Source organism: Ictidomys tridecemlineatus, chromosome 7 (assembly GCF_052094955.1).
Source record: "Ictidomys tridecemlineatus isolate mIctTri1 chromosome 7, mIctTri1.hap1, whole genome shotgun sequence".
Lineage (NCBI taxonomy): Eukaryota > Metazoa > Chordata > Mammalia > Rodentia > Sciuridae > Ictidomys > Ictidomys tridecemlineatus.
In genome coordinates, this window is record NC_135483.1 from 22093651 (window position 1) to 22237829 (window position 144179).

The following is a 144179-nucleotide window of genomic DNA, read 5'->3' on the forward strand; positions in this document are numbered from 1 at the left end:
TATATCACATGCATACACATGCACGTCCATACATGAAGATACTCTTATGCAAATATGGAATCATATTTCATAACTTCTATACATTTTGCCTTTCTCACTTCACAGTCCTTGTAGAAATGCTCATACACACCTCCCCAAGGTCCATTGGCAGAGCTCTCATTCTCTATTTTTAATGATTACATGACAATATAATAAACATGATACAGAATGTGAAGTTTTACTGTCTCCTCTTATCTTCTCTTCCTCATCCTTTTCTTCCTTCTATTCCTCTTCCGCTTTCCCTTTTCCTCTTACTCTTCCTTCTTCTAATTTTTTAAAAATTTAGTACTGGGAATTGAATCCATTATAACATCAGATTACATCTGCAATCCTTTTTCTTTCATTTTGAGACAGGGCCTTACTCAGTTGCCTCACCTGAGGTGGAATTTGCAATCCTCCTGCCTCAGTCTCCTGAGTAACTGGAATAATAAGCATGCACTGCTTTGCCCAGCTCCTGTCTTCCTTGCAGCAATAGGATCCTGATTTTTATTTCGGACAGTGATGCCTAGATAAAAGGATTCATTCTCCAGCTCTCTCTGCAGTTAAGTATGATAATGTGCTAGCCAAAGATATGTAAGCATTGCAAGGACTTTTAGGAAGCCTACTAAAGGAAGTTGACTTAGGTTGGCGATGGGCACTTTTGTTCTTTCCTCTTCTTCCCTCCTAATCCCTGGAATTGGGATGTGATGAATGAACTCCGGCAGCCTATGGGTCCATGAGCAAATACTGGCAAAGCCGTTAAGACAGGGAGGCTAGATAGCTGCAACATCTTTCTAAACCTAGACTTCCTTCCCTTGGATATGGTTTACATGAATAAATAAATAGACTTCCACTTTGGTTTTAAATATGTTATTTATTTTAGATGCAGCCAAATCCAATTCTAATGATAAATTTCAAGTTTGCTCTATAAAGATATAGGAGAGTTATACTGACAGATATGTTTGATGAAAACTCAATGTTAACTTGTATTTACCAATACAATTGCCCTTCCTTTAAACAGGTTCAAAAATCTAGTTTCTAAGATGGCTCTAAAAGGTAGACTATTTTTCAAAGCAAAATAAACCAAATCCTTTACACATCCTATAGAAGCATCTTGACATTCATTTCTTTCAAAAGTATAAGCAATTTGATTTGAATTTATGTCAGGAGGATACGTCTCTAGTAGGGTAAATTTAGCTAAATAAGAACCCCAGATGTCTGGGCAAGGGACAGCAAGGAAATATTAATGTTACCCTGTAATAGTTAATTTGAAATGTCAACTTGATTGGATTAAGAGACACCAATGATTAATAGGTTTCTGGGTGTGTCAATGAGGGTGTGTCTGGGAATGATTGGCATGTGGGATAGCAAACTGAAGTGGAGACCCTCCCTAAGCTTGGACAGCACCGTCTAACAGGATGGTGACTTGGATGGAATAAAAGTTGGAAGAACAAGGAAGCAAGAGCAGATGCAAGCTTGATTCTTCTTGGAAGGGTTCTTAATTGCTACTGTGACCTCCTAAGGATATCAGACTCTTGCTTTTTGACTTTTTTCAAAGCAGACTCTGCCAGTGATTCTCCAGGGAGTTTTCAGAAGCTTTTGGTCTATGACTAGGGTAGCACTGTTGATCCCTCTTGTTCTGGGACCTCAGCCTCTTGGACTGCAGGGCTACTGGTTCCTCCAGTTCTCCAGCCTGCAGACGGCCACTATGGACCATCCAGCTTCTGACTGTGTAAGCCAATCTAATAAATCTCCTTTCTATAATCATACTTTTTGTTGATTCTGTTCCTCTAGGAACTCTAATAGACACCTTTTGTCAATTGAAGAAACCAAGCAGGATTTCTGTGTATCAGCCCTGCCACTAAGAGCCCTGCTCTTCCTTCAAGTCAAATAACAAAGGGGAAAACATGACTCTTAGAAAGTTTTCAAGGAAATTTCTGTTTGTCAAGGCTCTCCCTATTCTCCCACCCCATAATGGAGATTGAATCCATGGGCACTTTACCACTGAGTTACATCCCCAGTTTTAAAAATTTTATTTATTTATTTTTTATTTTGAGGCACTAAGTTGCTTAGGACCTCACTGAGCAACCTCTGAGGCTGGTCTCCAACTTGGGAGACATTGGGATTACAGGTGGGCACCACTGCACCTGGCTGTCAAGGACATTTCTAAACCAGACAGTAACCAGGAACTGCCCACCACTACATATCATCAAATAACTCTTGTCTGATGACAATATAAAATTAGACTAGCAAGTTTGCTATAATAGTTTATTTAGATGAAACCATACTTACATAGAATACTGCCAAGTTGGGTAAATCTAAAGGAATTCAGTGTTTCACTACAAGGGATTTGAATAGTTGGCATTTTACTATACAATGTTTAATAGTATTCAAGTGGTGAAAACAAACATTAGCAGAGCAGATCAAAAAGTTAAGAAGTATTAGCAGTGAGAAAAATGTCTTTGATGCAACAAACATGGCCATTTGAAATTTATTTAAATTGTAACTGAAACTGGTAGAGAAGTTCAAGCTGTAAGGGACCATTCATTTTAACCTATCAAAGAAGATTAATGAATACCTATGAAATTACTCTAGGTAAGCAAATATTATTACTGTTACTTAAAGGAGTTTAAATATTGAAAATTATGTCAGATTATACCTTTAAGCAGATTTTCTGAAAACACCATTTGTTTATATTTAACAAAATGTTGAAGACGTCTCTTTCACTCATAGTTTCGTATATATTTTTAAGCAGCAGGAAGACTACAGCGCAGAAACTGAACTCCTGATGGCAAGAAATTAAACATGCTTTCAATAATCCAGTAGACTATTATTTCAAAGTCTAGTATTTGTAATTGAATTACACCAATACAAGGTATTAATTACATAATTATACAAAATAAAAGTCACTCAAAATCTTCTCAAACTTTTTCAATGCAAGATTACTTTGTTGTAATACAAGTTGGTAAGTCATAAATCAAAATACTGGCATAAAAGGTCAAATGTCTTTTTAAAAAATTATTATTGTAGCAAACATGTAGATAATGCCCACATGCTGAGTTTTATGTTTAAAGAACTTTTTTTTTTTTATTGGCTCTGACTTTACCCTTTCTGTTGTTCCTTTCATCAAGCTGAACAAATTGCTTAGCTCCTCCAAGTATAACCTCCCACAGTCTCATTCCACATGTGGACACAAAAGGAGGCCCGGGACCCAAACTGATCTCAGAGTAAAGATGAAGATTTTTCTATGATTGGGGGAGAGTTTTTGTCTCAATAAACAAACAAAAAATGTTTTGTGTCAACTGCTACTGGCAGCTATTTTGAGATTACAGTGGTAGCCAGTCTATGGACAGAACCAAGACATTGCAAAGGACAGAGTGGAGAGAATCATAAAAGTATGGAACTGGTGTCTTTGTGTTGCTTCATTTCCAGTCTGCCCTGTTCCCTAAGAGCTCTGATAGGCTATAGAGTACAGTGACTTTTTGTTTAATTCAAAATGTTTTATTCTTCGGTTTTGGTTACTTAAGTCCAAAGCATTCTTGATGGAATCTTTGTCAAATCAAGGCAAAATCCTTCTAAGTCTTCGATGTTGATTATATAGTTATTTCATGAACACCTTGATTTTAAGATATTTAACACATACATCATTTTTTTTTAATCGCTGACAACACAGTGAAGAGATTGAGACACCGAAGGAATGGTTGTTATTAGCTTTTTTCAATTATTTCCCAGAGGCATTTTTTCTTCTTTTTTTAGTTGTTGACAGACCTTTACTTATTTATTTATTTGCATGTGGTGCTGAGAATCAAACCCCACACCTCACACTGAGCCACAATTCCAGCCATAGAGGCATTTTTTCAACTTGACTAAAACATTGAGTGTTTAGGGTCTTAAGTCAAATGATTTTTTTTTTTTGCCAAAATGAAAAGTGTATTGATTTGATCTTGAACTTCAGGTTCACCCTATTTATATGTTTGATATGGTTTCAATAAGTGTCTCCCAAAGACTAAAATGTTAAAGAATTGGTCAGCAACATGTGGCAGTATTGGAAGGTGGTGGAACTTTGAGGTATTGGGTCCTAGTGAATGAAGTTAGGTCAACAGAAGGTGTGCTCTTGAAGGGATGACTGGGACCCCAGCCTTTCTTCCCCCTCCTCTCCTCTCCTTTCATTCTTTGTCATCATGAGTTGAGCAGGCTCCTGTGCCTCATGTTCCTACCATGGCTCAAAGCAACAGGGTCTAATAAGCATGGACTAAAACCTCTAACACTGTGGGCCAAAAAAGACCCGTGTGTGTGTGTGTGTGTGTGTGTGTGTGTGTGTGTGTGAGAGAGAGAGAGAGAGAGAGAGAGAGAGAGAGAGAGAAGAGAGAGTAGATAGATATTGGGGATCGACCAAGGACCTCATGAGTGCTCTACCGAGACAAGATCTCATTGAGTTGTGCAGAACTTGTGATCCTACTGTGTCAGCCTCCTGAGTAGTTGGGATTATAGGTGTTGCCACCACACTTGGCCTAACCCTTCCTCTTTTTAAGTTTATTTTCTTAATTTATCTCAGGTTATTATGTAAGAGTGAATGAAAGCTACCATGTTTAATTTTCTTTCTTTTTTGCTCCTCCTTCTCTTTCTTCTTTTTGGCACTGGAATTGAACCCAGTGGTGCTTAACCACTGAGCCACATCCCCAATCCTTTTTATTTTTTATTTTGAGACAGGGTCTTGCTAAAGTTGCTTAGGGCCATGCTAAATTGCCTCAAAGTTGCAATACTCCTGACTCAGTCTCCCAAGTTGCTGGGATTACAAGCATGTGCCACCACACTCAGCTCATATGTTTAATTTTCATATCTAGACCGAGTTCATCAATTATAATGGCAAGAGATGGGAAGTTATTGATTTTTTTTCACCCATTTTAATAGACTGAGAGTTTTTGATCCTTTCACATGAGTACTGTTGGAAGGTAGAGTTCCTAATTATTCCTATACCTGGTTACTCGTGATTCCCTAAAAAAGAAGTGGCTAATTTTATGTTTTGGGAAATGCCATAACAATCATATAAGATTGATTTTTTAAGAGAACAGATGAAGATAATAAACTATTAGTCTGATTTTTTAGCTCAAAGAAACATAGAAGAATAAGGGGGAGGAGCAGAAGAGGGGAAGGCTGAGGAGGAAAAGGAAGAGGGGAAAGAGAAGAAGAAAAAGAATGAGAAGGAGAAAGAAGGAAGAAAATATCTTTGTGCTTCTTTACCAGAAGATAATCTGCACAGAAGAGATTAAAATATAGAGCCATTATACAATCTCTCTCTCTCTCTCTCTCTCTCTCTCTCTCTCTGTGTGTGTGTGTGTGTGTGTGTCTGCCCATTATACAATGTTTTGTTACAATGTATTCATTTGATAATGGTGCTTTGTTATGTAATGCCAGATTCCTGGGACCCCAATAGATCTCCAGGAGCTGAATCCGATGCAATCTCACAAGAGTCTTTATTGCAAGCTCAAGCCTGGACTCATAACTGTTCCTGACGCAGCGGTCCTTTGTCCAGTGAGATTTTATAGGTTTGGGGGGAATACTCTATGTGTCACAACATCATGCAGCAAATCTTTCCATACCACGGGAAAATCAAACAACAACTCTTAACATTGATTAGCACATTCACTCGTGGGAACAAGTTGGGTAGGGGTGATTGGTTAGTACAAGAGGGGGATTCCTTTTAATTGATTGATTTAGGCCACGAAGGGTGTACGTGCTAAACTACGTGGTTTCCCAACAGTTATCAACCACCATAAGCTGGGGGGGGGTGTCATCCCAGGCATATTCCCTGACTCATGCTGATTAGTGGTTGCTAGGGGGTTGCTATGGGTCCTTACCTAGCCTAACTGAGTCAGGGACACCTGGCACTGCAGATCTCTCCTGTTATTTCCAGACAAATAACTCAGCAGGGTGGGTATGTGCCTAGGAGTGCTCTGTGGGTTTTTCCAAGAACAAGGGTCACGCCCCCTTCCTTGGACAGGCTTTGCTCTGAGGTAGAGGCTGTTTTCTCAAAAATGGAGTCACATCAGTTTCTCAGTTGCTTCCTTTTGTTTCTGATATGTACTGGAGAGTACCCTCCACTTTATTCTATGCCATGAATGTACAATTTCCTCCAGGAAGTATAGAAAATAGACAGGTCATATTACTTTCTATCAAGTTTCTTCAGACTAAGGCAGGAACAGATGCTAAGTTGGTCTAATGCTAGGTTGGCTGGGAGCCCTGAGCAGAAATGCTCCATGTCTTTTTGCTCCATTGCTGAACGCATTGCTCAGTTCAGGCCAAGACTGCCAGATGGTCAAAGAAACCACGCCTTCCACAGAGGTCTGAAAGCAGGTAATACCTGAGTAGAAGTGTATTGAAATAAAAACAAAAATCCTCTGACTCATCTGAGTACTGTATAGGAATAAAGTGACATTTAAAAAATTGTTTGGCTCATATTTGGTGTCTTGATTGATTTTATTTCATTGGCTTGAATGGGGTTTAAGATATTGCTTAATGAGGGAAAGCAGCAGTTGTAACATTGGCTGGTTCTAAAGAGGAGACAGGTCACAGCCTGGCATTCACTGGGCCATGTTTTCTTAGTGGGTGGAGTGATACCACAAAACAGAACTGGGTAGACAGTTTATTTGTTCACTTTTTTCCCACACAGGTATGGCAGGCCATCCTCTCCTCCTTTTTCCATGTGGTTATCACATATGGGCAGGGTGTGTGGGGCTCTTTTTGGAAGGATCTCAGCATCTTTTCATTTTTTTTGCTTTTAACTAAATTTGAAACATTTCCAACAACATAGAACGACACTAAAATCTTTAAATCCTGTGACATATTATGAAGAACATATTGTTGGGAATACATTGTGAATTTATTTTATCCAGGAAATGAATATCCACAATGAAATTAATGCCTACAGTATTAAACTCTTCCTGAGGGAAGCAGAAATGTAATTTAATGGTTGTGAACAACCATGTTAGGTGATCAAATATATTCAGAATATTCAGTATCCTGATTTAATTTCTTATTTCCTTTCTTCTGCAAATCTTAGATTTATTCTGCTCTTTCTCTCCTTGGATTCTAAGGGAACTTAGATTATTGACTTGAAATATTTCTTGATTTTCTTTTATCTTAATTTTGCTATATCTGATATGAATATGGCCACTTATGCTTTCTTTTGATTAATGGTTGCTTGCTGCATACACATTTAGCTATTTACCTCTCAATACTATTGTGATTATGTCCCACAAATTTTGATATTTTATATTTCCATATTCATCTAGTTTAGTGTATATGTGTGTGTGTGTGTGTGTGTGTGTGTGTGTGTGTGTGGGGCGGGGTGGGAGAGATGGAGAGAGAGGGAGAGAGATGTGTGTTTGTATTTTAATTTCCCTTGGGGCCTCCTCTTTGATCTGTGAATTATTGATAATGCACTGTTTAGTTTTAAAGTATTTGGAAATTTTCCTGTTATCTTAATACTTTGATTTCTTGTTTGAATCTACTTGGTTGTGGCTAGAGAACATACTCTGAATGATTTCAATTCAGATATCACTTTATTGAGTTTTAAACTTGTTAAAGTTTGTTATAGTTCTGGATGTGATGTATATGTTCCGTGGAAACTTGAAGAGAATGTGCATTCTGTATTTTAAGTATTCTGCAACTGTCAATTAGATCTTGATGGATGGTATTGGTTGAGCTTCTTATAGTCTGATTTTCTCTCTAGTTGTTCTATTAATTGTTGGGAGAAGAGAGTTAACATCTCTAACTGCTATTGCAGATTTGTCTGTTTATCCTTTCAGTGCTGCTTTGTTTTTTGTGTTTTTTTCTTCACATAAATTCTCAGTTGTTGTTGGGGTGTACACATTCAGAACTGCTGTGTGTTCTTGGAGATTCGCCATTTTATCATTATTGTCTTCTTCTGCCTCTGGTGATTTTCTTATGTCTGAATTTTGTTGTATCCACTTTCTTGTGGTTGCTTGCTATATTTTCTCATCATCTTATTTTCAATGTGCTTAAAGCATCAGATTTGAAGAGAGCTTATTGTAGACAGTTAATGATTAAGTCATGTTCTACCAATTGTAGTCTTTTAATTGGTACATTAGGAACATTTATACTAATGTAATTTGATATGTTTGGGCTTAGGTCTGCCATTTTATTCATTTTTCTATTAATTCCTTTTGTTTTTGTATTTTTTCTTGCATTCCTGGGAATTAAGATGTTTTAATAGTTTATATTAATCTATCCATGGTATTTTTAGTGTATCTCTTTGTAAAGCTTTTTAGTGACTTCTCTAGGTAGTATAACTGTTACAGTTTGGTGTCATGTCATTTTACTAGTTTGACTCAACTGTGGAAATTTTACTTTCATATATGTTCCTTAGCTGTCCTTGTATGTCTACCTTAAATATTTCTTCTAATATGCACTTAAAACTATAATAGGCAATTTTATAATTTTTTTGATTTGACCTTCAAAAATAATTTAGAAAACTCAAACAGGAGGAAAAAAGATTATTATAATTACCCAGAAAAAAAAGACTATCATAAATTTCCCCCAGAAGGTCAAGAATGGGAATTTATTCCTTATTTACATATTTTTCTGGGTGCGTGGGGTTGAACCCAGGGCCTGGAGCATGCTAAGCAACTGCTTTACCACTGAGCCACATTCCCAGCATAAATAACAGATTGTAATCATTTTTACATAAGAGATGCTACAGAAATGCAAACAATAATTTTACTATGGCCTTCTGCCTAATTAAGACCTACTCAACATTTAAAAAGGTGTAGCAGGGCAAGGTGGCACAAGCCTGTAATTCCAGCAACTCCAGAGGCTGAGGCTGAAGGATCACAAGGTCAAGTCCAACCTTGACAATTTGGGGAGACCCAGTCTCAAAATTAAAAAAAAAAAAAATAAGAGCTGGGGAAGTAGTTGAGCGGTAGAATGCTTGCGCTGCAAGTGCGAGGCTCTGGATTCAATCGGCAGTACCGCAAAACCAAAACAAACCAAACAAAACCAAACACAGAACGCCCTACTTTCCTCATTGAGAAAAAGACGAGAGGAAGATCGGCAGTGCGCATGCGCACAAGAGTCCTCCGCGAACGGAGGTCTGGACGCCAAAGAGAGGGAAGGCGTGGCTCCATCCTGGCCTCTCACTGGTTCCGCCCCTCAACTGCAAATTGCAAATAACGTCACGAAAGGTCTGTACTTCCGTTTCCGGCAACTCACGTTTCTCTTTCTTCCTGTCTGGCTGGAAAGATGGCGTCCCGTAAGGAAGGCGCCGGCTCTACCGCCACCTCTTCCAGCTCCACCACCGGCGTGGTAGGGAAGGGCAAAGGCAAAGGCGGCCCTGGAGATTCGGCCGTGAAGCAAGTACAGATAGATGGCTTGGTAAGTGGACTTCTGTCACCACAGGCCCACGTGCGGAGCACAGTTCCCAGCCTGATTCCGCTCGCCCTGTCCTCGCTGGCTTCCCTTTGGGTTTCATGAGGCCGGTCCCAGATTTTCCCCTAGTTCCCTGCTCTTTCCTTTCCACTTTTTGCTCGGGAGACAGTACAGCCATCTCTGGCTTCTGATGGGGCAGTTGGGGACAGATAAGAAGTGTGAGGGTGTATGTGTGTGACACATACTTGGTCTTGTTTTGAGATGTCTGGGAGAGAAGATTTGGAAAAAAAGGCTTCTGGGTGCCAGCAGTTGACGGAAGGTGTGGAGAAAGATTTAAGACCCTAGTTTAGGGCTTTGAAAAGGGGAGAGTGAGGGAAACAACATTGTTTCCTTGCCTGGGCTTCTGACACCTGTAGCTTCTCAAGAGATTTACCTTGTAGTCACTCTAGTGTAGTTCAGCACTTACCTGAAACCGAATAATCAGAATGAAGTCTTTAGTGGTGTTAATTATGAACTATATAAAATGCCTCAGAATAGCCTAAAATGTATTTTAGTCGTTAGGATTTATGAACTAGGACATTTATGGAAATCTTGGCTAAGGGATTGGACAGATCTAGAATCATGAAATTTTATTTCTATTGTTTCAGCAAAAGTGCATTTGTAGGACTTTTTAGCTTTAAAAACATTCTTCCTGATTTTCTTAAAAAGAAACTTCCTCTCTTGGATCCCTCTGTATTAGGTAACTTTCATGTTTTTAAAGGTTTGTTATTTTCTATTAGTGAGGACCTTAGACATTTATAATAAGGAAGGGTTTTTAAATTCATGTGCAAGATGTAATTTCAGGGGCTATGTTTGAGGAAATTACTGATAATTTCGATCCAGCATACAGCTGAAATTTTGAACTGACATAAGTAAACTGGTTTAAAAAAGGTGACCTGGTTTTGAGAGTTCATTCAGTCTTCTCATTTCTGTCATCCACTAGCTCTGGGACCTTGGCAAGGTTAACTTTCCTAGGCCTCACTTTCTTCATTTGTCAAGTGGGGATGAGAACTATCTATGACAGGGTTCTTGTTTGGATTAAGTGAAAAACAGTGATCTTCACTAATCACTTAAACTAGTTAGTTGTGGTTATCATTGAGTTCAGTGTCTTTGGAGGGCAGAGTTTGAAAGATGCAGGCAAAAGGATTACTTTGGAATGTTTCTTCATTTCCATAATATTTTGAATAATATATTTTCTACTTACTGATATCTTGGGCTTTCACTGCTTATTGGAGGAGAGATGCATGTTCTGGAATAAATGACATTTAAAAAAATTTTTTTAGATGTTGATGAACCTTTATTTTATTCATTTATTTATATGCGGTGCTGAGAATCAAACCCAGCGCCTTCACATGCTAGGCAAGTGCTCTGCCACTGAGCTACAACCCCAGCCCCTAAATGACATGTCTTTAGAGACTGCAAATTATTGGGTGGACTTGAATTATACCTGCAAAAGTAAATACCACTTATTCACTAGGGAAATGTTTAAGTCATTTCTTAGGAACTTATTTCTTAATAAATTTGCTTATGCTTCAAAATAATCCTTTGAATTATTTAGTTTCCTGAGTTGAAAAAGGCAACAAGTATGTGGCATGAATCTATTTATTGGAGGTAATTTATTCAGCAAATATTTTAGAACATTCTTCTAAGTGCTAAGCACTTCTATTGAAGTCAAAGAGCCATCTGTATTTGTAATGTTTTATTCTTTTCATTTCATTGTTAGTAGAATCTGCCATCACCAGTTCCCTGAATTAATTTAAAAAAAAGATCAATGATAACGTTAGCAAAAGAGCTGTCAATGACATAAAAATATCAGATAGGCAAAATAGTGTTTATATTATGTAATTTAAATACTTACAAATAAACATTGCTAACTAATTTTCAACTTGGAAAATATAACATTGAGAGTATCTTTGAATCCCTTTTTGTCCCCTTTTCATCTCTTCCTCTCCTTTCTCTTCACTTTATGTGAATCACCATTGTGAGCTTTCTTTGATTTCTTTACAACTTCACCAGATTATTTCTAAACAAATTAAGTTTTGACTATTAATATAAATAAATGAATAAAATATGAATTGAGTTGTATAGTTTCTCTTTCTCATGTTTTGAGTCTTGAGATATGTCTATTTCATATCATGATTGTTAAGTTTTAGGATGTTTCTTGTTAGCTTTACTTTACTTGGTAGTGTCATATTATTTTCCTAAGCAGTTGTACCACTTCACATTTGTCCCCAGTAGTATATGAGGAGACCCAGTGTTCTACACCTCTTTTACCTTTGGTGGCTAGACTTCTGTTCTTTCTACTATAATAAATTAGAATAGTATCACTCACAGTTTTTCATTCCAGTAGACTTGTTGTGTCTCTTATTGTCTCCTGAAAGGGTCTCGTGTTTGGTATAGTGTTGTGGAATAGAAGAGTGGATTTTTATTTTAGTTAAGTGTCCTCTCTTTGTAGACAAGATCAAGCTCCTTCCTGTTGAACTTTCCATGTAAAACCCACTTACTTTCTCAAAACAATTTGAATCTTACCCTTTTTCAGTTCATTAGCTCCTCTCTACTCCTAAGTGTGGTCCATGCACCAGTAAGATGCAGAACAGCATTGGCCTGACCTGAGAGGTTGTTAGAAATGCAGACAAAAAATATCATAAATTCTCAACCTCCTCTCTCGACCTGAATCAGATTATATGTGGAGTATTGTTTGAGAAACACTTGGTCTGGTCCATATTGACTTCCTTTCATTGAACTTTTTATAATTGATAGCAGCATGTATTCATCTTTTTATGTGATCAGACATGTCAGTTACTTTTTCAGTTGAATGATAATAACTCTTTTGTAGGCTGAGGTGTAAAACATTTGTATCCTCTATCTTTCCAGTGCTAAAAACCCATTGCCATTAAAAATTGTTACCTTTTAAAATGATAGGTTTGATGATGGAATATTTCTGGAAAACAGATTGAATAGTCCTGCTGTCAAGCACAAAGAGATTGTTGGAGTTCTTTTGTTGCGATTGTTCATTCTCTCATTTATCATGTGGTACCCAGTAACAGATTTTATTGTTTGTAAACACTTTTTATTTTGCAAGTAAAAAAAAGTCTGTCATGAATAAAAAAAATTATCACCTTTTAAGTTTTATTTTCCTTTTTAGTATATTGTTAGCTTATTGTTAGTTTCTCTTCCTGTGGTTTTGTAAATAAGGTCAAGTATATTAATTAATGGGAAAGCCTGAGTTACATATATCTCTGTTGTCATTTAGTTATCAACTCATGTCCTCTCATTTGAGCCCTTGTTATTTTCTGAACCTCTCATTTACTTGTTGCTTGTTTGTTTCCTCATAGTAGAATATCAGCTTATTGAGAGCAGAATCTGTTTCAGGTGTGTTCAGTGCAGTACTTCCAAGTGTCTAGAACAGTGCCTGACATATAGGAGGCATCCAAACACTGAATGAATTAATATAATTCTGTTGTGGTAGTTTTATTGAAAATTAATCATGAGAGCAAATTGAGTAAGTCCTTTGTAGGATAATAAGGTTAATAGAATATTGGTTAGAAAGGAGCACACAATTGAGAATATTCAGAAACTAGTTAGTTTTATGAGCTTTGTTCATATTTCATCTTTTTATTCGTTGGACTTTCATCTTCAAGAAAATCACTCATGTTAATTGAGCACCCAGTATTTATAAGACCCTGCACAAGAATGTTTAACAGTATTTTTAATCTGGCTTTAGTGGAGAATAAATAGGTTATTTCACATATGAATTTTTCAGTCAGATAACTTGAAAGTCTTTCAAACACTAAAGCTTTTACATTTTAACCATTTTAATTATAAATCCTTCTGATGTATATTATGTAATTTTCTACCATTATAGGTGGAGAATATTGAACATAATCTCACTTATTTGTGACTTAGTATAATCATTAAGAATGTAAATTATCAACCCATATTGGACAGTATTTCTCAAAAATAGGGTGGACCAAAGGGGAGGCAGGAGGGGCCGGAGGGAAGGAGAGAAACTGGGTAGTAAAGTTGACCAAATTATACTAGGAGCAGGTATGATGTATTAAAGTGAATTCCAGTTTTATAGATAATTGTAATGCATTGATTAAAAAATAATGAAATAGAAGGAAGACCAGTAGAGGTGGTGATCAGGGGTCGGGAGGAAGAGAAGGAAGAAGGTCATCTTGGTAATTAACATGGAGAAAACTATATCATATGCCTTTATGAATATGTCAAAATGAACCTCAATATTATGTGTAACTATAATGCAATAAAAATTAAAAAAGAAGAAAAAATTCCAGAGGGTAGTTCTAGTCTTTGTATTTATATAATGAATGTCCTATGTCATTGAGTTTAGGTTGGGTGCTTTTTGTTTTTTAAATTTATCTCTTATGCCCTTGACTTCTAGCTTTTTATTTACTATAGATGAAAAACCAGTTAAGCATTCTTGTTAGGATTATTTCTAACCTTAGAGTAAGTACACTCTTGAATGAGGATTAAATTAAGTACACAGCCTGACGTCTTGACTGCTTAGTTTTATTATTTGCTCAGACAAGGAAGATGTTATTACTTGTAAATAATAACTATTTTATAAAGGAAAAAGGCATTTGACATATATTATTGTATCTTGGTATACCTCCATTAACTGATAGGACTAGTATTATTTGGATTACACATATGATTCATCCTCTTACAGAAGCTGAGTGCTTTTCAAAGACATAATACAGCCTATCCTAGAGCTTGAATTCAGATCACGTCTTGTTATCCTTGATTCATTTTTCTTCTATTATTTCACCTGTTTGATACATTTTAAGGACTTGATGTTTATTTTTATGTAACAGATACTTTATAAAATGCTTCTTTTTTTTTTTTTTTTTTTAAAGAGAGAGTGAGAGAGAGAGGGGGACAGAGAGAGAGAATTTTAACATTTATTTATTTTTTCTTAGTTCTCGGCGGACACAACATCTTTGTTGGTATGTGGTGCTGCTGAGGATCGAACCCGGGCTGCACGCAAGCTAGGCGAGCGCGCTACCGCTTGAGCCACATCCCCAGCCCCTATAAAATGCTTCTTGACTTACAAGGGTATTATCTCCTGGTAAACCCATTGTAAGTTGAAAATATGTTAAACCAAAATTTCATTTAGTTAACACCCATTCTACTGAACATTTGGATTAGCAACATAGCATACTGTAGCCTATTTGTTTATGCTCTCATGGCTGGCTTCCTGGCTGACTGGCAGTAGGGCTCACTGCTGCTACCCAGCATCGTGAGAAAGTGTCTCACCACATATCTCTAACTTGTGAAAAGATAAAAATTAGAAGTTTGAAACCAAACTGCTATCACTTTTTTTTACACCATTGTACAATCAAATATTTATAAGTAGAACCATCATAAATCAAGACATAGCATTGATGTCATAAGAGCTCTGATGTAAAGAACCATTGAGGAAACTCTGATAAACAGATTTATGCGACTTGATTAATGTCAAAATGAGAGAAATGGAAGCTAAGTTGAACACAAATAATCCAGTGTTCCTTGTTTGGTCAGAACATATATTTTCTAAATTTAGGTTTCTTAAATCTGGTCATATTTCTCACTTTTTATTGTGTCTGCCAAGCTTTCTTGGATGAAAGCTTCTGATTTTAGCATTTACATGAAAATTTGGGTGCATTTGCTTTCAATTCAAAATTAACTCATAATTTTGTTTTGGTAAAATATTTAATCTATCATACTTGCGTATTATTTTATTAGGAAAGGTATGAGATACAGTTTCAAGGGAAGATAGCTTTAGTTTTTTTTCCTGTAAATTACTTTTAGAAGATCATTCTATAAAGTGTTATACTCGGTGCAGATTGAGTCCCAGAGTACAGTGTAACATACATACCCATCTATTTGATGGTAAACCATACTGTTTAATCAAAACTGAAAAGGCTGAAATGGATACCTGAATATATTGGAGTAGTGTGCTGTATTTTTGTTAATATTGGTATCAAGCCCAAGCATACAAGAAAAAAAATGTGATTCAGAAAAGTAGTGGTAACTTAGTATTAACTTAGTGAAAATAATGAATTATTTTTTTTACTCTTGAGACTGAACATCACCTGTTTTTTTTTTTCATCACCTTTATTTTTGATAAACTTTAAAAAATCTTGTTTTATCCCAAAATAAAAAATAAACTAGTCCCTAAATGGCACAGGTATACAGGTATCTTGATGATTATATAAAAATTTTCTACCCTATACTTTGTATAATTCTATCCCTGTCCACAACTAGTTTCATTTGATGTAAATGCAAATGTTTGCCTTTGACACAATACATATATGCTAAATAAATTTTTAGAAAGAAAAATGTACATCTGTATTGCAAGAAAACTTAGGGAAACCACAAAAATCCATAAGGAAGAAAGTTTTAAAGCTTTTAACATGAAATTGGGTAGCACCATTATGATTTGGTGGTTTATCTTTCTGGTGTTTTTCCTGTGCTTAACAAATACATAGACTAGAAAGTCTTCATTTTAAAATTAAGTGTGCATGTTTGTATGCTTATTGTAGTGATTTAATTCAGTAAATATTTCCTTTTTCTTAGTGTTACCCCTATCTGGAAAAGTCTCAAGCTTCTGGCTTCATCTTTGATTGTTCCTTGAGGTTTTACTTAGATTCTCCTAAGATCACTTTTTTTTGTTCTTATCATTGTATTGTCTGTGCTATTCTTTTCTAGCTCTCCTTAACTATTGCAAAAGCCTTATGTAACTGGCCTTATAGGCTTGATTTTGTACTTAACCATCACACACAATACTACTGAATAAATTATCCAATAGGAATAGCTGTAGCCCTAAATCTCAAAAACTCTTTGGAAAATCAGCATTCTACACAAAATAAAACCAAGTGTTATTGCCTGATATTCTAGGTGTTTTCAGCCATCAATTTAGGAATTATAGGCACTATTTTTAAAAAAAATATTGTTTTAGTTGTTGATAGACCTTTATTTATTTACATATGATGCTGAGAATTGAATCCAGTGCCTCACACATGCCAGGCAAGAGTGCTACTGCTGAGCCCCAGCCTCAACCCCTGTAGCCATTATTTTTAAGTCTGGTTTACTGGTAGCCTTTCAAACAATTAAACTCAAGGAAAATATCATATTTTCCTTTTGGAGGACCCCCGCCATTTTATATTTTATACAGAAATGTATAACCTTAAGTATACATTCTGAAGGATTTTTTTGACCAGAAAGATGAATAGACCTTATGGACTTACTATATAGTGTCCTTTGTTTTTGTTTTTGAACCCAGAGGCGCTTAACCACTGAGACACATCCCTTTTTAAGTATTTTATTTAGAGCTAGGATGTTGCTGAGTTCCTTAGGGCTTCACTAAGTTGCTGAGGCTGGCAGGGTTTACAGGCATGCACCACCATGCCTGGCTATAAACAGTTTTAATACTGGAAAGTAGAAGCCCTTTTAATCTATTAAGTCTGTCTTTAATTATAAAGACAATACACTGGGCAATAATGGGCACATACTACACAAATCAAAATACAAAAGACAAGAAACTCTTACGGTCATCCCTGTTTTCCAGCTACCTCTTCTCAGTCACAGTTTGTTTATGCATGTTAAGTATGAATTTATTTATTTATTTATTGTGGAACTGGGGATTGAATTCAGGACCCTTTATCACTGAGCTGTACTCTCACCCTTTTAAATTTTTTTTTTGTATTTAGGATCTTGCTAAATTGCCAAGGCTGGCCTCAAACTTGGGATTCTCCTACTTCAGCCTCCCGAGCAACTTGGAAATTACAGGTGTACACTACAACGGCCCATAGTTATTCTTTTTTAGCCCCCCCCCAATCTATTTTAGCAAATTCTGCCTGCTTAAAAGGCCTCCAAATCACCTAAAGGTTTTCTGTTTAAGCAGTTGTCAGTGCTCCTGGATATGATAAAATCAAATGTGTTAGGAAATACATAATTTATAGCAGTTACGATTTTTTTTTTGGAGAGAAAAATTTGTAGGTTGGTTTTCTTTTGTGTGTGTATGTGTGTGTGTGTGTGTGTGTGTGTGTAGATAATAAACATGGAAACTTAAACATCTTTAGCAGTTAACTTTAAATTGTGATTGTGTATTTGTACATTTAATTGCATCATTATATTTTTCCTAAGTTGAATTTTTATGAGACAAGTAGTGTTCTTTTGAATTTCTTTTTTTTTTAAAGAGAGAGAGAATTTTTTTTTTTAATATTTATTTTTTAGTTTTTGGCGAGCACAACATCTTTGTTTGTATGTGGTGCTGAGGATCGAACCTGGGCCACACGCATGCCAGGCGAGCGTGCTACCACTTGAAACACATCCCCAGCCCATTTTTGAATTTCTTGAAACTATGTTTCCCTTCTCCCTCTTTTCCCAACAATTATTAGTTGATTAAACTTTAAAAATGAGAAGCATCAGTGATCATTAGGTTCAAGAAAATAATAATGAAATGTGTTCTTTCCAAATGAAATAATATAGAAGTGATATTGATTAAGCATACTGGAGCATTGTACCTAGTCCCATGTCTTTTTTTTTTCTCCTATTAAAGTTACTTTAATTTCTTTCACATCAAAACTTAGCAGCAGTGATTTAAATCCAATTTATTATTTGACTCAGCCAGTTATGAAATGGAACCCCTATCCCACTTGAGCCATAAAATGTGTTAATTTAAGACTAATGCAGTTTTCTGCTTTTTGAATTTACATTTTGGCAAAAACTACCTTCTTTGTTCAGTATTAGAAAAAATGATCTAGGCTTAACCAAATAAGAAAACTGCCAAGTTCACAAATCAGTCAAAAAAAGAAGCCAGAATTAAATGAAAGTCTAGATATTGGCTTTACAGAATATGCTAAGGGGAGATTTTGTGGTATTACATTTTCTTTGAGAATAAAATTTTTCTATAGTAATAGCTATTCTCTGACGATGATTGATGTGAGAAATTCATGCTATGGGCCTTACCTCCCAGAAGCTATAAAACTGGAGTAAAACCAACTATGAATTGTGTATCCTGTCTGACCCCTTCTTCATCTAGCCAGCAACTGGTGCAGTTTGGGCTTTAATTTTTATTTCAAAAAGAAATAAAAAGAGGATCTTGGAATGGACCTTGCCCTTTCTTTCGAGATAATGATCTTTTAAAGGGAAATTATATACACATCCATATAGAATATTTTGAGTAAATCAGTTTAGTTGGTATTCTTTATCATTTTTTAATTTAATTATTTTGCTTATTTTTATGTGGTGCTAAGGATCAAACCACTGCCTCATCACACATGCTAGGCAAGTGCTCTGCCACTGAGCTATATATAGCCCATCCCAGTTTAATTCTATTCTTGACTTTTTTTTTTAATGCAGATTTAAAAAATCTTGTTCTGACACTTTCTGGCATTAGTCTTTATAAGATTGTTATGAGAGATAACTCTAGGATAATTTTGTGTTAGGTGATTGACTTTTTTTTCCCTTTTTTCGAGGAGCGGGAGGGCATTGTACCAGGGTTTGAACTCGGGCACTATACCACTGAGCCACATCTCCAGTCCTATTTTGTGTTTAGAGACAGGGTCTCACTGAGTTGCTTAGTGCTTGGCTTTGCTGAGGCTGGCTTTAAACTCGCAATCTTCCTGCTTCAGCCTTCCAAGTTGCTGGGATTACAGGGGTGCACCACCATTCCAGGATAGGTGATTGCTTTTTAAAAATTTTTTTTTAAAAAATATTTTTAAATTTTGATTTGGTGCCGAGGATTGAACCACGTGCCAGGTGAGCACTCTACCACAGAGCCACAACCCCAGTCCAAGGTGATTGATTTTCAGTGTTGTAATTTACATTTTAGTAGGCTGAAAATCTCTGAGGAATGGATAGTAAATGTTCCAGTTAGTACCCCACATATCAGTATCCTGAAAGTACTTGGCATATTTTAGTCACTTTTAAAATATTTATTGGATGGGCAAATGAATAGATAGTGAATGAGAATAGGTGCACTGTTTGTTGTAATAATAGCAGTTATTATGGTGGCAGTTAATATTTACTGAAGACTTAGGCATTGTATGCAAGATACTTTGGGTTTATTAGGTTTTAATCTGTGCAACAGTGCTAAGAGATAGATATTGTCTGCTTTATTCTATAGGAAGGAGGTGAGGCTAGGATAGATAAGGTATTCTTAAGCCACAGAGCTGTCACTCAGGCTTTATTTTGTATTCTGGTATCCAGTTTCTTAACTTTGCTACTAGTTTTTACTGTATTTATGGACCAGGGGGCACAGTTGTATAGATAGTCAGAAGATTTTATTTTTAAAGCTTTTAGCTAAAGATTTTTCTTGTACTCAAACATTATTTTCACAAATAAATAAGAATTTCTAGAATTACTGTGTTCTAGACAACAAAGGGAGGATAGTGCTTAGAGACTTGAATGCTAGGCTTTCAGCTGGGCTACTTCCTGGATGAATATTTTACTCTTTGTCTTAGCTGGTAATTCAAAGGGATGCTCTACTGCAGAAATAAAATTGTTTTTACTCCTTATAAATTAAAAATTTAAAATAGTATTAGAGCTAGGCTAGGGTTGTGGTTTAGTGGTAGCGCACTTGCCTAGTCTGTGTGAGGCACTGGGTTTGATTCTCAGTACCACATAAAAATAAATTAATAAATAAAGTGAAGGACCATCACCAATTTAAAAATTATTTAAAAAATAGTATTAGAGCTAAGGAAATAATGGTCTTACCCTGTGGAGAGGAGTATGCCTGTCATCTCATAGAAATGCAGAAATATTAATTTCAGTTCTTCAGGAGGCTGTGGCAGGAGGATCTCAAGTTCTGGGCCAGCCTGGGCACAACTTAATGAGACTGTCTAAAAAAAATATGAAAGGGCTGTGGGTATAGCTCAGTGTAGAGCATCCCTGGGTTCAGTAATCAGTTACCCTCCCGCACCCTCCCCCCAAATAAAGGTCAGAGAGAAAAACATGAGCTTGGTAGTAAAAACAATTTGATGTTCCCGTCTATTGATAATGGTGTATTTGAGAAATTTCATATTTGTGACATAAATTAAGATAAGAAAGAATTATTTACTTACTAATGTTGCAGGTTTTGTGGTATTCAGTGTGTGGGTTATGGTTTGTGAATGCTGGTCTGCAAGGTAAGCATAGGATTGAAATTGAGTCATTAGAAGCTTTCATAGCAGTTTCATACTGCTGTAATAGCCTAGTGTGACCGTTGCACACTGTTTCTTTAAAAATTTTTACTTTTCTAATAAATGATTTAAAACAAAATTAACTGAAGTATTGGTCTGTGATGGACTGGGGGAAAATAGCTTATTTACTGAAAGCTTGGAAGCATTATTATAAATGATTTTTATACACTGTTTTAGTAATAGCTTCTTCCTGTAACTAGTGTAATAATATTTATAGAACCATATAAAAATAAGTAGTATCATGAGCCAGGTGTGGTACTTGCCTGCAATCTCAACAGTTTGGGATGTTAAGGCAGGAGGATCCTAAATTCAAGGTGAGTCTTGGTAAACTTGGCCAGATCCTGTTACTAAATAAAAAAAGAAAAGGGCAGTGTTAGAATGCTTCTGTGTTTGGTCTCCGGTACTACTGCCAAAAATAAAGCAAAACAAAACACACAAAACTGACTAAAGTAGTAGTGTGGTCACTAAATACCACTAGATTTACTTAATTTTAGTTTTAGCATCTTAATTTGAGCCTTTTAAAAAAATATGTGAACTATCTAAAAAGATAAACAAGTAGTTCAGTGCTTTGTTTGCTATAGCTATGCCACACAGGTTGCATCCCTCAACATTCACAATGAATTCAGTTTTATAAAAGCAGATTAAAAATAACAGTATAGCTTTGACAGTTTTAACTCAAGTCTAATTATTTTAGTTGGTTTTTCAACAGATCTTTTTTATGTCTATTACAGAGACAATAGCAAACCTGCTGCTTTTCCTAATGGAGGTTTAATATAAATAATTTCATACAAAGTTGAATTGCTGTGTTGTTTAGAATTGGCACATTATATGCTTCTTCTGAACAGTTCTCTTGGCTTGTTGAAAACTGACTGCTACTAAGAGTTATCTCTTTTGCATTGGTGGTATGTACAGTTACAGATTATATGATAATTTGGAGATATATGTTCATTAACATCTGCAGTGGAATTGAAGAGCAACCACAGCAATAAGAGATTTGAATTCAGAGTTAACAGGTGTTGAAGAAGATGTTTGTTCACATGAACAAACAACAGATTTTTATTGCTGGTTTTTAAATTTTGTAACTTTTTAGTGTTAAGGATCTCTGGACATTTGAGGAATGCCAGGGAACTTTGTTTCTGTCCTCAGAAAAATGCCTTTAAATACATAGACACAAAATAATGCTGATGATTTTAAGAAATTCATAGATATCTTTAAGCTCACCCATGACCTTTAAGTGTGAATTTCTTTTTAGGGCTTTGACTCTTTGAGAAATAAACTTTTTGATGTAGAGTTAATGGGTATTTTGAACTTATTTTAAAGCATTTGTTTTGGTGGGAGAAGGTAAATACTTGAATATCCAATTTCTTTGATAAACCAGTTTTACATCAGCAGCAGGTTTTTCTAGAAGCTGATTATTAGTTTCATTAAGCATTAAAATACTGATTTTAGGTATTCTAATATAATTTAATATATTCTTGATTACCTAGTCTTATAAACTTGAGTGTGTATACATATGTATATGTGTGTATGTATGTATTATACATAATGTAGGGATATAGTAGTGATTCTTAACTTATATTCTTGGACCTTATAGCATTTTTGGGATCTTTGAACTCTGAGAGTAAAATTGGGAGTGAGTGTATATTTGAATTATTTCAGACTTTTTAAAGTCTTCATTTTTAAGTTAAAGTAATACATACAAATGTACAGTTTGATGAACGTAGGTGATTGTAAATAGCTGTGTAACTGCCACTACAGTATCCTCCTTCATTCAGTATCTTTCTTCTCATCTTAGCCCCAGGCTGCTGCAGTCTGGCTGGGCACAATTCAGGAGCCACTTGTCAAAAGAAACGAACTTTATTTTCAGAACCAAACAAAACAGCTCCTCAGGAAAAACCCTCAGAGCCCAACTGCCACCTCCGGCTTCCCACAAGCCTCTCCTTCAACCATTAGCCTCACTACCTCCCACAATCCTCCTGCTCTTGAGGCCAATTGGCTGGGTCGCGTGGGCGGAGCCAAAAAAAGTCCCTCAGTGAGCAGCTCCGTGGTCTGAAAGGGCAAGGAAACAGCCCAATGAGCATCACCAAGGAGGAGCCAATCATTAGCTGGCAGTCTGAAAGGGTGGGGAAACAGCTCAATGAACATCTCCAACGAGCATCACCACAGAGGAGCCAATCAGCTAGATGTTGGTGGGGCCGCTGTGAGTCAATCATCAGCCGGCAGCTGGAAGTTTGCTGGGGCCCCTTCGGCTGTGGCTTTCAACATCTCCCCCTCTCTGTTTAAACAACAAGCATGTGGCTTAGGGACCGTGCCTGCCTTAGGTTGTCCAATAGTACATATGGTACTTACCCGTTATCGCATGAGCTGACCTCAAGGCGTCAGCCTCCTGTCTTAGGTTGGTACCATTGCAGTTGAATCTTACCCGTCACTGACTACAGCCACACCTGTGGAGAGGTTTTTGTACCAGCGGGAGGGTGAGGTTCTTTGCCTCACCTCTGTTGGCCCCCAAATTTTAGCTGAACGATCATGACAAGCAGAAGGGAGGAAGATACACCAAGCCAGGCTCCTTTTGGAAAAATTGTACCACCGATGACATCATCAGCAAAAATACCCCAACAGTACCACAAGTCACTGCACCAACAGATAGTTCACAATGCATACAGGTGATACATAGTCCAGGCAAGTTCTGCAAGCAGTTCAGTGATTGGTTTTATCTTTGTCTTCACCAGCACTGGGATGAAGATAGAAATTCTGGCAATAATGGCTAAAGAAAAAATCATGTAACATTCCAGAAGGCACTAAAAGAAAACAGTTTTCTTAACAATTTACATTATCTTGAAGAGAATTATTAAATATAATGAAAAGGAAAGGTGAAAGTAAACAGATCTGTTAACCTCCTTTTTTGTTCACATATTAAAACAATCCTCAACAGCTGTTTACCCAATTTAAATTAAACCATTTAAATCACATGAATAAAAAAGATATTTGGATCCATTTTTTTTTTTTTAAAGAGAGAGGAGAGAGAATTTTTATTATTATTTATTTATTTTTTTTTTAGTTTTTGGTGGACACAACATCTTTGTTTATATGTGGTGCTGAGGATCGAACCCGGGCTGCATGCATGCTAGGTGAGCGCACTACCGCTTGAGCCACATCCCCAGCCCTGGATCCATTTTCTCATGAGCACTCATATATGATATATGGACATACGTACATTCAAACATATAACACAAAACACAAGTGTACACATATAATACATACAACACATAATAGTAAAGGCCTTATAACTTTTTACAGGTGAAATCTCCATTGCAATGTTTAAAAACTCTATAGTCAAAAAATAGAACTGATCAGCAAAACATTAACCTAGGTCTGTATGAGCTCAAAAAACAAAATAGAACTTCATGATGTGGGAAAGGGCAATAATAAAATAGATATTGAAAAAAGCATCCTGGTTCAGCCAGATGTAAGGATAGCCAAACTGGAGTTTTGGATATCAGTTATGGATTTGAGCCAAAATCATCTTCTTTTTGGTCTGTAGAAATCGCTTTAGTTAATCTTTCTGGAATCCAAATCGGCTGCTGTTCTCCCTGTGGAAACACATAAACAGACCCCCCACTCCAGACAATCACTGGGTCAGGGACCTTAGTTAATCTCTCTGGAATCCAAATCAGCTGCTGTTCTCCCTGTGGAAACACACAAACAGACCCCCAACTCCAGACAATTACATTATGTACATTTTTTGGACACATATGCCTTGCTGCAGCACTAAGCCCTGATGAATCCAAATTTAAAAAGTTCAGAGTAAAAAGGGTTATTTTAAGTTTATCTTTGGGGAATATATATCCCTTCCCAATTCCTTCTTTTTGCTTTAATAAGTACATTTTAATAGTTTGATGAGCTCTTTCAACTATGCCTTGTCCCTGTGGATTGTATGGGATTCCTGTTATATGAGTAATGCCAAATGTTGAGCAAAATTGTTTAAAAGAGGTAGAAGTATAACCAGGGGCATTATCTGTTTTTAACTGTTTTGGAACACCCACAGTGGCAAAATTTTGTAAGCAATGAGCTATAACATCTTTAGATTTTTCTCCAGCATGAAGGGAGCCCATCAAAAATCCAGAAGAAGTATCAACTGTAACATGCAAATATTTTAATTTTCCAAATTCTGGCAAGTGTGTGACGTCCATCTGCCAAATATGGTTAGGTATCAATCCTTTAGGATTGACTCCAAAATTAACTTGTGGTAAAAAGGTCACACAATTTTGACATTGTTTTATTATTTGTCTAGCTTGTTCCTTAGTTATTTTAAAATGCTTTTGTAAAGTATTAGCATTGACATGGAACCTTTTATGAAAATTTATAGCTTCTTCTAGTGTAGAGAAAATATGTATGTCATGTGTAGTTTTATCTGCTAAATCATTGCCCAAACTAAGGGCTCCAGGCAATCCTGTATGTACCCTGATATGTCCTATAAAGAATGGATCTTTTCTGTCCCAGATTAGACTTTGTATAGTGAAAAGCAAAGAGAAAACAGTGGAGGAAGGGGAAATCCTACCAGCATCTTCAAGGGATACTATAGCATTAACTATATACTGACTATCGGAAAGTAAATTAAATACAGAATCTTTAAACATCACAAAAGCCTGTAATATTGCATTAAGCTCTTCCTTTTGAGCTGATTGTTTGGGTACTAAAAATGTAAAAGTTTGATCAGGTGTAACTATTGCTGCTGTACCATTATTTGACCCATCAGTGAATATATTTGGAGCATTCATGATAGGTGTTTTTCTTGCCATTTTTGGAAAAATTACAGGTTGCAATGACCAAAAAGACAATAAAGGATTAGATGGTAAGTGGTTATCAAATGAAACATTAGATTTGCACATGATTATTGCCCAAGTATTTAACTCATTAGCTAACTCATCAATTTGATTCATAGTATATGGAGTAATAATTTTATTGGGAGAAATTCCAAACACTCCTTTGCTGTGTTTTGTTTTATTCCTTTGAGTATTAATTGCCCTACAGCCTTAGGATACCTAGTAAGAATAGTGTTAGGAGAATAAGATAAATGTATCCACAATAATGGACCTTCTTGCCAAAATACTCCTGTAGGAATATTTTTTGTTTGTAGTACAATAAATAATAAAGGCAAACTTATATCAATTCTATCCAAATGCATATTTTCCATATATGTTTCAATGATTTTTAATGCCTTCCTTGCTTCAGATGTTAACATGCGGGGTGAATTTGGATCTGATGGACCTTTTAGGATATCAAATAAAGGTCCCAATTCTCCTGTTGGTATGCCTAGATAAGGCCTTATCCAATGTATGTCTCCTAATAACTTTTGAAAGTCGTTAAGTTTTTTGAGTTGATCTACTCGTATTTGAATTTTTGGTGGACGGACCATGATTGAGGATAATAGAACTCCTAAATTATTAATTGGAAAATTTAATTGTACTTTATCTATTGCTATCTCTAGATTATAATTTTTTAATAAGTTTGTAAGTGTGGCATAATATTCTAGCAATGTGTTTTTAGCTTTGTGTGCTAATAATACATCATCCATATAGTGAAATATTTGTAGTTCAGGATTTTGATTTCTAAGTGGCTGGATTACTTTGTTAACATATATTTGACACATAGTTGGGCTGTTAGCCATCCCTTGAGGGAGTACTTTCCATTCATATCTCTGATCGGGACCTTCATGATTCAGTGCAGGGATAGTAAATGCAAAACGTGGACTATCCTCAGGATGAATTGGAATTTAAAAAAAACAATCTTTAATATCTATAACTAAAACATACCAAGTTTTTGGCAAAGCAGACAATTGAGGAATCCCCGATTGAGCAGATCCCATAATAACCATTTCATTATTAATGGCTCTTAAATCTTGCAATAATCTCCATTTACCAGATTTCTTTTTGATGACAAAAATGGGAGTATTATGAGGAGATACAGAAGGTTGTATATGTCCTTCCGCTAATTGTTGTTTGACCAGGTCATGGGCTGCTTTTATGTTTCCTTTAGTCAGGGGCCACTGAGGAACCCATACTGGTCTTTCTGATTTCCAAGTAATTTTTATTGTCTCAGTGGCCCTTTCTGAAAATCCAACCCATGTCTGTCTGTTCCTTGATCTATTTGTATTGGTGCTGTTATACCTTGTTCTTGTTTTTCTAATCTTTTTCCTTTCCTAAAACCTTTTCTAGTTATAATAGTGGGTGCATTTTGATTGATGTTATTTGTTAATGTCAAACCTAATTGATCTAGGACATCTCGTCCCCATAAATTTACGGGAAGATGATCCAATACATATGGCTGTATAGTTCCCTCACATCCTTCAGGATCCTTCCAATCTAATACCATTGCACTTCTATGGGGATTAGTCGCCACTCCTAGGCCTCAAAGCATTTGAGTGGCTTGTTGTAATGGCCAACATTTTGGCCATTCTTAACGAGAGATGATGCTAAGGTCTGCACCTGTATCCAGTAGCCCATTAAATTCATGTCCTTGAATATTTAGTTTTAGCATGGGGCGAGAATCTAAATTTAAAGAAAGCATAGCCCAATCTACAACTGTGGAGCCTAATCCCTTGGAATCTCTTTCTACAGTATGACTGGAAAATTTATCATGTAGGCTGGGTATTATTAGTAACTGTGCTATTCTATCTCCTGGTGAAATTACTGATATACCCTTTGGAGAACTGGCTATAATTTTTATTTCACCTTCATAATCGGGATCAATTACCCCAGGACTTATCATAAGTCCTTTTAGAGTAGAAGGGCTGCGTCCCAATAATAAGCCTACTGTTCCTTTGGGAAGAGGTCCCTGTGGGAATGATTTGAACTCCGTCTCTGGAGTTAGTACTGCTCTGGCGGAGGTGCAGATGTCCAACCCTGTGCTCCCTCTGGTTTGTCTGATGAGGTATCTGATGGACAATGTGTCCTGGGCACTACCCTGATGGGGTTGCTGGGTTCCTCCAGTGCTCCGTATATTTGTGGTTTTGGGCCCTGGAGCATTGGGCCCCCTTGTCCATTTTTTGGCAACGGAGCCTGATGCCTTTCTCCGCAATATCGTGGATAAACACCTGGTCCTTGTTCATTTTTTGATAATGGAGTACCCTCTATGGTGGTCTGAGAACGGCATTCATTAGCCCAATGTCTTCCTCTATGGCATCGTGGGCAAATACCCGGTATTCTACTCCTTTGATACCTAGTTTTGTTAAACCCTCCTCCTATGGGGCAATTCCTTTTAAAATGTCCTGTTTGTTCACAATTGTAGCATGTTCTTGCCCTGGCATCTAAAGCATGTTTTACTGCAGCTGCCACAATTTGTCCTTGTTCATTAATGTCTCTGGCATCTAAAGCCTGTTTTCCTGCAGCTGCCACGACTTGCTCTTGTTCATTAATGTCTCTACATAATTTAATATATGTGTTTAAATCTTCATGTTTCCATGGTCTAATGATATCTCTGCACCGATTCGCTTGCTCATAAGCCAGTTGTTTTAGTAATGGCATTGCTTGTTCTGTATTCCCCAAAACTCTGGTAGTTGTTTGAATAATCCTATCTACAAATTCAGCATAAGGTTCATTAGCTCCTTGTATTACCTTAGATAATTGACCTTGTAAACCTCCATGTCCTTGTAAAGTGTTCCATGCCTTAATTGCATCTACAGCAATTTGTGTGTATACACCAGGATCATATGCAATTTGTTGCTGCTGATCCTCATAAGGTCCCTTTCCTAACAACATATCTAGATTTCTCTGAGGATAACCAGCTGCTGCATTTCGCCTAGCTGTCTCCTTGTAAAATTCTTCATTGGCAACCTTCCATAACAGGTATTGACCTCCATTTAGCACAGCTTTCCCATATTAGCCCAATCTGCTGGCGTCATGTTCAAGTTGTTAATGGATTCGACCATGCTTACTGTGAAGGGTGCGTGAGGACCATAGGTTGTTACAGCCTCTTTTAGCTACTTCACTGTTTTGAAATTTAAACCATGGTGAATTTGCTGCCCTTCCTCAAATACAGGGCATGTTAATACTTGAGATCCTGTCTCAGGATCCCAACTATCAACTGTGGGGGTTGGGGGCCTCCCAGCATATGGAGGTGGCCTTGTTAGTTGCAATTTACGTTCTCTGGTGATAGAAAGGTGTTAGTAGCAGTCTCCTGTAGAGGTGGTGCTGTTGGTTGGACACTTACGCCCTCTGGTGATAGAAAGTTGTTAGTAGTAGTCTCCTTTTGTAACTTTTCCCCTGATGGCTTTTTCTGCTCTAAACTTCCTTCCTCTGTCTGAGTAGCTCAAAAGACCTTCTCTTTTACTTGAATCTTTTCCTCTTTCTGACTAACTTGAGAGACCTTCTCTTTTACTTGAATCAATATGTCTTCTCCTTCCTCTCCCATTGTCTGAACTGAAGGCTTTGGACTAAGCAAACAAGATACCAATGTCCACAATGGCAATGTGCCAACTGGCAGAATCCCTGGGCTTTTCTTTTCTATTCTTTTTAAATCTTCACCATGATGGTTCCATTGTGTTTTATTTAACAACTCCTCCTTAAAAAGCCATGGGCTACATTTTTGTATTGTATCAACGTATGCCCTGACTGTTCTTGATTTTACTGAGATGCCTCCTTCCTCTAACAATTTACTTAACACTCTTTCAGTTTGTTTTCTACTAATTTCTGATCCCATATTTCTACTATAATACTACCCAACAAGATAACGCCTAACAAAACTGAAACAGTGAAACAAAATTGGAACAACACAAAATCATTATAATAGCCTCCTGAAATGTTCCTCTGTCCTTTCTCCCTATCTGTTCCTCAGATGTGAGAGGTTTTTCTTCCGTCTCACTCATCTCCAGGGATAGGCAACTTAAAACAAAAGTGAAGCAAAACAAAAGAATAATCTTAAAATGGCTACCCATCCTCTCGCCCTGCCCTCGGGCGAGCAGTTTACCTTATCACTTACCCTCAGTGTTCCCCATCCGGGCCACCAAATGCCTCAGTCTGGCTGGGTACAATTCAGGAGCCACTTGTCAAAAGAAAGGAACTTTATTTTTAGAACCACACACCCAAACAAAACAGCTCCTCAGGAAAAACCCTCAGAGCCCAACTGCCACCTCCGGCTTCTCACAAGCCTCTCCCTCAACCACTAGCCTCACCACCTCCCACAATCCTCCTGCTCTTGAGGCCGATTGGCTGAGTTGCATGGGCGGAGCCAAAATAGTCCCCCAATGAGCAGCTCCGTGGTCTAAAAGGGCAGGGAAACAGCCCAATGAGCATCTCCAATGAGCATCACCACAGAGGAGCCAATCAGCTAGATGTTGCTGGGGCCGCTGTGAGCCAATCATCAGCCGGCAGCTGGAAGTTTGCTGGGGCCCCTTCGGCTGTGGCTCTCAACACCAGGCAACCACTTATATCCACTTTCTGTCACTGTTGTTTTGCCTTTTCTTTTTTTAAAATAGTTTTTAGTTGTACATGGACACAATATCTTTATTTTTCTTATTTATTTTTATGTGGTGCTGAGTATTTGAACCCAGTGCCTCACATGTGAGAGGCAAGCTCTCTGCCACTGAGCCACAACCCCAGCCCTGTTTTGCCTTTTCTAGAATTCCTTATAATGAGATCATATAGTATATAACATTTTGTTTGACCCCTTTTTTTGCTAAGTAGTGTTCTCTAGAATGGATAAGCCCAAATTTGTTTATAGTTCTGCATTTGGTGAACTTTTGGGTTGCTTCTGGTTTTAGGCTACTGTGAGTAATGCTGTTAGGAACATTTGTAAACATGGCTTTATGTGGGTATATATTTTTATTTCTCTTGGGCAGATTCTTAGGAGGAGGTGTTTGTCTCATGTGATAAGTTTATATTTAACTATAAGATACTGTACAATTGCTGTTTTCTACCTTCTTACCAACAGTTTTTATAGAGTTCAAGCTTTTGAGAAAGGTGTTAGTTCTGGAACCTTTTTGAAAAGATTTTAGTTTCCCCTTACTCAAGACGAATTCAAGACTAATTGGGCCCAGGCGCAGAGATTGGGGTACAACTCATTCCTTGGCTCTTGTGGATTGTATGTGGACTTGCCTTTGGGCATTGCTGCATTTAACTTGCAGGGTTTACATGTTCTGATTGTATTTCCTTTTCTAGCTTGACTATGTATTTAAACTTTTAAAACACAGTTTATCCAACATTTCTACATGTATGTAGGGGTAGAGTAGGTTTGAGGTACTTCACACTGGCATATTACTAGGCCTGAAATTCTCAGATTCATTTTAAAATAGTTTCCTTTTTACTTCTGAACCTTACCAGAGTTATTATCTTTTAGAAGAATGTTAGATGTTATCTTCATAGGTGTGTTTAGCAGGGAAAGATTAACCTTGACACCAGTCTTAGAAATATTGCTAATTAAAAGCCATACTAAATTTTTCTTGAAAGGATTTCATGAATATATTGTTTCATAACTCACTAATAAAATTATATGAAATTGATAATTATGAATTTATAATGTTATCTTAAGATATGACTACTTCTGCCAACAGATTAGGTTTATTATTATCTACTGGTGCTTTTAGAAAAACATGAAAGAGTGCCATCCTTGTCCCAGTCCTTATCCATCTCTAGGTCTTTTTGTTTCCAGAAAATAACAACTTGTGTACTTTATGGAAAGTAAATATTAAATTCTATTTAAACAATTTAAAGTTCATAGTTGTTAAGTAATCTCTGCATCCAGCTCTTCACAGTGCTGACTGCTTGTTCTCTTTTGGGGTTTCATGACTAAGATGTCTTTTCCTGGATCCCTAATTAAGGCTACTTCTCTGTCCCTCCTCATTACATTCTCTCCTTTCTTTTCTTCCTAGTACTTTTCACAACTGTAATCACATCAGTTTTCTTTATTGTCATTTTAGAAGTTCTTTTTTTTTTTTCAAATTTGAATAATGTAGTTTATTTAACCCTCTATAACCAAAATAGTATCATGTCAACATGTAACCAAATAAAAGTATTAAGGTGATACTTTGCAATTTTTAAAAAATTTAATATATTTTTCGGGGCTGGGGATGTGGCTCAAGCAGTAACGCGCTCGCCTGGCATGCATGCGGCCTGGGTTCGATCCTCAGCATCACATACAAACAAAGATGTTGTGTCCGCCAAGAACTAAAAAATAAATATTAAAAAATTCTCTCTCTCATCCTTTAAAAAAAATTTAATCTATTTTTTATTCTAATTAGTTATACATGACAGTAGAATGCATTTTGACCCATCATTTGTAAAGGGAGTATAACTTCTCATTCGTCTGGTTGTATATGATGTGGAGTTACACAGGTCATATAATCATATATGCAAATAGTATAATAATGTCTGATTCATTCTACTATCATTCCTATCCCAGTGCCGCCTCCTCTTACTCCCCTTTCCTCTGTCTAGTCCAAGAATAGAAGTTCTTAAAGTGTGGGCATTTTGGATATTATCTTAAAGAATTTCCAATGTTCAGAATATTTTAATAATAATATATAAGCATTTTTTTGCCAATTTTACTTTCATTCTTTTTCCAGTGTTTAATGGAGGTTTGTGACATCAAAAAGATGAAATGCAAAAACAGATGATACCTGTTTTCTATTAAGCCATACATTAAAAAGATATACAAAACGGTAAAACATTGGGATTCTTATGATTAATTTTTTAAATTTAATTTTTATGAAACTTTGAACTCAGTTTTGAATCCTGATTATTTTTGTTTTGAAAAATAGTTATTTTCATTAAAATGTAGTGTATTAATATGTAATATGTTTACTTTTATTTTTAAGAACTATTTTGAACATTTTTCAGTTTGAGTTTCTTTTGGGGGGGGGCGGTATTGCACTGAACCTAGGGGTACTTAACTATTGAGCCATCTCCCGTCCCCTTTTTATTTTATAATTTGAGACAAGGTCTCACTAAGTAAGTAGCTTAGGTCCTCAATAAGTTGCTGAGGCTGGCTTTGAACTTGTGATGCACCTGCCTCAGCCTCCTGAGTTGCTAGGGCTACAATTCCGTTTGAATTTAATTATTGATATAAAAGTTCCTTGGGATCCACAATGATTTTTAATTTTTAGGGACTGTGGTATAATATTTGTTGGTACCTGTCACAGAGCTAAAGTCTTTAGAATTTCTTGAGTGATAAGGAGTGTCTTTTGAGCCCCCTCAGTCTATTTTACTGGGGTGACTTAGAATACACCTGGCACCAGAAAGACCAAGTGATTAGAGGATTAGAATTTTTGAGTCTCACTGACCTCTGGGAGGGTAGGTAGGCTAGAGATTAAATCCATTAAGGTCTGTAAAAATTCTTGAATCATGTTTGATGAGCCTTTGGTTTCCGAATACTTGGAGGAGCCAGATCCAGAGACTGGATTCATATACCTTGTCCTATGCATTTCTTCATCTTACTGTTCATGTTCATCTATATCCTTTATAAAGCCCTTTATAATAAACCAAGAAATGTTAAGCAGCTTGTTTACCTGAGTTTGGTGAGCTGTTGGAGCAAATTGTAAAATCCAGCCAGATGGTTGTGGGAACCCCTGATTTATAGTGGTTGGAAGGAAGTTGAACAGAAGCCTTGTGATTCTGTGCCAAAGTTTCGAACTCTTTCTGTAGTTAATGTTTATTAGTGACATCATATTTGATAGAAGTTTTTATAGTTATCAAACAGCAAAATCTGCATTTTGGTGACAGTTCAATTGTTTATTATGATTGTGAAAGGTTTTGATTTCTATAGGGAGGTCTTAGAGATTTTGCTAAATCTTCCATTTAGGAAGGATAAAAGATTTTACTTACCCTTCTTAATTCTTCAAATTTTAGTTTTATTTGAGTTCTTGTGTAATTAATTTATTTGAATATTTTAGATTGACACTTATATTTTATCCTGGATTATTGAGAACATTTCTTAGAATTTAAGTCTTTGGCCTGGGAATATAGCTCAGTTGGTAGAGTACTTGCCTCTCCATGCATGAGGCCCTGGGTTTTATCCCCAGCACCACACACACACACACACACACACACACACAAAAAAAAAAAAAAAAAAAAAAAAAGAAAGAAATCCTTTGTTGCTTTTAGACTTTGAAACAGTTTTCTTTCTTTCATATTTTAAACAGTGGTATTGTGTTCATTAGAGATTACTAATGGTCTTCTTTGCTTTTTCAAATAGTCTATACTGAATAATAAACAATAGTACAAAAAAGTTCCCTTTAGGGCAGTTTCAGCCAACAAGACATCTGTTTACTATCTTGCAGGTTGAGATTCTTGGCCCAATTTGAGATTATGCAAACCTCACAAATCTTTGAGATAGTTCTAGAGACAACTGACTATTCAGAAATCCATACTTACTATGCAGGGCAAATCAAGTAGTTTTAAGTATTCAGATCCAGAATGTGACAAAGTTTCAGAAAATGTAGGATTTAGTACTTAAGGTTTCTACTGGCCAGTTTACTTCTGTCTCTTGAAGCATAATTTATTGAAGAATCCTCATTTGCCCATTGATTTATAGGGTAAAGAAACCTCATCAATGCTAGTTCATGAGTCTTAACTGTTGGATCAGGCCATAAAACCTTACTGTGGTATAAGAAGACTTGGTATGCTTCTAATATGGATTGCTGGTTATTACCTTCCTTCTCATTTCTGTACTGTAGAGAATGTTCCAGTTAGGGCTGAATTTCCTTATTATGGTTGATATTTATTGCTTTTAAAAATGTTCACTCTTGTTCTGTATTTCTCAATGTTCTCACTTTTATCAATGAAGACTTAAAACAGAGGAATGAAAACTTGTAGTTTAATCAGTAGTGTGCCTTGAGATCCCCTGAGGTGTTACAATAAAACAAAATAAAAACCAAGGAAGGCTGCGCCATACTAGTTCACTAAAGTTAGAATGATGTAGGAAGTTAGAATTACTTGGAGAATCTAAAAACAAAACAGAAATAAATAAAATCCCCAAAACACAATATAAGAACCCAACTCAGATTTAATTATAAAGGTCCCCAGATGTCTCTAATATGTATACAGAATGAGGCTCTCTTTTTATTTATCTAAAAAAGCTTTTCAGGTTATTTTGTTAAGCGGAGAACCAAGTGATGACGAGCTCCTGAGTGTGTAGGATCATTTGTGATACTATAAACAAAATATATCATGGGAGTATGTTTTTGTTTTGGAGAACTATTCCTCTTTCCCTGTATCCACTTTTAAAAGTAAGAGCAGGGAGCATGACATCAATAAATAAGATGAATTTTAAAAATGCATCAACACTGTTTATGAACAGAGGCATATGGTTCGTTGGAGGGAGAGGAAATGAGATGGGTGAGCCTGAGAACAGGATTTTTGTGGGAGAACATTGCTATCTTGTGGCTTGTGAGGATAGCATTTGTTGCTAAAGATTAAAAACTGCATTTTATTTTGGAAATACTGGCAGTCTGTTTTTGATGCTATTTTACTTTCAGTGACCAGAGCACAGCAGTATGACCATGAGCACCATTCCCTCTTGGCCACTAGTCCTACACTGAGCTTTTCCTATTCCATGCATGAATCCCTTCTGCAGCCCTGGTTACAAGGACTTTACAGAGCTGTTGACACTGCATCTTATGTGTTTCAACTTTGTTATAAACATGTTTGAAGCAGTTGAAGTTAATAGCAATTGTGAAGGTAACTAAAAATTCCTGGGGTCAGAAGTTAAATCTCACTTCTTGGATTTAATAATTGTGTGTCAAATTATCTCTTTTCCTTATACAAAATGGGAAAATAACTGACTTCATAGGATGGTTGTGAGGATTAAATGAGACATTCATTGCATGTAAGACACTTAGTGGAGTGCTTGACATATCATAAATGATCAATAAATTTTTATCATTTATTCCTTGAGTAAAATATATTTTGAATTTTTTTCCTGCGTCAGTACCTATTTTAGGTTTGAAGATACGATGTTAAGTAAAACATCCTTCATTTTTATGAAAACATTTTTAAAAGTGGAGACAATGAGCAGAACATGGATTCTGTTTCACTTATAGATACCACTAATGTATGTTATTTAAAAATATATACATTTTCCAGACATGGTGGTGCTTATCTGTAATCCCAGTGACTTAGAAGGCTGAGACAGGAGCATCACAAGTTTGAGGCCAGGCTTAACAAAGCAACTTAGTGAGATCCTATCTCAAAATAAAAGGTAAAAAGGCTGGAAGATGTGATTTTGAGGTTAAATCTCAGCACTAAAAACAGTCAAAAACACATTTAAATACACATATGGCAAATTCCTGGCTATCTCTGTAGACTAACAAAAATATACATATATATGTTAATTAATTACTTCTAAGTAGGAATTTCTTTTGTACTTCACATCTAAATGACACTAGTCCCAACATTTTTACTACCTTATTTTTTGAAATAAAGATTCCAGAGCTTAATATGTATATAGGAAAGTAGGAAGACTACAAAATGTCAACATGAATGAGCAAGCTTAGTTTTGATAAACATGTTTTTTTTCCCTGATTGTTTTATTTCATCAGATTATAAAATGGCAAGATCATGAATATTAGAGTTGCGTCAGTTCTTTTTGGTAATTGCCTCTTTCCTGAAGACTTTATTTTGGACAGTCTTGAATGCTGAGAAAATTTATTCTTAAATTTGAAATATTTTTTTGAAACTAACACAGTGGTCTTTAGGTTTGTTTTTCAAAGGGAGAATAAACCTAGTATCTTGATAACCCACCACTGTTTGGAAGGTGGTTTGTGAGTGTCTTTTGCTTAGAGAGATTTGAACGTCGTCCTCATCACAGGGCTTTAAGCTTTCTCTCTTACCATTATCCCTTTCTGGGTTCTCTTACTCACATTGTTATATTTAGATAATCAAACCTGTGCTTTTTTCCCATCTCAGCTGGGTACTGTTATTGGTAATTTTTTTCTTTGGTCATTGTAAAGAACTGATAACAGTTTACTGATGTTGGAAAGAGTGAAATAATGATGTCTTTTTATGAATTGCAATAACTTGTTTTAATATATATTAATTTTCAACTTTATATTCTTTATAAAAGAAAATAAGGTTATGTTGCTCTGGCTTCTTTGTGAAACCATGCTGGATTCTAGTCATTACAAGTCCCTTCTGTATATGTAGAAACCAGCTCTTTAGGAATCAGTTCTGGAATTTGTCTGAAGATCTACATTAAGCCCATGTGTTCTATCATCTCTGTTTACTTTGATTTTAACAGGCTTAGTGACCTCATTAATATAATTAAGTATCTAGGAACTTTATATGAGCTTTATTACTTATGTAAGGTTAAAGAAATGCTAAGACATTTGTTTAGTCCTGTTATGTATGTAGTTTTGTGGCTTTGCAAACACAGTAGAATAATTTTAGATTTTTTTAAGAGGGGAAAAAAAGAAATGTAAACTAGGGATGATTTTTAAATCCCCTTCTGTATTTTCTTTTAGGTAGTATTAAAGATAATAAAACATTATCAAGAAGAAGGACAAGGAACTGAGGTTGTTCAAGGAGTGCTTTTGGGCCTAGTTGTAGAAGATCGGCTTGAAATTACCAACTGCTTTCCTTTCCCCCAGCACACAGAGGATGATGCTGAGTTTGATGAAGGTAAAAATGTTCATTTCAAGTTTGTGTCTTTGCAGTTTGTACAAATGCTTGTTAATACAATTCTCAGTGTAAACTTTGATTATCCATTGTTGAGAAAGTCAAGTGAACCTAAATCACTTGATTTGAATTTCTTGGAAAAATTATACAAATTCTGGGAAATGAAATTTAAATAAAAATATTGATTACTTTTGCCTTTCTTAATTGGAGTTTGTGATTCTCATTTGTAATATAGTAATTTCCATCTCATTTTTAAAGGATGTATATTCCAAGACTCCCAGTGGATGTCTGAAATTGCAGATAGTATACATACATACATGCAAATGACAAAGTTTGATTTATAAATTAGGCACGTAAGAGATTAACAATAATAACTAAAAATAAAATAGAAGAGGTATAGCAGTTTTTTTTTCTTTTGTCCTGCTAGGAACCCATCTCAGGGCCTCATGCATATGTGGCAAGCACTCTACCTCTGAGCTACACTTCTCAGCACTATAGTAATATATTATAAAATATCATGAATTGAATAAAACTCATGTTACTACTTATTTCTGAAAATTTCCACTTACTATGTATTTTCAGTCCACGGTTGAACTGGGGTGAGATAGAAAGCAAAATCATGGATAAGGGGACACTACTGTAACTAGGATAGAAGCTGTGCTTATGTTGACTTTCTCATTATGAAATCAGCTTGGCAAATAACTAACATTGTGAAGGACATGGATCATCATTGTGTGTCCAGCATCTATTCTATTCTGTTTGGACAGTGTTTAAGGAAAGATGAGTCCAGCTCTCTGCTTCAGAGGAAGATTTTGTAACATTTCAGAAGCATTTTATTTTTGGACTCCAGATGTAATTGCTTTGTTATCAAAGGCCTATAGTAGTTGAAAGTTTGCTAGAGGTCAAGGTGAACATCCTAAAAGATGAAAAAAAAAATCTAGTTGAAAATAATTTCTTACTTGTTTGAACTTGGCTCATTTTCTGTACAATTTTCTGGTTTTTTAAGAAATTGTGGCATAAAAATTCATAAAATTTACCATCTTAACAATTTTAAAGTATGTACCACATGAGTGTTAACCCAGTGCATGCTGTTAGTCAGATCTGTAGAACTGTTTCACATCATGCAACCGAAACTCTTTAACTCCCCTTTTCTACTTTCCTCAGCCCTTAACAAACAGTGTTCTTTGAGTTTGACCACTTTAAATATCTCATATAAGAGGAATCATTTAGTATTTATCTTTTTATGACTTGCTTATTTCATGTAGTATAATATCTGCAAAGTTCATTCGTGGTATAGCATATGACAGGATTTCCTCCTCCTCCTCCTCCTCCTCCTCCTCCTCTTCCTCCTCCTCCTCCTACTCCTCCTCCTCCTCCTCCTCCCCTTCCTCCTCCTCTTCCTCTTCTTCCTCTTCTTCCCCCCCGAGGCTGTTTTATTCTGTTGTATTTATATCCACATTTACTTTATCCATTCATCTGTTGATGGACATTTAGATTGCTCACTTCTTGGCTATTGTGACTAATGCTGCAGTGAACATGGGTGTTCAGCAGATATCTCTGAGATTCTGTTTTCTTTTTTTTCCTGTTTTCACTTCTGTTGGACATATACCCAGAAGGTTATTGCTGAATCATATGGTAATTTTATTTTTATTTATTTGTTTTTTTCTGGTGTTGAGGATTAAACCTGGGACCATGCATATGCTTAGGCAAGTACTCTGCCATTGAGCTGTCTGCAGTCCTTTCTTTTTAATTTTTTGAGTAACTTCTATACTGTTTTGTTTGCACTGTTTCCATTCCTACCCATTATTCATGTGGATTCCAAAACATTCGTTATCTTCTGTTTTTGATAGTGGTCATTTTAATGAGTAAGAGGCAATTTTGTGATTTTGATTTATATTTTGCTGGTGAATACTGATATTGAACATCTTTTCATATACGGTTCCTGGTTATTCATGGGTGATTGGTTCCAGGACCTTTCTTGAATATCACAATTCATGGATGTTCAAGTTGTTTATGTAAAATTAGTAGCATTTATATATAACTAGTACACATCGTCCTATATGTTTTAAATCATCTCTAGGTGACTCTAATATAATGTAAGTGGTAATAGTGTATTATTTTGATAGTAAAGAAAAAGTCTGTATATGTTCAGTACAGAAACAAATTTTCTTCCCAAGTATTTTTAATCTGAGGTTGGTTGAATCCCCAGACGGGGATCCCGTGAGTATGGAGGGCCTGCTTGTACTTGTTGTTGACTCTTGTATAATTTTTGGAGAAATGTCTGTTCAAGACCTTTGCCCATTTTAAAATTGAATTTGTGCTTGATTTGGAGTTCTTTTAAAATTTTGAGTTTTAATCTCTTATGAGGTAATGGTTTGCAATATCTATTTTTTCCTATTTTGCAGGTTGCCTTTCATTCTGTTGATTGTTTCCTTGATGTGTAGTTTTAAAGTTTGGCTTAGTTGCATTTGTCTGTTTTTGTTTTTGTTGCTGTGCTTTTGGTGTCATATTAAAGAAACCATTGACAAATCTAGTATTAGGAAGTTTTCCCCATATTTTCTTCTATGAATTTAATTTTCAAATCTTTAAGTTTAGGTGTTTCCATTTTGAATAATTTTTTCCATTTTTTAATTGGTGTATTATAGTTGAACATAATGATGGGTTTTGCTATTGAAAAATTTGTGTATAGTGCAAGGGAGTGTCCAACTTCATTTTTTTGCATATGTATCCCAGTTTTTATGTCACCATTTGTTGAAGAGACTGTCCTTTTCAGTTTAGAGGCCTTGGTACCCTGGGTGAAGATCAACCCTATGCCAGGGGTTATTTTTGGAATGTCTGTTGGGTTGCATTGGTTAATATTCTGTCTTTATTCCAGCATGACACTTTCTGGATTTCTGCAACTTAGTAATGAAACTTTATTTTTTATTTTTAGTTGTAGTTGGACACAATACCTTTATTTATTTGTTTTTATGTGGTGCTGAGGAACCCAGCGCCTCGCATGTGCTAGGCGAGCACACTACCGCTGAGCCACAATCCCAGCCCCTGAAACTTTTTTTTAAAATTTTTTTTAGTTGTAGATGAACACACTAATTTTATTTATTTATTTTATGTGGTGCCAAGGATCAAACCGAGTACCTCACATGTGCGAGGCAAGCACTTTACCATGGAGCCACAACTTTAGCCCTCTAATGAAACTTTTTTGAAATCAGAAAGTATGAGGGCTTTAGTTTTGTTCTTATTGGAAATTGTTTGGGCTGTTCAAGGTTCTTTGAGATGCCATATGAATTTTAGGATGTCTTTTTTTTATTCCTATGAAAAATATCATTAGGATTTTGATAGGGATTGCATTGGATATGTAGGTTGCTTTGACTAGTATTGGCAAGTCTTTGCTGTTTTGGTTAAGTGTATTTGTAAATATTGTGTTTATGATGCTACTATAAATTGGCTTGTTTTCTTAATTTCCTCTTCATTTTTTTAAATAACTTAATTGATAAAATGTTATTTATTTCATTTGACTTAACATCTTCATAATGCCTCAGTTATATTTTTGCTAAGGTTATAGTACCCTTGGTATTGTAATTTGTGTGCAAATCAGTTTTCATTTGAATAATACCTCTAAAAACTAAGATTATTTTTGTTTTTGAGTACTAGTACTTGATTTTTAATATGGTTGTGTAGAATACATCTTTTATGTTTTTTCCCCCCCGAAATGGCCATACTTAGATCTCAATTACTGTATGTTTATACCTCCCATGCAATTAAGGTTGAGATTTCTGTGCAGTCCATTCTGGTGGTATTAGGATATCTCTTCATATACCACCACATATGTATGGTGGCATACACCTGTAATTCCATTGACTCATCTGAGGCAGGAGAATCACAAGTTAAAAGCCAGCTTGAGCAATTTAACAAGGCCCTAAAAAAATAAAAAGGGTTGGAGATGTGGCCAGTGGTTAAGTGCTCCTGGGTTCAATCCCCTAGTAACAAAAAACAAAACAAATCACCTCATTAAAATTTTTTTCAATAGCCCTGAGATAAGGAGAGAACATTAGATAATAACTATGTAGTGTATTGTGTACAATCGGTATATTTCCTGTAATAAGATGTTACTCTGCACATTTTTTTTCAATCCCATTTTGTGGATTAGGAAACCAATATTTAGTGATATAAATAACTTGTCCAAAATCATTGTAAGAATCAGTAGAGTATGGATTGAAACCCTGTGACTGCCTGGTCTAAATCCTATGATTTTTCCACGATAGTATGTTGCTCTTAGAATTTAGAGAAATATTGAATGTAGGGCAGCATGAGTCTGTATCTGAAATCCACTTTTTGTACAAAACAAGTAAATTTGCTTTTCATGATTTTACCTTTAGGAACTGGGATTTTCCATCTGTCCTGTACATGTGAAAAATGTAGTATAGTTCCCTGTATTTCTTCATAACCTTTGGCAGAAGGCTTAGATTTTAGGTTCTCTCACCTAAGCCATTTATTCTCTTAATGTGCATTAGAATGCAATGACTGGATTTTAAAAAAATCAAATCTAGATGAAACAAACATTTTATTATAAAAATGTATCTTAGAATAGGCCTACAGTTTGATTATTTTATATCCTGAAAAAGGCCTACTATTTTGCCCTTTGCTTTTCCATTATTTTATACCCTTTAAAACAGTATTTATTTAGGGGAATGTTTTAGAATTTTAGTAATTGTATAGTTGCTTAGTCTCCCCCCCACACCACGGGGGTATGAGATTTTATTTTTTCCCCCTTTTGTTTTGGTGCTTTATTGTAAAGAGGAGATTTTAAATCTGTGATGCAAATGAAATATTAGCAAATATTTTAAATTGGGTCGACAAACTGATCTGTGGGCCTGCTTTTGTAAATAAAGTTTTATTGGAACAGTGCACATTGTTTTATTTTCTGTGCCTGTATTTCTCCTGCAGTGGCATGTGGAACAGTTGAGTAGTTTTGACAGTGATCCTTTGGATCCCAAGCCTAAATTACTTTGTGGTTCTTGAAGTTTGACCACCTATGATTAATACATACCTTTATATTCTCCCTCTTGTCTGTTAAAGGATAAGGCAGTTCTTTCTTTCCATTATAAATTAGATGCTTTTTTGTGTATTTTTATTTCTTCTACATATTGCTTGAGTATATATATATATATATATATATATATATATATATATATATATATATATATATATGTAATATACACACACACTGAATCTAGACTATATTGTGAGCACTGAAAGGAAAATACTGTGTTATTAGGTGTTTGCTTCACTGGCAAACATGGGAAGTATCAGAATAGTTGGTTTTTGCTTTAATTTTAGTATAATTTTCTTTTAAAGCTACATTATTTTAATTTTAATATTTAGGGGAACCATCTATAGATAATAGGGAAGAAGGCATTAAATTCATAGTTAGAAAATTGTGACTAGGTGTTATGGAAAGGTACTGGTATGAGCACAATATTTGAGTGAGGATCTCCTCACTTCCTTCAGTAATCGTGGTACTGAATAACTTCTGAACTGCTGTGGTCTAACTTTGTAATTCATTTAGCATATTGCTCACTTACTGAGTACCAAAAACAGAAAGATAATTTCCTTATAGGGTTACCTGTATAGTGCTGACTGATTATGTTGTATAAATTGATTCAAAACCTAGAAAAATGTTGGGGTATGAAGTTTTTTGTTTTTCTCTTTATTAATTCACAACTTGTGATTTGTAAAATGTAGTAATTCTTAAATTTGAGTGGTTTAAATCCTGGTAAACTTTTATGCTACATAATTTCCTTTCTAGTTGAAATTGAGATAATTTACTCATGTTAGAGAATATATGCTTTTAAAAAATGAGCAGAAAAACTCATATTAAAATTCCCATTAGGGGGCACTATTATCAAGCTTAGGAGAACTGGATACTAATTTGTTTTCTCAGACATGCAACCCGAAGCTTGCTAAAAGGGAAAAATATTTTCATCTGATAAGATTCAGATACTGTTTTATACAACTGAATTCTTTAAATATGTTATAAAGTGCACTGAATTAAACACAGATTCAATAACTCACTGTCTTGTTTGTTAGCAGATTGAATCAATTTAATATGGCAGGTGATATAAGCAGCTTTTTGTTTTTCTCCATAAGAGTAAAATCTTATGCAATATATTTGGAGTGAACAATTTTCTCTTTTTAATTTTGGATGCTTTAAGTTAGTCCTATAGGATGATCCTTGGCCCTCAAAGTAGACCTTCAAGAAGAAGCATGAATGCTGTTATGCTACTGAAATGCAGCTGGGGGAATGAAATGATGCCTAACTTAGTATTGATGTTTGCAGCATGTTTAATTGATAACACATTGAAGTGATACATACACACATAATTTTTATTTTGGGGGGTAAATTTTCAGTAGGAGAAATTGTTTTATTTTTTATTAAGTTTGGTGTTAGAGTAAGAAATACTAGTGTAAACTGTTCTGCACATTATATTGTTATCATTAAGCTTTCAAAAGGAAAGCAGCACTATAGAATCTTAAAACAGGTCTCAACGGCTAAAATATGATTTGGCAAATATGAATTGAAATAAGATGTATTCAGAGTTGTTTTCCATACATAAATATTATTTTTTAATATTTATTTTTTAGTTGTAGTTGGACACAATGCCTTTATTTTATTTATTTATTTTTATGTGGTGCTGAGGATAGGACCCAGGGCCTCATACATGTTAGGCGAGCATCTACTGTTGAGCCACAACCCCAGCCCCAACATAAATATTATTTTTGTATAACTGAGTTTGGAGAGTAAGTTTGTGTAGTTTTATTATTTGCTGTATTCTACATAAGTAAGCCATATTTATGTTGGGGAGAAAAATCTATGCTTAATTACCTGCTACTTCAGGTATCTCTTTCCTTTCTTTTTGTTCTTAGTTTGCACAAAGTCCACATACAGGATAAAATTGCTTGAAACTTAGCTGATGAATAGTATTTTGACTTTATATTACTTTTGAATTCAGGGAAGAGTTGAGTCAGGACAGAGAAAGCTTTCCATACTTTTTGGACAGATGGGGACATTTTGTAGAAAGATGTAATGTTAACTTTCTTATTCCCATTTGTATGATTAGCCAGTGATCATTGCAATCTGTTAAAAACAAACAAACAAAAAAAGACCCTGTCTGTATTGTTGCACTTTTTAAAAAGAGCTCTTCTTGGTAGAAATATTAGAAATTATATATAGACAGTTTCAGGGTGTTTCTTTGAACTTACTGAAGAGTAGGAACATTTTTACTTAGTGACCTCAGGCATTCAGTGAAGGGAGGATAAAATGTTTCAAATATCTCAGAAAAAAATTTAAGCCTACCATAATTCAGTTTTGGGTTTATCCAGCAAATTATATTGAGTGGATAGTGGAAAAGTTACAAAGATTCCAAATTCTGGTTACTGCCTTGAAAGATTTTAAGTGAGAGAGACAAGTGTGTAAATAAAAATTTGTGAGGCAGAATTAAGATAGGAAAAAAATGATGGAAACACACATCAGCTATGAACTCCTTTTTTGTTATACCTTCACAGGAGAAGTAAAATTTGGTTTTTGTAAATGGATGTCAGTTGCAATTTTAAGTTATGTCTTGCAAGTTTATTCTAATTATTCACTTTTCTGGACTTTTGTAAGTAGCACAAGCATCCCTAGAAATAAAGAACAAACTAATATGTACATTTGATTTATCATCTTTATTGTTCAGACATAATTATATTCTTTGATAATATTTTTTAAATATTGCTGCTACTCTAGCATCTAGGTAGAGAGAGTTGTATAGTGCTCTTTTGATAAATGAAAGGACTCCTGAATAATGTTAGTGTCTTTATTGAAACTTGGGATCCATAATGTAGTAAGCTTTATTTAAAATATTTAATAAAATGGCTAATACATTTTAGATATTTAGTAAATACTTCACTTTAGAAACCACATAGGCAGATATTAGAGAGAATCTACTGAGTTGTACTCCCCTGGTACTGATCTTTTTGTTGTTACTTATGGTGGTATTTTGAAAATATTAAACCATTCACATTTAATGATTTAGTGGTTCATCAGGGCAGTAAACTTTAGGTTACTATTTGGTTAAATTATTTTGATCATGCCGAAATCCTTCAGTTTGTGAGTTGAAATTTTAACTTAATCTAGTTTTGTGTTCATAAAAGTGATTGGAATATGAGAAGCAAAATCCATATATGAAGCATTAGTTCTAATATATTTATGTCTTTTTTTATTTATTTAGTTTAGATATTTCAAGATTTTAAATAAAAGAATAGGAGTAAAGTCTAAATTCGTTTTAAAAGTCTCAAAAATGTTTTTGCATTTATTTCATGTTTTAAAATTTAGTTGTTCTTTTTATTGTTTTGTTTTAATGAGTTAAGAAATTCCTGTGAATGGAAGGATACACTATTGAAAATGTGGTCAAGGTAAAAGGTTTTTCTGCTTAAAGAAATTAAAGTGCTTTACACTATTCTCTCCCTTGGTCCCCAAAGTGTAAGTGCTATGGTTTGGAAAGAAGCCAAGTAAAACCTGTTCAAATTTTGTGCAGACTTAAAGTAATACTGTAAGATTTGAAAATTACAGGTGGATACAGTACTTAAATAGTATTTAAAATTCCTAAGTTTCCCAAGTCTAAAAATGTAATCCTTAAATTACTGTTCCCAGTGGTTTAAATTTTAATTGAATAAAAACTGTCTTACTTTTGACCTACAATAACTTTAGGTAAAGATATTTGAGTTTACTATTAAACTTAAAGGTAATGTAATGACTATTAAAAATGAATTATTTAACACTAATTAAATATTAGAAAACCACAATTATAGTATGTAACCAAAAATCCTTGTCATTTCTATTTTTCCCCCAAATTTTCCTAATGAACAAGTTCAGGCTCGCTTCCTATTTGCCCAGAAGTGCTGCCAAATTTCACTTCTTCAACTAAATATACTACCTAATCTGTAAGTTTTAAAAACTTATGGATTCATAATTAGATTAGATGTTTTTAATGTGAATGCTACATTTCCAAAGTGATATCTTAGTCATGCCAGTGAAGTGTTCTGTTTGATTTATATTTGTTTTTCTCTAATTGAAGTTTTCATAGCTTTAGAAACAATATAACAGTGTAAATTTATAATGCAACTTCATATCTCCCCCTTCTTATGTACATTTTTCTTCCTCTCTAATATCTATCCTGCAGACCTCATGTTTTAGTATATAGACAAACCTTCTTCCCTACTTGATTGATGAGAGGAACATAAAAGTATTTCAGTCATCTTTGCAGAAATAATTTTATCTTGCTTCTGTTTTATAGAATTAGATAGGTGATGACCTTGCAGAGACATTTGTGTGCCAGTATCCATGGCAGTTGGATTCTGGCAGCACAACTCTAAGTGGAACTCTTTGGACTTTTGGCCTGATAGTCTCAGCAATGTAGCAGCAGTAAACTTATGTCAATTTTCCTCAGCCTTTGTAGTTTCCAGGCTCCTCTGCTCTGACTCTAACTTCTCTTTTGTGCGCCCCCCACCCCCAGCCCCTGTCTTTCAGTTTTGGAGATTGAACCCAGGGTGTTCTACCAACTGAGCTCCATCTTTCAGACTTTCTTTAAGATTGGAGTCTTGTCATGTTTCCCAGGCTGGCCTTAAAACTTGCAGTCTTCTGCTTCAGTGTCTTGAGTAGTTGGGAATGTAGGCTTGCCTCACTACTGTGCTAGGCTTTTTCTTTATTGTTTATTCATTAAACCCATATTTGAGGTGAAATTAAGTACCAAGCTCTTTCACTGGCTGTTGCTTACCTGTATCTCTTATTATGGCTATTCTTAAAAATGCTTGTTATTTAAATAACTTCAGGTGTTTTAAGTAGTGTACTTGATTTGAAACATGGGCGAATTGATGGTGCACTATATTAGTGAATCAAATAACAAATGAAAATTATGTTGTTATGCAAATGAAGGTGTCTAAAATATATTTATGTAGTTAGAGAATGAGTTAAGGTTGTAAATGCATACCTCCAGGTCTGTATGTCTTCAAGATCATAATTCGAATTATTCTTGGTATATTTGTTTTGTAGTTCTGGTTTTGAAAATTTATAAATTTGTTTGTTTTTTGTTTTCATATGAAAACTATATTTTTTATTCATTTTTACTTGGTAGCAGCATCCAATGCTTTAAGTATATTCAGACAGTGTAAAAATCTATGGCTAAGACCCTGGTTAGATAAATTATTTCTCCTTACAATTTTTAATTTTAACTTCTCCTTCACCACCACCATCACCACCACCCTACCTCCATGCTGAAAACACAGGTGACATAAGACATTAAAAAGATTCAGTTTTAGGGACTAGGGATGTAGCTCAGTGGTAGAGCACATGCCTTGCATGTGTGAAACTCTGGGTTTAGTTTCTAGCACACACCCCCCCAAAAAAAAAAGTCAGTATTAGAAGAAGTTGAGGGGCTGTATGAATAATAGTGGTATTATTCCTTAATGGTTAGTTGTCCTTTTTTCCGGTGATAAAAATGAGGAATAGGACAGTACAGACACTGCATGAACTGTTAAGATCATTGTTAGGCATATTTGGGTTTCTTCTCTGGTGCTTTAGGAAATATTTGATGTGACTAATAGTGAGACTGTTCTGCTGATGTTTTATCAGAATCTATATTTTTAAATAAAAATTTTCTTTTTATTTTTGGAAGATTGTCTCCTCTTATAGGAAGCCTAAAGAAAAAAAAAAAAACACTAGTAACCAATTATGGAAACAATGTATATTTGTGTATAACATTGTAGCTCTTGGTTGAGAAAATTTTAAAAATCTGGCAAATTTTCCTAAAAGGCATAAAAGGAAAGAAATCTAGGCTGAGTTCTGACTAAAGTTCTGATTTACCACCAGTTGTAATCTTAGTTCTCTTCAGCCTCAGTTTTCACATTTGCAACATGGATCACAATAAGAATTTCTGTAATTCTTGTAGCAAATAGAAAACTGAGGTCAAGAGAAGCCTAAAGTTAAATTAGTGGCTCATTCAGAGCCAGAGGCCCTATAGCATGGCTATCTAAAATGTAATACACAGTTTTAGGAAGGTTGCATAATTATATTTTTGTCAGAACATTGTGGTATAGATGCCTATAGTTGTGATTTTGTAGGCATAATGTATTTATTTAAAATATTATTTCTTGGTATTATCATTTGCTATCAGCACAGTAGAATCAAATGATTATTGAATTAAACACTGGATTTCAGAAAATTTCCTCTGTGTGTGTACACACACACACACACACACACACACACACACACACACACATACACACACGATATTCAGTAAACATAAGGGCAGTTCTAAATTTTAGGTCATCAGAAAATTATTGATAGTTGAATATATACAGCCGGATCAAGCATTCTAAACCCATTTAAGTTGCTGAGAATCAGTATAGCCTCTAGTATTTGGTACATGATATGGAGAGATTAATTGAAAGTATAGACTAGGCTGAGTAAGGGAGGGAAGGGAAAATATGTTCTTATTAAATGCCATTGAATGCAATTACAAATAATAGTTTGAATGGATGGTTTACTTTGCTTGAGGAAATCAGTGCCTGACTGATGATACAGGAAGACTTTCTAGAATACATTGCTTTGCAGATGATTTCAACAGAAAATACTGATAAAGCCTGTCATGTGAATTTCCTTCTTTACTGCGTACACAGTATGGTTAAGTGGTGTGTTGTGCAATGCTCCCAATCTGCTATTTCTGCCATCTGGGCAAACAGAATGACTCTGAGAGAAGAGCAAGGAAAGGAAATGGATCCGTTAGTTGTAAGGAATCTATGTGAACACTGGGTGCCACTCATGGAACATTGAGCAGTTAGTTACTTTCCTTTGTAACCAGTACAACTAGCTATCTGTAAAATGGAAGTGTACACTATGAATAGCTCTCACAATTTACTTTTTGTATGTCATGGTATCGTGATTGAGACAGGTAAATCTAGCAGGAAAAACTAATCAAGCTTCCCTTTGTTATTTTTTTCTTGATTTTTTTTCAATATAATCTTTTTGCTGTTCCAGTTTTTGACAAATGTAATAGATTTAATAATTACAGCATTTTTACTTTGCTTAAATAAAATCTTTTGGGAACGTATTATGCTATAAAACATTTGCTGAGAACATTCGACTACTTTAAAAAAAGATGGGATCTATCAATGGGAAAATTACTTCAAAATTTGAAAGTTATAACCAACAAGGGACATGTCAGTGATGAAGTTTTATATGAGTAAGAGGCATTAACTGGCAGAATCTAACCTGTGTACTTTTGTTGGCAGATGTGTCTCTTACTTGAATTGTAAAAATTTGTAAAACAGTTCTTATTGTGTGTACATGGTTGCTTTTTTGATAAAACATGTAAACCCTTACAAAAATGTGTTAACCATGAATCATCTGGTACCTCCTTAGAAATTAATGTAACTCTATGTATAGATGGTTAATAGTACAAAGCCACTGTGGGGTTTGTTGTTTTAGCAAGGATAGCTTTAGTTCTAAAACATTTAAAATGAGTCCCACTCCTTTTTAACTTTTTTTTTAAACAAAGATTTGTCTTATCAGCAAACATGGTAACTTAAGCAGATCTATAACTGGGGGAATTAATAACAGAAAGTTTTTTTGACACCAGGAAGTAGATTAAATAGTGCAATTGTGGTAATGAGTACCATATATGATAAGCCTGAGCCACCTGGATTTTATTAGGCTGCTTGATACTTTGATCACAATATTATTTCAAGGCTTGTCTATTTAAATTGCTAAGGTTTCTTGTCATCTTTGCGATTCAGACCATACTTTTTTTCTTTGCGAAGAGATCTTTTAAAAGAAAGACTCTGGTCAAGCCAAAATTGGAGGAAGTGCAAGTTCAACAGCTAGGAGAACCTTAGAAAAAGAAAACCTGTTAAACATAAAATTAAAAGTTGAAAGCGTAGCAGTGGAGTATCAGGTTCATCTGACATTGCTCCTTTTTAGTTTTTGCTTGGATCATAATTACACTTCATATGGTAGAGGAGTACTGTAAGGATGATTGGTATAATTCAATTAATTTTGTTTGATATAAATATGTGCATTTAAAATATATATTTCATGTTTTGAGAATGTACTACTGCTATCAGTTTCTCTTCAGCTGGTATTAAGTGGTTTTGATGAACATCTTCGAAAATTCATGAAAAGATTTTTTAACTACTTCACCCATAATGAATGAATTATACTAATCACAGAATTTAATTTGCTTGATAAATTGCCTCACTTTGCCTTTGAACTTGAAATCTTTAAACTTAAGTTAGCCTAATATAGATGAATGAAATTTTTAGTCATCAAAATCAATAGAATTTCCTTTCAGTAATTTTCTTACCATAGAAATTGTCTTTCACAGGTATTTAATAGTATCTCTGTTATGTATTTAGTGAATGTTTTGGCTTAGAAAAATAAATATTTATTTTAACTAGTAAAGGGAAGACAGGGAAGATTTAATATTTTAAGGTACAGTTGTCATTAGCATAATAGGGATAATCATTTAGTGTAATTCTGAAAATTTATATGTAAAATGTGTTGTACTTTTATTTATGTTCCCATTAATTTTCACCATTTTGATATTTGAGTACCCTATTATAAACGGTTAGGATTTTAGCTTAAAGCTTCCATATCCTGTTGTACCTGGTTAAAGGCACTTAAAAATGTAATAGTCTTTTTTTTGTTGTTGTCATTGTTGTTGTTTTGGTATTGGAGATTGAACCCAGCAACACTTCACCCCTGAGCTACATTCCCCAGCCCTTTTTATTTTTTATTTTGAGACAGGATCTGGCTAGTTTGGGTCCTTCTGCCTCAGCTTCCCAAGTTGCTGGGATTGTAGGCATGCACCACAGTGCCTGGCAATGATTTTGTTTTGATTTGCTGTTGGTAGTAAAAGGAATATATGGGAGTGATAGTCAATTGCCTCTTTATTTTCCCCAATGAGACAAAGCAGAAAAGTTATCAGAAATAGGGAAAGATTTGAGTATCACAAAGTTTGCTTACTGAGAGCTTGGAACTTATTTTTGGAAAGTAGGGGTTGTATTTTAAGTTGTAGAGTTGTAGTTGATTCAGGAAATAAATTCATATAAAGAATAGATTTAGGAACAAAATTAATAAATGCACAGAATTTGTCAATTGGTACAGAGACTTGGTTTGGAGAAGGGGCTGAAATAATAGGGTCAGGTTCTAGAAGACTGAATTTTTTTTCTTTTTTGTAGTGGGAATGGAACCCAAGGATGCTTTAACCACTGAGCTATATCCTCAGCCTTTTCTGTTTTTTATTTTGATACAGGTTCTCACTAAGTTGCTCAGGGCCATGTTAAGTTGCTGGGGCAGCCCTCCAACTTGAGATTCTCCTACTTCAGATTCCTCATTCACTGGGATTACAGGTGTGTGCCACTGTACCTAGCAGAATTTTTATCACTTGAAACTGAAATTTAGACTCAAGGTAGTTGAGTCATTCTTGATCCTCCAGCAGAGATGTTATCATATAAAATCAATGTTTTGTGAATTGAGGACAGAACAATAGAAGGATAATTAGGAACAAGAATGAGAAGATAAAACTAGAGATAGGTTGGGGAGAAATGACAAAAGATTTAGTTGAAGTGTTCCCTCATGTTTTAAGAGTTTATCAAATAGCTTTAATATCTGACATTCTAGAAGAATTAAATTTGTCATCCCCTCTCTTTTGAATACTTTGTAAAAAGCATCTGTTCAGTAATAATGGTATGTATATATTATAGAGCAGATGGATACAATAAATGTAAGCTATTGATAACCAGCAGGGGTTTTCCTACATTAAACAACAGTATCAGCTTTACTAAAATGTGAAATATTTAAGGTTTTTAAATTTAGAAGTTTGGGTGATTTTAGGAGTATATAAATTGTGGAATGATCAATATAAAGCAGATATAAACTGATATTTTTAGGGCTGTTTAAAGAATGGATTAATCTTTTTTTTTTTTTAGCCCCAAAGAACAAAGCTAAATATACCAAATAGAAGTAGAAGTGGAAAAGATTTATCCCACTCTTCAAACACAATGGTCTATTCCTGAGATGGGACTCCTTAGACAGTTGTACCCTGTCTCAAGGATAGTTTTTACAAGTTATTGAATTCATTCATTCGTTTAACTGATATTTAAAAGTGCCAACTGAGGTACTCTGCCAGTATATCGAGGGGCAACCTTATGAACAGGTGAGGAGAGAGACATTAAACTGATCAAAGTAATTAGAAGCTGTTCTAAGTACTGTTGAAGAGATAAACAGAGTAGTGTGGTGCTCTTACCTTAAACAGGGTGCTGAAAGAGTCCCTGGATAGGAAGGAGGTACAGTCAGCTGACACCTGAAGAAAAAGAAAGAGTAAGCTGTGTTAAGAAGAGGAAGACCAAGTACAAAGCTAAGGCATAGAAGTGAGCTTGACATGGTTTGGGAACTTTCAGAGGCTCCAGCCTATCTGAATAAATAATGGGAAACAAGGGACTATACCATTCAGAGCCTCAGAGGAATTTAGGTTTAATTCGTTAAGTTGCATTTGGCTAGTAAAGGATTTCAAGCTATTTGCAATCTAGCTAAATCCATGACTGTCATGTTCTTTATGATTCTGTGACTTCATCTAGGACTTTTCTGCCTAGAAAAAGTTGTTGCATTTGATATTTGAAATATTTTTGGAAACCCAGCTTGGTTATTGTCTTATTGGTTATAGTGTTAATGCCAAGAAAATTTATCCATGACTGCTAGATAACCGTCACAAGTGTGTCTGGAGCCATCAGTTTAGTAAAGGGTTTTTTTTTTGTTTTTTTTTTTTTAAATAAACTATTTTGGAATTATGTTGGACATAGTGAATTATCTTCTTATATAACTGTAGTATATTAAACTCCAGATTTATATTCAGATTTCATCAGTTTTTCTATTAATGTCCTTTGCTTTTCCAGGATCCAGCCTAGGATATTACATTGCATCTAGTTGTCATGTCTCTTTAGCCCCCTTCTGATCTGCCACAATTTTTCATTATCTGGGCAATTTTGAGAACTATTTGTTGGATATTTTTTCATGATTAGACTGTAGTTACAGATTTTTGGAGAAAAAAAATCACATTATGGAGTGTCTCATTATATTCTATCAGGCAGGGAACATGATACCTATATAACATCACTGGTGATGCTAACCTTGGTCACTTGGTTAAAGTCTCTACTGTCTGACTTCTCACATTATCTTGGGAATCTTTATGACCTAAGGAATCATTGAGGCATGAATGCCTTAGTTGAAAAATGAGAAAGTCATCTCTTTTGGATGAAACAATTTGAATAATTTTTATAGTATTTATTACTATATTTTAATATCTGAATAACATGGATAGTGTACTAATGTATATTCTTTGTTTTAATAGGTAACTTTTCCACACAGATGAAATTGTTTTATTTATATACTATAGCATCTTGGAAATAATACTGAATATTTAAATATTTAAATAATACTGAATATTTAAATGGATGGGTTAGGATATACTAACAGTTCTGTGAGAATAGACATTGTAGCTAATCACTTCAACATCAGGAATATTTGAAACAGCAGTGTTTCCCATGGACAGTGCCATAAAAGGTTATCTGTGTAATTGAGTTCTACTGCAAAGTACCTTTTATTACAAAGGAGTTGTCTGGACTTATATTTGGAATATACATACCATTTTGGCCACTGACTTAGAATAAACTAGTGTGAGAGCTGTACATGGCATAAAATCTATGAGGTTACTTAAATTAAGAAAAAAATGCCTGATATAATTTTCTCTAAAGGAGGCTTAAATAGTTTGCTTTTCTCTTGCATAATTGAAATGTTTCAGTCTAGTATCTTTAAATTAAAAATTAGGAAAGGAAGTATTGAAATGTTAGGGTCATTCCTTTGATTTTTTTTTTTCTGCAGTAGTTGTTCTGTTTATTTGATTATTGACTCTGAAGAGCTTTTCTTCATATTTGTTTACTAACTTTACTATTTTTTTTTAAGGAACAAAATAGCTGCCATTTCATTAATAGTAGCATCAAAATTTTACTATCTATTAAGGTATTTCTTATTAGCTACTAAGAAGGGCATAGCAGTAGGAAATTTTCTCTATATCTTTTAAGTTGGGAAATATCTTTGAAAAGTAAATAAAAAAAGACCTAGAAATTAGCAATGGAGGAGGCACTAATCTTTTTTTTCATCTTTCACAAGTATGTATTGTTAATGATAGCATTCCAACCACACTTGTAATTGCTGACATTTTTTGATCACTTGTCATGTGCCAAACATTGTGTTGAACACTTAACTTGGCATGCATTTATTTAATCCCAGTCACTCGTTTATGAGAACCATTATTATTCCCATTTCACTGAGGCTTATATGAGAGCCACTTGTACTATGTGTGGAATCAAGATTCTAGATCCTGTACTTTTTTTTGTACTGGAGATTGAACCCAAGGTGCTTAACCACTGGACCACATCACTAGCTCAGTTGCTGAGGCTTACCTCAAACTTGTGATCCTCCTGCCTTAGCCTCCAGAGTTGGTGGATTACAGGTATGTGCCCTTGTGGCCAGGCAGATCCTGTACTCTTAAACACCTTGTAGAATACCTTTTTGTTGATTGTTAATTGTCTGGTGGTGGAAGAGATCAGAGCATCAGAATGTTAGAAGGAAATGCTGTTAGGCAGAACCATTTGTGTCTTTTTGGTTCTTAATTCCCCTAAAGTGACTTCCAAAGTTTTTAAATAAAAAAATTTTGTTATTGATTCTTGAATTTGAAAATGTTTGTACCATTTTTCCCTACCCTTTCCATGATTCACCTTACTTAAATCAGATTTCTTATTAATACCATATTCTAATGAGTAGTTTATATTATACATCTATTATCCATTGAATCCTCACTATTTCAGACATTGTTCAAGGCATGATGTAAGGTAGAAACTGGTAAGATAAGTTTCAGGGTTATGTGAAACTCGGTTCCTCCTTTTTTCCCCCTCTCTTTCTCCCTCCCTTCACCAGGGATTGAACCCAGGGGCACTTAGCTACTGAGCCATATCCCCAGCACATTTGTATATTTTATTTAGCCATGGGGTCTCACTGAGTTTCTTAGGGCTTTGCTAAGTTGCTGAGGCTGGCTTTGAATTTGTGATACTCCTGCCTTGCCTCCTATGCAGCTGGGATTACAGGTGTATGTCACTACACCTGGCTGGTTCCTCCTATTTCAATCTATTTTTGGAGGTAAAATTTAAGTAGAGAAAATTAAATAATGTGACAAACTTACCATAAGTCAGTACAGGTTAAATATTCCTTATCTGAAATGCTTGGGACCAGAAATGTTTTAGACTTTGAATATTTTTGTATTTTTTGAATATGTGCATCAAAAAATAGGTTAAGTATCCCTACCCTGAAATTCCAAAATCTGAAATGCTCCAAAATTGAAATGTTTTTGAACATTGACAAGACACTCGGGGAAAAAAAAAGTTTCAAGTTTCAGGGCTAAGGATGTAATTTTTTAAAAAATATTTTTTTAGTTTTGTTGATGGACCTTTATTTTATTTGCTTTATATGTGGTGCTAGGAATTGAACCCAGTGCCTCACAATATGAGGCAAGTACTCAGGGGCTGAGCTACAACTCCAGCCCCTGAGGATGTAATTTATTAGAGTTCTTGTCTAATGTGCATGAGGTCCCAAGTTGATCCTCAACATCCCCCCCCCCCATTTTCGTCTATCAGAGCTTTTCTAGTGTAGTACTTTTGGATTAGGGGTACTCAGTGGTAAACAATTATGGCCAAATGACTAGTGTAGGAAATGATTTTAGGGGAGGACATCACTTTAGTGCAAGGTTGATCTAATCTACATGGGATTTGAGCTGGGTCCTAAAGATGTATGGTTATATTTTCTTTCTGATCTTCTCTTGCTTGACAATATTCTCTTTTCCTCTACCTGTTCAGCCAGCTGTTCTGAACCATTGGTTCAAAATCTATCTTCTCTGTAGTGATTATCTGTTCTATCTTCTGCACCCCAGTTAATTAATTTCTCCTTGCCATAGTTGAGGACTTTAAATGTTATATACAGACTCCACACACATGTCCCTGATGCATGCCCTGGCTGCATGCTTTTATAGATTATCCCACGCTAGTACATATCAGAAAGAAATGTATATACACATACACTTAAAGCTTTTATTTAGAAGTAATTTAGATTTGCAGAAGTTGAAAAAAAAGTATAGAGTTCTGGCATACCCTTCCTTCAGTCAGCTTCTCTTAATACATCTTAATGTAACCATGGTATATTTGTCAGTTTTGTCATTCGTGATCTTTTTCTGTTCCAGTATCCAATCTAGAATACCATATTGCATTGACTTGTCATATCTTTTAGTCTCTTCTATTCAGTGTCTTTTCCTAAACTTGACATTTTTTGTCAGCTATTTTATACATTGTCAATTTTGGTTTGTCTAATATTTTTTTACGATTACATTGAAGTTATTGATTTTGGGGAAGAATACAAGCTAAGTGCCCATTCTCATTATATCATATTTGGGGTTTATCATTTTGCAATGTCTTAGTGATGATGTTAACCTTGGTCACTTGGGTTAGGCAGTTATTAATAGGTTTCTCCACTGAAAAGTTACTCTTTTTCTCTTTCTATCCCCTGTTATTTAGAAGTGAGTCACTAAATTCAGCCTTCACTAAGAAGGGGATTTAAATTCCATCTCTTGGTGAGAGGAACATCAGAGAATTTCTAGAGATATATGAAAAATACCCAAGTAATTAATATTATGAATTATGAGAATGATGAGACTGTGTCTTTTCACTCATTATTCACTTCTTATCGAGCTCAGGGACTGAGACTTATTTATTGTTTCCTCTGTATGTCAAACAGTGGAATATGCTAAATGTGCAGTAAAATATTTATCAAATAGATTGAATTGAAAAGGGGGAGATTGTGAATTACTTACAAACATAAAATAGTTAATCATATAGGTAGGTAGTGGGGCAGTATTAACAGTGTTTGAATTAAGTGATGCAAAAATGTAATTTGTTTTAATTTTTTTTGAAATTCAGGAATATATTCTTACCTAACTTTAGCAAAAAAAAGTATTTTTCTTCCTAGTTTTGAAGAATAACTGATCAGAAAAACACTTTAACAATGTAAATTTAGAGCAGAAGTCTGTTTTGTGATTAAAGATAGCTGGTTGAATGTCTTAGGCATACACTATATTTAGAAGGGTGGACTTACTTGGGAAAGCATGTAATTTGTAAGTAAATTAGCAGTGATAGAAAAATTCCCTCCCAGTTCTCAAAAAAGGTGCTTTAAAGTACCAATGTTATGTTTAACCTAGCTTTCACATTATAAATGGACTCTCTGAACCCCAACCACACTAAATTTACCTTCCTAGTAGATGCCAGTTTTTCTTATGGATGCCTCCTGGCTCCATCTCTAACTGTGAATCTTGCTTTTCTTTAAGAGAGTGCTGGTTGACCCACTAACAGCAGGAACAATAAGCCTTATTTATATTTGACTTTTTTTTTTTTTAACTAAGTAGTAGCTAGAAATTAAAGAGGATTTTTCTTTAAGAGGAAAGTGAAGACTATGGATAAGTTGTCTTGATATTTTTCTTTCAGCTGCATTGTCACCATCCTGTGATGGATGAAGGGTTGTTTTTTTTAAACCTGCTTTTCTGCACTGGCAGTTAATTTAAGCATCTTTTATTACAGGGCCAGACTTATCAGTGGCCACTGAAGACTGCTAAAATATTCTATCTTCTATTTTATTATTTTCATTTAAAAAAAATCTACATGGTCATTTACTACTGATCTTAAAGACCCTACCCTTAGAAGAGAATAATCATACCACCTGTGTGTTCATTTAAATTAGTTGGTTTAAAGAGATTTAAGATAAAAAGTTTGTTGAGCATAGAGGAGTCAAATTCCTGGTGTTTTATTCACCACAGAAGTTGCTGGAAAATTGAAACATAGTTCACCTAAGTGAAAGTGTGTGTGTGTGTGTGTGTGTGTGTGTTTGTAAGAATTTATATGTACCCATTTTAATAGCCCTACCTCTCTCTCTCACTTGCCCTGATGTGCCCACTGTGTCTTTTGCACCTCTCACTAGAATAGAATCTTTTTTTTTTTTTTAATAGAATCTTAAACAGTGAAATCTTGGGGTTTGGCAGCATGAAGGAAGAAGTACTTGACCTAGTAGTTTAGGATTTCTTTGAGTGGAGAAGCAGGTTGTGGTAGACAAAGGCTTGGAAATAGGAGCTATTGCATAAGGAAAGGTAGGCACAGATGCAGGGCATACTCAAAGTCTTTTAGCTTTTACTTACAACATGGTGTATATAAGTTGTGATCATTTTAGTTAAGGAGTTTGGCTTTTATACCATTGATAGTGGGCAACTATGAAGTCCTTTTGTGAGTATCATGATAATGCTCATATCTATTTTAAAAATTATTATTTGAATTTAGAATGAATGTCTAGTGAGTAAAGGGATAATTTGCATTTGTGACAGGCAGTTAACGTGATTTGTGGGGCAGGTTTATGAGGATTGGAAAATTTCAACTTATACCCATTTTGAATATGTGTGTGTGTGTGTGTGTGTATGCATATATATGTATCATTTAATATATATAATAATCTTGGTTATTGAATAATTAATCATCAGATTTAAAAAAAAATGATCTATTTATTAAAATCATGGTAAAATAAATACTGTAATAATTATTTTTAAGTAATAGCTACCTAACAGTGATGATAGTGGTCCTGTGGTGTAGTGATGGAGCCATAGGCTCTGGATTTAAACACACAAGGTACGTTTTAATCTGATCTGATTTGGAGCATGATAGTACTCTCCATCCTTTAGGATTGTTCTGAGTATTAATAAAGAATTCACATAAAACATTAAGGCAGTGTTTCCTTTTAGTAAGCACTTAATGAATGGTAAGATGTTAAGAACTGGGCTGGGGATGTTGCTCAAGCGGTAGTGCGCTTTCCTGGCGTGCGTGCGGATCGGGTTCAGTCCTCAGCACTACATACAAACAAAGATGTTGTGTCCCCCAAGAACTAAGAATAAATAAATAAATATTAAAACTAACTCTCTCTCTCCCCCCTCCCCCTCTCTCTTACTCTCTCTTTAAAAAAAAAAAAAGATGTTAAGAACTGGGTACAGCTATTACTTCCTTGTATGCCTGGAGGTTTTTAAAATATATAGGGTCTGTCTTCCCCTAGAGCATAATTTAAATTAATCAATGAAGATTCTGCTTACCAAATTTTAAGATCAAGATTTATTGAATATACTAATTTGCATTGTATAATTAAAAGTAATCAGGGCAAGTTGAAATTTGGAATCTTTAATTTAAACAGGATAATATTTAACAGGAGGAAATAAAAAGTTTAGGCCCTGAAAAAGAAACAAACCAACCATCTGTAATCCCATCTTTTGGAGAGAGTGAGGCAGGAGAATCACAACCTCAGTGTCATTCTGGACAACTTAGACTGTCTCAAAATAAAAATGGGCCGGGGATGTAGCCTAGTTTTAGAATGCCTCTGGGTTCAATCCCCAATACCCTGCCCCACAAAAGAGAAAGAGAGACAGGCTGTGCCAGAAGTTTCCAGGTAAAGGGAGTAAAAATAAGTATGAGACAGGCTGTGCCACATGGGTCTCACATCTTAAAGTGGCTTTGAGGAATAGGAGCAGCAGCAGCAGCAGCTTGGATGTAGGCTAGGGTGTAGTCATCCCAACAATTCCAATTTAATTCAGAAGGTAACTGGTGAAAGAAATGAATTCCCTTTTGTTTCTTTTCCTTAGGAACGTTTAAGTAGTAGAACAGAGAAGGAGAGCCAGCAAATTTGCCAGCCCTGACTGGTTTTGACAAGCATTTGGGTTGGTTAACTATTTTTTCACTTAGATTTTATGACTTTTGCTTTTATTTCAAAATTATCTGTGATCAAATAATTAATTTTTGCATTGGCCCGTTCAGATGTTAATACCTTCATGGTGTTTCCTTGGTAAATTAATGCTTAGTGTTTGTCTTTAGTGTAAATGACTTCACGTTTGTTGGTTGAACTTCATTATTTTGAGTCTTTTTCTTGGGATCAGGGCTTCAAAAGATAAAAATTTATGTGAAGCATATGTGTAAATTTCCATTTAAACTGTGCTACAATGGACTCTTGACAGTAAGACTTATTTTTGCTTCCAACTCAAGGTTGAAATCTTAGTGAATTAGTCTGTCAGGCTGTCCAGCTCCGCATTCAGCATCCACTTATCAGTGCAGCCTTGTGATTCTCTATTATCATGTGGATGGTGCCATTTGAAAAGTGATTAAAACTTTTTTTTCCTAGAAAAAAATAGCCTTGAAAAATAGCACTCCTCACTTTGAGAAAGACTGTTCTAGTAAGTCATCGCTTATAGTCAAGAACAAGAAGTAAATGAAATTTTCTAATGTCAGAACGAGGCTTAGTTTTAAGATTAAAAATGTAGTTTCCCATAAGTTGAACATTGACTCTTATTTTTGGTTCTACTTCAGCCCTATTTGGTTACATAACACAACTAAATTTAGCATTTTGACTTTTTTTTTTTTTTTAGTGAGAGAGGAGCGAGAGAGAGAATTTTTAATATTTATTTTTTAGTTCTTGGCGGACACAACATCTTTATTGGTATGTGGTGCTGAGGATCGAACCCGGGCCGCATGCATGCCAGGCGAGCGTGCTACCGCTTGAGCCACATCCCCAGCCCACATTTTGACTTCTTTATATGTTGCTGCATTATTGTCAAAGAATGCCAGAAGCTTAGTTAATGTTCTCAAGACAAAATAGTTTTGCTTAATTGTATGCTTTTGTGGATGAGAACTATTGAGTATTCAAAGATTGGACCTTAAGAAATCTTCTCTAGGAAGTTACTTTGGCATATAAACTAATTTTATTCTGGAGTAGAAAGAGTATGGCATTAATATAAAGATACAATTAATTTAAGCTTCATGTCAGAAGAGTTTGGGGTTTATTAAAAAGATAATTTCTCAATGAATCATAAATGAGTTGAAAGCCTAATGTTTCCTCAGTGTCTCACATACGATATTAAGAAAGTTAAAATCAAATCACTGAAGAACAAATAAAATTACATTTATTTGGGGCTATTTAGGATTGCTATCTGGGAGAACTATTCAAACAGCCTTATTGATGTGCTTAAAATTTTACAAAATGGTGGCCATATTCAAAATTTTAAAATTGCATGGTATATGATGATTTTTTTCCTTAGGAATTGTGATTGAATCTTAAAAAGAATTTCTTGTAAGAAAGAGATTGGATATTATCTAAATCTCCAGGTAATTCTGGGGCATCAGTGGTTTTAATAAGTGGTTAACCAAAGCTAGTGAATTGCAGTTAAGCCCTATTCCAAAGGTCAGCATGTATCCAGATATCTGTGTGCAGGCAGGCTTTTGAAAATTTGGCTGGGTATGTGTCTGAAACTTGATTTTATAGTGGCCTCCTGACTCCATGGTAAGTACCCAAAACAGTGCTACTCTGGTTTGACTTTCTTCCTTCACACTACTATTTTAATATTTTAGCTTAGAGACTTGATTCATTAAGCATGATCATATGAACACAGTTATTTTTAAATAAATGTCGTAGTGCCACAATATAAGATAAAAATATAATGCAAATGACAGGAATGGGGTTTCTTTTTTTGGAGGACAGATTATACTTTTTCTGAGTACGCCTTAATTGTGATGTGGAATCCTGTTTTTTAATTGTGATGTGGAATCCTGTTTTAATTAGGTCTTAGTCATTTATTGTGCCAAAACACTCTGTAAATGTTTTGCCTAAGTTCCAGTTAGGTTCAGTTTTAAAACAATAATTACTTTTAGTTGAACTTATAGACTACATGATCTTTTCTGAATATCAGAATATTTAATTGATCTTTACCATATTGCTGCTTTTATAAAAAATCAAAATCCTGAAAAAATATGTAACATAGTCCTTTTTTTTTTTGCCATTGAGAGGAATATTGGCTAAGTCTTTATAAACTGAATAGTTCTTTTCTCCCTTCTGTTAGTTTATTTTACATCATTGAAATTGTGGTAAACTTGCTGGATTTTAGTGAGCCTTTAAAGAGTGCTTGCAAAATTTTGTACATAGTAGTCTCTTATCATCTTTGGGTGATACATTCCAAGACCCTCAGTAGGGATGCCTGAAACCACAGATGGTACTAGATGGTACTGAACCTTGTATGTAAATACCTTTGATGCAGTTTCATTTATAAATTGGCACAGTGAGAGACTAACCACAATAACTAATAATAAAATAAAGCAATTATAACAATGTATCAGCTATCACAACAGTCAGTCCTGTAACTTACTAATGAACCGGTAGCATATGCAATGTGAATATACCAGGCAAAAGGCGCCATAATGTAGCAGGTGGGATGAGTGGGGTGGTACAAGATTCATCATGCTATTCAGAATAGGATGCAATTTTAAAACTTACAGATTATTTCTGGAATTTTCCATTTAGTATTTTACAGATAAAGGGGAACTACTGTATATCTTTCTTCTCCTCCTCGTTCCTCCTCCTAATTAAAAATAAAAACTTTAGATATTTTCCGGTTTTTTTTTTTTTTTCCGATTAAAGGGAATTTCTCAGGTTTCTTTCTTACAGATCTTGGTGGTGGTGTTTTGAAGCAGAATTTAAATAACTGAAAAACATGGTATATTAGGCAAGATAATTTAGTACGTGTTAAACAACTAAAAGAATGGACAGTCTATTTGGAGTGTCCTTGGGGGTTTTAAAAGCATACCTTGCCCCATCAAAGAAAAGAACAACTAGGTGTGCAGGGCTTAGGGAGTAATTCAAAACTAATAGGTACAGTTGGTCTTCAACTGGAGTCATCCATAAACACTGTTAGCTTCTTGAGTTGTGGTGTGTGTGTACATCATGATTGCTGTCTACAAATGGATTGTTATTTATACACAGAAAATGAAAGTTGTTCTAACACAACTTTAAATAAAATTTGTTCTAAATGAAAGTTGTTCTAAACAAAATAGTTTAACCAGCATTTGTTCTCATTAGGAATTGGCTTCAAACTTAGTAATGTAATAAACTGTATCTCCTCTAAGGCTACTAAATGATGCTTTGATCTAAAAAAACAACAAAGCTTATCTAAATAATAAGCATTAGGGTTGAGTGCATTCTCTCAGAGACATACATACGATCACTAATTTGGATGAAAATTAGTGTGAACTTAGACGTGATACTTGCTCTCATGTTGTTTGTTTACAAAGAGAGTAGTAGGGTGTTTTATTTATTTAACAATATACTTAAAGCATTTTCTACCTGTTTTTACTTATTTTTATTTAAAATGAGTACAGAGAGCAGAACTAATATTTCAATACTTGCTGTGTATAATAATATTAGACATTTTTCTTACACATAGAGAATTATAAGAAAAACATTTACAATGAGATCCCAGGTAAGTCATGTTATAGCAGTCTGAAAGAAATCCAGTACTTCCTTTCATAAGCTTTTTGTATGCTAGTATAGTCTTTTTAGTGACTGCTTCAGCTGTTAGAACTTTTAAACTTCATGGGTTTTTTTCTAGTTTATTTCCAACAAGTGTTATTATTGGTAGAAAGGATAAAGGAAATGAGGAGCTGTTTCCTTTGCATAGTACTGGCCTTTCATTCAGATTGCTTTATGCTCTCATATTTTCAGTAATAGAACAATTACTTCTGCAATTATTGTTAGTGGACAGCAGAGGTTTTTCTGCTCTTTGCTTTCACTTAAAGCAAATAGAATAATAAGAAAGAGAGAAAAATAAATAAATAAATTGAGGGTCAGTATGAAGAAGGATTTGGGTCTTGGTCTCCTTTAAAGATTGGTATGACCGATTTTTAGTAATAGTGGCGAAAGTAGAAACAATTTTAAACAGATATTAAGTGATAGGATTATTATTGATAAGAATATATCAGCATATGTGGGAGGGGTAGATATGGTATCATGAAGCCACTAGATGTCATATTCCTTGATTGTTCTTGGATATGTTCATGTTATTTTATTTTAATTAATTTATTTTAATTAGGTATATATGACAGCAGAATGTATTTTGATTTATTGTACACAGTTGCAGCACAACTTTTCATTTCAGTGGTTGTACACGAAATAGTGTCACACCATATGTGCAGTCACATGTACCTAGGGTACATGTCCATCTCATTCTACCATCTTTCCTGCCCTCATGCCCTCCCACCCTTCTCCCTTTTGCCCAATCACAGTTCCTCCATTTTTTCCATGCCTCCCTGCTCCCTGTTATGGATTAGCATCCACATAACAGAGAGAACATTGGCCTTTGGTTTTTTGGGATTGGCTTTACTTCGCTTAGCATGATATTCTCTAACTCTGTCCATTTACCTGCAAATGCCATAATTTCATTCTCTTTTAATGCTGAGTAATATTCCATTGAGTATATATACCACAGTTTCTTTAACCATTCATCTATTGAGGGACATCTAGATTGCTTCCACAGTTTAGTTATTGTGAATTGAGCTGATATGAACATTGATGTCACTGTGTTATTATAGTATGCTGATTTTTAGTCCTTTGAATATAGAGGAGGGGGACAGCAAGGTCAAATGGTAGTTCTTGTTTCATGTTATTATTTTCTTATTGGTGCCCCACAATAGTACATATCAATATCCATTTATTATTTTATGTACATTTTTGTTCTGATAAATTATTTACAGTTAATAAAAATGTTTAGGAGACATTATTTATATTCATAATGTTGTACAGTCATCATCACTATCTAAAATTTTCTCATTATCCAAAACAGAAACTCTGATAATTAAGCAACATCTCATTCTCTTGTCCCTTCCAGCCCTTAGTAACCTCAGATCTATTTTCTATGTCTATGAATTGGTCTTTTCCAAGTATCTCATGTAAGTGGAATCATGCAATAGTTTTCCTTTTGTGTCAGACTTAGTTCCCTAAACATAATGTTTCATTGATCTTGTACCATAGCTTTATTCCTTGTTATGGCCAAGTAGTATTCCATTATAGGTATGTGTTACAGTTTGCTCATCAGTTGATGGATATTTGACTATTGTAAATAAGGCGGCAATAAACATTTGTATGAAAGATTGTGTGGACATCATTTCTCTTGAGTATATTTCTAGAATGAAATCACTGGGTCATATTGTTAGTCTACATGTAATTGAGTAACTGCCAGACTGTCATCGAAAGCAACTGTACCATTTACACATTTTTAAAGAAATGTCGAGATACTTTATTAAGTTTGAGATCTTTGCATCATTTAAAAATATTACTTTCCATATTCAATTTACAAATATTTTAATTGCAAAAGATATTGATAGGAGAAGTACATAAAACAAATGTACAGCTTAATGAATAGTTATAAACATCTACAGAACCATTTCTATGGCCAAAAAAAAGAACATGATGGTATCACAGAATCTTCCTGAGTGGTTCCTGCCTGATCACAACCCCCTCCCTCTTTAGTACTAACTACTAGTTTTACTTTTAAGAAGCTTAATCCTTTTTTAGTTCTACTAGCTGGGTTTACATACATTGTGAATTTGAATTTTTTTTGAACTTTATAAATGCAATGACACTGTATCTTTTGTATGTTCTTTTCTTAAACCCTTATGTTTGTGAGGCTTATCCTTTCTAGTTCATTTTTTTATTGCTTTATTCTTTTATATGAATATATCACATTTTTCCTTCTACCGTCAATGGTCATTTGGATGGTTCCCACTTTTGATGTGGAATTTCTAGATTTTTAAAAGCTCAGTATATGAACAAATACTAGTAACCTGAAATTGCCTTACGCTGTTGGTCATTTTACAACCCATGCATAAGTTATAAATACCATGTAGATTAGACATCATTCTGTATTTAAAGCTATTATGTTAGTATTTTTTGCATTTTTGTACTATCCAGCTTATGGTAAGTTTTCAGTAGTTACTTGTTGATTTGCTTTTTTTTTTTAATTTCCCTTGAAATTCAAATGTTTCTTTAGTTTTTTTCACTAATATGAATATTATGAGTGAGAGAAATTGTGAATAAATTGGGCTCGTGAGTATAGTATTCATTTTTGTATTTTATTTCTTTGCATTGACAGTAACACTGTTGTTTCGTATTTCATTGTGGTCAGAATATGTCTATTGACTTTCTAAAATTTTGATTTTATCCTTACCTTGTATTACAGGTATTTACAGGTAATAGAACTGATTTATCCTAGATTGGTGTCTTGGACCTTTTAGGTTGTTTATATGAATGAATGATTGCTTTTGTGACTTGAGTTTCCCTAAGAAGTATCTTAAAAAGGAACCATGGTGTTCATAAATAACTTATCAAACCTCATTGTTAGTATTTTTGCTATTTTAATTAGGTGATTTTTTTAGTAGATGTGAAAATTGTTCCAGAAATGAAAGCAGCCATAGAAAAAACATTTTGGAAATGATAGAATTTTAAAACCCTATTAAAAAAATACCTCAAATTAATGTCTCCTGGGTCTTGTAGTTTAAGAAATGAATGAGTGAATGAATAAACAAGTAGAAAGCATTTCATAAAGCATGTAATAGAACTATGTTTTGTACATTTATTTGTCTTTATGTGTTGCAGTAACAACAATGCAATTATAAATTGTATTAATTGTATTTGAAAACTTTCAGGTTGAACTGTTGATTTGTGAATTTTATGATACCAAATTATGATTGTTTTCTTGTTTGATGGAACTTCACAGTTGGGGTCAGTTATGATGTAGACTTACAGCCATTTTCTTAAATCTGCAAATTTTATTGATTCTTAGTGATTGAAACTATTTTGTATGTATTCCTTAATACTGCTTGCAAAATGCCTTCTGAAATTTTCATGCTTTTCTGATGGCCTACTTATTTTTGATTGAGCCCCTTTAAAAGTTACATGTAAAATTGTTGAGCATTGAGCATAGTCTAATTTTCTTGTTAACTCTTCATTCAAATGACCACCTTACCTAACTTTAGGCTTTTATTATTGCCTGACTTATTGCAATGGCCTCAATACATTTTCTTGTCCACGCCTCCTCCTTTTTAGTTCAGCTTTCACTCCAAAGTGATGTTTTAAAACAGAAGTTTGAGCATCATTCTCCAATTTTAAAACTCCTCTCTTGCACAGTGAAGTCCAAGTCTCCGAGGCCTAGGTCTCTTTGAGATAGACCTAGGCATTCCTACCCAGTCGTATTTCTTGTTCTTTCTCTTGTACACATTTCACATTATGAGATTGTTTAAAGATTACCTTGATTCTCCTCCCCTGCAACACACATACATTTTCATGCCTTTGCTCAATAATGAAAAACACTGGAGTTCTGTTGTAATACCACTCTGGTATTCTGCCTGACACACTCTTAGCCATATTTGAAAACCTAGCACAGGCATCATTTCCTCTGAGAAGGCTTTCCTATGCTACTGCCTCCACAGTCCCCTTTGCATCAATCCTGTACTCTGTTGTCTGTTGAATTTTTCACCTGGTATTCTTTATTTATGTGATTTTTCTTACCTGTTGTGAACTGCTTAAAAGCAAGGATTGTGTCTTACTTCAAGACTGGCTGTTAGTTTTTTTTTTTTTTTTTAAACCATATTATGTAGAAACAGATAGGTATTCAGAAAATACTGGCTGAAGTCATCCAGAACTGGAGTTGGGATTGACTTTTAAGTAGCTTTTGAATATCTTTTCACATACTTCACCTGTTGTTGTTTTTGAAGGGATGACTTAAACTTAGTTCGTCCCCTGTCTTTTACATCCAAAATTTTTAGACTTTGTTACCTTTTCTGCTTAGCAAGTGTAGAGAGATACCCACTCACAAAACTACCTCAGTACACAAAATTTACTTCATGGTGCTAATTGTTGACATTGACATAAATTCATAATATAAGATGCTAAATGCTTTTGTACTTTTTAAGTAGTGATGTTTTCATAAATTTTTTATAAACTCTAAAGCTTTTGTGATTACTGGCTTGGTCCAGTATTGAAGAGGCTGAAATATTCATTTTCTTTTTCATTGATGCTTAATAGTGGGATTAGTCTGTAACTGTGTTCTCTCTTCTACTGTCAGTGAAATTTAGTGTATTAAAATTTCTTATGGGTACTAATGGAAGTAGCTGATAGTGTGAAGTGATGGAAATATTTTATTTCTAAACACTTAAGTTTGTAGTTGATTTCTGTTACTTCAGGAGACTGATTCTTCACAGCTGTCAGAAAATCTTAAGTGGGTTCCTCTCCTGCTGTGCAGATCTTTCCTTGTTTGGGAACCATTCATGGCACAGTAGGGGCTTTTAAAAGTGTCACAACTGTAAGACAATTTATACTGAAGTAAGCATAGAATTTTGGTGTTGCTGTTTATGGCAGAAAATTGAAAGTTAAACATAAATGGAGAAGAAAAGCTGCTGAGCTTCGTATGCCTTTTTAAAAATGCCATCTCTTCTGCTCATCTGGACTTTCTCAGTTTTCCTTTCCTATATCTTCAAATCCAAATTTTTTTTTTAATCGGTGAATTGGAAAAAAAAAGCAGAATAGATTGATGAATCACAGACAAGAAATAGCACACATCCTGTCTTGATTAATGCCTTGGTTGTTATATTTGGGGGAGGGATACAATCAGCAATCACATGGTAGGAGCAGAGTATTGAACAGCTACGTGTTTTGAACTGAAGTGTATACTTACAAGAAATATTTCTCCAAGTACTTTGTGAGGCTCAGTTGTTAGCACATTGCTGAGAAAAAGAAAGTACTCTGTGGCTGAAGAACATGCTTCTTAGTACTTTTTAATTCCATTTTGCTTTTATTGCTTAGCATGGAGATATAATCCTGAGCACATTGCTTATTTCACCAGATGTTCCATTTCCCTTCAAGGCAACCTCCTGGTTAGTTTCTTCTATCAGACACTATAAGAAATCAGAACTCAAAGTTTATTTTAAGCAGATAAGGGAGTGAAGAGACCACAGTCTTTTATTGCTGAAAGATTGAGCGATTTATGTGACATCAAATAAGCTGTGCTGCAGCTACATTTTATAAATAGTTTTCTAATTGATATTGCATCTACGTTTTGTATACAAAAATTCAGAAAAAATATATTTCAGGAGGTGCCTTTAATGAAGCAGCGAAGTAGCATTCTTTGTTGACTGTTGAGCAAATATTTATGATTTACACACTCCTTCCAAAAAAAGCATTGGAAGCAGATAATGAGTTTCTTGTTAATTTGATAATTTAAAATGTTTTATAATTGAACAAATTGTGGACATCTTAATCATAACATCTGCAGGATGTTGTTATAAACACTGTAAAATGCTGTATTGTTTTCATGCTATGCTTATTTCCTGTAGTGTATGCTTATAGTTCAAAAGAATTATTTTCTTATCTCTTTCCTTGAATTTTTCAGTTTTAGCACTGGTCATAATTCTGAGCCTGGAAAAGATTTCGTGATGTCCCAAATTCTTTTTCTCCTTCCATCAGTAATGGCCTAGCAGTTTTAATAAGAAGTGCTGTTTTGTAAAAACAACAGTAGTAGCTAAACAGAAATGTAACACCTTGGTTCTTTGGAATAATAGGAATAGATTAGCTGCAAGGTTATTTTAAAGCTCATATTAGAAAAGACATAATTGTGGTGTCTGTTCTTTTAGAAATATTGCTTTAAAATTTTGTACATTCTAAATCTCTATTTTTGAAGGGACTCCAACTAAAAGAATTTGATAGTGGATATAATCAGCTATATCCCCAGCTTTTTTTTTTTCTTCTTTCTTTTTTAAAAATATTGGGGATTCACCCTAGGGAACTTTTTACCACATCCCTAATCCTTTTTATTTTTTTGAGACAGGGTCTTGCTAAATTGTTGAGACTGGTCTGGAACTTTGATCTTCAGCCTCAGTCTCCAAAGTGTCTAGGATTGCAGGCATGCACCACCATGCTTAGCATATTTTCTTTCTAAACTCTGTATTTTAAAACTGTACTTTTATAACGGGCAGTTCTTAGACTTTCCTCATCTATAAAATGGGGATAGCAACTGTAAGGCCAATTTAGAACTGTTGGGAGTATTAACATAAATGTAAGTAAGGTTTCTGTTACTTTTAGTCGAAGTAAATCAGTAATAAACATAGGCTATTATTAATCATTTTTATGATGTAACCTGCTCAGGTTATATAAATCACTAAGTGCATATGTAACCTTTTAGCATTTACAAAACAGCATCTACATGATGACCAGCAGTTATGTTTTTACTTTGCTCAGCTTGGTATTGTTTTTTTATATATTCCTTTTCTAGGAACATCTTTTTTTATCCAGGATTTTTTATTATTTAAATAAAACATTTACTTTTCTGTCATTCATCACCATGCACACATATAGTCACTAACAGAGAAATTTAAATACAAGTTGTTATGGACTGAATGTTTATATTCCTCCAAAAATTCATATGTCAAAAGTCCTGACCTCCAATGTGATGGTATCTGGAAGTATGCCTTTGGGAGGTCATTATGGTCATGAGGGTGGGGCCATCATCTGATAGGATTAATCTTCTTATAAGAAGAAGATTCAGAGAGCTAGATATTTCTTGTCCTGTGAGAACGCAGGGAGAAGACAGCCACCTGTGAGCCAGGAAGAGTCCCTCACGAGAACCTAATTGGCTAGCACTTAGATGTTAGACTTCCCAGGTTCTAGACTGTAAGAAAATAAATTTCTGTTGTTTGTTTTTAAAAAATAAATGGCAAAAATTTCTGTTGTTTATGGCACCCAGTATTTTGTTATGGTAGCCCAAGTAGATTAATGTACAAGTAAAGTGCAAAATTAGAATAAAGAGAAATGAAATAGATTAGTTTCTAACTATACTAAGGAAATCTACTCAATATATATATAAGACATAGTAACAATGAAGAGTCATTCTGCTTAATGTGTGAGATGTGGCTTTATTAGCCATTATTGCTGATAGAAGAGCAGATGTCTAGTGAAGTTTGTACTTTACGTTGCCATCTATTAAATATTATTGTTTACTAGGTGGTAGGAACTCTGAAAGTTTTGACCTTTAACATTCATGGAAGTTTAACTGATTTTCTCTGCACAGGCACTTAATATTCTAGTCATAATTTAGTGTCAGATGATTATCATTTAAGCAGAGTACTCTATGAAAAAGTTCACGGGTCACAACCATGGCAAACCACACATTAAACGTTTCATTTTATATGTTCTCTTGATTAGTTTGTTGAATTGAAATAAAAGGCAATTAATTGGAAGGTAAGACTTTTGCCCCCAAGAAACTGAACATTTCCTGTTCCAAGTGTCTTCATGCTGTTCCATATATCCTTAATAAACTCCCATTTTAATTCCATAGGGAAGGTAAATTTAATAAGTCACAGACCAAACTTGGAACAATTTTTTTTTAAACTTTTTTATCTACCATAAGTAACTTAACCAGGGTACGCATCTCTTACCTTCTGGAAATGTGATACAGACCTGGAAAGTGTTTTGTGAGGAAGCTGGAACTAGTCAGCCTCTGGAGGTAGGAATATCTTAAAATATCTTAAAGAGTTCATCTGGTTTTGAGAATTCAGAGGGAGTGTCTATAACATTGCCTGATCTGTATAAAAATAAAGTAGAAGAGAGATGCTTGGAAAGAAGACTTGGTAGCGGCAGCAAAAAAATAAAATAAAATAAAATGGATATGTGCTCGTCACTGTTAGTAACTTTTTAGTACCTCAGATGAGATAATGTTCATTTAAATTATGCTCTGATCTCTATGCCAACTTCTTCTGACCTAATCGCCAAACTTTCCTTCCGTTTCCTAGTAAAGTGGTTGAGGAAGCAGTCTTGATAGTACTTTCTTACGCTCAGCATCCTTCAACTGATTTTGAGTTTTCATTAAAGTGTAGTGTGGCTTGATCCTTTCAGTGTAATGGACAGCTCTGTATTAGATGGACCCTACTTTTATGCTCTTCAATCTAAATATAGCCTTTGACATTATGAATTTCTGTCTCCTGGACCCTCTTCTACAGTTCATAGAACATCTGGTTTACCTCTTGAAATACTTCTGTTACTGAACTCAAATTCTTGCATCTCTCTTTTGCTTTTTCTCTCCCTATCTTATCTGTATCTTTAAACTTAACTATCTCTTTTGTGAGCATGTGAATTTTGTTATAAATTAGAGAACAGAATGTACTGTTTAAACTTTTAGCCTTTGCTAATTTATCATTTTTAAATATGCTTTTGAATGATAAAATTATTGGAAAAATATTTCAGAGAATTTAGAAACAAGGAAAATAATTCATTTTGTTATCATCTTTAACATGATTTTTATTAGGTTGGTGTATTTCCCTCTTAACTTTAAAAATATACTTTAAGTTTTAGAGTGTTTTACCTTTTGTATATGTTTCACATTAAATTATACATTGTTGTTATTGAATGATCTTCACCATCACTTTTAAAGCTGTACTGTGAATTCTTGAAGATATGAAGGTATCACGGTTTACTGAATATCTTCCTATCATTAGAAATTAGGTAATTTTCTAATATTTTTATAAGCAATTTTTGTTTATATGTGTGCTGAGGCTTTAACTCAGTGTACTAAGCATGCCCTCTAACACCAAGCTTCCTCACCCCTATACATAATTTTTAATGACCATTTGAAAAAAATTTTTCTTTCAATTTTGAGTTATAATCTTACTCTATTTCTATCAAAGCAATCAGAGTTACAGGATGTGAACACTTTTCTGGTATATTGAAAAGCACCTAGGCTTGGTAACTAAGAAAGTCTAATCTTTAGTTGTGCTTGTTGTTTATTTATTATGTTCATGTGACAATTGGAGAAACTAATTCCCATTTTACATATGAAATAGGGGAACTATCTGATTATTGATTGAAATATAATACACGGTAAATGGAAGCTATTATTAATGCCAACTTTTTCTTTATGGCTTGTTGTTCTCAGTATATCAGACTGTCACTTAACTATGATCATATAATTTATCATAGAAAAAGATTACTTTAATCCCAGACAAATGCTAAATAATGGACATTAGTATGACAAGAATAAACTGGGACCCAGAAACACTGGAACATATATGTCACTCTGCAGTTTAACATATCTTAACCATCTTGGAGCTTTCTCCTTCAGTAAGCTGTACATTTTTGTAGTAAAAATTACATTTTTGTTTTAGTTCAATTTATTTAATTGCAGACAGTATTGAATTGTGAACTGCATATTTGTATAAGCTCACTGTACCACAATTCTGGATTTAGACATAATCTAAAACATTTTTTTATATAGTATTTTTTTCTGAAAAAGATAAGTAAAAATTAGCTGTAAAATATTGATTCAGCCTTCTAGAGAACAGTTCTATATGTAATACTCATTGATACTCTCAGAAACTTGGGGTCTTTGCAATACTTTAGATTGTCTTAATGATTTTTTCTTCTGTATTCTTATCTGTGTACATTTGTGTTATTATTCCTTTTGTATACCTTAAGGAAAGCAAGATTTTACTCAACCACACACTGTTACTAGGCAACATCTACTTGGTACTGAGGGCATTGTGGGTTATTTGTGAAAATGTATGCCACGCAAGGCAATTATAAAGTAGTGGGGAGACCTTATAAAAATAGAAATATGGTACACAAAGTAGAGGTATTTAACCTGGACTTAGCAAATTGGGAAAGTTTCTAGGAAAAAAAAAGAGAGAGAGAGACTTTTAAGCTAACACCTGCAAGATGAGCAACACATTCCTAGCCTCCGTCCAGCATGCTGTTTATATTAGTACTGCTGTATTTTTTTCAGACTTGTGAAGGGACCTCCTTTCCCTTCTTTAATAGTAAGTTATGGTAAGTTTGGTGTTACAGTTAGCTACCAATTCAAGATCTTAACTGTACCATGTATTTGTTGTTAGTTTATCTAACCATTTAAAAAGTCCTGCATCTTCTTGGCCTATATCACATTCTGATTGTGTTGCTTACTGTTTAAAATGGCAGTTAAACAATTTTTTTTAAAAAAATTAACCTTTACCTTCTCCCTCAAATTTTGATATTTTCAAAGGAAAAGGATAAAGATGTTGAAACAATCATATTCTATATACTTATATACTGAAGTACAGGGTTATGATTTTCCTAGGAGGTTTTTTTTTGCATTCTTAATAATTATTAAATTCTTAAAGGTTGTCTGTATATTGTACAAGATAGCGAATTGATCAGTTAGTGTTGGGTATTATTCAAGTTAATGGATAATTTCAGTTAACATTTCTACACCTGTTGCATACATTAATACGCAACAGTTGAATTTTAGTAACTAAGTCGGGGTTTTCATAGACATTGGCATTTGCTCTCTAGGGAATTTTGAATGCTATTTGGAGACATTTTTGACTGTTACAACCGGAGGGGAAGTGTGTGTTCTATTTGCATCTAGAGGATATAGATGTGAAACATCCTACAGTACACAGAACAGCTCTCCTACAATGTATTATCCCACTCAAAATGTTACTAGTGCCTGTGTTGAGAACCCTACCCCTCTAATGTAGATCTATTATCTGCTGGCAATGAGAATCTAGAGATGTGATGATTTACACAAATAAGTGTGAATAGGAATTACAATGATATGTCTGAACACAGGTTTTATTGGCTTCTTGGGTCACTTGCCTATGGTCTCCAGTCTTGGCAATTTAGGAAACTTTGTCAAGTAGTAGCATACTGCCATTGAAATATTTATATGATTTAAAAGTAAACTGTAATGATAGTTGTGTAATCAAGAAAGTTTTTCTAAGTCATATGTAAAGTAAAACATTTTGTTTTCCAGAGGATTATTTCTCCAAGGATGGGCAAAAATCCCACTACCTGTGGCATCATTCAAAGTCGCTTTTCTTTTTGCATGAACAAGTATAGATCACACTGTTGCAGAGAATCTTGTTAAACCAGCTACAAAGTTAATGACAGATATTTTGTTTGGAGAGAAAGCAGAGTATCTATGTTGTTTCTTTTACAGAATGACTGTTGAATAATAGTGCCTAATAAATCTCATGCAGTATGTAAAAGCACCACCAAATGCACACATTACTAAATATTCAGACTAAAACTTGGTCTTTCTAAGTATATGTGTTATTCTTATTTGAAGGAGAAGTGCTACTTATTGTTGTTGTTTTGTTTTTTACTCATTATGGAAAATCCATGATTCAAGAGAAGAGGTTTTATTTAACAGTTAATATTGTGAACTGTGATATATAGATGGAAAAAGTGTGTTGGAATCAGTACTGACAGACTACAGTTGTATTTTTATGGGGAACAGCTTCATTTGCTTTAGACCTCTTTTTTGCACCGGAATATCTATGAAATTGGGATGCATTTTTAATCCATGGTGTTTTATAATTAAAATTGCTAGACCTCTTTCCTTTTTATACTCAGTGGAATTTTAGAATTGCTGAAATAATGTAATATGCTTTTTAATTTTAATTCAGTATGGAAGGGAATAGTGAAAACAATAAATTTAAAATTTTCATCTCTGGATATTCATTTTTCAATATGCTAAATGGAAAAATGTGTGGCAGGATATTAAGAGACTTCTCTACACTGCCTATTTGGAGAAAGATGCCCACATGAATCTTTGACATGAGTAAAGATATTATATTTTGACCTCATCTATATCTCCCAGTTAATTCCAATAAAGCTATTTCCATTCTTTCATAAATTTGTGAAAGGGGAATGGTTTAACTAAACATAATTCCCTGGAAGAGTTGACAGTATGATTTCTGAGTGAAAATAGAAGTTTTTTAACATTTAGATTATGATACTGGGATTGGTATAAAGTGTTTCCACTTTACTAAGCTTTGATAATTTTAATTTATTGGAGGGCAAAGTTGATGAAATGGCTGGACATATTTTTTAAAAGCATCTAAATACTGCAGTGGGATATGAATAGCTCCTAGTGCTTAATTAAATCAAAGATCAGAATCTGATCCCCATAATTTCCCTAATTGAAATATTAATTTTCAGTTTTAGTGTGTTCCTTAGATATTTAGTGTGCAATTTCCATAATTTTGAAATCTCTTTATTTCATTCATTCATCTGGGATTATCTGTCAGTGATCAAATGCTTGCTGTTTTAGCTGGTGACCTGTGTCTGAGAAAAGCTTCTAATTTAGAAGAATGGAGTGAGAAAAACAAGCTTCATAGATACAAAACTTATAATCCAAATTGTCTGTCTCCAGGCTGTGTATTAAAATCCTGGGATAGATACATATCATTCCTGTCACTAATACACAACAGTTTTTTTTTAAAAAAATAATCTTAATAAAATTTTATTCATGTGACCAAAATTGGGATAACATCACTCTTGAAATTGGTGGTTTTCATGAAGACCATATGTCCATTAAAGGTCTGCAAATGATAAAATTTGAGAGGACTTGGTTGTTTCAAATAAAATTAAGCCTCAGGAAAAAATCTAGTACTTCATATTTTAAAAAATCTTCTTTTAGTCATTGTTAAAACTTTATTTTATTTATATGCAGTACTGAGACTCAAACCTAGTGCCTCACACATGCCAGGCAAGTGCAGTACTCCTGAGCCCCAGCCCTAATACTACATTTTGAGAGGCTTCCTCTTCAGGCTTTTCTGTCACTTGTTTTCTGTTTGAGGAACCTCACATATAGTCTTTGTATATTTCTCAGCCATAGCCTAGAACTCTTGGTTTTGTGAGTGAGTGTGTGTGTGTGTGTGTGTGTGTGTGTGTGTGTGTGTGTTTTGTTGAGGATGGAACCCAGGGCATTATATATGTTAAGTGCAAAGTCCGCCACTGAGGTATAATCCCTCAGCTCTCTTGTCACTTCTTAAACTTTAATTCGCATTGCTGCTTCCCTTCTGCTGACCACTGGCCACTATTGTGAGGGTTATTTTGATTTTCTGGCCAGATCATATTTTTAGTGAAACCAGCCCTTTCCGTTTATTTCAGTGGAATATTAGCACCCTAAGGCATGTTAGCAATAATTGATTTTAATTTCGATATTTAGCAAAGAAACAGATGGAATATCATTCATGGCCTCTTTTTATCTGGTCCTGGCTTTACCTCTTAAAATGTCAGCTTTTTCCACTTAACAAGTGCAATATTACCATTATACTTCTATTAACTGCTGTCACTGATGCTGTGTAAATAGCATTAAATAATTTTTATTTAGCATAAATTAAAAATTAGATGATTTAAAAACTATATTTTAAGGACAGTTTGATTATTTGGAGTTTATTTTTCTTCTTCAATTTTGTTTTATTGTATTTATGGCATAGCAGAGATTGCAATTCAGGTCTCCTATTTCCTTAGCCTGTAACCGTTCTCTTGCACTGTATTATTTTGCTAAGTATGAAGCCAGGCCTTTGACTCTTCTGCTTGATTTCCTGGTTGTTTTTTTTTTTTTTTTTAAAGAGAGAGTGAGAGAGGGAGAGAGAGAAAGACAGAGAGAGAATTTTAATATTTATTTTTTAGTTATCGGCGGACACAACATCTTTGTTTGTATGTGGTGCTGAGAATCGAACCCGGGCTGCACGCATGCCAGGCGAGCGCGCTACCACTTGAGCCACATCCCCAGCCACTCCTGGTTGTTTTTGACAGAGGTAGTTTGTTCACTTTACAGGCGTGGAGAACTCTATGGGATTACCCATATATTTTCTTAGGGAAACATTAAGCATTCAGGTAAATCCAGGAACACTGGCTGTCATCTTATGTGTCCTATTTGCTCCTCTTCCCTAGAATAGCAGCTGCAGGAATGTTTTCTGTCTTCACAGTCCTGTGCTTGATAGCACCTATAAGGTCTCTCTGGTCCATTAGAGATCAGAATAAATGCTTGTCGTATGAATGTGAGGAATAGATGTGTGAATTTACTGCTTCAGATTTTTCTCCCCCAAATATCAGGAGGAAACATGTAATCCATTTCTTGCCTTTAACTGAGTATTGTAATCTTTTCTGCAAAGAAAAGATATATATTCTTTGAAGAAAAAGGATGATTTTGTTGTTGATATTACCTGGTTTGGGAATGCTTTGAAACATTGTAGAGAACACTTATTAAATTTAGCTTCTTATATAATGGGTATTGTTTGACCCATGTTTAACACATTTACACATGCCTTGGAATATACTGCTGGCTCAGTATCTGTGGGTACTGTAGTGAGGAACAGTTTTTTGGGGGGCAAGAAAACAAATAATCTGAAATAATAGTCATTTATACTTCCTTATGTATTTATAGTTGTTCATTTTATTTCTATCTTGGTGGCCCATAGAAGTTAATTGTATTTCAAACATCTGACAGGAGACCACCTGTCAATTGCAGAAGAGATTGTCTGTTTTGTAAATTCTAACCTCTTTATACAATAATTTTCTTTCTTTTCAATAATTTTTGCTTCCTTCACACACTATTTTTCTCGAATCAAAGAATTGCTCCATAAAAAAGTATCTTCAAGAGCTTCAGATTACATAATTACAACTGATTAGACGATTCTCACTAATGACTTTTAAAGTTATCTGTTTAAAAACTCCACAACTAGATAGAAGTAGTGAGTTCTTTTAGGATGATCTTTAGTGTATGGCTGTAGAGTGGTCTGCCTAGTCTAAGGCACATTCATAATGGCAGAGTAAGATATGTCCTAAGAGTATTTTAATAATGAGGCATTTTTGCAAGAGAATACCCCCTCCCCCAGTTATACACATATATTCTTTTCACATATGTAAGGGCTATCTTTTTATTGGAATCATTGTTCTGTGTCTTTTGAGTAGCCTTTGTTTACTAGCCCTGGTCCTGGTCATAGAACTTGGTAGATAATTGAAGCGAGTGTCTACCCTGGAAAATGCACTTCTGGATCACAAAAGTATTTAGGTGAAGCATTCATCCAGCTTTCCCCTTTATGCGTTTCCTGCTTTTGGTAGGACAGGGGTAAGACTGATATTCTGTTAGATCTCCATCTGACAGCTGAAATTTTTTCTGAATCTTTCATCTATACCCTTCTTGAAGGTATATATTTGGTGATCTCATTGCTGATCTGTGCTATTTCTTGGCTGCTTGAAAACAGAATTGATAACCACCTACACCTAGTCTGTTCCATTCCCCCCCCCCCCCACATCCATACTGAGGAATGGAAGTTCCACGAGAGCCTGAATCATTTTAGGCCTGTTCTCCACTGTACTTTATCCTCTTTCAGATCTTGAAATTCTTTTGAGAATTTGATAAAAACTTTGGTTGCTTTTTCCACAGAAGTACCTATGCATATTAGTTTTTGGGGAAATTTACCTTGAAATCCCAGGTAAATTTTTTTTAATTGGATCTTATGTGATTTAGAAATCAAATTGGAATTTGATTTCTAAAATAAGATCACAACAGCAAATGTAGCATAGCCTCATTAAAAATAAGTCATATGTTTCTAACCTCAGATTTATCGTGAGCTGCCATAAAGATTTCTGCTGGATCATTTTTCCCAGCATGGAATTTTGTGCTCCTTATTCTATAAAAATATGTTTGGAAGAAGTGAAGCATGCAGGGAAAGAGGTGGGGACAAGAAAGGGAGGGTGGAGTATGTGGTTATAAATATTTCTATTTTTCTGAGTTAACTAAATTATGTGACATTATTTGTCCTTCTTAACTTTATTTATTATAAAATTCCTGTCACTTTCCATTTTTTCCAGCTTTCTCATCTTTAGATTGTAATTTAGGTTGCTCCTAAAATATTGTGTCCCTCAGACTCTTATATAGCATCTTTAATATTGATTTTTAAAACCAATTTTTCTTGATATTTGAAGGTAGAGCAATCTTTGGGTAGTTGAGGTTGCAGGAGTGGATCAACCCTATATGCAGTATCCATCATGTTATAAATCTGTTTGTTATTCTTGATGAATTTACTTTATTACTTCATTTGGGTAGGCAGTGTTTCCAATAACATTTATTACTCAGTCCTCTGGGTAAGCTGGCACTGCCACTCACTCCTTCCCAGCTCCACCTCCATCATCAATGGGTTTATTTTTATTTGGTTTTGTTGTCTCTCTCCATCCCCCACACCCTCACTTTTCTTTTTTTAAAAGTCACCTATGGGGATGGGGCAGGGAGTTTATTTCCTCTCTTTGGAAGTCATAAATGGAATCAGGAGATGGAAGCTTATATAGTACAATGCAATTATAATGTTATATACACAATAATAATAGAACACCCAAAATTACCTTTTCTTGAAATCTAATTTTCTGTAGCTTGTCTCTATCTTTATTGAATCTGTTCTTTATTGTACTGAATATAATTAGCTTATAGTTTTAGTATCTAAAAAGTATTTTTTTCCTTTTGTAATCCTTTATCATGGTAGATTGTGTTTTGGTTATGCTCATTTGTACATACGAATTCTGTTTCATGAAATGAATATAACAAATTTATAGAAATTATTTTTTATAGCCACACATACACTCTCCTTTCTCTTTCCCCATTTTCCTAACATACCCGTATCTCCAATATGGAGATGATAAAAGGGGAGCTTTAACTTTTGGTGGTCAAATTAATCAAATTCAGTTTTCCAAAAATAGTTCCTTTGATTCCAGTAAGTAGTACCATCTCCTCAAGAGTCTAAATATCTCTTTTCTTTTTTTGCAGTACTGGGGATTGAATCCAGGGACACTCTACCATTGATCTACAACCCTAACCCTTTTTATTTTTTTCTTTGAGTTGCCTAAGACTGGCCTAGAATTTGTGATCCTCCAACTTCAACTTCTTGACTCACTGGGATTATAGGCATGTGCCCATGCCTTGCTTAATCTACATAATATTCCTGAATAATAGGTGATGTTGATAACCTGCTTAGGTATTTCTAAGGTTGTTTAGTGTACCAAGCTCCTGTTGTAAATTATTTCATTTAATCTTATTAATTACCTTAGGAAGTACATTCTGTCCCCTCCCCATTTTGCAACAGAGGAGACCTAGACTGAGGTAATTTATTATAAGTTACATAGTTAATGTAATTTAGAAGATGATGTGTGGTAAAGACTAGGTTAGTAGCTTCAGATTCTGAGTAGCCCAGTATCTCATCCCATTTCCTGCTCTCAACAGTTTTGGAACACTAGTAGCCAGGTTATTAGGTGACCTAGAAAATGTGGCAAGGTGATAAGAGACAGAAAAATCCTGTCAACATGTATGTATGTACTTTGATATCTTGTGTATTGGAAAATTTATGGAAAAATAATGATAAGAAATGATAAGAAAAGTAAAAACTTCTTGGTTGTTTTGAATAGAGCTAAGACCTTCTAGGAAACTGAGGCAGTGTGAAGACACCTTTCAAACCAAGTTCTTATGATCAAGTCATAAAGATTTCAGACATGTTGCTCGGAGTAATAAGAATTTTTTGAGGGGATAGAAAAAGGGATAGGGAAAGCTTTCAGAGAGGAGAGGGACAATGTGCCTTTCCTGTACTCCAGTTTTATTGGGGGTCTCAGGGAAGTTTCCAGAGAGTCCTGCTCAGGTTCACCTCTTGACTTTTGAGTGACATCAGACTTTCATTTTCCCATTGCCATGACCTTGGTCCATGCTGATTAGTTCTAATTGGATTCTCAATCATTTTTACAGGTTTTATGGTTAGAATGAATTATCCTTATCTTCCAGAATCTGATCTGTGAAAAGGATCACAAAAGTCTCTCCCTTCAAAGTAACTTCGGTTCCTCTTATCAGTGTTATTTCCTGCCTGCATTTCCTTGCAGATAACAGGTAGTTTGCTGAGAAATGTAACATATCCTGTCACTTAGGCCAGGCAAGGCTGCAAGCAAATTGCTTTTTGGCAAAGAAAGCATAAGGGGGTCAAGAAAGTATGTGAAGGATCAGCACAGTGAGCCCATTTTGTAGAACTATTCTCTTAACCATCCTCATCTGTCTATCCCCAAACAGTTTTCCCTGGAGAACTATTTACTATTATTAGTATTTTAGCATTTTCTTTCTAGTCCTTCTTTTTAGCAGGAGGGAGATTTTATATTGGCATTTATAATCATATATATATAAGGTTTTTTTCCCTCTTAGCATCTTGAGAGCATTCTCTCCACTATTAAAAAATTTTAGAGGTGCTCTAAATGATTTTGCCTTAGAGCAAACAAATTTTTCATAGAAGAAAGATGAGTCTATGACCTGAGTAATGGAGAAGTAGTCAAGATTGATGACTCAGTATCTTCTCATTTAGGGATAAAATGTAGAAGTACTGGAGTTGCAGGGCAAGAGTTGGTAAAGTCTCTTTGTAATTTATCCTGTGTAGTTTAGGATTTCCCCCCCAAAAGTGCTCATTCAGCAAAGAGTCATCTGGGCTGGATTAGTAGGTAAGTTTTGAAATTGCTATTATTGTATTGTTAGAATTTGAAATTTAATTTCTAGGTGAGAAATTAAGACCCAGAGAGAGATATGTATTAACCACTAGTCCATTGGGCAACCACATTAATTAGGATACCTTTTAGAAGATGATGTTACTGTAGCTTTATCAGACTTCTAGCACAATTGGTACTCAGTAAATGGCTTCAGAATAAGTAAAATGAAGTGACCCTGTGCAACATCTATCACCACGCTTTACTGTATAAATAGCAAATAGTACCTCCTATGAGTGTTTTTTGTTTTGTTTTGTTTTTTGTTTTACTTTGTAGTGCTTAGGACTATGGTGCATTCCCCCCCCCCCCTTAAGAACTGGAGATTGATAATTGACAGCTCCTTGTAGAATGAAACTTAATAATTCATTTTGGTAGCCCTTCTTTTTTTTTTTTCTCTCTGTTTTAGAACTTGTACAAACTGTTATCTGTGTTTTAAAAAGTACTTAAGAGGTCCTTTCTTTTTAAACGTTAAAAACCCAGCCTTTTTATAGGAAAGGCAAATGAAGCATGGTTTTTTTTTTTTTTTTTTTTTTTTTTTTGGCAGAAATGCCTTCTGCTTTTCACAATATTACAGGACAGTTTTCATTGAAGCCTAACATGAAAATTTTACTTTAGGTCTAAGTACTGGGGAAGGTTTTACCTACTTTGAGATATAGTATTTTTCCCCCTTTGGATAAGGTAAATGACCATATTTCCTCCTTTTGCTTTGATTGATGGAATGTTGGGAGCCAAATTTGTAAATTGTAATCAGAGTATCTGTGGCCTGGTTGGTTTTATTCAAGTCTATGCTTCACCTTCTTTTTCTGCTTTCTTTATTTTCATCTAGACTTGTTCTGGTATTACTGATTATTTCATATAGTTTAATATAAGCTACTTTTTAGTCTTTTGTAAATAGAAAATACACACACATACAAACACACACACACACATAAACAGAATTTCCTAATAATTGTAACCTTTTCTAGTTAGTAACAGTCATGTGTTTGAATATTTTCCACACCTAATTTTAAGCCAGCATTAATCTAGTACCTCCTGTATTGCTGCAAATATGACAGAGATGTTCTTTGTTCTCATGAAAGAGCCTATTTAATATCCTCCCCTACCCCCAAACTCAGAGATTCTCCTTTGGTTGCTAACGTACTGTACTCTTAATTGTAGCAAGAAGCAGCAGTGGTCAATAAGTTATTTTTTTATGTTACCATTCTTCGTGGTAAGAGGTCTGTATTCCTGAGTCTGTCCAGGTGAAATCTCTTGGTTTGTGTAAGTAAATATCAAATGACATACAGTTAACATACCAGTTTTCTACCAACCACCTATGTGCATGTATTTTCATGATCAAGGGCATAAATGTATATGTATTTTAAATTCTTATAACCCCAAAGAAATAGGATTTCTTTACTGTGTTTCATGATTCGGTTAAGAATATGTGCTGCAGGATAGGATGTTCATGTTATTTTCTGGGAAGAATCAGTTTATTTTGTAGATGACTTCTTGATTAAAACCTGTTGGAAAACCCAACTTTCAGTGATTTCCAAGATACTTATTAGTGACCACCCTCCATCCCCACTCACAATTTTTATCCCCAGCTTGGCATTCAAAAGATTTTTTTTTTGCCAGAATTCATAAATACTTTAAAGAATAACCACCCAGGATAAATACACTATTTAAAAAAAAATCTCCAAGATTATTAAGAAAGGTAGTATTTTTGACATTTCTTTTAAAATAGAATAGTTGCTAGGTAGAATAGAATTTATATTGGACAGTTTATTGTGAAAAATTGAACTGTTACCAAAAATCTTAAGCAGTCACAAGAATGGCATTAATAACACATGTATTAATTGAAACAAGGGATGAATACATGATATAGACGGGGTGAAGAAAATATGGAGGTTTTAAGGAATCTGTGTATTTCATAATTCTCTTTTACCCAAAGTAGACTTTATTTAATTCTTTCAAATGCACATTCTGTTTGCTTAAATCTACATCTGCCACTAGCTTTGAACACTGCCTGAAACGTATGTGTGGCTTGGCAGAAAGTCTGATATGTAAAGGAAAGCACAGAATAAAGTTTGTCTTTTAAATAATGGCACAGAGCTTTCACAGTCACCGCATAAAGAGTGCTCACTGGTGTCTCATGGTGCTGCTGGGTAGAGGCTTGTAATTATTTTCTTCAAAGTCCTGCTTGAGCACTCGTGCCAGCACAGATAGGAGATTTTATGCATTCTGCTTCCCTGTCATATTTGTTGAAATCATTCGTTCGTTTCAGGGAAGTAGTGGGATTTTGTTTGCATCTTTACTTTTTAAGCCATTTGCATTTCCTGATTGAGTTTTGTTTCTTTGCTGCAAAGAGTGTATACTAGATCTGATTCCCTTACTTGATATGCTGATGCAGGTCATCTTTGATCTGAGCCAGTATTTATTTTCGATGTAGTTTTAGCACAGGTTTCAAATAGTTTCATAAAATGCGATGTTTTAGGAATTTGATTACATATTTGTGATAGTTATCTACTCTGGTATTTAAAAATCTTTGACAGTAGTTTTACCACTTAAAATCTTTCCAGTAGTGTTAAATATAGTGATCGAACTGCAAAAGATGTGGTTTCTGAAAACCTAAAATTTTTTTGTATATTTCTGTTGTATCTATGTGCTATACTTTTATTGATTCAGAAATAATTTATTCTATACTTTGGAACCAGATTCTGAAATCATATTGAAGTCAAAGCTATGGTGAACAGCTTCTAAAAGGTTTTCAATGATAATAATCACCTTAGAGTTATTTTGAGGGCTAATCAGATTATATGTGTAGATGACTGCTTTGTAGGAAGTTTGACATAGTAAGTATGCATATTTATTAAATTGTTACATTGTAATATATCTTTAAATAATTTTGGATTTATTTGGCTCATGAAATAAGACACTGGGTTCTTAAATTGTTTTCAGTTTTTAAAATTTAGAAAACTTGGTTCTTATAAAAGTTCCCTAATATCACATCATAAGTCTTTTTTTTTTTCCCTTAACCTGCTGGGCAGATCTCAAGTTTTTGATTTTGAATATTCCACGACTTTACTGTCTTAGGTCTTCCCAGTCTAACTATTAAATTGTGGCAATTCTTTGTTCCTGTTTTTGTAATGAAAAATTGCATTTCATGTGGGCTCACTTTAAATTATAAAATTGAAAAAGCTGACTTTTTAATAAGGAAGTTGAGAAATTGATGGTGAAAAGAAAACTGGTTATTCTGAATTGAAAAATTTCAAATTCATTTGTCATTCCCAGTGATATTCAGGAGCATTGCAGACTCATACTCTAGTTTGGTTGATTGCCACTGTAACTCCAGAAACAGCATTTAAATGTAAGAAAACATATTATTTTTCAGTGTTTGCATATTTGAAGATAAAACAAGAGAAAGCCCAACAAATGTGGTGGGTTTTTGAAAAGAATAGTTATTGGGCAGTCTGCCTCAGTTAAGACAGTTTTAGCTCTAGGCACTTTAAATTTGACCGTTTTGCAAAGAAGATACTGGAAAAAGTGAATATGAATATATTGGTGCCAGACTTCAGACAGTTATTCACTGTTTTTAACTAGTCTCTCCTTTTCTAGGGAGAGGCTTAGCCTATTAAAACAATTGTAGAGGTTGAAAAGATTTATAAAACTTTAGCTCATTTTTATAATCCTTCCAAATTTTGTAGTGTCACCTCAATTGCATCTAAGTGTAGCTTTTGTATCAGTAATTTGAGCTGGCTTGGTAGTAACTGCCAATTTGTCTTTATAATTCATTTGCTACTTGCTGCTTCTTCTAAGTTGGTAGGGCGTTTGCTTTTTAAACTAAAAATGTTTAAAAGGTTCTTTCCTAACTTTTCATTACAAGATTGTAAGCCTTTCTGTTGAACATTATTATAAATTTAAAAATAGTCCCCTCTCCAAAAGGATTTCCCCCTTGCCATTTGTCTTTGGGAAATTCCCCAGGATATTTAATGATTAACTCAAGAAATGAATGTCATTGGCTGAATTGTCACTTTGGCTTCTGTTAAATATGAGAACTTTAGAACAAAAGTGGAAGCCCATCTAATCCTGGACCAACTTTTGCAAAGTTGCCAATAAATGGTTGTTTCTTCATTAACCTGTATGTATCCAGCAGTAAAGAATTCTGGCTCTTTATATTAAGGAGTCCCCCTTTTTTCTTTTTCTTATTTTCCTTTTTGTTTCTTTGGTGTGATTCTCTCCTTTGAGGTGTGAACCATTCCCTGGATAAGATAAACCTTATCTCTGTCTTTTATAACTTCCTTTAAACTCCAGCCAGAAAAGTAAATACTGACTAGATATGAGAAGGCAGATAGCATTCCTTACATTTACCAGAGTCTGTGGGCTGTGACATGGTATCATCATCACAGACACTTGCAGGAATCATAGGCTCCTTCCTTTGCCCAAGTATCTAAATTGTGTCTCCTGATTGCCTTACCTGCTCTACACCACCATGTAACTTCCAAGATTGACCAGCACAACCACAAAAGCAGAGAGGTTTTGGAGATTGAAATCTGGAATGACCATTTCCATTTACTGTGTAAAACTGATTGGCATGTCACCAATTCATGATTTTTGCTTTATTTCTTCTATAGGCCAGGGGGGTAAATAGGTATCAGTATGGCAGGTCAGCTCAGTTGATTAGTGGTGGCTACTGGGAGCCAGTTTTGGTATAGTTTAGTGGACACTCAGCTGTTTATTTCTTACTACTACTTAGTTTTACCAAGAAGCTTTTCCAAGAGCTGGTTTTGTACTTTCTGAAAATTTGGGTGAGAGGAGGAAGAAAAACTGAGTGAAGGGAGATGAGAGCCCCACATCTACATCAACATTAGAACATAGCCACAGACCTCAAAGTCTATAGAGATACAGCAGTTCACCTGGCTGTTTGTGAGTCTTTTTTTTTTTTGTCTCTTGTTCCTTAGCTTATGTAGAGTGTAAACAATACCACTTCAAAAAAAAAAAAAAAAAATCAAAGTACCTTCTTTCAAATAGTGCATGTTTCTCACTGGGCATCAGTGCATTCCAGCCTCATTTTGGTGCTTCAGTACCCCAGTCCTCACCTTTTGGGGGTAGGGTTGGTAATTAAAACCAGGAGCCCTCTACAACTAACCCATACTCCCCAGCCTTTTGATTTTTTTTTTTTTTTTGATCCAGTCTCACTACATTGCGGAGGCTGGCCTTGAACTTGTAGTCCACTTGCCTCAGCTTCCTGAGTTGGGTTCATGTTTGTGCCACCACACCTAGCTCTTCCCTACCTTTTTAAGATTGACTTTTAGGTCCCTCCACACAGAGCTTTTAGTAGAGCCACTATTTTTCCTGGTTTTGCCTTATCTGTTGATTCTTATTATCAAGGTAGTAAAGTTCAAATCATTATAGAGAATGTCCTAAAACTTCTTGTAGAATAGGCCCAATATAAATTTTGTTGTGAAATAATGATATTCCAGTACATTGGAGATTAAAAGCAGTTTTATTAACTTAACCTGTCATTGCTCTTAACTCTTTAATTTTGTTATTCATTTAAGATACGAAAACCCTTATGACTTACAAATAAGAATGTTTAAAAACTTCTAAAATCTGGCAAGCCATTTTCTAAGCTATAAAAGAAGAAAATGTACATGCTTCCCTCTTTCTTCCCAGGAACTGAAGCTAATTTCTGAACTCCCAGAAATAAATACATTGGAGCTGTATTTATTTATTTCTTGAGCATTCTTGGGGATACAGGCCTCATATTCCTGACTCCTTGGTTTAGAGAATACTCATTTTCATTCTTGTTCTTATTGGAGGGTGTGTAAAATTAGGTAAGACACTGGGTAAGAAAGAATTTGAAGAAATAACTAGAAAGATCTTGGAAGGTCTCTCCTTCCCCCCCCCCCCCCGGTTTGTTTTTCCCTCATGTATTCTGGAAATGTGCTTATAAAATGTGTTATATTTAGGTTTTTTGAAGGGAGTCTTAACAAGATTGCAGAATTTTTTTTTTCAGAGAAATGTATCTTGATTTAAATCAGAAGGCATGTTAGAGGCCCTGTTTTACCTAGTAGACAAATTCTTGTCTATAGTTAGCATATCCAAATGCTGAAATAATGTGGAATCCCAGCGTTTTGCTGGGATGGGTTCTCAAGTTCTCCTTGGCTATGGTAAAACTAAACATCAGAGAATCATCAATTGGATAGGATACCTACAGAGGGGATATAAAAACTGGCACAAGAACCTTCCTTCACTTTTAGATTCCAGAACTTATTTTTCTACTATTACAAGTTGATAGACTACCCTCTGCATATGTTAGCCAAATTACATACCAACACAGGTTGCAAGTAGTGATTTTTTTTTTAATTAAATTGTCCTATAAAATTGTATTTGTACTGTTAGTTGTTTGGTAATCTCTCCTCATTTCCTGACCTCTTTCCCTTTGAGATAAATAGCATTTAGTTTCTGCTTCTGTTTTACTTATAATATTGGGACTTACATTTGTAAGTTAAATTTGACAAAATTTGTTAGCCAAATCTGTAATTTTTACTTTAAGAGAATCTAGACATTTTAAAACAGAAGGAGAACATAGGATGATTCTAACTCAGTTCCAATTTGTGTGGTTAATACAAATCTATTAAACTAGCTGAAGGAAGAAGTAGTTCTCTTATATGCTAGAGAAATAAAATAATAAGATAAAAGAATTAATGTAAATCATCATTAGTTTTATACTGCTTCAGGCTATCATACTGTCTATAAACTAGATTTGTAGGGCTGTAGTTTTTAATCATGGTTTGAAATATAGCATAAGCTTTAAGGCTTTGTTTTCCAATGTGTTAATTATAAATATGCAGAAACACTGGTATGTAAACATGTCTTGTGTATAAGTATCACTTCTCACCTATAATCTAAATGAAGGACTTGAGAAATAATGGGGGCAAACTACCTTTATCTTAATACCTTTTCCCTTTTTATGAATGAATGGACTTTCTTTCAAAACAGAGTTGCTGGTTTCAAAACAGTTGCCTAGTGTACGTCTTTACAGTAGTACACCTTCCAGCTCTGTTGCAATTTTGGCTTAAAATTTTGTCCTATTTTTCAAAAATAAAAATGAAAGACACATAATTTTTAAATAGTTGATTACTTGACTGCCATTTTTTATAAATAAGAGAGATATAATCATGGAATAAACAGATTTATAATTTCTCGGCCCACTAGTGAGTGTTGAAAAATAAGATCATGCATCTCAGGAAGGTACTTTTATTGTTTGCTTTGTAAAGTCATAGTGCTCTGACTAAAGGAACCAGGCATAAAACTTTAGTTTTACCAAAACCCGATTAAGAGTTTTAAAGTGAGCTGCTTAGGTTTAGAATTAAGCAAATATGGTTACTTCACATGGCCATGCAGTCATTATGATTGAAGTAGCTTGAATATTGACTGTAAAACTTTTTTCTTGATTATGTATTTGTTATGCATTTTTGGGCTGTAATGCTTTTTTAATGTCATTTGTTACACGTTCAGCTTGTACTTTAACAATATACATTACAGTCATTGATTTGATGAAAGTAAAAATCGTTATATCTTTGTTTTGTACGTGATGATTAAAATATAACTCTATCCTAATGAAAACGTAGTGTCACTAACACAAAAGAAGACAGGCAAAAAAAAAAAATCTTTTTTAAATTTAGTGTATGCAGCAGGGGGCACCAGATGAAGGCAAAAATGAATTCTTAGTTTTTAATCGGCTATAGTCTATATGCTGTTTATATGTAAGTGGTGGTTGATTATTTCTCCTTAGTTTTCTTGTTGGTTTAAGTTCACAGTTCCAAAAGGTGTGTTGAAGAAGAGACAACTATTGATAACTATTCTCATCTATTGGTCCAGATGAGACTTCTTACAAGTAGCCAGTCTAGTAATTATATATTGTTTTCCTTAAATATTTTACTATTTTCAGTTTTTCAAAAAGATCATGTAAACCACATTTATTAATTCTTTGTTTAGAACAAGACATTAATATTGTATTTTTAATACTATTTTTTCTTCAAATTGGTTTGCATTAGTGAAAAAGGAAAGTCCCAATGATTTGAAGTGATTTGAAAGCTTAATTTTGTTCTCTTTATGTGTGAACCAAATGACTTTTCCCCTGGAAACCTATTCCTTATGACTAATAAATGTAGAAATTTGTTTCCATTAGGCTTATTTTTAATATTGGTGGTATCACTAAAGTTTTTCTTTTATTCCCCTCCTTTTCATCATCTAGTCCAGTATCAGATGGAAATGATGCGGAGCCTTCGCCATGTAAACATTGATCATCTCCATGTAGGCTGGTACCAGTCTACGTACTATGGCTCATTTGTCACCCGGGCGCTTTTGGATTCTCAGTTCAGTTACCAACATGCCATTGAAGAATCTGTTGTTCTTATTTATGGTTAGTCGGAGTTTCCTTTATTATTCTTTTCTTCCCTTAATATTATTACTCCTATTTTTACTTTCTGTCTTTATGTTTCTAAGAGCAGCCTGGCAGGCTTTCTCAAGTAAATACCAACTCTGTTTCTGCAGCAGCCTCAGCAGCAGCTAAGTCTAGACAGGGTTTCCTTCTTTCTGTTTATTTTTCTTGCTATCAGAGCCCTGATGTGTACATTTTGGAATGCTGGAGTAGCTGCTTCATTTTTATTCCTCCATCTCCCCTCCCTCATTGAAGGGGCTGGTGGAACTAGACCAGATGTCTAACAAACCCCGATTGCTGGAGTGTCTGGCTCTGTACGTGACTGACCAATCATAACACAGTGTGCCAAGTTTTTTTTTTTTTATACCTCTGACAGCAGCGTACAAAACCTGGACTGTTTCTTAGCACAAAGATTTTTTTCTTTTCAGCCTATTTAATGGTGTTTCCTCAAGCTCTCCAGACCAGATGTTCTGTGCTGTATCAGAACTGTAGGCAATTTAACAGCTTTATAGCCTTCCCCCTCCCCAAACACTCACAGTTTGCCATATCTGGCAGACTTGCATATAGTTTCCAGCTGAGAAGTAAATGTAACGTCCTGAGTATCTGTCAGAAAAAATACTAATGAATACGATCAATCTTATGAGCTGCCCCAAAATTGTTTCAGTATGTTAACAATTGGATTACAGTAAAGAACAAGTTGTTAAAGTGTACTTATATTGGCTGGAAACATTGCATCATCAGACCTTGATGAATTTTCCACTTGTTTCAATCTATTTTGGTTTTCATTTTATCACCTATTGCTAAAAGTTTCACTGTGTTAAGTTTCAGACAACATGAATGTTAACACAGGTTTTAGTTGAATATTGGCATGCCAGAGCCATTATCATGCAGCAAGTGCTAAGCTCCCTTACTCATGGAGTGTTTAAGCAGTTAGTTTTGACAAAACTTCGTTTTCTAAAACTAAAAAAGGACACTTTTGTGATCGCACTTTGATGTAGTGGTTTTGTTTTTAACTATCTTTTAATTTAAAAATGTGAACAGTGATTATTAGGTTGTATAAATTTTGTTTGCAGGGCTATTCATTTTCGTCTACTAAGGAAGTATAGTAGTGCACACAGTGATTTTTTTTGTTGTTGTTGTTTAATTCTTATTAGTATTTTCCCCAGTTAATACAAGATGTATAGAATAAGATATGTTTCATTTTCAGCAAGATTACTGGTTCTAGATGAGGGATTTCAAATATCTTAACTATATTTGGAATCTTCTGTTTTTATTTAAGGGAGGAAGTTACTCTGCTGATTTTAAGTAGGATAGAACAATCACTGCATCTTCGCTTACTGTTTGCTAGAAATGGTTTGAATGTGCTTCAGGTTGTGTTGCCATTATTTATTTTGATCTTCATTTTTCCATAGACAGTGTGATAAGTAATAGAATGTGCCTAGAACCCTTAGTAATTATTTTCTCTATTTTTTTTTTTGAGATCCTATAAAAACTGCCCAAGGCTCGCTCTCTTTAAAGGCATACAGATTGACTCCTAAACTAATGGAAGTTTGTAAAGAGAAGGATTTTTCCCCTGAAGCGTAAGTGTTTGGGGGCCCAAGAGGCATATGTAAAGGGCTGAGTATTTTTCTTTTAAACCGTCAATTTGCCACATCTATTGAAGGCTTGGTTGTGCTGCAGTAATACTTTTGCCACGCGTACTATAGATTTCTGCATGCTGAGTGACACTTGATTTCTCCCTTACCACATTTAGATTATTCTTTATGGAGTGTCTCTTTGTTGTACTCACCATAGGTGAATTCAGTTAGAATGGGAATTAATTAGCTATTGTATTTGAAGAAGTAAAAGATAGAAGGGAGATGGAAAGAGTGGTCAGCGGCTGTCAGACTGTAAGCTCTGCATTAGACTACGTGCAACCTGCATGTTTCCTATGCTCACCTTTCACGGGGGGAAGGATATGAACATTTTTAAGGATTCAGTAATAAATGTGGCTGATTGGAAGTTTTGTGACAGACAGGTATGCAGTGAGTCAACTAATGGAGCTATTCTGTGATCCTACTTAATGCCATTGGATATTAAAATCTATTATTCCTGTTAATTGTAGAATTTGTTTTTAAATGAAATCAAAGTTAATGATTATGGCTTCACGTAGGACAATTTATCTGTAGTTTCTTATTTGGCTCCTAAAAATTAAGGTATACAGTTTTAAAAAGAAAAGGTAATTCATGAACAATTTCTGGACATGGAGTTACAACTATCTCTGAGAAGCCTTTTCCTACACTGTTGTTTGTAGAGTCTCCTGTGACTTTTCAACTAGTTGTTAATCTTTTTAGTTCTTCACATTTAAAAAATAAACTTTACAAAACCAGGATATTTTTCTTTTCTAGATATTTATTTTAAGTATTTTAGATGCATAACTTATTGTGACATTTACATATTTTGTTAGTTCATTATAATTATATACATTACATTTTACTATCAACGAAGTGTTTAAGGATACTTGATTTTGAAGAATAGTTTTCTTGCCAGTTTATTTTCTGGGCTTACATTTAAAAAATTAGATTGTTTTCAAAGTCAATACTCAGCTCACTCGATTTATGCTTGACTGTTAACCAGGCAGTGTATATGCCTGCGTGAGTGTACACACACACACACACACACACACACACACACACACACACTCTCTCTCTCTCTCTCTCTCTATATATATATATATATATAGCTCCTGCTGTCTTCCTTATTAGTGAATCCTGAAGAGGGCTTGTATTTAGGTAAATGTATGAAATAGTTAATTTAACATTTATTTCTGACCACCAGTCTAAAATATTTTTAACATGCTTCACAGATTGAAAAAGGCAAATATCACCTTTGAGCACATGTTTGAAGAAGTGCCGATTGTAATTAAAAATTCACATCTGATCAATGTCCTAATGTGGGAGCTTGAGAAGAAGTCAGCTGTAGCAGATAAACATGAATTGCTCAGCCTTGCTAGTAGGTAAGTGGCTCTGCCTAATGAAAATACCTTTTTTATCACATTTTGCAGAAAATTCTTTTACATAGACTTTCCCTGTGAAGCAAGAAAAAAAATTACTTAAGAACATTTTGAGATTACTGAGATCTATGTAACAGCATGTAGTATTTGTCTGGCCCTATTAAGATCCCAGGAAAACTGCCAAACTGATAAAGTGAAACAAACACATTGTTTGAATACTAATTGCTCCTGTTGTAAGAACCTATTGCTGCCTTCCTTGCTGTTTCATTTGCACTTTGATATGGTAAATACCCATGGGGGAGGACTTTTTTATTTGGCTCAGCTTTATTTATTGTATACTATCCTGAGAGGCTTATGCTGTTATGTCTAGATATTTAATAATGCTCAGGAGAAGAATGGAAATGTTGCTTTCTTTTATTGATTGCACTTGCCCAGATTCAGATGCATTCTCTCTCTGTAGTAAACTTGTAGTTATTTGAGTATTCAACTAAAATTTTAGAGTTTCTGAACTTTCTGGCTTTTGCTATCAGACAGGTGAGTGACATGATTTCCTTCAGTGTGACTGCTTTTGCTGATGAGTTGGTAAGGTAATATTTATTAAATTGCTAAAATGCTAGACAGATTGTTTTCTTTATGGAATTAATGTGTTGTCCCACCCCACCCTGAACTTTTATAATTTTTAATGTTTTGCAGTAATGGGGATTGAACCTAGGAACTCACACATGTTAGGAAAGCCATCTGCCACTGAGCAACCCCTCCACACCCCAGCCTCCAGTCTCTTACTCTTAGCAGAAATGTGAACAGTCACATTATATAGCTTCTCTGAAATGCCGTTTAAGCTTGATGTTAGTGATTTGTTGTTCTTGTTGGAGGAGGAGAGGCAGCTAGGAGTAGTATAATGTGAAATGGGCAGAGTGAGAAATCAATCAGTATATATTTGTTGTCTGAAAGGAGAGTTGTGTTTTCTTCAGCAATGGTTTGGAACAGAAGTTTATCAGATTTCTAGTACTCTAGACAGATGCTTATTTAAAAACAAAACACAAAAACCAGTTCCTTCTTCCCACATGTAATGCAAGGAAGATAATGAACCCAGAAGGACCAGACACCATAGTGTCTTCTCTGTTCTCTGGTATGAATAGGGCTATGCTTGAAGTGCCACCTTCCATTGCATCTGTTAATCATGAAGGCCACTAAAAAGTTTCAATAGGGCAGAGATGGAAACTGAATGGTAAATGGAGTGCTAAATGATATAGCCAGGTTGTAAGACTAATTTGGAACCAAAGAGTGTTCTGTTTGACTGCAAACATGTATTCATAATAGTCCTTAAGTTTGTCTGTTTTAGGAGGTCATATTTCTTTATTGCTTTTACAAACACACTTGGTACACCTGTATTTAAAGCATTGAGCTAAGAACCTTTTTCAGCATTCAGGGTTACAATTTGATGTAGTAAGTATAAAAATACATAATAATTTAAAATTTACTACATGAAAACTAGTACTTATATAATTCATGTCTTCACCTTTTTCCAGGCCTCCTTTATTGAACACACAAAACAAGTATAGCCCTTATGAAACTTCCATATTACAAGTGAGCTGGTCTAGAATATCCATTTGTCCAAAGCAACAGTTGCAATAGCTAAGAAACTGTTCTCAGTTTGCCATAGCAACTAAGACCTAGAAAACTATTTTATTATAGGTTTATCTTACATATTTTTATGTGAAAAGCCTTAAATACACCTATGTACATCTTAGTTTTTAGTTTCTAATGTTAGTAGCTTGATGATGGTAATCATGCCAGTTCTAACAAATTTTAAAAACCTTCAGAAATTATTTTTATGCAACTCCTTAAACACTTTGAGGATATTTTCTATGACCATATATGGATACCAGTTTTTTTGATTTACCTGACAGATTTGTTCTATGCTATGAATGATTTGCTTTCATTTTTAAAAATGCTAACTTTATATTTAAATTTTATTACATGGAAGTTCTCGTAGTAGCCTTCATTAGTTTTTAAAAAAATGTATAACATAAGCTTTTAACTTCTCACACATAAAAAGCGATTGTTTTTATTTTTCCTTAAGCAAAATTAAACTAACGGTGAGCATCCTACATTAAGGATAATAAGCATAGATTGATTCTGTAGCCAGAGCTGACTTAGCAGTCTATGTCTTGGTTCACATCTGTTTAAGTTATCTGTTTTCAGTTCTTTGTTTCCTTGGCAATAAAAGGAAAGACTATGTTATTGAAACACCAACAGTAACTCCCTTTTTGAGTATTCTAGTTGAACTGATAATGAAAACAAAAGATTTTCACGAAATTGCTCTTGGTAATGATTCTGATTTTCTGTGACTGATGAAATAGTTATCTATTGTTAATTTCTGATGCCCTTCAAGGCCTCTATGGTGAGGAATGTTGAATGTTTCTGATTGGTTATGTTTCTAAAGTCAGTAAATATAAACATGACTTAAATATTTAAATATCTGAAGCATTAGTGTAATATCACTCTTATGGAATCTTTAAAGCCCACGTATTTGTGCTTGTGGCAGTGTTCTTTCACTGTAATTATATACACTTGCAGCATATAATATTAATACCTTAAAGACATTTTTAGTGGAAAAAGAGGTCCCTATTTTAGTAATACTTTTCTCGATGCTAAAATTGGTCTCCCAAGGTTTTAAGGACTCTACAAATAATAGATTTTCCTTTGCTAACAGCTGTACCTCTCCTCTATGTGTTTCTCCAGTGTCACTGCTTTCCTGTCTGCTCCCAGGCACAGGATTGGTGGTGAGCTTTCCTTTTACCCGATTTCCTTTTTCACTCAGTGGCATAAATGACTTAACAACAAGTCATGTAGCTAATGGCATCTGTATACTTAATGTAGCTTGTTAGGCTTCAGTTCTTTGATTGGTGAAAATGAAAGGATCAGCCTCCTGAGGTCAGTCCCACTCTGTCCTGACTTCTCTGGACCTCATTCGATCTGTCTTCTGCTTATAGATTTTTAAGTTCTCCTTTATACTAGTACTTTTCTGTTATCCTTATTGACTTGTTTTTTTCCCATTAAATTGTTTTAAATGCTCAACAATTCAGATTGAAAGGCTAACACAGTGAACATTCATCCATGAACCTTTCACATAGATAGTATTGAACCCAGTGCCTCACACATACTAAGCAAGTGCTCTGCCACTGAGCTACAGCCCCCATCAATAGAATTTTCTGTCACTGTCTTTCCTCATTTCCCACTTACTCTGACATTTTTCAGTGTTCTTCCATTCCTTATTGTTAGAACTCTGTCACAAAAAACTTCTTGTCACCATACTACTGCATGAGATTCATCAGCATTTAATAGAATCGAGAACCCCTTTGTCCTGGAATTCTTTCTTTGGAGCCTATGAAACTACAACTCTTATGGGTTACTTCTTATTTCAAACAGTGATTTCTTCTTTTTGTTCATCCCTAAATATCAGTGTTTGTCAGAGTTAATCTTCCCCCATGTGCATTCCTGGAGTGATTTCATCTTATTCCTATGATTTTTTTGTTACCCCAGACCAAGGCATCACTATTTCTCTTTGTGATTACTTTCACAGCTCCCTAACTTCCTGCTTTTAACCTTTTCCTCTTTTAATGCTTGTGCTAAATGCAAATTGGATGCTCATATTACTTCTTTGCTTAAAATCTTTGGCTGATTCTCATAATGCTTAGAATAGAATCCAAACTTATAATTCAAGTTTCCAAGAGCCTGTGCTATGGTTGTCTCCCCTGCCCCTCCCAAAGTTTGATAAGTCTCTTTTTTCTAGTCAAGCAGTTCCCTGGTATACTGAGTTATTTGCAGTTCATTAAATGCATCACACCTTTCATGCTGGAATCTCTTGAGTGGTCTGCTTATATCCAGTATCTCTAGCTACCCTTAGCTCCTTTTCAACAATTCAGACTTTAATTGTCACATAATTGGAGTGGGGTAGTTTCACTTGATCCTACCAAACTGTCCTTTTTGCATCCATTGAATGTCTGCTAGAGCACTTAACCACCATTATTTATCTATTTACTTTTACTTTCCTCTCTCATTAGAATGTTTTGAGTGCAACAAAATCTCATATAGTTTAATTCTTAGTATCTGGCAGAGTGACTGGGAGAGTAACTGTGTACTCAGTACATGCCAAAAGAATGAATGTGAGATACAGTATTGTTTAATCCTGAAGTTATTTGGGAAAGCAGTATGACTGTCTAATCAGTGGATCTGGATATTTGGTTAGCTACTGGAAAAAAAAAATCGTTTTAATTCCTCAACTTGCACCGTATACCCAATAACTTGAATCTGGGTGGATTAAAATCAGACTGTTAAGAAATTTGAAAACAGAAACAAGTACTTAATTGGTTTCCAGAGAAGGAGAAACATATTAAAATAAAAAATGATTGGAAAAAAATCACAGTGGAATAAGATAAATATGAAATAAAATTTAATACTAAAGAAGTATTTGATTCCTAGACAGGTGAAGTCTTTAGGCCAGATTACTGGGCCAAGGTTGTTTGGGTACTGCCGGACTGGGATTAAAAAGATAATTTACACACACACACACACACACACACACACACACACACACACACACACACCGGTTCTGTACTCTTTTCTGCTCTTTAAGAAAGAACCCAAACTTTCTGGTTTTTTTTTTTTTTTTTTTTTTTTTCAGGGTACAGGTAGAATCCATATTTTAAGTGGATTTACTTTCTTTCTGTTCCAATATTCCCAATCTGTTTTCTCCTCTGTCTTTCCCTATTCTATGAATGTAACAACCAGCCAGCCAGTTGATTGCTGAAGCCAGGAAATTGGCCACCATCCTTGATTCTTCTCTTGTACCCCATTATCAAATAAAAATCACCAGTTGTGTTTCCAGAGTATTTCCCAGTTCTACTCACTTTCATCTGTTCTCACTGCTACTGTCCCAATGCAAGCCACCATTACTCTGGAATATCACAACAGATTTGGGGTGGTTGTGGTGGTGGTGGTGGTGCAGTTTTTTGAAATAGAGATAAACTTAACTATGCATAGTATGCATCTTAGTGTTTTTTAGTATATTTGCAATGTTGTGCAACCATTACTAATTGTAGAATACCTTTTATCACTATAAGCAGAAACCATGAACCTCTTAAGCAGTCACTTTCCATCCTCCTTTTCCCTGGCAGCATCTCTGTTTCTATGGATTTGCCTTTTCTGGACATTTCATAAAATATAGTCCTATAGTGGCCTTTTGTGTTAGGCTTGTTTCCCTTAGCATAATATTTAGCAGGTTCATTCAAATTGTGGTATGCTTCAGTACTTCACTATTTTTATGGCTCAATAATATTTTATTGTATGGATATTCCACTTTTGTTTATTCACTTATCATTTATTTGATGGACATTGGGTTGTTTCTACTTTGTGCTTTTTAAGGGTAATAATATAGCTGTTAGCGTTCATGTACAAAATTTTGTGTGAGTGTATATTTTCAGTTCTCTCTTGGGTATATACTCAGGAGAATTGCTTGGGTTATAAAGTTGCAGAACAAGACCATCCTCAGAACTAAAGTGACCTTAAATATTCTTAGTTATCAGTTCTCTGTGTTCTGTTGGAAAGATTTCAAATGAAGCACAGTAGTAGGCATGGGTTTATTAGAAGGGATAGGGAAAAGGGGGACATCTCAAGGGAGAGAGTGGATCCTCTCAGAGAGGAAAGGGATGGTGTGCCCCTCCTGCCCTCCAGTTTTGTTGAGGAATCCTAGAGTAGAAGTTTCCACCCCTTGACCTTTGACTAACAGCGGTTTTACATCAATCATACTTTCAAGTTCCCATTGCCCATTGCCTTTCCCTGGGGAAGGAAAATTTTGCTATTGACATGGTAAAGATCCACGGCAACTCTGTGTCACTTTGGCCTCTGCTAAAGGGGTCTCATTGGAACTTGTTCTTACACATTTTATGGTTAGGGCCTTGGCTTTTAATTATCCTGTTTGAGTCCTGGAATTTGGTGTATATAATGGTCACAGAAACCTCCTTCGGGGTAACTTGTGTCCCTATCAGGGAGGAATATTGGGGTCTGCATTTCTCCTACAGGTAACAGGTTGTTTGCCAAGGAAGGTAGTGTATTCTGTTGACTAAAGGAAGGCCACAGGTTAATTGCTTTTTGAATGAAGGCACATGGAATCAGCACAGTAGGCCCAGTTTATAGATTTATTTCCTGACCTCCTGTTCTCACCATTCACATTTGTCTGTTACTATTAATAATAGTAACTAGCTTTTTGAGGAACCATGAAGCTGTTTTCCATGGCAGTAATATCATTTTACATCCCCATCATAGCAAATGAATGTTTCAGTTTCTCCACATCTTGTCTGCAGTAGACTCTTAGCTCTTGTATTTTCAGTCTACATGCATAGCAACAGAGTGATTATTTTAAGATTTAAGCCCAGACATGCACAGCTCGAGAGTACCATTCAGTATGTTTCAGTGGTCTCATTCATACAAACCACTTTGTTGTGAAGTTGTGTGGTGCTAATGGGCTTTCCATATATGCTTGTCTGGCCTCCCTAACCAAATCACTGTGCTCCAGTCATGCCTGGCCTCCCTGCTCCTCCTCTCTTCTCCCTCTCCCCCCTCCTCCCATCCCTTCCCCCACTTTTTAAATTAAATCAGATCTGCTTTTTTGTTGCACACCTCAGAACTTTGGCCTTTGTACTTTTTCCCTAGAATACTTGAAACCTAGCTAACTCCTAATCTTTTGCTTTTAGCCCTTCATCTTCTCAAAGAGATATTCTGACCATGCTATCTGATGTCTCTCTTCTTCTCCCTACCTGCCCTGTTCTATCTCTAATCAGTTGTAATTTCAAAGAAGATTAAGACCATGTATGCATCATTCATTATTGTCTCCCTGGTTTTTAATACTGAGACTGGCATATAATAGTTTAGTAAATACCTGTTTGAAAGTAGTGAATTGGTCACTATAGTTTGTCAGCTGGCTATTTTTAGACATTCATAGTAGATGTCCATGCTTTAGCATGATAGGAGATATTGGCAGGCAGAAGGTGGTGAATAAGATGGTCATTATATCAATTATTAGCATTACTTTATGAAAAGATTGTAGTAACTGAGCTGGAATCAATATTTCTAGAGATTAAAAGTGTGAAAGACTATATACTACTACAGATTCTAGGAAAGAACAGAGATGAGGAGCCAGATGATGTGGCTCATTTAGAATAAGGTAAATAAAGAAATGGTGTGCCAGAAATCTTAACAGGTTTGCATGGCTCTTTGCTTAACTATTGATTTAAAACTCTGGGGCACATGGGGGTGGGGGTAGGGATGTTAAGGAAAAGGGTTCAGTAGTACTGAACTCAAGTTAAACTTGGTTTTCTGAAAGTATATATTATAGATGTCACGCTAGATATGCTTAACAGTTCCTATTTAACTTTTGCTGTCAACAATAAGAAACTGAGGTATTTCCAACAGCCCTGAGATTATAGTTGTGGGTGATAACATAAGTTTAATAATAAGCTGACTCAGATTCTTACCTCTACCCTTGCTTTAATGCATATGTGTGCTTCTAATTCTTTTAGCAAAAGGCAGATCGTGTTTTAACATCTGACTATTTAGAACAGTGGCAAAGTTATAGCTTAAAGTATGACATATCAGTGTGTTTACTTTGCATTTCAGCAATCATTTGGGGAAGAATCTACAGTTGCTGATGGACAGAGTGGATGAAATGAGCCAAGACATAGTCAAATATAACACATACATGAGGAATACTAGTAAGCAACAGCAGCAGAAACATCAGGTTGGTATTATAGAAAAAATCAATATACATTGACTTATAGGTGTGATGTTTTAATAGTCATTTTAAAGGCTGGATATGGTGATGCACACCTGTAATCCCAGAGATTCAGAAGACTGTGGCAGGAGGATTACAAGTTTAAGGCCAACCCTAGCAATTTACTGAGACTCTGTCAAAAAATAAAAAGGATTGGGGATGTAGCTCAGTGGTATAGTAACCTTGGGTGCAACCTCAGTATCAGAAAGAAAGTCATCTTAAAAATGATCTAAATTATCTCTAGTAAAACATTGACTGTTGGGGCTGGGGTTGTGGCTCAGTGGTAAAGCGCTCGCCTGGCACACGTGAGGCACTGGATTCAATCCTCAGCACCACATAAAAATAAAATAAAGGAATTGTGTCCACCTACAACTAAAAAATATTAAAAAAAAAACATTGACTGTTAGTTAAGAACTCTGTATCATATATTTTAAAAGATTGTTCTTTAGTAAATAATATTTTACAAATTGTAATTAAAAACACCAGATTTAAAGAGAGCTTATATATTAAGCTCAAGGTTATGCAAATAAGATATATATTTATGGAGAAAACTGGAGGCAAAGAGATTTCAGAGTGTCACAGTTCATTTCTTTACTCTAACTATAATTGGTTTGGTGGTGGTTCATTGCAGAATAGTTAGCAATCTTCAGTTCATTTAAAAAACTGAGCAGTTGTGATTAAGAGCAAGCAATTTTGATAGGAAATAATGCACCACCTGCTGTGAAATAGATAGTATAATACTAACAAAAATCATAGAATTACTTGAATATTCTCATGCACATACATATAGTTTTGGCCATTTAACCTTTTCTTTATTAGCATTGCCTTAGGACCACATGATTTTCATAGATCCGGGAATATTATTTTGGGACTGTATTGCTCTAAAATGTTCTTAGCATTTGATTGATAGATAAGTTGATTTCAGAGTCTTTATCCCTGGAAGTAGTATTTATATTTGCTGTGTTCATTAAAATGCACTTTAAACAAAGTGTTGTCAATTGTAAAATTCGAAGCACAGCTAAGTGCTTCGGAGACTTATGTAGTCAAAGAAAAACAAATTTTTCTGCCAGGTTCATATATGTCGTGAAATAAAAATGAATAGATAAATGAATGAATGAATTTTGCTACACTTGAATTGAGAAAATATATGTAAATCTATAAGTGAACATAGCTGCAGATTTCTAAACTATGAGAAAGGAATGTCCCAGTTTGATTGTATTCTCTTGCTGTTTTGTTGTTGGGGGTGGGAATCACTTGGGCTATCAAATTGATAATCTGTCACCCATGAGGTAATTCATACTAGAAGCCAATCTTTGGGACTCTTTTCAGAGTTATAATGTATTAAGATTTTTGCATTTAATATTTATTCATACTTACTAGTACCTTTCATAACCCTTTTTAGATGTATCTCACCTTCACTTTCATACCCCATAATAAGAAAGAAATCTGCAAAGCAAGTTACTCCTCTTCTTCAGGAGAAACTGTCATTGCCTTTGGTTTTCATAGGAATTCAAAGCTTTTAAGTTTTTCTTAGCCCACCTTGGTTTCTTATTACCTGACCTTTTAAAAGACCGTGTGTGGAAGATTATTTCACTGGCATTGTGAGCCATTCACAGCAACTAGCTCTTAATTGTTTGACATAAAAGTTTATAGTTATAGAATCTATATATGTATCCTCACCTTCTTTTCAGAGAATTGTAGAATGCAGAGTTTGAAAGTATTTGAAGTTAATATTCACTCTTAGCTACAGAGCTGAAACACACAAGACCATCTGTTAAGAATAGTAAAGACAGTGAACTTGCCAGGCTTGGTGGTGGACGCCTGTAATCCCAGCGGCTCGGGAGGCTGAGGCAGGAGGATTGTGAGTTCAAAGCCAGCCTCAGCAACAGTGAAGCACTTAGAAACTCAGTGAGATCTTGTCTCTAAAATAAAATACAAAATTTTTTTAAAAGGCTGGGGATGTAGCTCACTGGTCGAGTGCCCTGAGTTCAATCCCTGGTACCAAGAAGAAAAAAAAAAAAAAAAGACAGTGAACTTGATGGTAATAACATCATTGGTGTTATTATTATTTTATGTCAATAGGGATAAAATTGCACATAGTGTATTATTTAGTTGTTAAAGTTAGGATGAACCATTTCTCCCCTTTGTCCAGAATGCTGTATTCTTTTAATCACTGATCATGAGCCTCTTTTTAGTTCTGTTACTTCCAGAATCAATTTTGTTTTCTAAATCATATACACTGTTAGAGCTCACAGTGACACTGGAGTTTATTTTAAAACAAAAATATATAAATATATATATATTTTCTTCTACCATTACCAATATTTAGCTTCTTAAATATTGCCATTTATTAAACTTAGAATTCAGAGCAATGGGGTATTGTTGGTCATGTGAGAGAGTTCTTTTTTTTTACCCCCCTCAGAGAAAAATAATCAAATTATTTTTCTTTAAATTTTAGTATCAGCAGCGTCGTCAGCAGGAGAATATGCAACGTCAGAGTCGAGGAGAACCCCCACTCCCTGAGGAAGACCTGTCCAAACTCTTTAAGCCACTTCAGGCTCCTGCCAGGATGGATTCGCTACTCATTGCAGGTATAGTTATGTAAAGCGTGATATGTAGTTTTCTCTGTTCTTGAGGAAGCAGAAGACTATGAGAAATTTTACAGACAGAAACATAGCCCATGAAAGCTAATGTATTTTAAATAGTTAGATGAATTTGAGTCTAGTAGGTATAGTTTCTGAAATTTAAGAATTTGGTAAGTATTTTATTTCTCAGGTCCTTTCAGTTCTTCGCTTGGTGTATATCTAAACATTTTCAAGCTTTCTAAATTGGAAGCTTTTCCATCTTTCATGAAAATGAAGAAAAAAATTTTTTTTGGTCTCAATAATGCAGAGGTTCACGTAGCTTCAAGTGCCTTTTTATTTTCTACTTTAGATTGAGATACTTGAATGGAAGTTTTTGATTTGAAGAAAATATTGCCCTTTGAAATCATGGCAACATGAGTATAATTCTGGGTGAACTTCTGAGGAGACTTAGCATACGTCTATCACTCTGGTTAAGGTCTATGTCCTATGCTAGAGGCTGGGATTTATTTTTTGTTTTGTTTTGTCAGGGGATGGGTACCATGGATTGAATGCAGAGGTGCTTAACAGTTGAGCTGCATCCCCATCTCAACTATTGTTATTTTTAATTTTGAGACAGGATCTTGTTAAGTTGCTTAGAACCCTGCTAAGTTGCTGAGGCTGGCTTAAACTTTTTCTTCTTCTGCCTCAGCCTCCCTAGCTGCTGGTATTATAGGCATGTACCATTATGCCCAACCATAGGCTGGTTTTAATGTGTAATATTCACACTCTTATATGGCTGTATAATCTTATTTTTATAAAATATTATTAGATACTATTTTATTTTTGTCTGTGAGAAACTTTAATAGAGTGAAAAATCTACTCAAAGAAAAGCTGTTCTTAGTTTTTCAGTTCTATTAATAATGATATTTGAGTGGTTGAAAAATCCAAATTCCTTAACTTTCTAGTACACACACACATTTGGGAAAATGAGATATAGTTCTTTTTTGAGGCCTAATTGAGACAAAACTGTAGTGCTTATACTTTCAAGAAATGAATAGCTTTTGCATCAGATTAGATGCAAAAACGGTAATAGAGCCATTCTTCAGGGAGGAGTTTCTGCTTTGGGCTCAGGGGAAGGACCTTAAAACATGTCTAAAGTGTAGGTTGTAAACTGCTGTACCTGTTCAATGTCTGAACCAGGTGGATGTGGCTACTCTGCCATGCTATGATCATATATCTCCTTTCTGTCTGCTAAGGCAGTAATGTTTTCTCTGATTTCTTAGAGTACTGTCTGTTGATCAGATCTGGTACTGATTCAGCAGATTGATAGCTAATATATCCTTATAGCTGATAATCTTTTTAAGAAAGTTAGTTTTCCTTCATTTTAATCAAGAGTTGAAGATAACAACTTTTCAAAAGAAATTATGTTCTTTATTAAACTTTATGGAAAAATAGAACTGATTCTTGTAAATTTTTGGTTACAAACAGTTCTGGTGAATTCTATATTGTGCTGATTTTCTTGTTTGACTAGCATTCTAGATCATTTTATAACTTGGAGAACATTAAGACTCTTTTTCAAATTTTTAGGCCAGATTAATACTTACTGCCAGAACATCAAGGAGTTCACCGCCCAAAACTTAGGCAAACTCTTCATGGCCCAGGCTCTTCAAGAATACAACAACTAAGAAAATGAAGTTTTCAGAAAAGGAGTATCGTGGACACTTGAGATTACTCTCTGGCAACTATTGGAAGAATTTGTATTTGCATATTGAAAAGCACAGAGGATTCCTTGCTGTCTTTGGCTATAATGTCTTTCTAACTAATAATAAATTTTAAAAAAAAGAATCAACTGCTTGTTCATTTAGTTTCACACGTATTTAATCTATCCTGTTTTTACTTTGTTTATAGTTGTCTATTTTCATAGATAAAACAAGGCCTCCAGCAGGTTCAGACCTACAAGCTCTACTACTTTGCTCCTCTCAAGTGCTACATTTTGGCCACGTGGTCCGGGGCTGCCTATTCAGTCTCCCATCTGTAGACCGTGGCACCTGCAGTGAATTTTTATACTTCTTGGTTTCCAGGTGCTTCCCTGAATCCCAGGTTTCATATACTTGCCCTGACACTCTTTGTCTCCGGGATGGGATCACTTCTCTCATTTCTCCCATTAGTCTGTCTTTTTATTCTTCAAGAAACCATTTCCATACTCATAGAATATGCACAGGAATATTTAAAAAAAATTGTTTCACCAGAAGACCATGTTTTATAAGAAAATGATATTCATTTTGTATACATTATTATATTTAGGATTTCATATCTTTTCATAACACAAAATACAGTTCTACTAACAGCAAGTGTTGTGAATGGGGAAGGAGAAATTGGTAGGACAGTAGTACATTGAAAAAGATATTATATTTGAAAGATAATTAAAGATCCCATGTTTTTATAACAAAATTAGGTAGATACACTAGCTGGTGGGGGTGCCGTTTATAAGACTGTCAGATGGCAGTTCTTGAGGCAGATTATCAAAAAAGGAATGGATAAAGAGTAAGGAAAGTTAAGAAATCCTTATTTTCAACATTGTTTTAAAGATAACACTAAGGCTATAGGATCATGAAGCTAGATTGAATTGTTCAACTTCTCTGTTGCTTATGCACATGAGATGAAAATATTACTTTATGGGATGGTTCTGAGCATTAAGTTCACTGAAGGTTGGGATACAGCAAGTAGGATAATAGTTGGTGCATAGCAGGTATTCATTATATATTTATGACAAGATGCACACTCTAGGCAACCCAGGTTATGGGGTTATTTGTTGGGTCTTGCTTTTTTTTTTTTTTAAAGCTTGGGTCACGAATGTTCTAGATTCTAAGTACTTGCTCACTTACATAATTATTTTCCTAGTATAAATTTATAGAAGCAGATTTACTGGTCCAAGAGTATAAAATTTTAAGGCTTTTTACTTAAATTGCCTTCAAGAACAAGTCTGTTGGGGCTGAGGGTAGCTCAGTGGTGAAGCCTTTGCCTAGCATGAGGGAGGTTCTGGCCTCAGCCCCTAGCAGTGCAGTAAACAAAACAAAACCAAAAAAAAAGAAAGGAAAAAAGAAAGGCTCTCTTGATTTGCACTCCTACCTATAATGATTTCTTATCTGAGTCAACACATATTTGACTGTTAGGCAGAGGGAATGTATTGATAAACAAAACCAGAAATAGTTCTTGCCCTTGTGGACTATGTACTCCGATTGGTTCATTTCCCTCCATTCTAATTTCCTGGATTCAGAATTTTATTTTAGAGTTAAAGCATTCAGAGATAAAAATAGAACGAAAATTGGTTCAAATGTAACTTTAATTACTATTTTTCTCATGGTGTGAGAGTAATTTTTACAACTGATTCAATTAAGGTTTTCTTAAAGTTGTGATTCTTTTTATGATACCTTAAGATTGTCTAGATTCCTATAACTCAGTAATGTCTGAGTACACGCTTAATGGATGATTTCAGTAATTTTTGATTAGAAATTACGAATGTGGGAAAAACTGCCAAGAGAAACATCAGTGAAAATTAAATTGCCACATATTGTATGTATTCTTACAAAATAGCTGTTGTTCAGCATTTGATTTGAGTGTTATATTCTGACATCTTTCAGGGAAAAATACATGTGGTTCATCTTCTATACATATTTGCAGGTTTTTTTTTTCAAGTTGAAATGAGAAAATATCATGAACCAAGTACTAGGTCTAATAAGTCATTCACTTATCTAAGAGAAAAAGGCAAGAACAACTAAATGGGAAATTGAGTGTTAAGAACTAAGAATATAAAACACATTCGATACTAACCCTATAATCATTATTAATACTTTACAAAATGTTAGAAAATAGCATTTTTTTAAAGTTTTCGGTGGATACAACATCTTTATTTTTTCATGTGGTGCCGAGGATCGAACCCAGCGCCCCACTATGCCAGGCAAGCGCACCACCACTTGAGCCACATCCCCAGCCCCTAGCATTGTTCTTAATCTTAAACTATCTAAGAGAATACACCTGCTTTAGCCTACTTGAAATGCCCTATTTTTAAAATTCATTTTCAAATTTATATATGCTCAGATTATAAATGTTCATATTTATAGGGCACAAGGGTGAAATACAATGCAAAATGACCAAATCAAGCCAATAATGTGTCACCTTAAACATTTAATAGAAGAACATTTGAAATCCACCCTTCCGGTGACTGAATTATATAATATTCAGCTATTAGCTGGATTCACCACACTGAGTAATATCTATTAAAACAACAACAACAACAGAATCCCTGACTGAGACTTTTGTGCCTATGGCTATGGTTTTCCTATTCTCTATTCCTCAGCTTCTGGTAACCACCAGTCTGCTCTTATGAGTTGAGTTGTTTTGGATTACAAAGACAAGTAAGAACATGTAGTATTTGTCTTTCTATGTTGCTTTATCTTATAAAGCATATGTGCACTGATTCCATTCATGTTTGCAAATGATAGGATCTCTTCCTTTTTTAAAGAATTTTTTTGTTAAGATTTCCATTGTGTATATTTACCACATTTTTCTCTGTCCATTCATTCATTCATGGACTTTTAGATTGATTCCATAATGTGGCTGTAGCATATAATGCTAGTGAACATGTGTGGGCAGATCCCTCCTCAACATACTGATTTCAAATATTTTGGGTAAGTACCCGGAAGTAGGATTGTTGCATCCCCTTATTCTTTTAATATGAATGTAAACTTAAAAGTTTCCTTCTATTTTTGGAAGCTTGGAAGTTGAGATGTGGTTATCTAATATTAATTAATGGAGCTTGATGTTTCTCATAGCATCTACATATTTAAATGTTTGTATCTTCTAAAATGCTACTACATTGTACTGCTATGGTTTTGTAACAGCCTTTAGAAAGCTTTTGTCAACTTCTCTTTCAAACCATGTTGGCATTGATTCTGGTATATGGATACCAGAATGTTATGTTTAGGGGAAAAATAAAATGCCTATTTTAATTGTAAAGTTCATTTTTATAGTAAACATTTCTCAAATTATGTAATATACCATTTGTCCTTTTATGTTTTTTTCCTTCTCACTGGACATCTTTTTTTTAAAAAAAAATATTTTTTGAAAGTAGTTGGAAACAATACCTGTATTTTATTTATTTTTATGTGGTGCTGAGGACCGACCCAGGACCTCATATGTGCTAGATGAGCACTCTACCACTGAATCACAATCCCAGCCTGTGGGTATCTTTTTTGGTGACAGTTATGTACTTCTTTTTCTATTTTTCATTTAACAAGCATTTATCAAGTAGCTATGATGTGTCAAGCATTTTCAATATTACAAAGATAAACAGGATGCACATTCTGTCTCTGAGCTTATTAATATTAGTCGTGATGCCTTGGAGAGTACGTAAGGCCATCTCAACAGAATCCCTTCCTCACTTAGGTTATAGAGTGGTGACTTTGGGTAGTAAAAATGGGGTGAAGGGGAGAATGGAGATATGGTCCTATTGCTGTTGACAAAGGTGGAGAAGGATGCATGGTTGTTGAATCCTTATAGCCTAGGAGTGCTGTAGTGTGGAAGTTAGAACATGTGCAGTGGACATCAATTCCCATATTAGACTCCAAACCTCTTTTAGATGAATTGGAACAGGGGTTGATCTCCAAATTACTCAAGGCCAGGGTAGTGTGGGGGAATGGGAGCCAGAGTTGCTGGGAAATTAAGTTCACTGGAGCATACTGCTGTGGCCTAATTCCCATTGCCTTGAGACTTTTTTCATAAATGGATTCCATTTGGCTCATTGCTACTAGCAGAACCCAGCATGACTGCATAAATTCAAGAGCCATACTCTCAACTTGAAGAGTTTGGGAATTGTTTGATCTACCCCAGACCTTTTTTTTTTTTTTTTTTTTTAACCTGAGTACTTATATCCTCTGTGTTCTCAAAGGCTGTTAAACCATCACTTCAGTTGTCATGGGGTTAGTTTGCTAGAATCCCAGTTTGAGTCCCTGAGGTTAGATGTTGAGATCAATTTTGAGTTAGTCATCTTGTTTTTCAATCCTTTCACTGAATTTCCTGGACAACCCACTGTCCAAGATTGAATACAGTCTCAGAGTCTTACAAGTTTTCCTTAAAATCATGAATAAAGGGTAGAGAATGTGATGAATTTGTGCTTACTCTAGGGCTTACTGGAAGTCCTTCTAAATAGGTTTCATATATATGTTTGGTTTCTTCTATGTGCTTTCCCCACTCTTCATTAAAAAAAGAAAAAATTCTAATTCTCTAATGTCCTATTAAAGAAAAAATGATTTTCTTCTTTAATCCAATAAATGTTTTTACATTTAACAAATTCGAAGGGACTCTACAACATCCTCATATGACCTCTAATAATACAAAATGGTCACTCTACGAATGTCCTTATTTAAAGTTGATTGCAGTAGGAAAATATTGCTCTTGGTATTTGTCAACTTAAAAACAAACTCAGGAGTCACTTTTATCAGTAATATTTTTTCATTGACCGTCTCCAAAACAGCCATCTGGCATCTTCCATATTCCTTTGTAGACATAGATGCAAGGATTTGTTTAACTTTCGGCAGTGTTTACCTCTCTGATGGTAAATGATCCTTGCCTTCTCTTCTTGGACTGTGGTCTCTTGCCAATGTCTTACTTTGTGTGTATTGGAAATGGTTTTTATTTTGTCAAATCCTCTGGGTCATCTTTTCCCACCTTTGTTTATCTTGTCATTTGGCATTCACTTACTTAACGCCTAATTTCAGTCTGCTGATGAATTCTTTGGTTTTGATTCTTGCCCTTTATTTGGAGGTTTTAAAATTGCATTTCATTTTTTAAAATAATCACAAAGGTTTTAATTTCTTCTCTGATCCAATCATTCATGGCTGAATGTCATAATTCTCCAGTCAGGCAGGCAAGTGTCCCAATAACCTCATCTCAGATCACAATGGTGAGGGTCTATTTTTCTCTTTGATGCGTGCAGCTTCCATTATTGCTAATGAAAGGTCTTCATGTGCATTAAGGGGAAACTAGACCTCTAATGAGATACAGAGAGGAATTGCAGCTGATGGTTTCCACTTCTAGCCCACTGTACTATAACAGAAATGCACTCTCAGGAGGCAATGGGCCGAAGAAATACAAAATGCATGTGCTGCCTACATAAAATATCTCATAAGTACTTAATGGATGGGAGGTTTTGTTTTGGCTTACCATCTCTGATATTTCATACATGCTGAAAAGGAGCTCCATTATGGTGAAAGACAATCCAGGTATCTGGAGAAGAAAATGAATAGACAAGTTACGTTGTATTTGAGACAGGTTCTAAGAGCAATCTCCTTCATTAATATATTATTTTACAGTTCACAAAGTACTTGCTCATGTATTTTCTCATTTGGAATGAGGAAGGAGTACAAATGCATTAGAAAGCCAGTGTACTTGGTACTGACAGTACTGAAGGAGTGAGACAGCTCCTGCTCAGGATGTTGGAACCACCTTTCAGACAGGTAGGTGGTGATGAATGGCTGGCCCTTAACACATTAGGCAGCAGCACTGCGCTGGAGGTCAGGTCTTGTGCTCCTGTATCATCATCTTATTCTTACCAGAACATGGCACAGCATCTTCCTCATTGTGAGAAATAGTTCCTGTTTCAGGATATTTTTGCATTCACATGGTGTCTTTGCTTCAGTGAGCTCCCACTGGGATGTTTATAATGGAACCAATCAGTGACCCTTTTCTGATAAGAATTGAATTAAGGGTGTTCGAGTGTCCAGTTAGGCTCATTTCCTTCATAGAGGTTGTCTTCATGTTGATGATTATATAACTTGGGCCTGAGTAACATAGCACAGGAAGAAGCAGCCAGAATGAGAGGTAAATCTGCTTCCTGAGTTTCTAACACTTGGTTTTCTGTTTCTAGTCCCTTTTTGAGTCCTGGTTAGATTCTTGGATCTCATTAAAATGCCGAATCTTAATAACACTGTCCCCCCTTTTTTTTTCTTCAGCAATTTTGAATTGGTTTCTGTTTTTTTCAACTGACAGCAAACGAAACTTTTGTATATGCCAAGTTTATTTGCTATTAGGCTTCAACAGATTTGAGGAGGTAAAACATTAAGAGGCAGTAGGTTGTAAAAGTATTTTTGCAAATATGTTAATAGAATCTTACAACAGAGTTAGGTGGCCCTATCTCTGCCACCATTCACATCTCCACTCATAAATATGGAAATAGGTAGCAAGAGTTCTAGGTATGGTTTACAAAATAGATCACTCACCCTTCTCTTGTATTATTTTATGTCTCAGCATCTCTCAAAGAACTTGAATGTTGCTGCTTGTATGACTGACCTTTTCTATTTGCAAGATGCACTCTGATGCACATTGGGATTGTGATGTGGGTTTTTTTTTTTTTGCAGCATTTTAAGCACAAAGATTGCACACTCAAGAATGAACAGGAGTTAGGAGCTAATTAAAAACCTCTTGTATCTCCCCACTGCCTTGTCTGATCCAGCTGGGAAGTGGATGGAAGAGGTGAGCTTTTGCTGCGTTGCTGGAGATTGGTGGTATAAACAGGTGGCAGGGTATTCTAAATTTGGTCTGAGATGAAAACATTTCAAGCAAACAAAATTAAGCTACATTCTTCTGACAGCGAAGTATTTCTTTAGAGATGCAGATGTCAGTTTTATTAAAGCACAAATCAGCATTTGAAAAAAATACTTGAGGTTTGTGTATATATGTTTAAGAGCTACTTTTGACCCCAAAGAAAACAAAACTTTGGAAAACCTTTAAGTTACCTTTGCCTCTGGCTTCTAAACTTAACATTGAGTTAGCCATGGTAACCCATTCCCTCCCACTCCCTAACTTAGAAAAGAAGGGCAACTGAAGTAATTTGTTAGGAACAAAGACATTTGCATTTGTGATGTTCCTGTCATTCTGTTCATGCTTCTGTGAATTCACAAATGTACAGAAATTCAGAAATCATCTGGGGTAGGAAGGGAGAAAGGGAAGGTGTTGATTTTGCATTTTGATGAAGCCCTGATGTGGCAAATCTCAGATGACAATCTCACATCTTGTATCCATGGACTGTAGCAATTTGGGGGGCTCTGCTGAGAAGTGATTAGAAGCTGGCAATGCAAATCCTCCATGAATTTTGAGCATATTCAGTGTTAACAGTAAATCATTGTTTCCAGTTTAAAGCACACTTAGACAAAAGATTATCTTCTTTCATGCTCTTATGTGCTAGACATGTACCTCTCATTACTTCCAGGAGAAAAACCAGCTGGCCAACTAGCCAGCCAAACAATAGGAGAGGAAGTCTTCCTTCAATAAATAAATAAATAAATAAATAAGATTGATATTGCTCTCACCCATCAGTTCAGCACTTTTGAATCTTTCACCACTAATCTGGCAAGTGAGATTTAGTGTTGCACATGGAGCATTGCTGTGAGACTTAAGTAGAATTACAAACTTACACTTAGAAAAAGGTGATCATTGTGGGCTTTGCTCTTAATTCATATCACTTTTAGAGCACTTTCTGATGATGTTTGTTCAGTAACATGTGCTAGTCACTGCTCAGCACTGGAGTCGAAAGGCTTAACCAAGATGTGGTTCATAAAGTGTGGCCTGAGTGAGCATCACCCGAGAACTTGGAAATGCAAATTCTTAGGACTTACTGCAGATGTGGTAAATTAAGATGGAGGCTGATCACTTCCTGTGTTTTCACCAGCTGGGCCATTCTGCCACTTGCCCAAGCTTGCTCTAGAACAGTGGTTCTGGCATCTGTCTATATTGCTTGGAGCAATTTTTAAAAATCAAACCTGAAGGTCTGGAAATATTTTTTTAAAGTTGCCAGATGATACTGGGAAGATTTAATGCCATAAATCTTTTTAAGCCTCTACCTACAGGTTAAGAGAAATACTTAAGTCAAGCCATGGAGATAGATGAGGATGAGGTGGAAGAAGAGGAGGAGGTAGAGGAAGGTCAAAATCTGGAAAGATCCACAGGTCCAGAGACCTCATATGCCAGGAACCTGAGACAGGGCTTCATGGACCTGGCTTTGCTGACTACAGTGGTCACTGTGCATTGGCCATGTAGGTACTAAGTCAAAAAGGATAGCAAGTGAGTGACACTCTGCCATCAACCATACACTGAGCAAAGCCTCAGTGACCTTAGCTCTGTTTTGAAATCTGTTGAATCCCATCAGTGGGAGGGAAAGAGATTATGACAATATGCTTCCTACACTCGGCTTCAGCTCTCCCAAATTAGGATTAAGGAGTCAGATAAAAAATGAAAACAAGACTAGAATATGTGAGCTTTTTCCTAGCAAAAGTGTAACTTCTAAACACAAGCCCCATACTTTCTGATGAAAAGTATGTTGATGTTGGCAAATAATAATCACAGTGTTCTGTGCCTTGATATTCTGTTGGAATCATGTGCAATTGTATTTGATCTGATATCCCTCAAAATACCATCCATTGATTCTTTTAAGAGATTTCTTGTATATTTGAGCACTGTTGATGGAGTGTTAGACATGAGAGCATGCATGATGTTTGACTTTGATGAAGGATTTTCTTCCTGAGCACCTTTATAAAATTGCAGGGAAAAGTGCATTTTTAGCAAACTGCAAAGTCTTGGTACTAAAAGCTTATTCAGAACGAGAATACCTGGACCACTTAGGGGAAGCAAATCTGCATCTCTTAAGGAGATAGAAAGAAGCTATTAGAGCATCAGGAATAATGTTTTCATCTTTTGCCAATATCCCTTTCTTCCTTTACATCTCAATTTGTGTGTGTGTGTATGTGTGTGCGTGCAGTACTTTCTGAAATAGTCATTTTTTTCAAAGAGCATATAGAAATTTAGATTTAATTTGTCACAGCATGCATTTAAAACTCTGGAAAAATGAGAAGTAATTGGAAGATAACAGTAGCAGCTGCCTAGCCAGTTGTTTCAAAATATGGCAATAAAATATTAAACTCAAGACTTGCTATTTTTGTGCATGGATGTCTGTCATTGGTTATGATAGATTTCTAACCTCCCTATCAAGTTAATATTTTTGGAGTGGGAAAGGGAGGAATGGATTCTTGTGACATGTTATGGTCTTATATTATTGCTTAAGAAAGTGTGTAGTAAATGGAGCCTAGAATTTCAACTTTACATAGAAAGTCATGGTCCTCTCTTTTAAAAAGGAAAAAAAAAAAAGTCAGATGAGCATATTCCATGCCACTTAATTGACCTGGACTAGAAGAGAGTCTCAGATTTGGGATGCTACTATTGGAAAAAAGCCTGCAACTGATTCAGCACATAAATCCAAAGAACTTGTACTTAGAGGAAGAGTGAGCAGTTTTGATGGAAGATGCAGTTTATTTGCATCACAAATGGGAGATATGGGTGTATAAAATAAACATCCCAGGCCACACAAGGATGGAGCCTTATTATTTCTATAAATGGAATTAGCCTGCAGCAATGGCATGGACCATTCGGCTTATTTTAGTGAAAATGGAGTTTCATTTGCTTGTGGAGAAAGCTACAGTGTCTCAAATTGGGCATGCCCAGAGCAATTGTGTGGGCATTCTGGGGAGGCAGGAGATGGCTGTACCATTGGGAATGGTGTTGCAGTACCTATGAAATGTGGTAGGTTATTTATGGGGATGGAGGAGTGGATGTATTTCCCAATGTCTGTTCTAAGGAACACTAGTTTTGTGTAATATTCATAGATATTACTTGTGGAGGGGAAAACACTTTTCTGGTCAAATAAATTCTGAAAAAGACTTGGTTAAACACAATTTGACTGTTTTTTCTTCTACTTCAAAATTAACAAAACTTTTAACATATAAAATGAAATGTAAAGTTTTAATAAGAAATATATCAAGTAGTTGCTCTGGACACAGAGCTGGCTAGTATGTAAACTTAACTTCACTTATTAACTATGCCAAGGCGCCAGTTACTCTACTTTCTCATTTGTTCCATCGTTAAAAAATGGAGATGATGGGACTGGGATTGTGGGTCAGTGGTAAAGTGCTCGCCCAGCACATGTGAGGCACTGAGTTCACACCTCAGCACTACATTTTTAAAAAATGAAATAAAGATATTATGCCCACTTACAACTAGAAAATAAATATTTAAAAAAATGGAGATGATAATCTTAGTTTGCTTTATATGAAACTGCCAATATGAAACCTACAAAAACACCTCCCCCCAAAAAAAAACCTCCCACCATTTCATGTTTCAGGCCAATTTTATTATTAGATTATATGTGCATGTAATAAATAATGCAGACCTCATAGCGTTGCCAGGAGAATTAAATAAGATGATGTGGTATTTGTGTGGGCTGCATGACCAAATAGCAATACCCAGGGAGCCCTTATTTCTTTTTTTTTTTTTTAAGAGAGAGTGAGAATTTTTTTTTAATATTTATTTTTGAGTTCTCGGTGGACACAACATCTTTGTTTGTATGTGGTGCTGAGGATCGAACCCGGGTCGCACGCATGCCAGGCGAGCGCGCTACCGCTTGAGCCACATCCCCAGCCCCAAGGCAGCCCTTATTTCTAACAGAAGCCCCTAGAACTCATATGGGACTCCACCCATGGAAAGGAGGCTAGAGAGCAGGTTTCAGACAGTTGTTTTTGTAAGGGACCAGGTAGTAGGTATTTCAGGTTTTGTGGGCCATGTGATCTCTATAGCAACTACTAACTCTGCTGTAGTAACGGGATTGTAGTCATAGACAATATGTAAACAAGTAGGTGTGTCTGTGTTCCGTAAAATTTTATTTAGAAAAATCAGGAATTCCCCACTGGATTTGGCCAAGTATTGTAGGTTTCTGCCCCTAACTATAGACAGAAGCAGTGAGTGGTAAAGGTGAGAAGACTTGATTGGATATTGGAGACTTAAGTCTTGATTCTGAGTTTATACCAACTTGAATATGTCAGGTTCACTTCTTTGAGGTTTAATGAACTGGTTTACTACACAACTTAGTATTTTCTGTCCTAAGAAACTCATACACTAAGGAGAATATGGAGACAGATGCTATAAAGTTTGTTTAAAATCCTATCTAAACATATAGTATTATTTTTCCAGAATTATTATTTGTTCATTCATGCAACAAGTTATTTTAACATGAATTAGCACTGTGTTGAGCTTTGGGGATATGGTAGCGAATAAGACAAGTTTTGTCCTTGACTATATGGCATGTACCTTATTCTGGAAATTTTCTTTTTTAAGAATTGTTATATGATTTAGATGGAAAGTGCTGTAGTGCTGCAAGGAACACTGATTCTCCACTTTTTACAGAAAACCCTTTGTCCTGAGTAGCATTGAGCATGGTACAGGAGATGGTGAGTCACTTTAAATTTAACCTTGACTAAAGAAGAAGTTGACTTGCCTGAGATACTACTTCAGACAGCTAGGATGAAGTCAGGCTTGGTATTTGAGCTTTCGCTGTAGCCTTGTGTATGAGAATGCTCTCTTCTGTTTATACAGCAGATTCCGCTTCCAGCCACAGATGTTTCCGGCACCTGGTTAATTTATCCAGGAAAGGCTCAGGCTTGTTAAGACTCCAAGTCTCAGAGCAGAGTTTTATGGGTGGGGAAACTGAGGAACTGACATGGTTATGGGATTGGATCAGATCACAGCTCACTGGATGCTGGATGCAGGACTCAGGCCAACACAACTGGTGGGCCCTAGGCAGGGGACCAAGGTCTCTCTCCCTGGGACTGCCTTCCTCTCAGGGTGACTGAGGCTTCTCAGACCCATGACTCCAATTAAGCTTCAGAAGTAATTCAGGGACTGGAGGTCCTGCTGGGAGAGGACCTGCTTTGACAAAGGAGAGGCCCAAATCAGGAAACCAGATGCTGTTTCCGGTGGGAAAGAACTTTGGCAGCATCGGAGCTGTGAGCTGGAAGGCTGCAGGCAGTCAGAGGTGAGCTGTCAGTATCCAAGCTGTGTCTCTCCTGCTTTTCCTGAGCTGGTTATTTCTGTCCTTGAGGGGCCCATGGTAAGGCTGTCTCAGTGGAGGGGTGTTCTGGAACCCAAATGAATTCCTGTCTACATGATTGGAATCATTTGTCACAGACCTGTCCAGAGTTGGAGCAAAACATCCCTCATCCCCCATGGAGGGCAGTGGTTGCCAACTGATGGGGCACATCAGAATCTCCTAAGGTGGCAGGTGGGGGCAAAGGAGTAGGAATCTTAGGTGCAGTTGAAAAAGGCTTATTTAATACTCTAGTTTTATATTATGATTTTTTTTAAAAGAGAGAGGAGAGAGAGAGAGAGAGAGAGAGAGAGAGAGAGAGAGAGAGAGAGAGAGAATTTTTAGTATTTATTCTTTAGTTTTTGGCGGACACAACATCTTTGTTTGTATGTGGTGCTGAGGATCCAACCCGGGCCGCACGCATGCCAGGCAAGCACTTGAGCCACATCCCCAGTGCCACCCCCCCCTTTTTTTTTTAAGAGAACCTGTTCTGATTTGTCCCATCTGGGCACTTACTGAAAGTGAACTACCCAAAATGAAGCTCAGTTGAACTTTCCTGGCCATTTGGGATAACCCGCTGTTCTAAAAAAAAATCTGAGAAACTAAATAATTTTAATGTTTATCAAAAATGGATATAGATTAAAACAAAATAAGAGGTGGAATGACATAAAAATAGACTATTTTTTGCTTCCCTCACTCAAACAACAAGCCCAGAACAGAGAATTCTGGACATAGTCACAGCGATAAGATGAAGACAGAAAATAATAAAATGCCACATCTTTGCTGAATTCCAGCTGTCCTCAGAGACAAGAATGGATCAGCAAGTGGGCTTTGCATTGTGTTTGAAAAGCCAGCTGACTTGGGTCTGCCAGAGCTGATGAAAGAAGAGAGTCTCAGTACACAGCAAATCTACAGACACTACCGCAGGTCCCTGCATCTCAATTCCACCAAACTTGCCATTGTGTTCCTGGGAGATGTGAGGTTGAGACCAACTCAGGCCTCACCTACTCCAGAGTCAGAGGTCAAACTTCACACCTTCTGTCCTCAAAAGCCTTTTTAGCTTCCTCTTTTGAAAGATAAAAAGGAGGAACCAGGGTGTCTAAACAGAGCTCCTATTTGTATACCATAGTTTTAAGTCACCAAGATCTGGGGGAGGGTTAGCACCACAGGAAAGCTATATGCTAATTTATTAAGCCTTAGTTTTCTCAACTGTTTGTATAATAAAAGATTAACCTCATACTGCTAATTGTAAGGATTAAATAGTTTGCACATTTTGTAACTCAAGGCATAACACATACTCATAAGAGGACTTTGTTTATAAGATGCTACAGTGGCGAGAACAGCTTTTTGTCAGTCCTCCATCAGTATGGCCACTCTTATAACAGAAAGGCTCTGAAGAATGGGGCATTGGGTGGATTCTGTAGGGTGTAGCATTGGCTCTAAGTAGCCTTCACCATGGCTGCACGCCCTCGCTCATCTTAGTGAACAAATAGCAGTGAGCACCTGTTATATACCAGATCTCATGCAGGCCCTGGGGAGACTCAGAAGGAAGCTAGTTCTCAGAACCTTTGGGCTCTGTGAAGAGGGAGCCCTTGAGGCAATGTGGCCTCTCAGTGTTCAGAGCGCCTCACCCCTGATGTGCTGGGTGGCTGGAACTGGGAGAGCAGCCAGCACAGCGCAGGGAGGGGGCCAGTGGATCATTCGCTCTCTCTCTCACAGGAGACCTGACTGGCACGTGTTTAGGGCTGCCACACTGCCTTCCCGGAGCTGACAGTCTAGAGGAGGAGACAGGCGCAAAACAAATAAGTATGTTAGTACTTGGTGACTCGTAGTGGCGATTGGCCTCGAGGAGGGGCAGGACAGGAGCCATTTTGTGGTATCACAGAGGGTCTGTTACTATCAGAGATCCAGGGCTTCCCTGAGGAAGGGATTCCCTGGGGAGGGAGTTTGAAAGTTGAACAGGAGTTGACCAGATACAGAGGATCAGGAAGAGTATATACCAGAGAATGTGAGGCTGAGACTAAGGGATGTGCTAGAGGGGAGAGAGACAGAGGCAAAGGGAGAGCACTGAAGCAAAGTTAATGGTCGAAAATTGTTGCCGAATCTCTGGGGGCTTAAAAAAGGGTATTGTTGGGGGCTGGGTTGTGGTTCAGTGGTCGAGCACTTGCCTAGCATGCGTGAGACACTGGGCTTGATCCCTGGCACCACATAAAACTGGTGGGACTGCAAATTGGTGTAGTCAATATGGAAAGCAGCAGGGAGATTCCTTGGAAAACTGGGAACGGAACCACCATTTGACTCGGCTACCCAAAGGACTTAAAAACAGCACACGACAGGGTTTCAGCCACATCAATGTTTATAGCAGCACAATTCACAATAATAGCTAAACTGTGGAACCAATCTAGATGCCCTTCAGTAGATGAATGGATAAAGAAAATGTGGTCTATAGACACAATGGAATATTACTCAGCAATAAAAGAGAATAAAATCATGGCATTTGCAGGTAAATAGATGGCATTGGAGAAGAGAATGCTAAATGAAATTAGCTAATCCCAAAGAACCAAATGCCAAATGTTTTCTCAGATATAAGGAGGCTGATTCATAGTGGGATTAGGGAGGGGAGCATGAGAGGATTAGATGAATTCTAGATAGGGCAAAGGGGTGGAAGGGAAAGGAGCTGGTATGGGGGGGTAGAAAAGAAAGTGGAATGAGATGGACATCATTACCCTAAGTACACGTATAAAGACACGAATAGTGTGACTACACTTTGCATACAACCAGAGATATGAAAAATTGTGTTCTATATGTATAGTATGAATTATAATGCATTCTGTCATATATAACAAAATAGAATAATAAATAACTTAATCAATTTAAAAAATAGAAACAAAATAAAGCTATTGTGTCCATCTACAACTAAAAAAAATAATTTAAAAAAAGGGGGTTATGTCTCTTCTTACTCCCCCGCCTTCCTGCTTTGAGATTCAATGGTTACATAGTTTTTCAGGAAAAAAAAAAAAAAAAAAGACTTCCTCCTTCCCCCCAGTGCGTACACTCTAAAGAGATCCAACTGAGATCTCTTTAGAGAAGTCAGGATTTATCTGCTCTTTGGAGGACTTTGGGAAATGCTGACCTTCTTGATAGCACTTTCTTCATCAAGTCATTGACACTGAGGGCCTCTGGGAGTTGCAGAGAGATCCCAGTTCTCTTCACTGTACTAAAAAAATGATGAAATGTCGAAGCAGGTTATAAAACTGGTCCTGAGAGGGCTCAAGTTTGCCTCAGCCTCAAGGACTCAGTATGTCACATTCATGTTTGGAGATTAACCACTGGAGGCTCTCAAGGCCAGGCTGCCTCCCAGACATTGGCCCTGTGCAATGCTCCATGTGTGGGTGGCTGTGCTCGTCCCTGTGGAGATGGCAAAGGATCCTGTGTGCACCAACACGCAGAATAGTCAGAGAAATGAACCTTTTGAATTTTCTCATGAACATTTTCCTGAGATCCATAACTTTCCTTAAACACTAAGAATCCTTACCCACTTAGCATCTTTAAAACCTGTTTTCTTTCACCAACTACCCTAGCCAACCCCTCTGACCTGGATAATCAGACACCTGTCATAAGAGTGTCTCAGATGATTCCTGGCCTCCTGGGCCTGAGGACCCCATCTCTAGCTCCCACATTGTCTGTTTGCATTTAGTTCCAGGGCCACTCACTGTAGGAGACCGTTGTGTTTTCTTCTTCAACCATAAATACATTAGCAATAAATATAAATCTCAGCAGCTCTCTCTTGGAGGAGAATTGCACTTCTAATATTACTTGAAAGAGATCAGTGCTGTGGGCTGAAGCATTCGATTCTGTTTTCTGCCGGTCCATGCACCTGAAGGATGACTCTTACTAGATTAGACGTCTTCCCAGGCTCCATTAGCATTGAGTATTTTATCTGCCCTTTCTCGAGAGAGGAGTGCTCCCCGACAAGCCACCCTCCCGGCTCATTGCCAAGTCCTTGTGTCTCACTGTGCATCTGCTGCTGCTCTGCTCAGCCCTGAATGGTCGCTGACAGTGATTGGCAGCAAAGGGTTTCCAAGAATATTTGAAAAGAAGAATGAAAAAGAAAGAGAAGAGGGAAAAGGGAGGAAAGTAAATCAACTAAAAGAGACAGAGAAGTTTTGCCGAAAGATGACAAGGAATAAATAGGCTTCTGCACGCTCCACATGACTGATGGTGCAGACCCAGAGGCTGGCCCTTTGAGTTATAGCTACCAGCTGGCATTCGCTGTAGCACCCATATGACACCCTTATACGGAACCGATAAATCCTATAATGTGAGTGCTGACTGGGGTGTTTCTGGTTTGCATTTTGTCAGCCCCTACTGTTCTTAGATTTTAAGGGCCAGAATCCAGGTTTGCAAGGAGAGGAAGGGGTGGAGGTGGGAGCACTGCATTTTCACTGAAGCACCAAGACCCTTATAAATTCTGCTTTAGACATGGCTTACGAACCAAAGTACTCAGATCCAGTGAGGGTGTGGGAGGGCCAGTTCCCACCTGTTCACCTTGTCTCTCCTCCCTTCCCACTGCCATTCCTTTTGGGAAAAGAGTCTCAAGCTGTGTCTACACAGCATTTGAGAAACCACGTGGGAAATGGATGCTCCAGTTCTCCAGGTGCTGCAGGTAGAGGCTTTTTGTGACTTCTTTCTAAAATGGAGCCCTGAAAGTGCACCTTCTCCTGCTAACAGTGCTGCAGGGATGTCCCCTCTCCCCAGCCCTCTGGATGTGATTTACACTGTGGTTTGATGGTCAATGGCGTGGCGGGGGCGGGGGGGGGTTTGGTGGCCTGCAGCTGCATGCCATGTAGCCTCCTCGCTGCTGCTTCCCTCACACTTAGTTGTGAGGTGTCAGGCAGAGTCCAGCCAGAAATCCAAAACCACTGCCAGTTCTTAAAGAGAGGGATCAAAGGTAGGGCATTGATCACACAGGTAATGTGAAGCCAACAAGGGATGCTTCAGCCACCCAGGGGTCAGCAAGCAGAGAGACATAGACGTTAGGACAACATCCTAGGGTGGGGCCCTGGTCATGTGGCACAAGCAGAGCCTTCATGGCTCCACCAGCAGGATCGGGAACCATGAGCCAGACATGGCTGCCAGGGTCAAGGATGAAGGTGAGAACTATCCTGGCTTTTTCTTTCTATCACCTGCCTGAATTTGTCAACTTGGGCTATCATAACGTCCGTCGCACCACAGGCTGGTGGGGGTCCAGGTAAAAATTTATTTTCTCACAGTTTTGGAGGCTGAAGTCCCAATCCCAATCCCAATCCCCATCCCACAGGATTGATTCCAGGTGAGGATTCTCCTTGTGGCTCCTAGACAGGTGCCTTCTGGCTGAATCCTCACAAGACCTCTCCTCTGTGCATTTTCAGATAGAGGGAGGAGAAAGGGGAAGGAGAGAGCACTCTAGAGTGTTTTCTTATAAGGACACCAGATCCTATCAGATCAAGGCCTCACTTTTATGACCTCATTTAAACTTAGGTACCTCTTCAAAGGCCCTATCTCTAAATATAGTCATCGGGGTTAGGGGTTCAACATGAGAATTGGGAGGGACACGGTTCAGTACATAAGACTTCCCATCAGGCCTTCTATGGGCCAAACCAATGGTTGACATGGGAGCCTAGGAAATTTGGCCCCCAGGGTCAGTGCCTACGTGATAAAGTAGAGTGTGGGGTCAAACCCTTGTGTTCATGGGGTGTGTGCATATGCTCAGAATTGGCATCTATTAGCAGAGGAATGAGGGAATGGATGCTGGTCAGACAACCAACAGTGCCTTCTCAGACTGACCCCAGACTTAGGTTCTGTTTCTAGAATTAACGGGCCTTCTTGTCTTGTTCGTATCTTTTCTACTCTTGGAACTCTCCTCACCCCTTCTTCTCTCTTGGCAAATGTCCACCCACCTACCTTTTTTTTTCCCCCCCAGAATCAATCCTTTTATCTGGCTGAATTCTCACCTTCAATGCTATTCCATCTATATGTTGAATTATTATTTTTTTTAATTTATTTTTTAAGTGTAGATGGACACAATTCAATGCCTTTATTTTTATGTGGTGCTGAGGATCAATCCCGGGTCCCACCTGTGTTAGGTGAGCACTTTACCGCTGAGCCGTAATCCCAGCCCCATGTTGAATTATTTTGTTTATTTAAAATAACAAATATTTATTAAGCTCCTACTAAGTGCCAGATGCTGTTCTGGGCTTTGGTCATGGGTCAACACATGGAGAGGGGAAAGTATCCATAAATAAATGAGCAAATGCATAGTATTTGTATTTCTGTTGGGGATTTTTTAAAAAAATGGTGAAAAATAAAACAAGGTAAGGAAGGTAAGGGGGTGCCAAAGGAATGGTTGGTATGCCTAATTTATTCTAGCTTGGCTGAGAAAGGCTCAGAGAGACAAAATGTCCAAGCAGAGAATTTCAGGACAGGAGCCAGGAGGGTTGTCCTCGTTGTGAATAATGACCCCTCAAATATGTCCATATCCTAACCACCCCCCCCCAACCTGTGAACATGGGACATTGTGTGGTAAAAGGAACTCTGTAGAAGTGACTACTGATTTGGGATGGAGAGATTATCCTGATGGGCCAGTGTCATCACAGAGGTCCTCACAGGGAGGCAAGAAGGTAGTGGGACAGGTGGCACACAAAGCAAGAAGCTGGAGTGGTGTGAGGAACCTGGGTGCTGGTGGCCTCTAGGAGCGGAGGAGGGCAGGCAAGCAGAATGAAGCTTTCAGAGGACGCAGCCTTGCCCACACCTCGGGTTTAGGTTTTGGATTCCAGAACTGTAACCTCTGTGTTATTTGAAGCCTCTAAAGCTGTGGTCATTTGTTTCAGCAGCAGCAGGAAATCTATACAAGACTGTCTGGGGAAGAGAAAGGGTGAGGGCAAATGTCCTGGGCTAGCGAAGTGTCTGGTGTGTTCATGTCATTTATGGATCGTTTTCAGAATCAGCAAATTCATTTAAATATTTCCTGAGCACCTGTCATCCCTCCCCAACTTCCAGAACCCTACGTGTACCTCACTGGTAACATTGCTTGTTTGCGTTTCTGCCCTTTGACTATACAAACTCTTTGAATGAGGGGGGGGGGCCTAGATTTTTTATTGCCTTGTTCCTGGTGCTGGTACAGAGTAAGCACTTCAAAGAAATATTGCATTTGACCGAAGACTTTTCATAAGATTTCTCTCAGCCCAGATAAGCCCAGGCACCACAAGATGGCCACAGAGTGGTCTCCTTGGGTATTTGTTTGAGAATTTGTCTGGATTTGTGGGCTGGGCAAAGAAAGTGCCGGTTGTTGGCATGGATTAACTGTTCTCATGATTTTCAGAGCTCTGAGCCGGAGCTGAGGTTATTCCATGTCGGGTTAGGTGCCCTCTTCACCCCTAATGCGGTCAGGTCTGTTCTTTACTGAGCGGTGTTAGTGGGTCCCTCACTCCCTGCCATGGGGGCCAAGGGACACTGTCGGGTAACAGGAGACCAAGGCTCTCAAGCTCATCACTTCATTAAAGACTTTGCTGTTTGTTTCCTTTGTTATCTTTTGTGAGCCCAGCTGTCATGGTAACAGGGGAGTTATCAAACCCTCTGCAGGTCTGAGGACACAGTCTCCCTGCTGTACGTCTCCCTGGGGTGGCCTCTGGCTCTTGTCTGCTTCCCAGCTCAGCTGGAGCACAGTCCTCACCAGCTGGGGAGAGAGGAGTACTTTCCTCAGAGCCCTTGGAAGCTGTTTCGGGGACTGTTTGCTGATTTCCAGTTGCTCTGCTCACCAGCATCTTCATTATTTCACACTCCAAATACTTAAAAGTGCCATTGGGTCACCCTCAGCTCCCTGCAATTAACCACTGGCTTTCAAAATCCAGCTGTGCTCAGCATTTCACTGATGGTTACAGATGCAGGGAAAGACGTTGAGGCTCTCTTGTGTCAGACTGGAGTAAGGCTGGGGCAGGGGCAGGGGAGGTGGGTTTGGGAAGATGGGGGCCTGGATGTTGGAGATAGAGAGGAACAACAGGACACAAAGTGCAAAAGTGCAGAGGGAGGTGGGGTGGCCTGAGCACAGGTCCCCAGGGAAGGACAGGGCTCCCAGGGAGTGGGGAAGGGTGGTGTGAATTGGAAGAGAGAGAGAAAGGTTGGGGTGTTTGTGGAGTCCCAGCAGCAGAGCGAGGACCTCTGCATCACTCATTAGACATAACCTCAAATGTGTCTGATTGGCACTATTGTTCCCAATTTTACCAACACAGGCACATAGCAAGGGCAGGATTCAGCTCCACTTGTGCTCACCACAGACACTGCCTGCTCTAGTATTTGTCATGCACTTAAAAAGATAAAAAAAAAAAAAAAACAAAAAAAAAAACCAAAAAACGTTGGGCAGTGGATCTTCCCCTGGAATTCAGAGCCCTGAACAGGCAAGATCATGCTGTAGTGACCAATGGCCCAGTGCAGTGAGCAATGATATAAAGGGCTCATCTTGCATTCCAGCTTTATGTCCCCTGTGGGGGCTTCACTCAGGGCTCCAGACTGATGGGTCAGTCCCAACCTGGAATGGTGTGCCACTTGGAGTGAAAGGAAAAGAGCATATGGCGGGCTCTGCGCTGGCTCTTCAAGCTTGGCAAAAGCACACAGGGTTCTGTTCACGTTTCTCTGGCAAAATCTAGTTGTACAGCCAAAGTGGCTGCCCACGGGACAAGGGAGTAAATCTTCCCTCAAGGAGGGCCAGGCTTGCTTTTGGATATCAATATGGTCAACTGTGGACAGCAGAACACATCCCTGGGGCTTCACCCTTCCCTGGACAATATGGCCTTCTTTGTGGTGGGTGTGTGGCTGGTGCAACAGACTCCCAGCCATCTGCCATGGAGAAGCACTGCTATCCTGGGCTTGTTTAACCTTTGGTCTTGCTTCCTCCTTGGTAAAATGGGGGCGATGATATCTCCTGCTCATAGTTGTGGAGGATCAAAGGAGATGGTAGCTGGAGATTGCACATATTTAGCAGTTAATAAGTATTACTTTGCTTTCCCAGCTCCTGAATAAATTATATTTTCTTAGAACGTGTACTAAGTTTGCATATAACAATTTTTTAAAATGATATAAAAGTGAAACTGAACTGCATTAAACATTTTTATATTGTTTTTAAAATTAGCCACAGGTGAAAACAAGTGTTTGTTTCTCTTTTTATTTTCACTTTTATTGAAGTGCATTGACAAATGAAAATCATGTTTAAGGCGTACAGTTCAACTTGATATCTTGATACACACACACACACGTTGTGGAATAATCACAGACTAACATTCTTTACCTCGCACACCATTTTCTCCTCCTTTCTTTCTTCCCTCCCTTGCTTTCTTCCTTTCTTCCTTTCCCACATGAATGACATCATATTCTATTTGTTTTTCTGTGTTTGGCTCTTTTCCCTTGAATTAATGTCCTCCAGTCTCATCTATGCTATGGCATTGCTAATGGCAGAATTTCTTTATTTTTTAAGTCTTAATAATATCCCAGTGATTATGTTTCTTATGCTTCATCTTTCCTTCTTTTTCTACTCATTTGAAATACTGTCAGCTAGACCAAGTTTTTTGGTACTTGGGAGTGAACCCAGGGGGCCCTTACCACTGAGCTACATCCTCAGCCCTTTTATTTTTTATTTTGAGACAGGGTCCCACCAAGTTGCTGAGGCTGGCCTCCAAATTGTGATCTCCCTGAGTCACTGAGTGCATTGAAGGTGTGCATCTCTGTGCCCAGCATCCAAGGTTTTCTAAAGTAGAAAGGAATTGATGACTCTATGTTCTTTTTGTGCACAGGTTAAACTTCTATGTGGAACAGACATGGTGGGAGAATACTTAAGCTGTTACTAGAGTGTGGTTGAAAATTACTAGTCTTAAGTAGTTTAGTTATATATATCAAAAATTCACTCAAAAATGAGGAGGGCTGGGGTTTAGCTCAGGGGTAGAGCCTTTGTCTCGCATGTACAAGGGCCTGGGTTGGATCCCCAGCTTCAAAAACAAGAAGTTTCCCAAAATGTGTTTCACAGAACACTGAGGCTTTTTCACAGGTGTTGCATGGGACACTGAAGTGCAAGCATGGCCATCATCCCTCACCCCTTCCTGTGTCTTGTCCTTTGCCATGTGACTTTGCAGGTTCTCCCACCTAGGGGCGGAGTCTGTTTCTCCTTCCTGGACTGGCTTCAGGCTTGCTTTGATAACTAGAATGCAGCAGGATGAGCCTGTGCCAGCCCAAGTTGGTGTCTCAAGAGCTTTTGCACCCTTCCACGTGCTCTCCCAACTTCCCCAGAATCATCAGCGTTGAACCAGAGGTGAACCATTCCCACGCAAGCTGTCCTGAATCACCAGACCCCTGCCCACCTGGCAGGTATCCACTGACCTGTGAGCTAGTTCAGCTGAGATGAGAACCATCCACTTGAGCCCAGCCCCAACTGATGATGTCTAGAATCATGAGCTAAATAAATGTTCTTTTTTAAAATTGTCACTATATTTCACTATTCATCAAAAACCGATATTCCAGAAAGAGAAAAGTTCTGTGGCCAAATAAGTATGGAAAATGTTGAATTAGATAAAAGGAACCTTGTTTCTTTTCTATACCAGTTTTTACAATCTTATGGTCGCTAGCACTGAGGTGTGGTTACAATAGGTTTTCTATGGGACCTTCACCTTCTCATCTTTTTCATGTATTAAGATTTTAGCAAATATTTTTACAATTTCAGGTTTCTTTAAATTTTATTTACAGAGGATTTGTTTGCGGGAGGCTGAGGCCCAAGGATCCCTTGCAACCAGAATTCAAGACCAGCCTGGGCAACAACACAAGGCTTCATTGCAAACAAAACAAAATGAAACAAACAAACAAAAAAACAAAACGAAACAAAACAAAACAAAAAACAAATAAGAGGGATTTTATGATCTGGGGCTGTCCCTCAGTGGTAGAGTGCTTGCTTAGAATGCATGAGGCCCTGAGGTCTAGTCCAGCACCCCAAAAGAAAGAAAAAAACATATGCAGTCTCTCTCTGAGGGACTTCTTTCCATCCAACTGGCAAGACAGAACTAATTAGCACACTTTGTCAGGAGCTAAAGTTATCTGAAAATAATAGCACTGATTTCAATGTTTTATAGCACTGGGAATAGAATACAGGAGTGCTCTACCACTGAGCTACATCTCCAGCCCTTTTTATTTATTTATTTATTTTAAGACAGGGTCTCACTAACTTACTGAGGGTCTCACTAAGTTTAGAAGATTGGCCTTGAACTTGCAATCCTCCTGCCTCAACCTCCAGAGTAGCTAGGATTACTCTATAGTAGCTATTATTACATGTGTGCCACCATGCCAGGCTCAATGGCTTTCCCTAGGTGTCCCGCACTGTTCGTAAGCAATTTATATATGATTAACCCATTTAGTTCTTAGAACCTTATGAGGAAGGGGCTGGATATTACCTTATTTGACCTGGAGGATCTTTACAGTCTTTCACTTACTCACCAATATGTAAAATGAGAAGTTAGATGAGAACATTGAGGTAAAGAGAAGGTAAGTAACTTGCTGACGGTCACACAGCTGGTCATCCCAGAGCTGGGGTTCAAGGCAGCCAGATCAGTGGAGTCCTTGCCCTCAACCAACATTCACCCTGGCTTACCCTGGCCCTCAAGGGAGCAGTCTGAGTAGTACTGGAGAGAAGAAGTCTGCAGATGCCTGGGTGACTGAAAGCCCTTCCAGGAAAAGGAAGCAAGATCAAAGGAGAGAGGCTTATATGGGCAGGATGCTGGAATCACAGCATTATGGACTGACGGCCTGAGAGCATGCACATCGTTTCAGCAGGTGGTGACAGGTGAGGCCGCAGAGTGGATCGAGTGTGACTTCCTCCAAAAGGCTTGTTAGAATTGAATTGCAGCCCAGTTGCCTGACCTTCCAGAGCTAACCCTCCATGCCAGCCTTTTGAAAGGACAGTAGGTTCCCGGGTGAGAAATCTATTCAAAGCAGAGCCTTCTTAAGCTGTCACTTCTGAGAGGACAACCTTGAAACAGACGCAAAGCCCAAGAAGCATTAGGAACTTGTGTGCTAGCCCTTCATCAATGCACCTGATTTTCCCTTCAGAGGATGATTCCAGCATTACATAAATTCTTTTTTTAAAAATTTTTTTTATTTGTTCTTTTTAGTTACACATGATAGTAGAATGTATTTTGACATTTACATACATGGAGTATAACATCCCATTCTTGTGGTTGAACATGATGTGGAGTTACACTAGTCATGTATTCATATATGAATGTAGGAAAGTTATGTCCAATTCATTCTACTGTCTTTCCTATTCCCTTCTCCCCTTCCCTTCATTCCCCTTTGTCTAATCCAATGAACATCTATTCTCCACCACCCCATCTTATTGTGTGTTAGCATCTGCATATCAGAGAGAACATTCATTCAGCCTTTGTTTTTTTTTTTTTTTTTTGGAATTGGCTTATTTCACTTAGCACAATAGTCTCCAGTTCCATCTATTTACTGGTAAATGCCATAATTCCATTCTTCTTTATGGCTGAGTACTATTTCATTGTGTGTATATACCACATTTTCTTTATCCATTCATCTGTTTCATCTGTTGAAGGGCACCTAGGTTGGTTCCGTAGCTTAGCTATTGTGAATTGAGCTGCTATAAACAGCTCAATGCTATAAACATTGATGTGGCTGTGTCACTGCAGTATGCTGATTTTAAGTCCTTTGGGTATAAACCAAGGGATGGGATATCTGGGTCAAATGATGGTTCCAAATGGTGGTTTTCTGAGGAATCTCCATACTGCTTTCCAGAGTGGTTGCACCAATTTGCAGTCCCACCAGCAATGTATAAGTGTACCCTTTTCTTCCACATCCTCACCAACATTTATTGTCACTTGTATTCTTGATAATTGCCTCTCTGACTGGAGTAAGATGAAATCTCAGTGTAGTCTAATTTGCATTTCTCTAATGGCTAGTGATGCTGAACATTTTTTTTTTCACTTATTTGTTGACCATTTGTATTTCTTGTTCTGCATCATTCTTCCTGGGCACATGTTTGGCAGTTTTATGGTGCTTCTTTCACGAAAGCTGCAGAAGCCTAGTGAGCTCTGGAACTACCCAGAGACGACCACCTTCTGTGGAAGGCCAGAGCTGGCTCGCTTATCTGTCGGTATTTTGCTTGCACTTGTAGATGCAGAGCCCTCGGCTGGCAGGGTGTTCTGGTGTCCGCTGACCAAGAGTGTGAATTCCTGCCTCACTCTACCAGCCAGCAAGGTAGGTGCCCACAACGCTGTCCTCACCAGGCCTTCCCTTCACCCACAGCTGGACGTTGCTCTCTTCCTTGCAGCTGTGGAGCGGTTTATCAGGACTTTTTGAGGGAACCCTGAAGAAGCAGCTTCATCTCAGTTCTTCATTTGCAGAATGGGCATAATTATCAGCAGCTAGTGCTTTCAGGAAGATGGAATGTGGTCCTCTGTAAGTTCTGGCACAGTGCCTGGCACAGAGTAAACTCTCAGTAACTACCTCCTTCTCCCTTCTCCTCCTCTTCTTTTCCTTCCTTTCTTCCCTCTCCTCCTTTCTCCCCCTCCCTTGTTTCTTTCCTAATCATTAGAGTTTATTATCAGAGTTTGGTTAACATGGCTCTCTACCAAACCTTTTTTGTGGCATATTCTAAACTTAGGAGTTTAGAACATGCAATCATTTACAAAAGTTTGGGAAGGGTGTAGAGAGACCTCAAGGGGTGAGGAGACAGTAATATCCTTAGGTTTGAAGGAGCAGTGAGAGTGGATTGGTGGACTTTTGCTGTGATTACTGACCACTTCAACATCTCAGTGGCTCGTGGTGGCATTCATTTCCGGTGCACCTTCCAAGAGGCAGAAGTGGCTGTGGTTCTGCTGACTCCTCAGCCCCTGGGTGGCTTGGTCGGCTCCTCTGTGTCTTCTCATTTGAGAAGCCAGTTGATGGTGGTCTGTCATTGGGACATGCTCTTCTCACAATGGAAGGCAGTAGTGAGAGGGACAGAGCCAGACCATGCAAGAATGCATTTAGAACTTTGTTCCATGGAGATGAAAGTCACCACTGCTTCCATCCCATGGACCATCCTGAGTCCAATGGCCAAATTCAAAATCAGTGAGGTGGGCGTTGTACTCTGCCTTGAGAGAGAAAATGAGTACTTGTGAACAAATGACACCATCGATGACTGGCAGGTGTGGTTCTGGACTGGAGCAGAGCTGCGTGGAGAGGGCTGCTTGCCAGCCACTGACTTCGCCTGTCAGAGCAAACTGGAGCCATCTGGAAAAGCAAAGGCCCCAAGCCCCTCTCCTACCTTCCAGCACTCTGGGTCAGTTCTCCCTGAACTTCCACCGGAAGTCAAGGGCAAGAGAGCTCATTCTGTGGTCCTTACAGGCCAGCTTCCTGCGGCTGGGAGCAGGGTGGAAAAGCACAGAGAAGTATATTGGAGAGGCCAATAGAAGATGATTTGGTCATAATCCGATTCATAATAAAGTATTCAGATTGCAGAAAATGGCCCACAAGGAGTTGCTTGGAAAACAGCAACTCCCCATTCCTACATGACCTGGAAAAACTTCCAGGCTGACTGTTCATAAAGTTAAAATGGGGTTGGGGGTGGGAGAGGGATGAAGTCGACAATAAATCTCCCGAGAGATCGTGCTATAAATCTGAGGAAAGCCCCTTTTGGGTGACATAAGGCACAACCTTTAACAGCTAATAGTCTTGAAACTGTTTGTGTCTGACTGTTCTGAGTCCCTAAGTGGTTTCCATTCCAACATTGCCATTTATCTTACGATATTTACTTTATTGTGGTAAGTTGCAGTGTATTTTTTTTTCCTTTTCCTCCATGAGTTTGTGATAAAATAAACTCAGCGGAGTACAACGGATGCCATCTTATTAATAAGCTTCTCTTAGGAGGGCATGGAGCACAGCCAGCCCAGAGAGAGGCACAGGAAGATTGCATTCATCCGTCCAGGGGAGGTGGTCTGTGCCCGTGCCATTTATGTGATGTTCTAGCTAAGCTGACATGAGACCTCTGAATTCTGAAAGAATTTTGAGCAAAAGAGTGGCAGAGCGGGGCACAAGGTCCCTGTCATGCTCTGTATCTTTCTGGAAACCTTCTCTCCTTCCGTTCTTCCCGTCGTCTTCTTCCAGGACATGGTACCTTCATCTTCCCGTGGCTGATCACACACCTTCGTTTCTAGAATCTGAAGCTCCTCACAAGGCCTGGTTGTCAGGAAGGAGAATGCTCAGTATTGTCTCCCCATATTTTCTCCTCTACCCAACGTGGATGAAGAATTCTTCCATTTTTTTTTTCTCTACCCATTCAAGAGAAAGAACCAATCTGAAAAGAACCTGAAGCACTCAGAACCTGAAGCATCCATGGAACGTCTTCTCCTGTCGTCTGTCTCTTCCCACGTTGGTGACAAGTCCTCTTGCAAGTCCTACTGCCCTGCAGTCACCATATTGGAGGCTGCTCAGACCGGTTGGCCAGCCTCATTCATTTGGTCTGGGCCCTGTTTTACAGCTACACATCTCACCACCTCTGTGTGAATTGGGGGGATGACCAAACTTTGTGTTCTGTCCCAGTTCACCTGAGAAGTCCTGTTTTATAGGAGTATCAGGGCCTTGTTCTGCTTTTAAAAGAATAATATTTGGGGTTTTTATTCTATATTTGTTCCTCATGGGAGTGCCTCCTTGGTCAAGCACTCTAGAGAAGAGGAGAAGCTTGGTAGTAAGATTTGGCCACCAAACTCTCTTCTAAACCTAAGAACTTTCTTTAGGTTTAATATGCTCCCCTTTCGTACCTGCACATATACAGTGGAGGATACCAAACAGCACAGCAGCCTGAGTGTTGGAAGGACCAGGTTTCAGTCCCAGGCCTGCTACTTATTCAACGCAGAGACAAAATCTGGGTGAATCATGTAATGCCCCTGAATATCTGTTTCCCATTATTAGATGGGATTTAGTTGCAGCTAACATAAACTACTCTCTCTATTCTTAATCAGAAAGGGAATTAGGCACTCATAAAACCCTAGGGTGGCTGGAGTCACAGGCTGGTCTTTCCAGAGTGACTTCCACAACAACACCACAGAAGCAGCCCACTTGGGGAGCTGCCACCTCGGCCACAACCATGAAGCTGGGGATTCAGGAAGCAGACACAGCAACCGATGGGTCCAGGAACATCCTGTCCCAGCTGTCACCCAGGGATAAGGAAAAGGCCAGGGCCTTGGCTGCATCCAGAACTACACCACAGCTTCCAGATCCACATCTGCAAAACATGGATCTTCTCCTCTGCCTCTTGCCCCCCAGGAAGTCAGCAGCTGGATCTGAGGACCTCTGGCTCTGATCCTGCAGGGAAACCCAAAGCACACGCAAAGAAATTGGTCAGCAGCATTTTGGAAGGATGCGAAATAAGACTTCCACCTCCGTCACGTTTTCCAAACCACATGCCATTGTTTAGGTTTAGCCAAACTTAATCATCCTTAAATTTTAACCAAAAGAGACCAAGGGAAATACCACTGTTAGTTTTTCTAGTCTTTGCAGTTTGGGAAGGCTTGATACTGGAGTTTTTTTTTCTTTTGTTGTTGTTGTTTGTTTGTTTTGTTTTTCAACTGGAATCCATAATTAAAAATACTTTTTATTCAAATTTGGACTTTGTGTGTTTATGTGGGTGCTTACGTGGATGTATAACATGTAGGGAAATTCATAATGTTTGATCAAACAGTGTTAACTCTACCATGAGTAATGCACATAGTACCTTTCTATTCCATTCCATTCTATTCATTGTGTTCCTGTGTGTGTGTGTGTGTGTGTGTGCATGTGTGTGTGTGTGTGTATGCTGGGGATTGAGCCCAGAAGTATTTTACCACTGAGCCACATCCACAGCCTTTTCTTTTTTAAAATTTGGAGACAGAGTCTCACTAAGTTGTTTAGAGCCTCGTTAAGTTGCTGACACTGGCTTTGTACTTGTGATCCTCCTGCCTTAGCCTCCTGAGTCATTGGGATTTCAGGCGTGAACCACCACACCCAACTACTGTGTTCTATTTTTCCCCTTCCTTCTATTTCTTTTTATTAAAAAAGCTGGTTGTGATAATTGAGTTTTAAACTGCATAAGCGATGGCAACTTCGAATTTGACAAACTGGAAAGAGGGTCCTTGCTGGGCTGCAGTGCACCATAACCACTGCAGGTGGTCCGTCCTGGAGAGACTTTGTACATGGCCAAGTTCTAGGTTCTGCCAGTTGGCACTGTCCTGGATCCTACTTGTCAGACAATCTCCTCCACCCTCTCAAATTGTTGCAATAATTTAATATGATGAATGACTAGATCTGTGTTAATTGGTTGGACTGCCACTCTTCTCAAGTGGGATACAAGAATTTTTACCCAGGTCTTTTCCCATGAATTTCTTATTCCAGTTAATTGTTCTGAGCTGTGGGGATGATGGAAGCAGAAGGGCATTTCTGAAACCACCGATCACATTCAGGAGGAGGCCAACTGTCCATGCCATACTTGGGACTCTTTATTTTTCTTCCATCTGCTAATTCAGTGTATTGACTAAACCTTTTCTCTTGGTTAGTCATGATTTCCAAATCAAATACTTACAATTCGTCCTAATCCATTCTCTTCCATCTAGTAAACTCTTATTCATCCTTCAAAGCACTAATGCAATTTCCCCTTTGATGTGAAGCTGTGATTCTCCTGGGAATAGTTGGCCTCTCTGTGCTCCTGTGGCACTATTTATTATACCATATACCTCTTACTGCCTCTCTCTTGTGTTTACTCCTAGAGTCTTGAAGACAGAACTATGTCATTTTTACTTTTGTGTCTGCAATGCTTGGTCCTCAAATAAAATGCCAAGAAAGTGACCAAAGGAATACCTAGCAGCTGTCTTTCAACCCTGTTTACATTTTGTTAAAAATAGTTTCTTTCAGCATTTAGCATTATAAATGTTTAATGGAGTACAATAAAATGATAATAAAAGTGTTTTTTTTATTATTAAAAGTGATTTTTTTAAAAAGTTATAGCTCAATAAGTGAAAAAAAGGAAGAGATACAGAGAGGAAAGAAGACAGATTCTCCCTCCCCAGGAACTTCTGCCCAGCAGTGGAGACCATGAATAACAACAATCACAAAGCAAACTTTGTGGCAGATGCTTTTCAAATGTGATTTCAACCCTCCTCATAGTCCATCCTGGTAGATATTACTATCTGCATTTTGCAGATGAAGAGCAGGAAGACCAGAAATCAAGGGCTCGAAGGGTCTCATGTATCAGAGGTAGGAGTGGATGTGGAAGGGAATGTGTACTGAGAAGCAAGATCACACTTCTAATGTCACATACCTGCCCCCACAGGTTGCACCTTTACCCTAACTCCCAGAGACAGCTTTCATAAAAATGAGCCTGAATCATAACACGAGGCTTGAATTAGCGACACGTATTGTACTATATGTCCTGTTTCTATTTGTTCTTAAGGTAAACATTGCCAATTCTTTTACTATTATTATGATGGTAAAAACTGTCACCCTGTAGATGGTGAGGACCCTTTGTCTCCGTGTCTGATTCATTTCCCTACTTTGAGGATCCTCTTTCTCACATTGTCTCGGGTGAGCTTTTCTCAGTAGTGTCTGTGGTGGGATCACTATCGCCTCCTAAGGTTCAGCTCCCTTTCTTCGGTGGACAAGAAATGCTTATTTCAGCTGAGCAGATTGTCACTGCTCACATCCTGGGTTCTCCAGGCTTCCTGCAGCTGGGCGAAACTATGTGACTGTTCTGGTCAGTGATCCAGAGGACAGTGAAGTGTTGGTGACAAATCCAGGCAATGTGCGTAAAGGGAGAACGATGTCCCTCTGTCCTTCATTTCATGGTCTGAAACACAGACGAGGTGGCTGCTACTCTCGTAGATATCTTGGATCCAAAGGCAGTGGAGAGAAAGTGGCTGGAACCCCATTCCTGGCCCCTTCTTGGAATCATCCATCTGCTCCAGCCTGTCTGGGCTTCTTTGTTTGTTTGTTTATTTTTGTGAGAGCATATAATTTAGAATATTTAAACCGTTTTAATTTGGGTTCTTTCTCATAGGAGCCCATGTAATCTCAACCGATGGAGCCCTTCACTGATCCAATTATGATTTTAACCTAGTATTTGTCAGACTTCGGGGTCTATGTACTAAATGCCTGGAGAAAATCATGATGGGTTCCGGAGGGGAACACCTCGTCTCTTCCTGAGGCTGGTAACATCGCTTCAGGCCATGGCTGTGGTTTCAAGGTGAACTTTGAGCCTTGAAGCTCTAACAGAGCAACTTGCTGAGAGCTTGGCTGCCTCTTAGCTCTCTGTTAGCCAAGAGTAGCACCTGGAAATGCCACTCCTCCCCTGAGACACACCATGCTGGGAGACATGGTCTCACATCATGCTAGGGACCTTATAAATGGCATAATGGGAACTACAGAATCCAAGATGTTGAATCTAGAAAAGAACTTAGTGATACCTAATCCAGAAAATTCATTTGGAAGATGAGGAAATGAGTTTTTTTGTTTTTTGTTTTTTTTTAGATGTAGGTTGATAAAACTGGAAGGGGACAGAGCTGGGACAATGATCTGGGTCTTATGTTTTCCAGTTTGATGTACTTTCTTGAACATGGCACTTGATGATATCTGGTGTGTTAGTCCAGAGTCCCCAAGAAAGCAAAAGCCAAGCAGAATTGAATGTGCATGGATTTTCTTAGGGAAATGCCTGTGTTAGAGAAAATGGAAAGGAACTGGAATAGTCTGGGGCAGTTTGAAAACATGACAAAAATTATATGCTCTCCCAAAAAAGTCTGACCTCAAAAGAAGAAGGGAGGGAAGGAAGGTCAGAAGGAGTGTCTTAGACTACTTACTGTGCAGTCTGAGGAAGACCTGGCAGGACTGTTGGTCTTTGAACCCTAATTGGTCATCACAGGAGTCCTGTATCTTGCAGGAATAGATTGGCTGTGTTATCTTTGCTACTGTTGAGCCTTAGGAAGTGTGGCTTCAGCACACAAGCAGCACTGGGTTTCAGAGCTGATTTCCTTGTCAGTGATTCTCCCTGCAGTTAGAGGCACATTCTCATGGCTATTTTTCCTGGAATTTATTCTCTGCCACCCCTTTCATGCCCTTTAATATAAATCTTATCATTCACATCCTATTCAGTGTTTTCATAGTCAGGAAGATAGGTACATGTGAAGTTTCATAGACTGAGAGTTTGCTCAGGTTACTTATTTGTGTGGGGACTAATATGACTAAGTCTTCAATTACTTATGACCTAGCAGTAGATTTTGAGCCTTGCAATTGAAGCAATGAAGGTGCCCTTTGATGGGATGAGGTCCAGGCATTGAACCTGATAGTCATGACCAGTAAATGTGAACTGTGGATTCAAAGTGATAACATTACCTGTCTTTTCCACATTTTGAGGGGAGTGGTAAATCAATAGGCTGCTGGTTAAGCTCATTGACATTTTCTACAAAACTGTATTGAGATCTTATGTAAATTCCAATTCTAAGAATGTGGTCAACGCTTGACAAAGCTTCTTTGCTTGATCAAATGTTAGACAGGCTCCTGAACCTTCTCTGAGACCCATTGATACACTTCCTTGCAAAATCCAGTTTTAGCAAGAACTGTGCTGAGTTCATTTAGCAAGAACCCCCACCCCTGCCACTTAAATATCTGATATCCTCAATATCTGATCAACTTCCTCACCTTCCACCATTCCCCAGGTGGTATATGATCACCCCTGTCTGCCTTCAGCAAGGATCCTATTGGGGCAGCTTAACTAAAATCCCCCTTACCCTGGATATTTCCTTCCAGTAATTTTCAATGCAAGGACCCTTGACCTGCTCCTCAGAGTTCTTTGAGCCCAAAGATAGAGAGCCACCTCACTGAAAAATCCTACTTCAGTGGTCCCTATACCTATGCAATGGCTCTGAATGAAGTCTGTCTGTGCTTTATTAACTTTTTCTTTAGCACTCTTTCATCACTGGATGTTCATGCTTCTCTGCTTGCTCCTTTGGCCAGGCTGCAAGGTAGATGGGGACATGACCCTGACCTTCACATGTGATCCACAGAGGTGCACAGAGCAGCTGGTACATCCTGTGGGTTGGGCATGTGTGCCCCATGGAAGCGGCCAAGCCTGGGCCTGTAGGAAGAATTGGTGTCTAACAGCAGGTGCCACCACCTCGTCCCTGGTTCCTGAGGCCTGGTGAGGTGTCCCTGCTGCCAGAGGATTCAGTGTCTTATGTTCACAGCATTCCAGTCACGTGGGGGTGTAGAGATGGCCAGAGTGTGGTTTTTGTCCTTGAGTAGCTCACAGTGAGGTGGGCTGAGGGACTCCTGAGCAGAGAATTCCATCCTGGTACCAGGGCAATGCGAGAGGACAGAGGAAGAGGAGGGAGAAAGAGGCTACAGGCCAGAGGAAGAGCTTCACACTCACCTGAGGGCTCAGGAAGGACTCTCTGGAGGAGCAAGAAGTTCAGCCATTGAGGATGGGAAAGCTTGAGGAAAGCCACATTGTGCTCCTAGAAAATGACAGGCAGTTTGTGTTGTAGAACAGGTGCTTTTAGTGTATTCATTTTTATTTATTTATTTATTTTGGTACTAGTGATTGAACCCTGGGATACTTTTCCACTAAGCCATATCCCCAGACCTTTTTATTTATTTTTTTAAAATTTAGATACAGCAACTCACTAAGTTGCTTAGGGCCTCACTAAGTTGCTGAGGCTGGTTTTGAACTCACAATATTTCTGCTTCAGCCTCCCAAGCCACTGAGATTATAGGTATGTGCCGCTGAGCTTGGCAGAACAGTAGTTTTTCAAGTGGGGTTCCTGAAGTTGTTTTAGGAGTTCATAATGTCTCATTCTTTTTTGTTTCCCTTTGTTTTGTTTGTGGTATTGGGGAATGAACTCAGGGGTACTCTACCACTAAGCTATATCGCCAGCCATTTAAAAACATTCTGTATTTGTTCTTCCTAAGTTGCTAAGGTTCATCTTGAACTTCAGCCTCCCTGCTTCAGTCTCCTATGTCATTCGAATTTAGGTGTGAACCACCATGCCCTAACAGGTCTCATTTTTATTCTCTTGTGGGTTTACAATAGAATTTTCCAAATGCTATGTGAAGTGTTGTACCACAACCAATTAAAAACAGAGGCAGATGAGAATCTAGTTATCTGTTTAAGACATTTAAGACATTTGTAAAAATGTAAAGGGATGTTACTCTTTTCACTGTTTATTTTTGATTTGGAACATATAGCTACTTTTCATAAACTATATGTTATTAATTTAACATGTGATGAATTTATTATTAAATTTTTAAATGTAAAAAGTTTTCTTTACTTAAATTTCTAATATGGTAATAAATTGACAGCTATAATTTAAATAAATAATGGCTCTTAGGAATCCTTAACATTTTTTGAGAATGTAGAGAATGTACTTTGCAAAAAGGACTCTGTGTGTGTGATTAAGGATCTTGAGATGGAGAAATAATCCTTGATTGTATGGGTGGGCCCATGGTAATCCCTTATAAGGATTCTTATAAGGTTGAGGGAAGGGGGTCAAAGTCTGAGAAGACATGGGATGATGTAAAATGGGGTCCAAGTAATGTGCTTTGAAGATGCAGCAATAGTCTAGGAGGCAAGGAATGCAATGGCCTCTAGAAGCTCAAAAAGGCAAGAAAATAGACTCTCCCGGGTAGTATTCCCAAAGAATGCTTCCCTACTTCATCTTGCCTTTAGTCCATTTAGACCCATTTCCAAACTTCTCCCCTCTGGAACTACCACCTAATAAATTTGCATTGTTTTAAGCTATAAGTTTATAGTGTTTTGTTACAGCAGCAATAGGAAACTAATACACTTATCCACTGGTATCTGGCTTGGAATAGAGCTTAATTCCTCTTAAAAGTGCTACTGCCTAACCTTGGCTTATGACTAGTTTCTTCTTCATGAAATCTCGTGGATGACAGCTTTTTTGTTACAGACATGTACTGAATGTGATAACCAAAGATAGGCAGTTTGGAGCTCTGTAGACTCTCAGGTGTTGCTCTAAGTTCCTGGAGTTACTTGCATTTCTCTTTTTCACTCTTTTTAATAATAAAGAGGTAAGCCAGACATGGTGGCACAATGCTGGTAAACCTAGTGGCTCAGGAGGCTGAGGCAGGAGGATCATGAGTTCAAAGCCAGCCTCAGCAGCTTAAGGAGGCCCTAAGCAACTCAGCAAAACTCTGTCTCTAAATAAAATATAAAAATGAGCTGGGGATGTGGCTCAGTGGTTAAGTGTCCCTGGGTTCAATCCCCAGTAGCAAATAATAATAATAATAATAATAATAATAATAATAATAATAATAATAATAATAATAATATAATCACTGAGAACATTTATATAATTTATGAACTTATTGAATAATTATTTCTTGAGCTACTACTGTCTTCCAGGTACTGTTCTGCACACTTTGGGTAGAGCAGGGGGAAGACAGGCAACAAGACATTGAATGCATACACAAACCACGTGGCGTCTGGTTGTGATGAAGTGCTGTGAAGAAACCGAGTGGAATGATGCGAGGGGGGTGAATTGGACGTGATTTTGATTCAGGTGTCCAGGGAAGGCCTGTTACCTCAACACCGGAAGGCTGGAAAGGAGTCAGCTAAGGAGCTGCAGAGAGTTGGTATCAGGACTCCAGGCAGAAGCATGAGCAGGTACAAAAACTATGAGCTAGGAAGAGACTGAGGTGTCTGAGGATCAAAAAGGAGACTGATGTGGCTGGGGTTAGTGAGCCAGGAGGAAGGTAATTGAGAGAGAGAAGCAGGTGGCTGGCCAACCCGGCGCCTTAGATGATGTAAAGACAGGATAAGGGTTTGGATGTTAAGTATCGTGGGAAGCCATTGGGTTTTTTCCATCCAGGAGAGAGGGATGATCTGAGTTTTGTTTTAAAATATGACCCTGGCTGCTCTGTGGAGAATGGATCGCAGGAAGGCCGGAATGGGAGCAGGGAGGCCCATTCAGCTTGTTTATAGTAGTCCAGGGAAAGATAATGGTGGTCAGGATCAGGAGAGCAACCAGGGAGATGGATGTAAATCACACAGCTCATGACATACTTTGGAGAACGTGCTGATGGGTCCAGGTGACAAATTGGATGTGCGTACGGAAAGGCTGGGGGGCGATAAGAGAGAGTGATCCAGGATGATTCCTGGGTTTTTAGATGCACGAGGGTTCCTTTTGTTGAGACGGACGAGGGACCGATTTTTGGAAGCAGAGTCGGAAATCATGATCTTTCATTGGGAAATGCTGAACTTGGAGTTGTCTGCAAGAGATGCAAGTGGAGGTGTCAGGGAGGCAGTTGGATAAATGACTCTGTGGCTCAGAGGGGAGCTCAGAGCTGGAGAGTAAATTCAGCAGCCACGAAGACCCTGAGGCCATTTAGAGCCCCCGCCCGGATGAGATCACCAATGAAGTGATAGCGTGGACAGGGAGGCAAGGCTGCACCAGAGCTGGCGGCCATGACGATCCCAGTCCCAGCAGGCGTGACGAAACGTGCCAGGCAGTGGGCAGGTGCTGGCGCTTGGCACACATCATACCCTGCAACTCTTGAGTGTCATTTTGTTCCACATCGTTGTTGGTCATCTTTATGCTTTGCTTCTCCAATTTGACCATAATTGGATAAAGTGGTCCACACTTTGCAAGCATTTTGAACTGTGGACTGAACCACATAAAGGAGGAGTCTCTCCTGACTTTTCATATTCGAAAGCTGCTTCCTGGGACTTATTGTGAGAAGAAAGAAACAAGGTGGGTGGCTGTGGGAAAAAATGAGGCATTTGGCCAAAAGGAAACTTCATCTCACCTGATAGGAGTGCTTGGCCAGGGACCCGCCTCTGTGGACAAGGACAGCTAGGAGCGTTGTGCTGCCAGAGGTATTCAGGGCACACTGTCTTCTGAGCTTACACCAATACAAAGACAGAGGATCATGAACAGCATGGCCTGACAGAACAGTGAGGAGGAATTCTATCTCACCTTGACTTTCTACCAGACAATCAAGATAGGAATATATAACTTGGCCCTCAAGCAAATTCCATAGATCAGACATTTTGGAGCAAATCACCTTGGAATCCGCTGGTGTGGGCATTGGAGGTGAGGTTGACCATTTGCCCTGTAAGGAGAAATCCGCAGTGATTACTTCAACATGTGAAGTGTGCTGGTATCCTTTTGGTACAGCCAGAGGTGTCAGATGCTCACGTCAGCTACTGATGTCAGCAAGAAGTTAGAGAAGGGATGTTGACACTCAGTGTGTATCCCATAATGTACTTAATGTAGATAGGGAGCTATTGGTAATAAATACTGGGTTTTCCCCACCCCTTCTTCTTTTGTTATATGCGACTTAAAATATGTGTGTGTGTGTGTGTGTGTATGTGTTTGGTACTGGGGGTTGTGTCCAGGAGAGATTCTACCATTGAGCTACACCCTTATTCTTTTTTATTTTTAAACTTTGAGACAGTGTCTCATTAAGTTGCACAGACTGGCCCCCAACTTGGGTTCCTTCTGCCTCAGTTTCCCAACTCAAAAAATATTTATGTTTGTGTACATTTAACCACATTAATAGAAAGATATATGTTCATATGTTATATCCAGAGCTTTCTGAGTTCTGTACATCTTTCATTGCTTTCCTTCCAACCAATGCTGGACTCAGAAGGGTCTGGTTCTAACCTTTTTTCTCTTCTAGTTGAAGACCTGAGCAAATCATTAGCACTGCTGAGTC

General features: G+C 36.7%; 1 protein-coding gene across 1 annotated transcript; it reads left to right on the plus strand.

Moving 5' to 3' along the window:
* Positions 1–9240: 9240 nt before the first annotated feature.
* Eif3h (eukaryotic translation initiation factor 3 subunit H) lies at positions 9241–106297 on the plus strand. Its single transcript, XM_005316218.4, has 8 exons — positions 9241–9411; positions 37081–37237; positions 90880–91047; positions 92546–92645; positions 93911–94060; positions 101735–101855; positions 104347–104479; positions 106040–106297. The coding sequence occupies exons 1-8, from the start codon at positions 9280–9282 to the stop codon at positions 106135–106137; spliced, it is 1059 nt and encodes a 352-aa protein (XP_005316275.1). The 5' UTR covers positions 9241–9279; the 3' UTR covers positions 106138–106297.
* Positions 106298–144179: the final 37882 nt, after the last annotated feature.

Coding starts and splice junctions, on each gene's coding strand:
- Eif3h (XM_005316218.4), top strand. CDS start 9,280: ATGGCGTCCCGTAAGGAAGGCGCCGGCTCTACCGCCACCTCTTCCAGC. Junction 9,412..37,080: donor AAGTACAGATAGATGGCTTG/GTAAGTGGACTT, acceptor ATTTTCTTTTAG/GTAGTATTAAAGATAATAAA. Junction 94,061..101,734: donor TTGCTCAGCCTTGCTAGTAG/GTAAGTGGCTCT, acceptor TTTGCATTTCAG/CAATCATTTGGGGAAGAATC.